Source organism: Diplotaxodon limnothrissa, linkage group LG12 (genome assembly GCF_057381915.1).
Source record: "Diplotaxodon limnothrissa isolate DT_005_m linkage group LG12, D_limnothrissa_male_GT1.1, whole genome shotgun sequence".
Lineage (NCBI taxonomy): Eukaryota > Metazoa > Chordata > Actinopteri > Cichliformes > Cichlidae > Diplotaxodon > Diplotaxodon limnothrissa.
Window position 1 is genome coordinate 23,542,261 of NC_140607.1, and position 116,097 is coordinate 23,658,357.

The following is a 116,097-nucleotide window of genomic DNA, read 5'->3' on the forward strand; positions in this document are numbered from 1 at the left end:
CACACACACACACACACACACAAAAACAAACAAATGAAGAAAAAAGCATGAATACATATAAATTAAAACACTATCTCCCCTAGAAGTGATTTCAGATTTACATCTATTACATTTAAACCTATTTGGCTAATTAAATATCTCTGATTTAACCTTTGGAAAGGCCAGGTGAACTGGATTAGGAAAAATTAGCGATCCCAAAGAGAAAAAAAAAGTGAAGAAAAATGATGATTTGACAGGCAGTTAGCATTAGTTCAGTCCCAGCGAATGTGTCCTTGCGCTTTTGCCCCTTGTTATTTTAGCAATTTTGGAAAGTACAGTAGTAGCTGCACTGTGGTGCTCCGAGTGTCTGCCTATACTATTTATTTGAAATCCAAGCCATAAGATATCAACTAAATTAAAAATCTCTTAAAACCAGACCCTTAAAGCTGTGACTCAGAGAGCTTAAAGTATCCTGGCTCTAGAGCGATCTAGCCAACAGTGGCTGCTGCTCCTGTTGCCTTGTTTGCTGATTCTGATTGTGAGGTGGTGGAGAGAGGGATTTGGCGTCTGTAGTGCTACAGGGTCATTTTAAAAATTCAGATGCATTGCAGTACTTGGATACCTTGTAACAACATTTAGATGTGAGAAAATATGAGGTGCTGGCTATTTGGAGCCATCCCGCTCTGCTAGCTGGTATCAACCCACTTACAGAAGGACGTGGATGTCGAAGGTGCTGACCCCATCAAACAGATATTTTATTCTGAGGAAAAGAAAAGGCAGTTGGAAGCTGAAGCTCGGTACATATTTAATAATGGTGCACACTGAGATGGCCCTGAACTTGTCTTTGTGTTATAAAGGTTTGAAAAGTTTGCTCAGAATCGTAGGCTGACTCGTGTTGGTTTCTTTCCATGGAAGATCGTATTGATCAGGTTAGCATGTGGGTAAATTTGATCTTTTGAAAGGTTACTGGCAAGTGCCACTCACAAAAAGGGCATAGGGGATTTGGGCATTTGGCAACACTCTCCAGTCTGTACTCATATGTAGTCAAGCCATTTGGGTTGTGGAGTGTTTGTGCCTTTTCCCCCCCAGTGGCTAATAATCTGGGTGGTTTCCTGTCTGGTTGATTGTTTGGCATCATGAGCTCTCACCCTTCCATTGTGAGAGGTTACCAAGACTGCAGTAACATGCTTGGGAAGGTGTTGGATCCACCGCTCCTGGTTTTGGTTTATTTATTTTTCCCTGGACGACACTAGCATACACTTCTTGTGGTTCCCAGTTTCAAAATGAAAAGTGCAAGGCAGAATGACAGATACCCTTTCTCATGTAAGATCCTGTGGTTTTCTTGCTACAGGCTCAAGCTGCTGGGGGACTTCCCATGATGCAGTGAAGTTTTTGTTTTCCTTTTTTCCCCCCCTTCCAATGCATTAATTTGACACTAATGCATGGCCTTAACCTTTGTCCTCTCTTCTTTATTTTGCATCCTTTTTGGGGTTGTGGTCTCTTTATGCGCCCCACTTCTCTCTCATCTCCAAACCAATCAGTCGCTGACCCTCCCCACGCCTGGTTCTGCTGGAAGTCTCTTCCTGTTAAAAAGGATGCTTTTCCTCTCCACTGTCACAAAGTTCTGCCTATAGGGGATTTCCTGATGACTGGGGTTCTCTCTCTAATATTGCAGGCTATTTACTTTGAATTGAACTCAACTTATCAATTAATTGCCAATACTAATGGTTAAATTCTTCAAAAAACACACGTATTGCAGGATGAAGTCCTCATCTCGCCTACTTTTCATTGGCTATGAGCCGGCCTGTGACATCAAGAAGTAAATGTGATTCTTTTATTTTACCAAAATATTCCTCAAAGATTCCTCAAAACAGTGATTTTTAATCCTAAACATCACCTTTTACTGACATGGAGACCAGCCTATTGAATTTATGAATTGGTAGTACTTGATTTGTTTTCCCTTTTAGTGTAATTAGTTACTCAAGGAAACTACTAACCTACTGATGTGGAATCCGCTCTTGTTATCTTTGTTAAGACCATAATTATTAAGGTTATGTGTGGCAGTTGATGTAATTAGAGCTAATTAAATGCCTTTTTAAAATTTTCAATCCCCTTTCTGTGTGTTTTCAGTGTGTGTGTAGACGAGCATGTGCACTCAACTCAAAGTATTTTCCAAAATGGGCACGGGGAGCCAGCCTAACAGACGCACAGCACACACGCCGCTTGTTGTTTTCTATATTTCATTGTTTCAGTTAGTCGACACTAAAGAACCAGACATCCAGCCCTCGCTGCCTCATTGTTTCACACCAGAGCACAATGCAGCCAACATCAAGCGCAACACACACACGCGTTACATAAGCGTGCGTTGTCCACGATCATACAGAAGATGTCTTAAAGTCATCCTTACAGCTCGACCTATGTGTGCTTTATGAGTCCATTAATTAACAGTGTTATTTATGATGTTCGGTTGCTGAACACAGAAATTCTCAACTACAAGCTGCTTTCTTTATACTCACACAAACCTACAGTGGTCCATCTCAACACCTTGATTCTTTTCTTTTTCACCCGTTATGTTGTAGATTTGTGTTGGATTTACAGTGTCCTGCTACACGACCTGATTAGGGGAAGTTTTATCTGCTGTCACACAAATTATTCTAGAGTCAAATGTGTTCACTCAATGACTGCAGGTCGCACAAGTCCTGTGGCCCTAAATCAAGCCCAAATCATCACCTCTCCATCATCGTGCTTGACAGTTACTATGAGGTGTTTGTGTGCGGTTTTCGCCAAATATGGTGCTGTGCATTATGACCAAACATGTCCAGCTTGGTCTGAGCTGTCCAGAGAGCTGTTTTTTTTTTGTTTAGATGCAATTGTGCAAACCTTAAGCATGCAAAGTTGCCATGTTCTTCTTAGAAAGAAGATGGTTTTTCCTATAACCCTTCCAAACAAGTCTTTTTTTTTTGTAGCATCATGAACTTTAACATTTAACATGCTAGCTGGGGCATGTATAGTCTGAGATGTAGCTTTTGGGCTTTTCTGTAGTTTCATAGTCTGACTTTACAGTGACTATGTTGGGAATGCCACTCCTGGGGAGATTGTTGCATTGAGTACCTGAATGCTCCAGACTAGAAAAGCAGAAATACCTGCTGCTGATTAGTTAATCAACCTCATTTGATCAGCAGCACCTGGCTGTTGCTTACCCAGGCAGTATGCTAAGTCTAAGTATCTCCCACACACACAGTTCACACACACACTTACACTAAGGTGAATTTTTGCATTTCTTATTTCCTTCCCAACGACATTTTCATTAAAAGATAAATTGTAGACAGAGCTCTGTGTAAAAAGGAGATATTAATTCAGCTGTTGCCTAATTGCATCAGGGATTTAGGCACACGCTCCTGTCCAATTTGCTCGCACAATTCCCCACAAAAGCCTTCGGCTTGCTTCTAATCTGCAAACCAAGTAAGTTTTTTTTCTCCCTTAAAAGACGCTGGATTTATGTTGGGATTAATAGAACGAGAGAGATGAAGCATCACTCGGACACTCGAGCTCTATCACTCAATTCAATTGGGCATATTTTTCTGCTTTTCTTACACTGCCTTGAGCATGCCTGAGTACTTCTGAATTCATCTCTCTCTCACACACACATATGTGTATAACATGTCCGTATAATCACTTGCAGGAACTTTGATGTGACATAACACTTTTTATTAATTACACTATATCACAACAGACTGGTCCACCTTCAGAGAGAAGTCATATTATCACCATCATCACCATCATGAGTCACTATGACCATTTTCACCACGCAACTGTATGACTGTACAAGTTCCCTCTGGTCTGTGTTTCTATGTGTGTTTGTGTGTCTGTATGTGTGTGTGAATTTAATGTGTGTGTGTGTGTGTGTGTGTTTGAACCAGCAGGGCACAGATGTGGACATCCAGACGTTTTCTTTCCAGTACCAATAAAAAAAACCCAAAACACTGCTTGCAAAGATAAACGTTCGTGATCTCGATCAGACAGAACACTTCCAGCTTTAATAACATTGTGTGCTTTGCAATACACGTTTCTTACATTTTGAAGAGCATCTGTAGGCAAACAAGTAACATTTTAACACATCTTCCATACACATATTGTCCACCATCCCATTTAAAAATTCTGACAATCCAAAAAACATCCTCTCTTTCTTCCACTCCTGCCACAATAGCAGTGGTTAAACCTTCCTCAACACAAGAAACAAACGGCACAGAACCCCAAAAATTATACCAAAAAATAAATAAATAAATAAATAAAAAATACTGCATATAGCAAATCACAGTTTTCTTCCTCAATGCTATTTTTTTCTATGCAGCAAAGCAGTTTTTGTGGTATTATGTTTTTCAGGGCGTACAGGCTCCAGAAGCATCCAAGCACAAAAGTAATCTCAGAGATGACCTTTAAGATGTTTTAGCTCTATTAGCTTAGACTGTGATGCTGGGGTTGTGAGAGAGAGAAGGGATTAAATGTGATATGGATCAAAGCATACTCAAAGTTGCGATGTGTATCTACTGTATGAGATATATGTTTTGGTCCACTGAGTCACGTGGTTTAGCCCAAACTCAGCGCAAACTACGTAAAAGTGAGGAGAACCAATAAAGGAAAATATCAGTTACTATTGCTGATATACCTGTGTGAAAACCAGGCTTTAGTAAGTTGCGTAGAGAAGAAGGCTGATTTTGGAGTCATAAATAAAGCAATTGACTGATTCCATAAATCTTAGCTGCCATAATACACACCACAGTCCTACACGACTGGGGAAAGCCATTTATCATGAATTGGTGAACAGCGACAACAAATCAATCGGTGATTCTCGTCTTGAATCTCATTGCATTTGAACTTGAGTCTAAAACCCAGCCTCCAGATCCCTCCTGAGTCACTCTGGCATCAATCAGCCTTCTTCACACACACACACAGACACAAACACAAACACACACAGACACGCACGCAAACACCCCCCGAGAGAATGTGCAAGCATCACTCTGAATCCCGGGGGCTGCTGTATGTCATCTTGTGTATTTGTGAGTCCAGTGCAGCTTCCCATTTCTCTGCCCTCTACTTCAAAAACAAAGGAAGAAAATAGTACAATCTAGATACCGACACAGTCTGGGACACAGTAGTTAGCGATGCTTATTTCTTTCAGCAGCTTATTCACATTTGTACATTTGTATTTTTGTTCATTCCTCTTGCTGTTATTTCATTTTACAAAAAGAAAGAAAGAAAGAACGAAAGAAAGAAAGAAAGAAAGAAAGAAAGAAAGAAAAAAGGAAAAGTAGCACTTCTAAAGACCAAAGTTTAAGACTATCACATACAGTATAGGCAGCATAGAAGAGGAAAGTTGGTTGAATAGTCTATTTTACAGTAGGTCACTTGAATAAGAGAGAGAAAGAAGTCTGTGATTGTCAGTCCCTCCTCGTCTGAGGTGTCTGGTCATACAGCAGTTGTTGTTTTTCCCTTTATTTTTTTATCGTCTCCCCTTTGCTGAAATCTCTGTGATGTGAGGCATCAACGCGAAGTCGATCTTTGCTGACCAGTCTTCGTCTTAGCAAACACCTCTCTCACAGCCTCTTCCTCTCACAGCGACTATCAAAACATCACCGCTGTCCAACTTGACACAGTTCATTACTTTGTTAAAAAAAGAAAGAAAAGGAAACACAGCGGGTACGTGCACACACGGTGCAGCCAGCTGAACTTTCTTCAACGTACGCTACTCTTTTGACACCAGAGGCGTTCTCATACGCACTGCATTGGTTTCTCACAGTTAGGTTTTTTTTTATTTCCAGCTCACACACAGGCCCTCACATACCATGCCCTCTGTTATTGCACAGAGTTATTGTGTGGCAAGTTTTTGAACGTGTTTGCGAGTGTGCTCACTCAGTGCAAACTCTACTTGACTGTACAGCAGGGATGGATTCTGAGAGCCTTGTTAGTGCGTACTGTCGATGCTTCTTCCATTAAGCCTCACACTTAGCGCTGACAGGTGACAATAATTTCGCAATATGTCGAGCTAAATCTAGAAAAGTGACGGACTGATGAAACATCCATCCCTGTTGTGCAGCGGGCTGCACGAAGAGGACAGGCATAGTAACTGTTTAGAGGGAGCCTGACATAAAAAATACATATACACTCAAGATTATCTTGCTAAAATGTAATCAACTAAACCAGTGTTCAACTTCAGTCAAGTTGTAGTTGCAAAAGGCAACTTCAGTTATAGAAAGAAATGTACAAAATGCTTCTTAATTTATAAATAATAATACTAGAAATCAATAAAATCAACATTTTCAAAATCCACAAACACCAATACCATCAAGTGCTGTTGTTAATAAACAAGAAGACATCGAATTAAAAATGGCTGTAAGTGAAACCGCAGTGATTATGACTGTTTTTTTTTTTTTTTTTTTTTAGTTTTTTTGTACCTCATATATCTGTAAAGGATAAATATGCCCCAGTAAAATGCAAAAAAACAAACACAGAATGTGTCTCCTTGCATGCACGAGATGCTGTATATACAGTGCGTCTGTAAGCTTTCAGATATCTGAGCTGTACTGTAAGTGAGTGAAGTGGTTCTCAATAATGGGGATGTGTGGTACATTATTGAGTTTATTTTCGGTTTAAGCTGTTGGTGGACTGCCAGTAAAATGTGTGTGGGGAAGTTTGCATGTGTGTAAAATGTGGTTGAGGGCAGCTGTAGGAATGTGAGGAGAGCGTGAAGTTAAAGTTGTGGCTTACAGAACATCTGCAGGCTACAGTAATGAGGGATGTTCGCGCTCACCTTCTCCCCGGGGACATTTACACCTCTCTTTCCGCCACTCTCTCCCTCTGCCTTTCCGCTCAACTGTCTCCTCTTCCTCCTTCATCTTTCTCCACATGACCCATCCGTACCGTCACACTCCCATCGTCTTCTCCTTTCTACCCCATTGCTTCCGATCTGAACTCTCTCCCTTCCTCTCCATTTCTTCCCACCATGCGTTATTACCTCTCCTCCCATTTCTCCCCTCTGCTGCTCCTCATTCCGGGCCCCTTACTTTTGTTTTCTTCTCCTTCACCTCTTCTATCCTCTCCATCCTTCCACCCTTGCTTCTCGGCCGTAAAACAATAAGTCTTGAATGTCTGTGAGGAGACTGTGCTAATGGAGCCCATTAGGCTGTAATGAAATATACATTACACCATTACAGAGCACGGGGCCTGGCTAAAGCACTGCACCGCTCAAATAATAAAACATGCACAATTCAATTTCCTTCTTGGACAGTTTTGAGTGACTTTCAGTGTGTCTGTGTGTGTGTGTGTGTGTGTGTGTGTGTGTGTGTGTGTGTGTGTGTGTGAGGATATAGCAATGGAAGGATGATGGGATAAAGTATACACTGTGTGTGTGTGTGTTCTCGTGTGCATCCCCTGTAGCGCAGATGTGGTTTTCAAGGATGTCTAAGTGCTGAGAGCTTTGATGATTTAATATGGGTTGACCAAATGAACCACACCTTCTACAATGCCGCCACCCACACATCTGACCGTCATCTGACCACTCAAACCCCGAGCCTCCCCAGGCAACCTTTACGCCTCTCTCCCCAACGCCATGATCTCGCGATTGTTGGACAGCTGTGGACAAATGAATCAATTGACCTCTGACATGAGCGCTTGACATCACAAGGTGAAGCATCTGTCACTTTAGGGGGTTGGGGGAGTAGTCCTCATGTTACCCTGTGCTGTATGACAGTGCAGTACAGGCCTGAGTAAAACAACAGAACAAGAGCGGATAATGAGCAGCTAATGTAGATCAGACACTTTTTTTTTTTTTTACATTTGTATTACTCACGATTAAATATCGCACAATTCCTCCGCCATACTCCTGAATTATTCCGTCACCACAGCATTTCAGATCAGCCTCAGCTGCCGCTGTTTTGGGTTTTTTTTGCATCAGCAAAATTGGCCGACCAGAAATGATCTTTTCATCACATCTCCTAATTTTGTGTGACAGGAAAGCAGATTCTGTTTACTGTTTTTTTTCTCCAGTCATTATTTGGTCACACGCAATTTACTGTATGTGTACCAACGTGTTAATCATTGCCTGTGTAGTCTTGTTGGATGGACGCAGACATTAATACTGATATGCATTTGTGAGAGACAGACAAAAAGACAGACAAACCGACAGGGTGGGCGGGGAAAACACAGTGTCTTTATGGCTCGACATCTCTCAGAGCCATTTCCTTCGCCAGTCTCATATTTACACGCAAAAGATCGAAGCTTCCGGAAATCCTCCCCTCGCCACGGCTCCTCGAAATTTGCGGATGTTCAAACGAGTCCTGTTGTCCAACAGGCAGCAGGGAATGAGTCATTTAAAAGTCCTTTAAATTAGGTTTCATCAGTTTAGCCCCAGTCAGTTTAAAGCATTTGAAAATAAGTGAGATGCTGTTGTTTTTTTTGGGTTTTTTTGTTTTTCTTTTTACTCCAAAGTTAAATTACTCTTAAATGTCTCTTCGGTAAGGAAGGGGGATGGAAATGCATAAAGGAGAGGACATCGGCAGGGAAGAAAGAGGCGATCGGGGATCAGTTGAGGAATTTTTTGATTGCCTTTGAGAGTTTAATAATAGCTTCACATCCTGTACAGCGGCACCTTGCACACACGCACACCTGTATGAGCTTCGCACCCTGCAGCTCGCACACACATGCACGCAACCACAAATATGCATTCACGTTCACATTCAGCGACCATCCCCACATAAATGCACACATGTCGCGCACACACACAGCTAAAACCCTTCTTCAGCCTCCTTCTGCGTTCAGCCCAGTATATCCAGGTACACAGGCGAGGCCTTGGCCAGGTTGAGGAGCAGACTGTGGATTTCTTTAATGTTGAGACGCATGTGTGGCTCTCTCTGCCAGCAGCCCAGCATCAGGTCATACACTTCTTTAGGACAGGTCCTAGGGCGCTGCAGCACCCTGCCCTGGGTTATACACTCTATCACCTACAGAGCGAAAGAAAGACAAGCATCAAGTTAATTGTGAGAAGAAGCCCCGTCCCATTTAGTAAAGAACAAATCAGAAAAAATAAATTCAGTGTTCAAACTCCAGTTAAGATGATGGAGCATCTGCTCTGCCAAGTGAAAATGTCACAGCGAATAAATTATTTACTGAACTCGAGAAATAATATGCCAGAGAAGTCTTCAAGACAAAGTCTGCAATTTCTCTACACCAGCGTGAGGAGAAAGTCAGATTTACAACATGCATGTGTAAACACCTACTCATTAGATGCACCTTGCTTTTACCTTCAGAACTGCTTTAATTGTTCATTGCACAGATTCAACAAGGTGCTGTAAACATTCCTCAAAGAGTTTGGTCCATTTTGACATGACAGCATCACACAGTTGCTTCAGATTTGTCAGCTGCACAATCATGAAGTGAATCCGCTGTTCTAGCGCATCTCAAAGTTGATCTATTGGATTGTGATCTGGTGACTGTGGAGGTCAGTGACACCAGGGGTACAATGAACTCACTGTCAAGTTCAAGGAAGCAGTTTGAGATGATCTGAGCTTTATGACATGATGTGTTATCTGCTGGGATCAGCAGGCAGAAGATCACCACATTGTGATCATAAAGGGATGGACAGGGTCAGCAACGATACTCAGTGAGGCTGTGGTGTTTATACGATGTTAAGGTGCTGAAAGTGTGCCAACAAATTATCCTCCACACCCTTACCTGACACACAGCAGCCTAAATCATTGATACAAAGGATATGTCCATGCTTTCATGTAGTTTGCACCAAATCAACAACACAATGTGTTGTGTTGTGTGAGGCCTCTTCTGCATACTTTAGTTGTAATGAGCATTTACTTGAGTTGTTAGCATTCTGGCCATTCTGCTCCAACCTTTGGCATTAACGGTGCAGCTCACTTGGTTTTCTATTTGATCCCTTAGAAAAATTCTAGTGGATCAGCAGTTGTGATGCTCAGTTTGAGCTTCATCTTGACCATGACTACATGCCAAAATGCATTGAGCTGCAGCGGCCGACTGGCTGATTAGATATTTACATTAACAAGCCCATAAATAAGTGTACCTAACAAAGTGTCAGGTGATTGTACTGTTTGTAGTCAGCACAGGCAGTATTTCAATATCTAAAATTACAAAGGACCCAATCAAAACTTTAAATCCTGTGTAAAAGATATGTGAGCATCACATTTCATTCACGATGCGAGTGAGCTGTGATACAGCAGAGGATAGACAGACATAAAGGGTAAAAGAAGACAGTGAAAGGGCTAAAGGTTAATTTTTTGGATGTAACCAGAGTTAAGGGCTCTCCCAGGGTTCATGCTGGTAAGGCTAAGGTTAAGACGAGGGGTTGAAGGCTGTGACACTGCTGTGTTTTCCGGAAAATTGATTCGAATTCTGGGTTAAGTTGATTTTCTTTGTGTGAGGGAGTTGCCGTTGTTTCCACAATCTGATTGAATTTGAGCAAGTAGATTGTTTAGCCATTTTAAAATGAGTCATTCATACAATTCAGCCTTATTTTAATTTTCCACAGCTTTCTGATAGAGGCAGTTGTCAATTCTGGAAATTCAAAACATCTGAGTGTTTAAAACAAATTATGTTATTTAGAAAAAGTCTATATTACCACGTGTGGCTTTAAGAAATTGCCATTTACTTCCAACTTCATTATACAGTAAGTAAGAGGAATCAAGAAAATACTCTTAATATCTAAAAAATCTAAAAGGCGCGATGTCTAACAACTGCTACACTTCTGCTAGACTCAGGAAAAAGAAACGGCCCCGGCAGATTTTTCATCTGGGTTTTGTTTCTCTTTCTTTCGAGTAGCTTGCTCCATGTCATGAAGTCATTCTTACTGAGTTTCTGTGAGTGAGGAGATGACGCAGAACAAAAGACTCACTCGGTGTATACCTATGAGAAACATGCACACAAAACAGATCAAATATTTAGCCTTACTTTTACTGAAGGGCTGTTTCATCATATCTCGGGGCTGCAACAGCTTGTTCAGCATCACTTATTAAAAAGAAGGTGCTTCCAAGGCAACTTTTACAGAACTTTTGTTACTTTAACTTTAATGCTGGAATTACCAGGACTTGGTGATCACTCAACAAATTTAAAAACACTGCAAAAAGTATGTTAATTATTAAGCCAGGTCGTTTATATAATTGTGAATCACAAACGTCTTCGTGCACCTGCAGAAGAAACTATTGCACTTATAATAAAAGTTTGTATACCTCATTATTGGAGAGCTGGTACCAGGGTTGTTTTCCATAGGTGAAGATCTCCCAGAGAACAACTCCGAGGCTCCAAACATCACTTTCTGTTGTGAACTTCCTGTACATGATGCTTTCAGGAGGCATCCAGCGGATGGGCAGCATGGTATGACCTCCAACCTTTGAAAGCACACACACAGAGACACAGTTACACACAGAAAGTATGAAGTACGGTCGGATTGTGAAAGCTGAGAAGCATCTTATATTCTGTTTCCCCGCCCTGCATCAAGGAATAAAATGTCTGCTGTTTGCCAGAATATATCTGACATTAATTGACCTTAAATTTAAGTTCAAAAATACCAGTAAACAATATTACTTAATATACGCTGGCTTCTCTACTTGTCGATGAACAGTCCACTCCAACTGCATTGTACTGTTACGTTCCCCTGGGGGGGGGGGGGGGGGTCTAGGCGGGGAGGGGGAAGTAACAAAAGTGACCGGGTCAGAAAAAGGAGTCAGGGAGGCAAAACAGTTAAATAAAACAGTTTTATTGAAGTAATTCAACTAAAAGAGACGGACAAGCCGTTATCACCATAAAAGAAACAAACAAAACTCAGGCGTCGGTCAGTAAGGCAAAAAGTCAAAAGGAAAGCGCAGCTCACTAGCTGGAAACACCACAAGACACTCAGCTCACTAGCTGGAAACACCACAAGACACTCAGCTCACTAGCTGGACCCACACAAAATGGCACTCTGGCCCAGAGCTCACCCTGCTCTGGGCTTAAATACCCTTAATTGCTGATGGGAGTCAGCTGTACAGGAGGGAAAGGTGGCATCTCAGGCAGGGGAGGTAGTGGGACACGCCCACACAGGCACCCTCAGGAGAGAGAGAGAGGCTAGGGCCGTAACAGTACTCACAACCCAAAAGACCTTTACCATCAACACAAATAATGGCATCATCCATTTCAAAGAATGGAATAAAATCCTTCTTGCGATGCCTATAAAAAGAAAATTTGGTTCCTGGAGCCAGGAGGGCTTTTTCACTGAATCTAGACCCAAACAAGTCAGACGCTTCCTTTGGCAGATACAAATCTTACATTAAATCATTTAACTCTGGCTGAGATAATAAAGCGATGGACGTTCAAAGTCTTCATTACTAAAATGTCATAAATCTGGAGACAAAACATCATCAGACTCATTCATCTGAATGTGGTACATGTCTTGTCACTTATGGCAGGTTAGTGTAACAGATAGATGATTTTATTTTTGAACTTTATCCAAAAATATCAATCAGAGTGATTCTATGACTTCATCCGTACCACTAGAATTTAAATTTATTCAATTTAACGGCGTTAGCGGGAAGTTAGTTCGCTAGTTTTGCTAGTTACCTAAACCTAAACATGATATAGCATGTTCTGACTGAGTGATTTCTGAAAAAATTAAAACATACAGCTCTGATATCACTTCCAACATAAATGAAGACAGAAAACTAAACAGCAGTGACTTTTGTAGGTTACTGAAGTTGGACTAGCTGGTATATAACAATGTGCTACATGATCGCTAGCAACACAGCTATGTTAGCATAACATAAACAGTGAAGCTGGAGGATGAATGCTGTATTTGTATAGCGCTTTACTAGTCCCTAAGGACTCCAAAGCGTTCAGTCATCCACCCATTCACACACACATTCACATATTGGTGATGGCAAGCTACATTGTAGCCACAGCAGCCCTGGGGCGCACTGACAGAGGCGAGGCTGCCGGACACTGGCGCCACCGGGCCCTCTGACCACCACCAGTAGGCAATGGTGTGCCCAAGGGCACAATGACCAATGATCGAGCCAGGGCTCAAACCAGCAACCTTACGATTACAAGACAAACTGCCAACTCTTGAGCCACGATCGCCCCATATGAGGTTAGTCATTAATATACTGCAACAACATGGGAATAGAGCAACTGTGGGAGAATTCAACATTAACAAATCAATGGTACAGAAGTGGAGGAACCATGAAGAATGAGTTGAGTAAAGTTTGACTTATCTGATCTGTATGAAAACAGATTCATCGACAGTGCGCCTTATATAAACTGCTTCATATCCCCTTAAACAACAACTGCACACATATACAGCTGAGCTTACACATGGATCACATCAGTTAAACAACCACAGCTAAATTCATTTATTTGGTGTTTATGAACAGCTGATTTTGCCATCTCATTACTTACAGTGATACAATGAAGATAAAAAAGAATAACATGAAAATGTGTCATGAATACATATGTGTTTAATGAATTTAATTAATTTAATTTAATTGATTAAATTATAATGAATCTTCTTTTAATCCCTCTTCTTTTATCTCTCTTTTTCCTTTAACGGTGCAAAAATAACCTTATGACAAAACTTGTACGTAATATATTATATTTTCTTTATTAGCTCTTGGCTAAAGTTACGCACTGTGTACAGGTGAAATATTTTCACATTTTTTCCATCTAATAACAGGTTGTTTTTATTAGATTTTTTTCCTGTTACAAAATGTTTTCACTTACGCCAACATCAAGCAAAAAGAAGTCTAAAGGTGGATCCAACCCCCCCCCTTTAAATCTCAAGATAACAGTTTAAATCTTCAGAGACTCAGAAACCACATCCTAATGAAAAATGAGGAATATAAAGACACAAGCAAGCATGATGACAGACTAAATCTCTCTGACTGAAAAATCAGGGAGGTCAGACACAGAGTGCGAGCAAAGCATGACTTTCAGAGAAAAAATGGACGAGTGATACCTCCGGATACTTACGAAAGGGCGATAATAGCGATAACAGATAATAGTGTTTGACAGCAGCGATATCCAATGCTACCTAAAAGTTTGAATTTTGATTCCAAGCTATTTATTTTGCAAGACATTAAAATTGAGAAAAACAAAAGGAGAAAAAAAGATGACTTATTCAGCAACTAAGTAATAAAATCAAAACGATAAGAAACTCATCTCAAATCCAAATGTTTTTTTAATAATCACTATTTTAAGAGAGAGAAGTCATTAAATCAAACCAATTACCCATGAGTGAAAAAAACAGCATGTAAGTCACAGAACAACATATTTGGGCTAAACTGAGGTTTCAGGTAACTTTTTTGTTTTTACATGTGAAATATATTAAAATTATAATGAACATTTATCACCTTTTGATAAGATTTTCCACTTATGACTGATATCAAATCAATACCACACAGTTAAGGTTTTACTTTCTTTTGTAATAACTTGATTTTTCTTAATACACTGCAAAAACTCAAAATCTTACCAAGTATATTTGTCTTATTTCTAGTCAAAATTATCTCATTACACTTAAAATAAGACACAATCAGCTACAGGGCAACATTTCAGTAAGCTAAAGGAACTTGTTTCAAGACAGTGAATCTTGAAACTAGAGAAAAACTAGAGATTTTTCACTTGTTCCACTGGCAGATTTTTTCACTTAATACAAGATATTTTAGCTTAAAATAAGTGAAAAAATCTGCCAGTGGAACAAGTGAAAAATCTCTAGTTTTTCTCTAGTTTCAAGATTCACTGTCTTGAAACAAGTTCCTTTAGCTTACTGAAATGTTGCCCTGTAGCTGATTGTGTCTTATTTTAAGTGTAATGAGATAATTTTGACTAGAAATAAGACAAATATACTTGGTAAGATTTTGAGTTTTTGCAGTGTAACCCTGCGTTTTAGACATTCTTACACGGGTTTCCAGCCCAACTCCCTCATAAAGTCAGTTCGATAGAATATGCTGCATTAGTTGCTCCTGTAGCTTAATGACCTTTATGTAACTACACTCTGCAGATTGGCGCTGCAACTTTGGGAAAGCACTTATCAAACTGAGTTGCACTAGTTAAATGTGATAGATAGCATGCTATAGCAAAGCATTAAGTAATGAGTACATTGGTGACTAAGTAGCATATGCACATTCTCGAGAACAGAAAGCATTTGCACATGTGAGCAACAGCATCACGTTTCAGCAAAACCATCCAACATAATGTTTACTTTTACTTGAGTTCCAGAAGCTATAAAACTTTACTGTCCTCTAAATCGGACGTAACTTTTGGTGACATTGCAAGTAAAAGGATGGTGATTGGCTGTAACGGCTGACTTAGATTTCAGGGTTTTAACATTGTTAAATATATTAACTTTTTCATTAACTTCTCAATGAATCAAAAGCAAGCTTAACCTGCTGACAAGATTTGTTCCTCTTACTGCACCTCCCCGCTCACTTTAGTCTCCCCTGAACATGAATCTAGCGACTGATCTGCACTCCACTGTGCTACACAGATAGCACAATCCATTTTCTAAGGTTTATGTGTGTCATTAATGGTTTGGTACCCACACTTGGCCTGGTTCTGTGTTAGTCAGGGGGTTATTTAATAGAGTAATAAAATGTGCACTGTCACACAGATAGCCATCAGGTTTAGGTTTACGTCTGGGGAAACATATCTGCCTCCATCTCTGCAGCTCGTGCGCTACAAACCCAGGCCTTCATTTTTCTTGCAGTGATGCTTTTTCTCCCTTGTTTCTCTGTTTATCATTTACATTTCTCCATCTGCATGCAGTATGCTAAAGCAGAGTAGAAGGTCCACAATGCATAATGTGAATCGTAATATAGAATATAAAATACAAAATGCTTATATTATACACACTCCTACACAATACAGCAGGTTTGAGTCTTTTAGTTTTTTTTTTAAATTATTATTATGAAGTGTACAACATACAGAATACAGCAGGATTTTAGTCTAAAACATTCTTGTTGTCTTATTGTGATGCTGTGTTCTCAAAGAGCTCTCCCTTATATTCCTCCCTACATAATAGATACTGCATAGTCCATTCACATTGAACTGAAGTCAGCCTCAGCACCTGTTCTTCCTAAAACGCTCCTATTATGATAATTCGCAGGTTTATATTTTTATTTCAGTAGTGCTACAGTTGTGTTTCACTCTTTGTCTTAATTCCTTGCTTTAGCTCTTATTCTTTTGGAGCATGTGGCTCCAATAGAACAAAACAAAAAAAACAGAGCTTGGACACTGCTAGCACGGGCGCCCACACAAACGCAAATCAGGAGATGAAGCATCGCTGAATATGTTTCCAAACCAACTTCATTCTAAACCAAAGACTAGAAAATATGGTGAAGCATATCTGCCCTTTGGCTTCACCTGCACAAGTGCTGAGGTAGGTCTCCCCTGCAGAATTGGTTTTCCCTTCGTCGGGAGCACGTGCTGGGTTCTTCAAATCGCGAACATTTTTCTTGTAAAACAAAGGGGGGCCCAGCAAAAAAAGTTTGGGAACCACTGCATTAGTGTAACTGTACTCTTATAATTTAAGCATAGTTCACAATATAAACTTAACACTGCTTGATCAAACAGGGTACCGATCCTTATCCTAATGAGGACACACACAGGGTGGACTGGTCAGTTAGCAAAGCTGGAATATTTCCTGGTGGCATGAGGGTTGTTTTGGCCTGCTGTGAAAAGTCAACTTGATCAGTAAACAGTTTACAAACCGCGACCCTCTCAGCCACACACTCTCCAATCCTCATGGCACACAGGTGTATTAGCTAATGACACGTAAATGAATGTAGGTCAGCAATCCCTACTCACTACAATGCAGACAACATGTTGATCGGACAATAAGGAAAAGTGGAGGAGAGAGATAGAAAATAAAAAAATATATATTTAAAAAAACAGATTAAATGCTGAAAAACAAATTCCATTTAGTGCCCAGATCAGGTGAAAACATGAGTTTTACATGACTGATCTCAGTGAGTGTGTGTACGAAGCAGCCTTAATATCATTGACCAAAATTTTTGAGGAAAAAATTCATGAGGAAAAAAGCTTTAATGAAATGTATCGAAATTTCCATCAACAAATATAAACCAGATGTAAATATTCTGGAGAGACAAGATCCGATCAGAACGAATTAAGTTTTGTGAAAAGGAAGGACAAGTTGGGAAGTGCTCCCTGTTTCTCATGAAATCACGTCACATTTGATGTTAGTGAAAAAAAGATGCTTTGTAAACCACGTGAAGCAACTCTCACGGGTAAAAACACAACAAACTCTTATACTTCATACTTTAGTCAAATAAAATATACTTTTTAATGTAATCTTATGATATTTATTTGAATACAACTAGAGTAATAAAACTATAAGATGTTTTAGTGAATGACTAAATGAATGACTAAAACTAAATTTGCTGTCAACATGAACACTGGTGAATGGATCCATCATCCATCCATGATGGAATTTATGAAATTTATTTGAGTAATAATAATAATAATTTTCTTTTTTCCTCCCAAAACCTCTAAAAGATCTCACAATGATATAATTAAAATGAAATCTTTTGGTCATAATAATTTGATAATGAAAACTGGATATCAGAACAACAGCTGGATTATAGACAATTAGCAGTGTGATGGTTTCCATGTCCAGAGTTGTCTATATGTACTGTGTAGGTCATTATTGTCTCCAACTGACCGTGGTCTGTATTCATCAATACCAAAGTCATTTTCACAAATGCCACTCTAATCTGGGTTATGCATTCCTGCATTGTTGACTATAACCCTTTGCCACATCTAAAGAGGGGTTTCCCCTCCTCATGTGGAAAGCGCATGGTTATTCTGCTGGTTCTGAAATTCTTTGGTAGTGCTTTGAATTCATGGCAAATCAACATACTGAATATTTTTAAAGGAGCTCATTAAATAAATGTAATCCACTATTCAATTGAACTCTGCCCTTAATCGCTGTTTCTATAGTTCAAAACTCCAGTAAAGGTTTGAATGTGATCACCGAGTTCTTTATAAACCTTTGAAGAACAAAGAATCTGTAGTCTTTCTTCGAATTTGTCCAATGTATTATAATATATTTGGATAGTCATCCAGCGCTCTGAAGAGTGACTTCCTGCTTAACTTCCTGTGTTAGAAAATGCATACATGTGAGTTTTAATGAGTGAAAGAATGAATTTTGGTTTGCAGGCCCCTCATAGACCTCGGTGCATTGTGCTCTTCACTGTCACAGTCTTACCCTTTAGTGCAATAAAAATGATGAAAAATCTAGAATGTTCTTGAATTCAGCCTAAAATCGATTTTTTTTCTGAATTTTTGCCCATCGTGCAGATAACTGAGGAACTTCCAAACTTGTTTTTTTTTTTATTCAGTTAATGTTCATCATAGGAACTCAAATGGCAAACTGAAAGGGTGTAGGCTGAGCTTATATAACACCTACCTCTGAAAGTGTATTCAAGTAACAACCAAACTGTTTGTTAGTGACTGTAATGTGTTACATGGTGATGCAGATCATTAATGGAAGAAAAGCGGGGACTGCCAAGAAGGCATTTTATGAGCAGCGACAACACTAACATGATGTGTTAATAATCTGTTTAGACTAAAAAAAATCTAAAACCAACAAAAAAACCGATGTCATTTCTAACCAAACACAGCTCTGTTTATTATTGCACGTGGAAGATTAACATTAGAATAAATGTACTGCAAACTAACCAACAATTACGCCCACAACATTAAACAAAATGAGAACATAATGGCTCTGTATAATTTCCTACTCATTGGAAACTGTCTGAAACTCATTTTTCTCTGTATATGTTTTATTGTTTTTTAGTTTATTTTTGTTTTTTTGTGAATAAAAATCACTCATGCGTGAATCAACAAAGGATTTGCAGTTAAGTCGAGCAGCGTTGTTATTACTTGCTTTGTTGGGGAGATTTTTCCGTTCTACTCTATTGATAGTTTTTATATATTTCATTATATCCATTAGTCTTTTTGTGTTATTCATCATGACTGATCATTTCCCCTGATGCTCTGAAATATTAATACGGGCCTCTTGAACTGCCGCGCAACATCTCTCCTTTTATGTTTGTTAACCGTACGTGTATTTGTGTGCGTTCATTGGCGAGACAATGAGGAACAAAGTGAAGGGCAGTCACTTCAAAAGGGCACCAACAGGGTTGAATTAAATAGAAAACAGGAGAGAAAACCCATGAAAGAGCAGGAAAGGAAAGCCTCAGACTGAGTCTTCCTGTCACTGGGAGGAGGGGGTCATCAAATATTAAGAAAGTCGTGTTTACAGTGGATCAGTCTGAAGACCAAACATGCTTTCTAAGTTTTTTTTACCTACGCCTAGTTGCTGCATTTCTCTCTGTCATCGGCTCATTCTGTGTTTTGTCTTTGCTGTCAGTGGCTTCGTCATCAGTCTTTGTCTTCTTTCCTGCTCCCTTATCTCTCTCCCCCTCAATCTCTCTCAATCGTTCTCACCTTCCTTCACTGTCTCTAAGCCCGCCTGCCTGTCTCCCTCAGTCTCTGTCTTATAAATATGCATTATTTCACCTCGACCACTGTCTGAGTGTTCCAGGAAAGCCTCAAAAAGACGAGGAAAAAACACAGCAGAGAGGAGGGATGTGTGTTCTTTGTGATGACCTCCCAGAGGCTGTGGTATCCATGGCAACTGCACGTTGAAAAGAAGGCATTATGGGATTTTGATGTAGGAGGAGCTTACGTGAGTAACCCCGTCCACTCGCACCTTACACAGGGAACCGTATCGTTGTCTCTGCTGTCATGGAAAAAACTCAAGAACGCTTGTGTCTAAGTACATGTGATGGTTCTCTCCTGGCCAGCTCAGATACAGTAAAGCCAATGACATGTAGGTTTAAGCTAAGTATTTTTTGTGATGGTGCTCATGTCGAATAAAAACCCAGCAGGAAATATGATGGTAGTACTTCTTCAACGTGCAGTTGTCAAGTCACAAAATTCCCAATGGCCACATACTGACGTTTTGTTAGAACAACAATGAGGAAGTAAAAAAGCCTGCAAAAGTCTGTGTTAACATTCGATTAATCTCGCAAAGAAGATTTGTACATATTCATATGCAAAATCCAAAGTAAAAGGCAAGACTTTTGGCATCACAGGTTAGATTCACCAGCCAGGATTGAACAGGCTTTGCTTTCACACAGGTAAGCAAACAATGTGGGCAAAATCGGCATGATGATTTTGCCTTTTATTTAATTTCTCTTCACTAATATGCACTCATGCTACAGTATTGTTTGGCTTGTCCATGCTATTGCTTACTGATATATTTAATCACATTGAGAAAAGTAAAAAACGGGCAACAGATGTTGTTTAAATGTTAAAAAATGGGTCACTTTAGCCCACTGCAAAGTGGTTGCTAAGCAACATGATAGTGTTGTAGTATATCATGCATAATTTAGCCTTTGTGGATATAAATGAGATGTTATTGTCTTGAACTTAAAACAATGGGATGCTTTAATACTGCATTATAGGAGCTTAAATGCTAAAAAGTGTCACTGTTGCTAGGTCGTCGCTAGACAACACGAGGACAGCATAACATCTGATATAGATAAGAACCTTAAGGGGCCTTTGTTTCAAATTTTTTCTAGATAATGATCCAGGGAGAATTTGCAGACAAAGAAACAAACAAAAACAAATAGTTTGTGTATTACAGTAAGTTTTATAAATGAGCAATTATTGGCTGTTGTCCTCAGAGACTAAGTAGGGTGGTGTGATGATTGCGTAAACTTTCTCGTTGAGCCATTAATGACATAATCTCTTAACCAGAAGATATGAAGTCTCAGCTTATGTAAGCATGCAAACTTTAGATCATCATTTTATTTGTTTCTACTTGCTTTTGACTTTTGACTTTTCAGTCCCTGTGATGTTGCAATCAGTTCTACACAACTATACAAATAGGACTGGGTTAGCTTGCACACTTTCACAACAAGTTCAAAGGCAAAAAACTTTGCCCCATCAACTTCTTGGTAACCAATGCAGTATGTGAATGAGGTCTCTTTCTTTGTAATAATAATATAGTAATAATGATATAAAAGGTACAATGAGGCCATGTACATGAGCAATGAGCAGTTGAATAATTTGTGTTACATCCTCTCAGTTTTGTCTTGATGCACATTTGCTTAATCACGGATAACTGTTTCACTGTCGCCTCTCCAGGTGCTTCACAAGGTCGATACTTGTCTCTGAAGAAAAAAAACCACCCACTACCCAAAAAAATTACTCAGAGATTTGTCAGCTCTGCTTCACTGCCCGTGTTCATCTACAGGCCGTGTCAGCAGCGTAAAACAGTCAGGCATGAAACCTTAATTTTCTTTCATCCTACACATTTGGCCATAAAATCAGTTTAGGGGAAAATGAATAAATGTGCTATAGTGTTGGAGTCGAGCCCCACCCACGCACCCATACGCCCACACACACACGCACACCGAGCCTGTGTGGAAAGGCTCAAGGTTTGATTTGAGGCATCCTGTCTGTCTCCTGAAGCGCCTGTCAGGTTCATTGTGTAACAGGGGATTCAATGACGTCATCACAGCCCCTTCAATCCTACGCCTCTGCATCTATTTCCCTGCACATATACACGCACACACACAGGCATGGGGTTGTGGGGGGGGGGCTCCAATTCCTCTATGACTCATCTTCACTTGTCTGACGCAAGAGCATGACTGGGTCCCTACACTCTACACGTCCCCCCACACTCACACACACACCTCTGTCTCTCCTGGATGCTGAAATACGGCTGAATCACTATGTTTTACCTTCCACCCCCCTATGCCTCTATTCTGGTTTTTGTTTTTCTCCTGTCTGTCTACCTCTCTGTCCTTTTTTTTGTCATTTTACTCTGATACGCTGCTCTGTGGTCGTCTTAAGCAGTGCCGTATGCCCCTGTATCGCTCTATTACTGCCTCGTCTCTCTTTTTGGATATTTATTTGTGTCTTGTTTTCTTCTTTCCTGGCATCCCACTCCTTCTCCTCCCTCTTTCTCTTCTTCTCCTGCTACTCCCCCCCCTTCTCCCTTATTTCCAATCCTTTCTCTCCTTTCATCGCTTTGCCACCCTCCTGCCTCCATCTCCCACACTTACATCTTACTCCTTCTCCAACTCTATTTCTCCACTACTGCTTCAGCATACTAAACAGAACTTCTCTGATTACTTTTCTTCCTGAGAAACGTTGGAGACCCAAGTAAGAGACCCACCGCCACTGCCCTCTGCCGTTACCATGACTACAGCCACAGCACTTAGCTTTATTGAGGAGGGGTGAAAGGAAGGAGGAGGAGCGGGGAGCTTGCTGTGTGTCGTCACACAGAGATAGCACAAAAAAATGCCACAGCAGCAAACCAATCTTTAATTTGATGCCAAATATAACCTGTTATTTTGATTTTATGTCAACAGTCATTATCAAAGACCTCGAAAAAATAGCATTTTTTTTATGTTCTTTTAAAAAAGATTCATTCAGGCAACGTGGCATTTATAGTTTTGTGGGGTATCAGAAGCTTTCTGTGAGGAAATCACAGACTGTATATAAAGGATGGGCAGGAAGCCTTCAGAAAAGGAACATATTTTGAATGTAGCAAGCTTGGTTAGTAAGTTATACTCATAAAGCGTACAGCTTCAATCCACAGACACAGATATAGCAAGGCTCATAAACATTTGGATAATAATACTGCAGTTTTACCCTTAATTCAAGTAATTTACCAAAAGCATTGCACTAACTGTTTAAAAATAATAATTTCCCCCAGGGATCAATAAAGTATTCTGATTCTGATTCTGAAAATGACCATTTTCATACTTACGCTCACATTTTTTTTAGTGGTTCTCCATACATAATCAAAGAACCTGTTTATTTTATTGTGCAAGACACAATGAAATAAACAGGTTGTGTTATTTGCTGTTATGGCACTTAATCTTCTTATTTATATTACTCTTTTTGTGCACAGCACTTTGTGCCTTTGCTGGCAAATCAGTCAGTCACACAAGCCTTTCAAATTTAGCCATATTCCCTAAAACTGACACGGATTTATCAATGACTTCGAAGCTGGATTTAATACATGTTTAAAGTTACAATTTTTATAACATGGTTAGCACCATCTTGTGCCAGTACAGAACGAGACGTTGGTTGCAGCTAATTGATTTACATTAGTTTATGTTTGCTAACTCGTAAGAGAGCCAATATCTCAGTTTGTAGAGCACTTTGTAAAAAAAGAAATCATCATACAGATGGGAAAATAGGGAACAGACAAATGCAGTTTGATGCAAACTGCATTTCGTTGCCCTGTACCTGTGCATGTGCAATGACAATAAAGTTGAATTCTATTCTATTCTGTTCTATTAATGTGGGCAGCCTCAAGTGGCCACTAAAGGAACTGCAGTTTCTGGCACTTCTAACTTGACTTCATTTTTTTTTAGCCCCAGTAGTTGCAGACAATTTTAATATTTTTAATGAGAAACAGGAAAAAAATATCTTGTGTTTTCTTATATCAGCATGCCAATACAGTGCATATACATTACAATTTATACCAAAGTACATATGTGTAATTATGCATGTGGAACGTGTGAAAGGAGAACAAACTGCAAAGACAACTCTCTTTCCCAGCAAGTTAGAAATATAGATTTTCATAACTACAATGAGCATTTCTGTTCAAGATGAATTATTACTGCAAAATTACCGTCACTGAATGATACATCCATCAGTTGTATATTATTATCTTTCTGAAATTTTAAACGATTGTCTAGCCATTGAATGCCTGCAGTCTTCTACCTCTTTCTCTCTCCTACTCTGTCATTGTCAGTTGTGTCGCTTTGTCAGAGAGAATGAGAGAAAGGGCAGGAAAAATGGACAGTCCAACTACCTATCAATCAATACAACTGATTAGATTTTGGCCTTTTGGAAAAGTAACAGATTATCTGCAGAAAGAAAAACACACACTTTCAGTTTTGTTTTGTACCCCTGAGTTATCCAAGCACAGCAAGAAAAGCTGCTAAATATCCCTGCAGTACACAAAAATGCTCAAAAACACTGAACATGGATCTTTTTAAATGCATTCCTTTCACCTGTACTTTTTTAGTTACTTAAAGCAAATGTAACACCCCACGAACTCACCTAATCAAACATGCTAACCATTTCCAACTCCTTCTGTTGAGTTAACCTATCCCTGCGAGTGTCTTACTCAAACCCCCACGTCCATCAGTCATGCCCATGCAGGGGAGTAGCAGAGAGGCACCCATGCAGCAGGGAGGGAGGGGAGGCTGAAAGAAAGGCCTGAAAAGATATCGACACATACACCTACCCTGTAGTAGTCAGTGCTGTAGACATCTCTTGACATGCCAAAGTCTCCAATCTTTACCAGCAGGTTCTCACCCACCAGGCAGTTCCTTTTGGACAACAAACACAGTGAGACTCAATAAAGATGTTTCACATTGCTGAGTTAAAATGAAGGGTGTTAAACTACAACCATATATCTTATTATATGGTTATTACCATGACTGTTTTACTGATTATCTCTAGCTGATTATTTACTGGTTCCGCTAATAGCTACAGTCCTCCTTGTTAGATGTTTTTAGGTGGTATTAGCGATTGTTCGTACTCAGTCATTATGAGTTTTAAATAAATTCCTCAAGGATCAGAATAAAAGTTCCTGTTTAATGACACATCTGGCATCTGTTAGGAACAAGCAAACACGATGTGCATTAACAGAGTATTTTACAAACCTTGTGGCCAGGTCACGGTGCACAAAGTGTTGTGATGCCAGGTAGACCATGCCAGATGCTATCTGCTGGGCAATGTGAAGCATTTGAGACTGGGTCAGCTCCACAGGTCTGGTGGTCTGGCCCTCTGCCATCAAAACTGCATCTGGACCATGAGCCCTGTGAGAAAAAAACAAGGGAAACAATGTATCATTTGTCTTTTCAGCCATGTATCAACCACGTACGATGTTTACATGTGTCCCTCTAATAGAGAGTATGTAGAAGATTAAGCTGGATTAGCACACGCAAGCTTCCTAATCTTTAATTCTTTGATCGCTCATTTTTCATAGAAACTCTTTAGAGAAAAACACATTTAAAATTTTGCCATTTTACATATTGAAGAAGAGAGTCATGCCTGAGGAACTTGTTGAGGTCACCGTGTTTCATGTACTCAAACACCATAATGAGCGGGTCGCTCTCCACGCACACTCCGTAGAAAGTGACAATATGCTCATGCTGAAGGTTCGTCAGCAGCTCAGCCTCACGATGGAAATCCTTCCTGGCATTTTCGCTGGCCTCTTTAAGTGTCTGCACACACACACACACGCACACACACAAGTGACATTTTAATAAAGTGACAAATCAAAACCTCACACATTATACCACATACACTTCTGCCAATTGGTCATTTTCATAGTGGATTCATTCTCCTCCAATTTATTTGGCTGACGTCCACTGTGTGAAAAAAACAATACAAAAGTGCATATAAAAGTGAGTTACAGCAACACGGCACAAACAGTGTGAAATTACTGGCACCAAACAAGGACCGATATGACAGCAGAGCAGGAAAAGGATGGAGACATTTTAAATAAATGCTAGCCATTACAAAGTACAGCACTGTTTACATTCATTATGTTTCCCTGTTCCCTTTGAAACTAATCTTTGTCTCCCTTCCATGAATCAGGAAATCTGTCAGGGAGCTTGTGTAATACAAGCATCCATGACAGAGAGTGTATGTGAAGTGAAAGTGAATGACTGTGTGTGTGTTTGGAGGCGAGTTACAGGAAATGAAAGTGATACGGGGTGTGTATTAATTTCACATATAAGAAGAAAAATATAGAAAAGTTTCTCTTGTCCTACATGAATAATTGATTGTCTTCCTACAGTATATGATAGAGATATACATGAGGTGTGAGCGTGTGGCGAGTGGCGAGTGTGCCTGTGCACACACATTGCAGGTAGAACCTCCGACTACAAATACAGATCTACAGGAGCACTGACTTAGAAAAAGCAGAATGAGATGACCTCTGACCTTTCATCAAAAGCACTAAAATGGAAGAATATTAGACAGACTTCAACCTTAAGCACTTACATTCAACCAATAATGTACTGTGAAACAGAGGCATGGTCGAGTACACTGCAGACTGCAAGGTGATACTGCAAGAAGATGATTATTACAGTATAGATAGTGTATATGAATGCCTGTGCCCCTGTCTCACCATGTAACTTGAGAATATGCATAGGATATGTGAGTTGACTGACTTTCCTCAGATGTCTTTGCAGGACCTTTCACTGTTATATTTAATGTTATCAGTTTATTGTTCGTAATTAATAGAATTAATAATGGCTAAAAATGAAGACTGACGCTGTGTAGGTCAATGAAAAGCTATTAAAACCAGCTTTGAGGTTTCCAGTTATTTTTATTGGTGTGGTTTTTCATATCAGTGCAGTTCTGAATGTTTGAAAGCCACAAATAAACACAGCTGTTCCTCACTCTGAAAGAAACCAGCAGGAGGTAATAAGAGGCGATGAATATGATGCTGAAAGCCCAGACTTTGTTCTTAGCATGGTTTAGAACTTATCTGTAATGATCTATTAACTTATAATGAAGCTTTTACAATTTCTTTGCAAAAAGTGACTTCTTAAGAGATGCTCATAAAACATGGACAATTTTCCTCATTATCCCAGTTTGACTGACGATGACTCCCTGAAGTCTAATCTATGATGTACTGTACTGTGTGCTCCTTAAAAAAAGAGAAAAGAAAAAGAAAAATGAACTTAAAGAGGAAAAAGAAATGTTATTCACTGCACCGCTGGTCTCAATCAGTATCAAATGACCACTGCGACCAGTATTAATCATTGTATTGAGCCAAACATATTAATGTTGAGTTTAGGAAAAATACTGACTTTCCTGTGAGCCTGGGAGTATTACAAATCACAGTGTGACTTTCTGTACTGAAAGCTGCATTAATTCCCATGCTGAAACTCATAACACTGCACTGTTAGTCATCCAGTCTGAGCACATTCAGGTCCATGGACAAATAAAAAGCAATCAACAACCTCCAGCTCACAAATGTGGTGAGTCATATACATGCGTGAAGAGAACATTATTGAAAGTGCTCGAAGTTCATGACTGATGGGATGCAGGAGCGTAAATGTGTTTGCATGAGTTTGCCTGCGTGCATGTGCATATGCATATTGTTTTTATGTGCACTTGTTACAATTATCCTCTGATCGATGGCAACTCAGTGTTTAATATACAGTAACAGTAAAACTTGCTTCTGTATTATGGATGACGGATTGATTGATAGACAACCCTAAAATCCAGGCCCATTAAGCTCTATTAGTGTGTGTAGGTCATTGTAATGTGGTATACAAATGAGAACCTGTACCTGTAATGTAGCATGACTCACAGAGAGCAATATAAGCATGGCGTGGTTTATCATAAAGAAAGTGCATTCCTCATAATCCATGTCCTTTCCCCTTTATTCTGTACAGTGGAATTACAGGACACAATAATTATAGCTGTTAAATGATGGAATCACCACATTTGCAGGATGAAATCACTGAGTGTTGAGGAAAGAAGTATTGAAACTCCTTGCAATTTGCATTTCTAAAACAAATACCTGTGCAAATTTAAATATGCAAAATAGTCTGCAGTTAAAAGAAAGAGTTTGAGGACCTTAACAAGCTGCTGCTACACCTGGCTGACTGAAAGGAAGCATGGCCCCCAACAAGAGAGGTGTCTACTCAAACAATGGAAAGGATTATACGACGCCTTGTATAAAATCTGTAGCAAATATATAGACAACATAGAATGACAGATGAGTTGTTTATTTCTAAGAAAGTTTAAAGAAAAAAGCAGGAAAAAGCTGAATGAACTTCATCAAACTGTAGCGATTCCATAATTTTTGGCCAGGGATTGAATTAAATACACTGACAACTCTCACAGGCAAATCAAATTTGTTTCTAAAATCCCGTCATTACAACAGATTCTCAGCACTCTTGTTTTCAAGTGATCAGATCAGATGTGTGTATCCTCCTGAGTGTTCAAACATCTCGTGGGATTTGATTTGCCTAGAAAACCTCGAGGAATAGTCTGCATTAATTTGATGTCTCCTTCTTTTAATTAAAAGCAGCTGGTAAGAAGTGACAACATATTTATTTGCAAACAGAAACGATCTTTATTTGGATTTCTACACTCTAAGCATCCCCTTCACGAGACTGTTTTTTTATTTTAGTTTCAAGTTATGCGATATGTATATGTACAACAATGGATGGATGGATGGATGGATGGATGGATGGATGGATGGAGCTAGTACTGTTGAAAGTCTCTTTTCATCACCCTTCAGCACTTTGTGTTATTGCAGTGTATTGGCAGCAGGATCACTGACGCTGATGTATGCAGGTCGTCAATTAGTTAATTAAAAACAAATCTGCTGTCATTTAAAAAGAACATTCAATGGTGTACCTGCATACGTGGAAATCTGAGAATTGTTCATTTTTTCCCCTACATTTAACCAGATTTGACATGCAGCCAGCAAAATGAAGCATCGTGTTCTACAACCAAGAACTGTGCTGCTGTCCATGATTTCCAGGTCCGTGTTTTGAAGTGTGTTCAGTCTAAACCGACGCTAAGCTGGCAGCATACATCAGCAGGTGGTTCAGGGCTAAGCCGGGAGCAAACAGGAAATGTAGGAAGAGAAACGAAGGTGTAGGATTTGAGAAGAGGCAAGCGTCAGGATGACGACTGAGGAGAGAGAAAATAAAAGACTGCAGGTGAGAGCTGGAGGTGTGGAGGACAGAGGAAGTGAGGGGCAGAGGGGGCTCTTTCACAGGTCATGTATAGTTAATGAGAAGTTCTTCACCGTTCAGATCCTGTTTCTCTGCAGAACAGCAGAAAAAGAATCCTAGATGGAGAGACTGATGGACACATAGATGCGATGCTCCCTAGGAAACCATTCAATTTGACCCCGGAAGTCAGCGGTTTTTGAGTGTAATTCCACCTTATTCTTGCAGAGAAACCCATGAAAAGAGGGACTTTCTAACAATAGCACAGTAAATGGAGGCCAACATGGATTCTCAATACCGTGCTGACGCCATGTGAGGGATTTTATTTCAAAATACCATGGATCTATTTCAGGAACCAGTTCAATATTTTCAATGTATTTCATGTATCAGATGTCAATTCTGATACTGTGGAATAGAAAAATAATAATTTCACCTTCAATAATGCCATTTAGGAGCTTTATTTTGACATGATCAATTGTTCTGTAGGACCAAAGGAATTTAAAAATATCTCACGTTGAAACTTGACCCGTTTGTTTTACTGCACACAGGATACATTTTATTTACATTTCTGGGCTTTGAGTTATAAAAGCTGCAAAAAGAAGTTTGTGTTTTCAGAAACTGGAATCAATATGAAATTAATTAGTCTAATTCTCTGATTCATAAATATGTTTCTTAGGAATTTTAGGACTTCAACATTACCTTGACGGCCACCAGTATCTTCTCCTGGTCAGGTGAAAGGTTATAACACTCAGCCAGGAAGACTTTCCCAAAGGCTCCCTCTCCCAGCTCTCTCTTCAGCACAATGTTATGTCTTTTAATATGCTGGACAACTGTAGAATGAGAAGATGAAGAGGAAAACTTTTTAGTACAAGTTACAAACATGCATATAAATTGGGGAGGGGGGTAATCTTTTTTCCTCGTTTCTTTTCTATTGCCCCAAATGCTCAGTTTTAGGGAGCTTTTCTAATCTTAGCTCACAGCCCACCAACCTGCTGCTTAAACCTTCTGTTTGTGATGGGCAGCCAATAAGAAGAAAGCTGGCATAATGGGAGGGAAAAACAAGCCAAAAGTGCTTGTTCGGCCCAGAAAAAGATCAACTGTAAATCAAGCTGAAGTACACAAATAAAAACAAGGAGCTGGAAGTGATGATGGAAAGCAGGATTGATGCTTTGATCGCACGCCATTTATACTTTAATGACTTCAGCTCATGCAGTGAGTCAGTCTGGTGTCATTTGTTTTGTGGTGTTTGATTTCACTCAAAGAAGAGAAAACTGCATCATAAGACATCTGATTTTACACAAAAAGAAGACATTTGAATGTTGACTTGATAGTATGTGGTAATATAGCATCTTTGTAGTGCATATGTGGCAAAACTATTATTCTTGCTCTGTCCTTAAAGAAAATAAACATCTTATCAGACATAAACAATTAGCTCCATAGTTCTAGAAGTCACATGATAGCATGACTTTGTCACCTTGGATAACAATTGCGACCTAGCGTAGTTGTGCTTGAGAGCGGTATATTTGCAGTGCGCCCACTATGAGTTGCTGTAGTTCAAAAACTATCATCCAAACATTTTCTCCTATCACACATGAAGACACGTGGTAATAAATCCACACAGCGTCGTTGTAATAAACCTCCCTTCTTTTAAATTGTATTTTCTCCCACACGCTGCAGTAATGTCTGTTAATGAGTAAAAGTACAGAGCGCATAACACAGCCTTGATGAGGCATGAGGTCTGTAATATAAAGTGTGGCTTTTCTTTACTTATTAGTCTGTAATTACACTGTAAGAGCAATGTTCTCGTCACCGACTTTCTTTCAGCACTATTACCCAGTAAGTAGCCAGTATTTACAAGAGCAATTGAATCTATTTTTACTCTTCTCTAAAATGCCCAGTTGCTTCTTGTTTTCTGGACCTTGTGTTTGGAGTATCACATTGGAGTATCAACTGAAACTTGTCAGTTTTCTTATAAAATAACCTTTACTCTTATAACAATTTATCCCTGTTAATCCGAAGCTGTGGATTTTCCTCCTTTTTGAACAAAAAGCACAGCTGCAGGGCATGTTAACCCCCATGGTTTTTCTAAAGGGAAAATGATGTTAAAATAAATGGTTTCTGTCACTCACAATCCACATGCAGATACATTCCTCTACTGTTCATCCCTCATCTACTTTCATTTCGAAGCCAAAAAAAGGCTCATAACTGTATCTACTGTATATCTGGGGATCATTTTCTACTGCATACATATTTTATGTCTTGATTTATGTATCAAATAAATGCAAAAGTAAATAAGCAAATTCCTTCTTTTTTGTCTTCTACGACTTCAACACAGTTTTTACAGTAATGTAAATTTGAAAAACGTGTCTCTCTGCTTGCTTCATGCATCTAACCTCTTCCTGCCTTCTGCTCATCCACAGTTGGATCAGAGTCGACAACTCTGCTCTCTGTTGCTAAGTAACTCGCGAATCCACACCAGCTGATTTCTCAAAAAAAAAATAAAAATAGAAAATAAAAAAATTGGCATCTCGCCGGTTATTGTACAAGGTTTTATCATGCAGAATGATTAACAGCCTCGTGACCTTACAATAACCTAGTTAAACCCCATCTTTTGATCGCCAGCCAAATGTGCTCCATGTCTGTCTGCATGCAGAGAAACACGTTATCCTGTAATACCTGTGCTCGTTTAGGTCCTGAATACAAATGCATACATACACACACGCTTTTAGACACACACACACACACACACACACACACACACACACACACACACACACACACACACACACACACACACACACACCAAGAGATGAGATTTATGTGTGATGTGATTAAGAGGTGCATTTGAAGAAAAGCTGTCCACTCAGAATATCACATTAAAGCTCAGCTAGACTCTCTGAAGAAGCTGCATCGATCGACACTGTAAGCTACTGAGGTCCATCCTAACCCAATACTGTAACTGCAGACCTACGGAGAAAAGAGAAACACACAGCTGGTCTGCATCAGATATTCAAAAGCATTAAATATGAGGTCAAGACCATATGATATTTTTGTTTTGCTTAAGGCATTTATACACTCATAAATTCTTGTTATGATACGTGATAGGCTGCATATTGTCTCCGTCAAATCCCGTCTTGGCCTTCATTTGTAACCTTTGTGAATTAATGGGAAGGAAACGTCAAATAAGAAAATGAATTAAAACATTTTAATTAAAAAGACTGCAGATCGTTCAGTCCCATCTGTCCTGCGTTCAAAAAACCCCCTAAAATGAACAAAAAGAAAATGTGGGTGGTTTAAGGAGGACAGTGTGTTTTCTATACTACAACCTCTCTTTTATTTTGATAGCTTGTGTGTGGAAGATTTCTGTGAGCTTCTATCGGTCAATGAAAAAAAGAAAAAACAACATACTGGGCTTTCTGTTAGGATGGTGGAAAGTACTCCAGATGCAGATTCTATGATACACTAAATAGACGTTTTCTTGTCCCCGGGCCTCAAATACAGGCTTCTGTCAGAAACCAGTGCCTTACACAGGGATACACACTGGGTGTCCTTCCGTATTGGTGGCTTGCAGCAATCTTCGATGCCAAGAGCTAGCGATGCTGTTTGAAAGAGCAACAAAGTCCACATAAGGAAGTTCTTTCTTCCATGTGCTGTGTGGTTACCCAGCAAAAGTATCATGGTCATGTTTGGGGAAAGATTTTCATTTCAAAACAAACAAGTCATGCATTGTACTGCAGACACAGTTCACCTTTTAATATTTTACTCAGATGGCAAGGGCCTAAACCCCATCAGCTTATAGTTTAGGATGGTTTTATCAAATAAGTCCTGTAAGTATCTGAATATGTGTTTACATGATGAAAAAGTGACGCTGCGGATCTTTTTCGTTTTTGCAAATCAGCAGCATGTGAATAACTTCTACCTTCTAAACCTGAATACATAATCCTGAGGTATCAGCATGAATAAAAGTCAAGAATATTTGTAAATTGTTTCATCATTTACTAATTATTTTATCATCTATTTCTCCTAAAATTGAGTCTTCATCTCAAATAAAAAAACCAACATGTCGCTGATCACCACAATTCCCTTTGCAACAACGGCGCACAATAAACTCACATCCCCACAAGAAAGCTACCCACCATTTAACCAGCTAATTACCTCACCGCACTATTTTCCTACTGCAGTTGTCTAATAAGCATTCATCCATGAAAATGCCTTGCACCACTTCTCCTTAATTAACATCCTCAAATAGCAAATAAATTGATGTTTGCAGACCAGTGCTTCCCGTACCGCTTTTTTCCCCTCCTTTCTTTTCTTTAGTCTTTGGCAGGAAGATGTGGTTATTCACACAACCTTTTCCTGCAATTTTCTTTTTTGTGTCTTTTTTGGTTAGATTTCCAGTGTCGTCGCATCTATTTTGCATGTATTCAAGCATTAGCATTTATTGTCTATCAAGAGCGTAAAAGAATAAGTCCTTTTATTTCTAATGGCCGTATTTCAGTCATTAAATAATTGTGCTTTGCAGCTGCTTTCCTTTTGCCAAGTTTACAATCTGTCTTCCACCTCACTTTCATTGTTACACTGTGTCTCCACATGCCGTGCGACATATCACACCCCTTCTCCTCAATCAGTATCCTTAATTAAGATCTACTAAAATATAATTCCTCATTTACCAGACTTAACACACTTACTCTCTGATGTTTTTCCTAATTAGTACCCGTTTTCCATGCTTATCATATTCACTCATTTTCCCTCATTTGCATTCTTCCATCTATTCTCATTATCTTACTCTCACTTTCCTTATTTAGCGTTCCTCTGTTTCACCATTTATCTCTCCCTGTTGCTGTTCCTCTCGGCTGCTAAACCTATCAGTTTTTAATCAGCATCCTCTAAGTATTAACATCCAGGCACAGGTTCTTCCCCCGTTCTGTTGCTCCATTAGTTTTTTTCCATTAACTGTTTATGACAGGGTTTACAATATTAACATCAAGAAGAATAATATTTCCCATCGACCCCCTCATCTTCCACCTTTTTTGCCCTCCTGCCTTCATTTTTCCACCACATCATTTAGAGTCCCATCACACCTATCCTTCATCAGCATCTTATGAACTCCCAAATAAATTAATGTCTGAGGACATAATTATTCTCCGTTTGCCATCTGTTTCATATTCCGTTCTTCTTCGTCTCATCTTCCCAAATTCTTTCCATTGCGTTGAATGCAGACATAAAACAGCTTGAACAGCTTGGAAAAACTGAGTTCGGTACTTTGAACTGAGCAACAGGATAAGTCAAAGACACAGTCGTGTTTGACAGATGCTTTGAGAAGAGGACAACCAGAAACGTCAAACGTTCTTCAGTAATGTCATGGCACTGATTTTTCCTGACTCTGCGCCCTCCTATCAGCAAGCGTAGCTAATTGTGACCTAAATTTTGTGCGTCAGCCTGTGTGTGTGTGCGTGCGTGCACATATGTTTTTTTGTAAACCGGTGTCTTCAAATACAGTCAGCACGTGTTGACTTGTGAATAACATTTTCCAGAGTGAAGTTAATCCCCATTCCCTGGATACAAAAAAATACAAAGCCCAAAAGACCAACTCGTATAGAAGCAGTGGAAGAATTGAGAGGTACTGAACACAAAGCCAAGAGGATGATGTAAGAAAGATGATGAAAGAAAAATCACTTTTTCAACACTGCTACTGCAGATATTAATAACAAGTCCTCTAAAATCTCTATTTGAGCTTAAACACTACAATGAAAAGCTTAGACACTTTTGGTGTTTATGATTTTACTATTGTGACCCTACATGAGCCTACATGACCCTATATGTGACCCTACACATATAGTTGGATCCAGCAAGAGCTCAGTCAGCTTAGCTTAGCTGCACAAAGGCAAAAAATGGTAAAATAACTAGCAGCCAGTCCTCTGCCTCTCATTTACAGTCATTAACATTTCAGTTTTTGTATAAATGTACATTATTGAGTTTTGCAGGTGCTGGTGGGCACGTGTTTCTGCCTTGGTCCTGGGGTTTTGTGTTGTTTTGAGGTTTTATATCCTTAGCTAATATGAGTTTTGGGGTCCCTGCTTGGTTGTCATTTGTTGCTTTATATTCATGGTTTTTAGCTTCAGAGTTTATTATTATTATATTTTTGTATTCTGATTCTTGTTTTGATTTGTCATTCTAGTGATGATTATGTTTCTGGGATTTTGAGCCTTAACTACCGTTCCTGCCTTTATTTGTTTTTCTTAATGTCTTTTGTTAGATTCTCTGCCTTCTCTTTCCTCTCTGATTTGTCAGTGTCATTATACATGGTTGCTCTCTATAGTCAGCATTTTTAATTATATAAAAATGTCAACTTAATAACTTGATATTTGAAGTTATTTTCTCAAAATTTAGAGGCCTAACCCTAAATTTTGACATATGGAAGGGCTTTTGGTTTTTGGGTTTTTTGTCCAGTGGCAGAAACGAGTTCCCATAGTTGCCCCTGAATAAGCTAAGCTTGTTTTAATCTTGTTGTTTATTTCCTGCTTCACTTTTCTCTTGTGGCTTTATTTGTGTTTTCTTCCTGCTTGTCTAACTGTTACCACCTGTATTGATTACATACACCCAAATCATCCCTTGGTGTATAAATAGCCCTGTCATCCCCATAATCTTTGCCACAGCATTTGACCTTTTACCTCACTTAGTCTATTGCGTGTTGTCTTTAGCCTTTGCAATCAAAAAAACTGAATCAGCCACAAGTGGCTCATGAGCTCTAGCATGATTTGCTTCTTTTAGCTCTGGTATGTGTATGAGTCATCCACGAAAGTCTTGAATTTATGAGTGGCTTAACATATGCTGGGACACAGTCACACACAAACCTACACTTTCTATTTTCCCATTCTCCCATCAGATCTTACGGCAGCAGCTTCAAGGTCATTCACATGAGAGCAAGAAGAAATTTATTTTATAGCTTGTAATCAACTGATAAATCTTTAGTTCTACATCAGAGTTGATTGGGGTCCATGTTAAAGAGAAGTGAGTTTTTTTTTCCCGCTACATACTTAGATTTCTTCCATGTTTTAGTGTCTACTTTTTTTTTTTTTAGTATTTTTGTTACTATCCATTACCTGCTCTACTTTTCTCTTCCTCCCTGTCTGTCCTTACCTGTATTGATTAAATGCACCCAAAGCATCCCTTAGTGTATAAATAGTCCTATCCTTCCCCTTAGTATTTGTCACAACATTTATGTTCTCCTCTATCTCAGTTGTTTTTTCTTCCTTCATTGAATTGTGTTGATTTTTGGATTATTTATCAATTATTAAAGCTCACCATAAATTCCATAAATTATATGTATTTTATATACTGTGACAGTTTTTTTTTTGTTTTGTTTTTTTGTGGGGGGGGGGGGGTGCAGCCAGTCTAGCTGTTTCCTATTTTTTATGCTAATGCAAGCTAACAGTGAACTCACACCACCTTCATATTTATCATCAATCTTTAATATGCGGCAGCATGACTCTGTTCTTGGATCCCCTGCCTTGCCATGTGTATACTTTCAGGGAAACCACTACTAGCAATCAGTTGATTTGGCTGATTTACTGGGTTTTGCAGACTGAGTTTTGGCTCCTGGCCTGCCTGAATCAGTGTTCAATTATTCCTGAAATTTCAAACAATCTTTGCTGCCATGGTCTAGAGTGTACCTCTCTCTCATTCTTTGTGTATCTTGTAGTCTCCCCTGTTTGTTCTCTCTCTTTGTCTTGGCATGGCTCAGCATCCTGTTCACACTTCTTTCCTCAGTTGCACCTGTGATCCACTCTCCTATGAAGCCCTTCAGCCCATATGACTCTATGCTCCAGTCCCTGCCAGAGTTTTTCCAACCTGGTAGCAACACATGTCTAGTTTTGTATTCTCTTGATCTTGTTTGAAACCATGTTTAACTGTATGCCCCTGTGTCTCAGGTTCACTGCCAGTTTGCCTTAGTCTCCTCAGTCTGCCACAACGTGTCAGTCTGCCACTTTTCAGTGAAGCCAACTCAACAGATTGTTGCCACCTTCAAGAAACTCCAGCCTGGGTCTCAACCATTCACAATTGGTCTTTAATAAAACAAGTTTGTGCATGGTTATCTGAATGGCGCAATTTCTGTCTTAGTGGTCCAAAAAAAATGAATGACACTTTGACAGGGTTTTCCTGAAATTTGAATCTTCAAATTGAATCTCCAGAGAAGTTTAGTGGAAAGAAATGTGTGATATGATAGTCAATGTAGTGGGAGAATATGCTCATATACTCTTATACCTATTTTAGTTGTAAACCCAAATTTATGTATATGTGAGTGATTAGCAAAACATAAACACAACAGTTACCACCTTTTCATATCTGTGTGCTTTACTGAAGCTTCTTTGTAATGTTTGTGACCTGCTTTCCAACAATGCTAACTCTGCTAATATCATTATTTTTAATGAGGTGCTCACTTAAAAAGACAGTTGCACAACCGAAGCTTTGCAGCACACTAACATTTCCCATAATTACACGTAGATCCATCATCTCAGCAGAGTAATTGTTGCTTTATTGCTGCGCGAAAGAGGCCTGCGCGATCATTTAAGCAGAGACGTGTACCTGCTACTGATTCCTCCTGCATTCAATATTACAGGATGGTTAAGACCTCTCTTTAAAAAGAGTTCTGTTCCTGGCATTCAACCATGTGCCACTTTGCCAAACTGTCTCCATCAAAGGCTATTGTACCGGTCTGAAAAGGCGGAGTGCCAAATAATCGGTCAGATACTTTCAGTATTTATGCAGGCTGTCTGTGAGTCAAAGGCACACACTGTGTAATAGTTGTAATGGCTGTAATATATTAAAAATGCACATGCAGGCACATGCACATACACCACAGTGTGTTATTGACTTTCATTGATCCTAAGCGCTTTCATTCTTCGTCATTTGGCTGTAAATCCCAGTCAGTCTTTTAGTTATAATGCAGGACTGAAGAGGTCGACCTCCAGTCCCCCATTATTATACAACCTAAACCTTGCTCTCAACAGAATGAGCACACATGAACACACACACACACATACACAAATGCGTGGGTCCATAATTTACTGCAACACAAGGCCAAATCCTGGAGAAGCTTTTATAACTTGCCAATAATCATAATGTCATGTTGATGGACCAGGTCAATATCCTTGTGCATTTTCTGTCTGTCTATTTGTCTGTGGCTCTCTTTCTCTCTCCCTCTGCTCTTCTTCTAGCTTCTACTTCGGGTTTGTCACTTTCTCATTTTCACTTGGTTTAAAAAATTTAAACCACTGGCTAATAAGGTCTAGCATCATTTGGTTTCTTTAGCTCTGGTATGTATATGAGTCATCCATGGAAGTCTTGATGAATGTGTCCCTAACGTATGCTGGGGCACAGCCACACACAAACATGCATATAATTAGACTTTCTATTTCCCATTCTTCCCTCAGATTTTATCAGCAGTAGCTCCAAGGTCACTGACATGACAGCGAGGAAGGATGTATATAGTAGCTTGTAATCAACTGATAAAAGTTTGATTCTAAATCAGAGTTAATCCGGGTCCACGTTAAAGATAAGTCAGATTTTTCTTTTACTTACATGTGTCAGTCTTGAGCAGGCTGTTTGTGCTTCTGAAGTATTGAGGGTTTTCGATCACTGGGATCTTGGTCATGCCGATGATTACTGCGTCAGGGCCCATCTCCGATGACGAAGGAGTGTTGCTGCCATTGGAGACGTGGTGAAGAGGAGAGGCAGAGTCATCGTCATTGCTGATCACTGAAGATGGTCCTAAGTAGGAGAGAAATGGGGATAAGCGGTGTTTGAAAAGCATTTCAGCTATGTGATCAGTATGAGGACGCAAGAGGAGTAATTAAAGCTGTTACTGGCAGGCAGCGAGGAGATAAAATCCCACAGACCCCCAAACCTTCCTAACATTAGAACTCTAGCAAGCTCTCTTTTTCTGTTTTTCATACAGCTATTTCTTGGTGGACAAGCAACATGAGTGCCTTCAAGAAAAGATTGCCTCAAAGTGTGCACTATTATCCCCATTTGAACCATTATCAAGTCTCAGCCCTTACTTTAGGCAAAGCTGTATTTTTCCTTGTGTCTGACTATTCTGGCTGCTCAGAACAACAGTAAAGAAGCTTGTGTTTACACGACACATCATTGCAGCTCCTTTGTTTCATGCGTAGCTCTGTCCGTCATTACAGCATTATTCACAACTGTAGTTCAAGCTGACTTCAGCACAAATTAAACAGTAGCTGCACTGATATGAACACAAGGCTCCAGAAACAAAGTGAATCAGAATCAACACTTGTAACCAACAAGTGCTGACCTGTGTTAGATGGTCGCCTTACTGCATATGTAAACTTTGTACATTTCTTTTTAATGTGAAAAAAATGCATTTTTAAAATTTTATTTCATGTCTCACTGACACCCAAAACAAGCACCCGACCACAGTAAGTTGTATTCTTAAATGCAGGGGTTATTTCCAGTCCGAGTCTCCACTGATTTTGAATTTCATACAGCTTTTTTTCTGAAACAGAGCTCCTCAGGGGTTGAAAAAAGCCTGTTTACTACATCTCCTGCTAGGACACTGATGCAAGTCAGGAGTAACTTGCCACGCCCAACAGTATTTATCCAGGTAAAAAGAGGGTTGAGGTACAAATGGCAGACCACATGACTCCCCTCTGTCAGTAACAGATGTTTTAATCCTAATGTGCAACAGAGCTCTATGAGGTTACTTGACAAGAGCAAAGATACTAGGAAATATGAGGGGCAGAAGTAGCAGCTCCTGTAGTAACTTGGGTCATTTTGACTGGATGAAAACAAATTTGCAAATTTCTGCATGAAGAAAATGAGTGACTAAGCCGGTAAGTGCCCCATTAAGGGGGCCAAAATGGGAGAATACCATTAGGTACTTTATCAGCAGTAGCTGTTTTCTTTTTGTCAGTTTGAAAGCTTTTTTAGGTACGCTTCTGCAGCATTTAATGATGAAGTCAAGAAAAGAAGGCTAATATGAAGTGTATTCCTCCAGAGCAGGAAGGTAACAGAGGGAATTCATGTATGCAATAAAAAGCAGCAATCTAGGAGCTTGGTGGAAAAAAACAAAGCGACACAAAAAGTGGAAAATGCAGACGCAGAGATGGCACTATTATCTCGTTAAAATAAAAGTCTCAGGAGAATACGCTTCCTCTTTCACATTACTCAAATTTCTGAAAAGCACAAGATGCAGCATTAACATGAATTAACGGAAAACAAAGCAGAGGTGGGGTAGCGTGAGTCAGACACGGAGCCCATCCCTTTCACAGCAAAAGGGTTTGTTTTGGCAGCAGAATGGAGGCGTTATTAGTTTCTAATTAGGCCCGTGAAAATAGTCCAGGAGGTTTGTCTGTGACAGTAAACCCTCATCACATTTCTGCTAATTTTCTGTACCCATACTTAGTGCCAAAGCAAACAAACCTCTTTTTATTTTTTTTCTCACATAGACTGTAGCAGTAAATAGCAGCTGCATTTGCAAGAGCCTACAGGTACAGACTGATATTCACTCTGGGTTTCTTTTTCGCCTCACCTTTGACTCCTGCATATGCACCCTTATCTCTCACTGGAGTGTTTAATACTTACAATCAATATGTCTGCATACATCCATGCACTAGAAATGTAGTGGCCACTTTATTAAGCACAACTGTGAAATCTAATTCAATCCTACACAATAATAATTGTTTTTACAATCAACACAGAAAACTGGCTATTACAGTACAGCTCACACCTTTAACATACAGTACATTTAAATCTGATACGCTTTCAATTCCATCTGAAATACCTAAAAATGTATTGTGAAAGTCGAATTTAGGACAAAGTATGACAAGCAATTTAGTTGTAAATCAACTAAACAGGAGCATCACCTCAAGTCTTTATGCTGTGCTAATATTTGCTCTGAAGTTTATCTGACGACTCTGCGATTCTAGCAGAGTTACCAAATTTGCCCCTTTGTACCGCTATTGTTCTACTCCAGCCCAGCCAGCGGTGAAAACAGTCTCCACATTTTTGTGCTAAAACAACGGTAATTTGGTAAGAAAACATCTGATGTGTCTAAGGCAGAGTGCCATAGCCTCTTTGTAGTTCAGTTTTTTTGGCACAAATCTCATACAGTACCAAAACTGCTTTCTAAGCAATTTCTTCTTTATGGCCAGTATAGAAGAAACATGTATAGCAACCAGTAAAATACATACAAGATCATATAATTATATATCCACTCAACAGCTACTTTATTGATACACTTCTTGTTAATGCAATGATCTAATCAGACAATCACATGGAGCAACTCAACCCATTCAGGCATGCAGACATGGTCATGGTTGTTGGTACCAGATGGGCTAGGCTGAGTACTTAAGAAATAGATCTTCTGAGATGTTTCCACACAACCATCTTTCGTGTTTACGGAGAATTGTCTTAAAAAGAGAAAATATGCAGTAATTAGATCTCTGGGTGAAAATGCCCCGTTGATGCCAGAGGTCAGAGAAGAATGGCCAGACTGCTTCAAGCTGAAACAAGGCAACAGTAACTTAAATAACTGCAATAACTGCAGACTGTTACAGAGTTATGTGGAAGAGCATCTCTGAAGGCACAGTATATCTGTCCCTGAAGCAAATCTGTAAGAGCACACAGTGCCATTTCGGTCAGCCAATGATCTGAAAGAGTCTAAATATCTGCTGCAACAACGATCTACCAACCTAGCATATTTTTAAGTCTACCCGAGTTTTGTTACCGACCATGTCCACGACCACAGTGTACCCATCTTCTGCAGGCTGCTTCCAGCAGGATAACACACCGTGTCACAAAGCTCAAATCATCTAAAACTGGTTTCTTGAACATGACAGCGAGTTCCCTGTACTCAAATGGCCTCCACAGTCACCAGATCTTAATCCAATAGAGCACCTTAGGGATGTGGTGTAATGGGAGAGTCTCATCATGGAAGTGCAGCTGACAAATCTGCAGCAACTGTGTGATGCTATCATGTCAATATGGACCAAAATCTCTGAGGAATGTTTCCAGCACCTTGCTGAATCTGTGCCATGAACAATTAAAGCAGCTCTAAAGGCAAAAAGGGGTCCAGCTCAATACTACAGTCTACCTAACACAGTGGCCAGTGAGTGCACATACGTTTAGGACCAGCTTGTCTTTCTCAGTGTTTACAATGTATAATTATAAAAAAAAAAAGTGCTGCTTAAATCACTGAAACAATGACTTCCTGTTATGTCAGCAGCAATCCCACTGAGAGCACTTTACTGCAGTTCATTCCAGCTTCAAGAGCGTTCTGCTTTTTGTTTTGGGTAGTTGATTCTTCTGGGATAGTGCCAAAAGTTTTTGCAAATCTTAAATACTGTGGAGCCAATCATGAGCTGAAAAAACTTAAAGTTGCAAAATTTGCCCCAGTGGTGACATTTTTCACATTTTAAATGGCTGCATGGAAACAACCCCCACACCCTTTTTCATTCCTTTAATGTCTTCTTCTTCTTTTTTTTATTAACCACGCTCAGTTAATTGCAGACACTATCATCTTAGCATATAACAAAGGTGGTTAAGAGGCAATGATGCAAATGATTCCAATCACTCAGGTACACGAAGCGGATAGTAAATTAGTGCTTTTTAGTGCATTGTCCTGAAAATGCAGAAATAAAGGCTGGTGAGAGATCAGAGTCATGCTTCTAGCTGTGCAATATCATCTTATGCATGCCTTTTCGCTGAATAACAGGTGAGAACAATACGGACTGTGTATGCGTAAGACTGTCTTAAGCAGGATAATTGGACGCTTCCATGCAGTCTCGGTCTTTCATCAGCTCGTCAACCTTGTGTCAGTAGAAGGAAAATAACCCTACAGACAAGTCAGAGCATGGGTTTCATCATAGACGTGGTAGGATTACAGGTACATGCGCACATGCACACGTACACACACAGGTAATTCTTCTCTAGGCCTCTTTGAGACATGAGCACAAGCCTGAAAACATCGTATTAAGAGTTGAGATTGATTTCCCACGAGCACAAAACACAGTAGATGTTTTCCCCTCTCATGTGGTCGGCTCTGCTGCATTACAATACTGGTTGACATCGCTCATTTCCTCTGTCCCTGGACGCGTATCAGGCTCTAGTGCTGTTGACAGGGCTAGATTGAGAGGAAGAAGCTGAGAGAGTTTGTTTGTGTGTGTGTATGTGTGAGTCTTAACCAGCGTATGTGTGTGTTGGTGACTCGTGAAGAATGAAAAGGCCTTGAGAGAGAAAAAGAATGAGAGCAAGAGCACAATAGTTTGTTTTTCTGTGTGTGGAGAGTTTATATGTGCTGTAAATGTGTGTGTCTTGGCTGCGATGTCTGACAGCATCTTTTTTTGTCAAGATCCAGACTTGTAAGCTAATGTGTCACTTTCAGTAAGCAGACCTCAAAGAGTGATTGGGGACAGTGAAAATGGTGAAAATGGATGCTGTGCATTATTTGGAGTGTATTAAGAAGTATTACTGAACACTGTGTGCTCGGATTAAATGGTTTTTCTTTTGCACAAATCAGTGCTGCCGTGCAAAATATCTTCAAAGGTCAACTAATTATGCTTTTAATTTAATTGTATTGTTATCAGCAGAAGGGTACACTGAATTCTTTTTAAATATTTTTTATTTTGAAAATTTATTTAAAGGGTTTCTAATCTAAGTTGTGCAAAACAGGTATGATGTTAACCAATTAAGATTAATTTTAATTTAATTTAATTCTGCATTACTGAAAACTAACCAGAACACTCAAAGGGCAATAAAACTATCAGAAAACAGAGTCAAAACTCTCAAAACAGTAACTCTGAATCTACTTTTAAAAGGAATCGTGTACTGTACACTTAACTATCATTCAGCGTGAAACACAATGCAGCATTTGACCTTGATTGTCAAGTTACCTATCTAACTAGACAGTGAATAGTATATTAAATACCACACTGAGTTTAAATGCGCAGATCCAGACAACACCATTACCCTTCTAACAATGATACCTTATAGTTTTTCTTTATTCAGGTAAAAGTCACTTTGAGATTAAATTCCTTTTCCAAGAGCGACCTGGCCAAGAGGGTAGCAGATGTTACAACGAATACAAGACATAACAATATAACAAGTAAGGAAACAAATACAGTACTCTGTACAGACGACTTAACACAAACATGCTATTTTAAGCTTTTCCCCCACTCCTTTAGAGTGGACTTAAATTTCACCATTCCCATTTCTGACAGTTATTCCAGGATATACTCTACAGCAACTAACAAGCTAGTTTGCTAGTTAGCTAACAAATATTGGCTAACTAGCAAACTAGCACTCTGCTTAATGACTGAAGACTGGGTTGTTGGTCTCCTACCTTAAAGGCTACCGTGACAAGATTCGCTATATGGACAAAAGTACCAGACCACCCACTTTGTATAACTACAGGAGCTGCTTAGCCACAGAAACCCATTCCATGAAGCTCCAATTTATATGTTAGCTTAATGCCAGAGGAACTTTGAAACTCCATAACTGCACAAACTTGAGGGAACTTAATAGTCTTTTTTTTTTAAGAGACTGTAATTCAGCACCTTTTTGAAATGTCTCAATATGTGACTGATTTACTGATTTGGAAAAAATTTCTGGCAACCTGAAAATTACAAAAAATGATAGCTTCAGTAACATGTATCTATCTTCAAAAACACTGCATTAACAACTTTCAGCTGTTCATTTTATTTTCCAAGTGATCACCACAGCGGATGGATCTGCATATTTGGTTTGGCACACGTTTTTACACCAGATGCCCATCCTGACTCAAAGAGGTTGGGAAAGTGTTTTCTTCTGGCAGTAAACCATGGCAGGGTAGCGTAGCACCTCGGGTGACCCCAAGCCTGGATGAATGGGAGGCTTGCAATAGTAAGGGAATCTGGTGTAAAAATCTGTGCTAAATCAAATATGCAGATCCATCTGCTTTTAAAAATACATGCCACAGAAGCAAGAATTTTATTATTTAGCCCTTTAAAGCCTAAACCGGGAACCGTGAAATAATTGCAAGAAAATTGTAATCTCTTGAAGATTAATGAAATATTCATTTCATTTATATAAATTATAAGTTTTGCTACATCTGGCATTTTTCTCCATATTTATTGCTTATAAATACATTGTGCAAATTATTTAGGTGTTTCAGACCAAAGAAATCAAACTCAATGTATCCAATACATTATACTGGGCATTAAGGGGTTAACCCCACGGGAATATGTAACTAAGTGAAAAAGACCATTGCCAGGAATTCTGTTAACAAAAGCAACAAAAGCAGATGCAATTTGAGATGTTTTGGATCACATCATTTTGATATTTTGAATTTTCTCAACTTTGAATTTATTAATTAATTTATTTTAAGTAGCTGAGTTGCTGTGGTTACCAAACCTAGAAGAGGATGGATAGATGTATGGATGGAATTACAATCAAAACGTATTTAATAACACCTGAATTCAAAGATTGCGTCTACAGAGGGAACCAGTTTTTGAGGTTGAGAAACATAGAGTATTGCACATGTAAGTGGAAATCCAAGTATCTAATTTACCATCACAATATAATGCCCACAGTAACTATAATCCAGCGATCCCGTGAAATTACAAGACAATAATCTAAAATGTATCAGAGTATCTGTGTCAGTGGAGCAGAAAAAAATCCCTCTAATGACACAAAAGCAGGAATTATTTATTTACTGCATACTGTCCATCTTGTTTTGCGTATTATCATGAATATTCGTTTTTAATGCTATGTCCATTTAGTTAATTAGCTCTCCAATTAGCTTTCCCCCTTCTGGCCGCCAATTTCCTCTTGCAAAATTCTTCTTCTTCACTGCAAGTTAATTACATTTCTCCGATAAGTGCATTGATAATTTTATCACCCAGGGGAGATATAACATTTGTGTGTTATAGAGATTTTAGACCCTAATTTTAGGGACATTGTTCTGGTAAATGTAGTGCACTGCATGTAGCCGCACCTCTTCAGTGCTAATGTACTTAAGCATTCAAAGGAAGAGCAAGTACCAAAGCGTACAATATGAGTGAACTCTTCAGAACAAGGTAACATTAATAGATCTGTTTTCATTAAAAACTCCAAGGACACAGCTGCAAAATGAAATCTTTGATTTCCATTTGAAGCTCGAGACATATAGTAGATTGTCGCTATTCATTACAGAAGAAAATTCTATTTATTTCATTAAATGAAGGCAGGTGCTACTATTTTCTTCTTTTTCCTCTCAAACCGAGTCTGCAATTGTAGCAGCATTATTAAATGTAGAGCAGCCATTTCATCACAGCAGTGAGTCCAAACCACAGGCTGTCAAAAACTGAATAAATAAAGAGCTTTCAATTATGTCCCTTCTGAAAAATTCTCATATTCAAGAAATGAAACTGTTAGTTTGGGGCTTTTTGAATTGTATAATTACCTTTAGTGTTTACTGCTCTGACGTTATCTCAGCATAACAAAAAGGACAATAACAGGACGCACACACACAGGTGCAGGTTTCCGTCTGTCAGTGTGTGTATGTGTTTGTGTTGGGGAGGGGCTGTAGATCATTAACAGAGAGAAAGGTCCCAGGGTCAGATCGTTATAAAAACCGTTAAGCTGAGGGCCAGCAGTAGCCTGTGTGTGAGACAAGGAGAGAGGGAGCGTCCACTGGGAGTGACTGGGTAAAAAGGGGAATAAAAAGATGTAGAGATGTGAGGCGGAGGAAGAGAGAGGGAGAGATGGACATCAGAGGTGAAGGTATAAGTGGGGTCAGGTCAAGACCCAACAGTGTTAATGGACATGGAACTGGTGTTTAAACCGATGGAGACCCGATCTACTTGTAGTGTGTTGGGGGAAAACCTGGGTTAACAGTCAATAAATTACAATACCTTGCTTTCAAAGCTGAGGTCACAACTGAGAGGTGGATGGCAGGGTGCATTAAAGCTGCGGGTCGCTGTATGTCACTGTTTTCCAGTCTTCGCAGCAACACAGTAAAGTCTGTGTCTTGTTAGTGTTTAGGTTATTGAGAAGCCAGTGAAATGAGTGTGGTTAAGTTCAAGATAACTGACAAAAGTCTTGGTTTATAGCAACTCGAGTCTCATTGTAGGGAGTCGTATTGGCTGTGACTCGAAGTGTTACAATTGTTCAACTAACTGCAAGACTCGCCTGGATCTGGGTATGCAGCAACAACAACAGAAAGAAAAAAGAAAGAATCACGCGATCAGACAAGCAGCAATCAAGTCGCCAGTTTTCTTACGTTATCTCACCCATGAAAAACTAACAGCAGAACAAAACTAGCGCTAGTGCTGTACTGTGGGTATATGTTGAAGAACTCCAAATTCAATCTGTGAACGGTCATATGTGTTAAGCTTCCCAACAATTCTAGACGATATATTTCAGTATCTGCCTTTGCCTTCTTTTGGAAATGATTTTAGGCATAACAGAATATTTTTTGTTTGGTGATCAGAGCTGTCGCCTCGCAGCAAAAAGGTCCTGACTTCAAATTTACTGTCCAAAGAGAAACTGGCCACCAGTGTGATGTCAGTTTGAATTTCTGTCTGTGTCACAGCTCAGTTATGGACTGGCGACCTGTTCAGGGCGTGCTCTGGTTCTCACCCTGTGACAGCTGGGATCAACTCCCTTCACCCTGAATTGGATAAGTAGTTAGGCAAATGAATGGATGGGAATTGGTTATCATTATCAAGTCTCTTGCATTCTAAGCATAAAGCCGATATTAGCTATTTCTTATGTAGGTGATGCTGTGTGGGGCTCTTTAAGTCATCAATGGCAACACTGATTGTGCTTCAGCTCATGGGCCGAACTGTAGGACTGTCTGTGTAGGACGATCAATTTTTGCACTCAAAATTCCTGTTTTGTTTTGTTTTTAAAAAAATGTTTTCAGTTTGTGCTGCAACCAAATAGTTTGGAAAGGCAAGAAATCCCACTGCTTGTAAGGCAGAGTGAGTGGAGACTTGTAGCTCCGTTCATCATAGATATATCTCATAAGTGGCCTCTAGGTCAACTACAACCAATTTTGGAACAATTACAAAGTCAACAAACTCTCTCTATGTGGATTCTGGACTTTAGCAATAAACTGACCTTTAAAATTCACAAGGAACGTTACTGCTTTCTTTTCTTGGTTTCAGCATCTTGGTTTTTTTGTTGGTTTGTTTTGTGCTCCTTTTCATACATTCGCAAGTCTTTAGAGGGACGAGTGAACTTTTACAGCTTCCACTCACACAACACTCCCTCAAATTGATCCACTCAAAGTGAATTTGTGCCCAAGTGCGTCTTTGCATTAGCCTTGACTGACTTGGTGTACAGTCTTAAACACGCCTTTCACACGTGATTAACTCAATGAGTGCAATGTTACTGTTACCAACGGTGAGAGATGCCAAACTGGTGCGCATTGCTATTTGATGCTGAAAACAATAAGGTTTTAAAAAGCCTCCAAGTGTGATTCAGAGGTGTTGTTCATCTAATTCCTGATCAAACTTGCTACAAATGGCCCTGCATCTGTTTAAACAGCTGTTTCTGTCAAGGGACGTTAGGCATTTTTGTCGTCCAATCAGAATACAGCTCATGAATAATGACAGTGTTAAATTAATGATCTCAAGTCCTGACAGCCTGCTTCATTAGAGCTTTATGTTGAGTGCTGGAAATCAGATGCTCGGTGAAACTGAGCAGATGTGCTCTGTCGTCACACCTCAGCTACAAGAACTTCAGGTGAAAGTAAAAAAAACCAAAACAAATCTCTCCACTTTAGGTATGAGGGGGATATTAGAAACTGAAGTGCTGCACAGAATATAAAAGGCAGGGGGCTGGATTTTTCCACTCCCATCTTATTGCTACAGTTTTCTAATTTCTGGAGGAGAAATGCAGCTGATACTCATTCCTTCTTTGCAGGCAGGATTTAGTGCAGCGGGAAAATGGTGCCATAAATTAAATCAACTGTAATTCAGCCAAAATGCAGCCCTGAAGCATTCAGCAGAAATTCAGTTACTGCAGTTACTGCAAGAGAAATGGTGATGGTAGTGCTGCAGATGCTTCACACCAGCGATTGTGAGGCAGATGTAACGTTACACAGCCGTGTGGACAGCACACGTTCTTTAGTTCTTCACATTGCTGCAGCGACACCAGCCTCGCCGTGGGAGCCTGAGAATTTGGGAACTTGAGTGGAGAAGGAGTCTTATGACAAGTCTAGACTGTAGTTGAGTTAAAACGATGACAGTGAGTCACTGTATTGATCTCTCCTGGGCTCTCTGGGTACACCTCAGACAAACTGAAGCCATTTACTGCTGCATGCTGCCCAGGGCGATAGATGTAGAGAGACTGTTATAGGATTTAAGGACATCAGGGCCTGTCAGTCTGTCTGTTAAAACAGCCTGGTTGTTGTATGCCTTGAGAGGAACAGCGGGAAGAGTTGTTTGCGGATAACAGTGGATCTCATGATTTGAAATGACTGGCAGCAGTCAGTGAGGTCAGTGTGTAACTCTGGCTGAAGGATAGGGTTCAGAGGTGATGATGGACGTTTCAGATACGAGGTGAAAGTTGGCAGCAAGTTCAGCTTGGGTTGGGTCTCTACAAGTAGAGCCATTTGACGTATTTACTCTTTTTAATCTTTTGATCATGCACCAAAAGCAAAAGCAGCTCTGCTTTTTTTTTAATATTCTCCAGTTTAATAGCACAAACTGTTGACTACATTATTACAATTTGCATGTTGATCAAACATATCTAATCAACTAGACAAAAAGTCCACAAAATATCACATGCAACCCCCCTTTCTCTCTCTCTCTCCCTCTCATCACTCTCTCTCGAATGTTTTACACAACCAGTCAGTGCATCAGTCATTCAGGCTTCAGAGTGACTGATAGGACTGTTGATACCAAAGGCCTCTGTGACCCCTTAAACCTTTCACAATACGTGCAAACACACCAACACACACACACACACACATACAGATGATTGGTAACATGAACCCCATGGTCTCTAAACTGTGCTGTCACCCTGCTGAACACAGGAAGTAATCTATCGATCCAAGAGGAAGAGGGATGAAGCGATGAGGCAGAGAGAGACAGACAGAGGACATAAGGGAGGAAGTTTAATGGGTAAGGAAAGAGGAGCTGCAGATTCACAGAGTGGTTAGTGGAAAGATGGAAAAAAAGGATGGCAGAAAATGTGTTTTTTCTCTGCTGTCTTTTTTTTCCTGAGCAGCGACGTTCGCCGTAAAAACAAGGTTATTTCACATAGAGTTTTCCTCTTAAAGTAGGGGAGATATTATCTGGAAAAGATATCACTTATTCTTGTGCAGGTTTAGGGTTCAGCAACTGTTCACTTACAAGGGACATTTGAGGGATCGGTCTCATCAAAATACACCTCCAAGCACTGATAATAAGTGAGGACTGTCTTTTTTAATGGCTATGCCTAAATCTGATTATCGCTCATTTAATCTAAGCTGATGTCTTTACACTTAAATACAATTATTCATATCCCCTCCTTGTCTTGTGAAGCAAAACCTTCATCCTAACCTAATTTCTCTGCCAAAGAACTCAAAAGTATTAATAATCAGGCATTCAAGCATACACCTCAGATTTCAACCCCCTGCACAAATCTCCAGACTTTGAGATGATCATTCAAGAATCAGCACATGATTACTGGCATGTCAGATTTGACTTTGTGTTTGGGATTGTTTTAGATTTTCATCAAGGATTTTGATGCCGTCCTCACATTTTATGATCCTATCGAATTTGAACAAGCTGCCAGTACCAAATGAAGCGAAAAACACCCCCGCTGCATGATGCTCCCACCACCACATTTCACAGTGGGTACAGCCTCTCTTTTTCTCCTCCGTATAACATTTTCCTTCATCAGACTACAAAACGGATAACCAGAACGCTTCTAACATTTCCAAATGCTGCTTTGCAAATACCAAACATGACTTCAGGTGCATCGGCTTGAACACCAGAGTCTTCCTGGCCACCAATATTAAGAATTTGTTCATGAAATCTGTATCCCAGAGTTCTTGAAGATGACCTCAGAGGTGGTTATTGGATTACTGCTGACTTCTTGGACAACCTTCCCGATCAAGGCTTGGGACACTTTGGGCTTCTGACCTTGACCTTTCAAACTGATCACAGTTTGAGAGTTCTTTAACTTCTTTAAGATGGACTCGACGGTGACCTTGTGAACTTTCAGGGCAACGGCTATAAGAGGATGAGATGGCTTAATGGCCTTTGGCCTCCTTGGGGACAGTAACAATGCCTGAAATCATCACTGAGCTCCTTCACCTTCATCATGATTAATGTCTGACTGATATGAAGGTGGCTTGTCCTGCCTCTACAGTCCCACATATAAATAAAAAAATTAGAAAAGAAGTTTCTGGGAAACTGTGTATTTCCCAAAATAAAAAGAAAGTTAAATGGTCTAAAAAATGTGCCAGTACTTATTATTCTGGTATTACTTATTCATTTGTAACATATTTGAGAACTACGGAAGAAAGTTTTAGCTAAGGTTGAAGCTTTGCTTCACAAAACATAACAAACAGGGAGGGGGTATGAATAATTGTGGACTTGACTGTATGAAAAGAAAATCTGTCACTCTGCCACATTTACTGCTGCTTTTGTGTATTTATTTTTGACATTTCTGTCTTTTTTTTTTTATCTAATTGATTTTTTCATTTCGGTTAAAATCATTGGCAGTCATGTAGGTCTTTGCCAAATAAACAGACTGATTATTTACAGTGGCCCTGAAATGCAACAGTATATCAGTGCATCTCAATAATATTATTTTAATGATCATTATCATGAAGTTCTCACGCACTTTAAAGGTTTTCGTGATGGCGATAACAACAGAAGGACCAACAGCATTCAAACCACTGAGGTTAAACAAACTACAGTATTTTTTTAACCCTCTCCAGGCAGACGTTGCAGATTTGCAACAGTTAAGACCTAACAACCTGATTACCCCACATACATATTTTATGAGTTTTCTTTTACTCAGAAGTACCACTGCAGGACTTGGTTGTGCATTAGCAACACAAAACTTAAATTGGGCCTGAAAGGGTTAAAAAAAAAAGGTATAGAAAAAAAATTGCGCATATTATGAGATAGAGAGAGTACAGCAAATAAACTAAAGAGAAACAGGGCGATGGATACATTAGCTAAAATTCCCTCTATGCTGCAGTCAGATAAACATCCATATGAATCTGCCTGAGCCAAAATCCTCCTCCTCTTCGGCCTAATGCAGAGGCATATCACATTCCCTCTTCTAGTGGTAAAATGTCTATTTTACCACTGGTAAAAATAGACATTTCCTCTTCTCTCTCTTTCTTTGTGCATCTGTGTCACGTTGTGTATCTCCTTTCTCATCTCCATGTATGTGTCTTCCACCTCGCTTTCTTTCGTCATCCTCTTCTTTGTTTCCCACATCCTCCTCTCTTCCTCTCCATTTTTTCCCTTCCTTCTAGCCCCCTTAGTCTGATCTTTTCTATTTATAATATTCAACCCACATTCACCTTCCCATATGACACATTAGAAGGCCAGTTCCTCCTACTGAAAACAGTCTGCGTTGGTCAAAGATGTGAAAATTAAGAAGCGAGGAGGTAAGTGATAGCGAAAGAAATTAAAAGTGATAAAGCGTCGTGTTTTCGGTTCAGGAGCAGAAAATCTATTACCAAGCATCTGTTACATAAGCAAAAAATTATTGTGAGGAACCCAAATGAACATAATTAAAAAAAAATAACAGAACATATTAAACCTTCAAATCCATTACAAGAGCAAATGCTTTATTCACATGTGCGTTTATGAAATTTTAAATGAATAATTTATAACAAATGAAGGAATCTCTGTATGTGTGTGTGTATCTACACCTACAATGCAACCCATTCACCTTAAAGTCTTCAAACCTGGCTTGTAGATCACTGCGTACGTGGAGTGCTGGGTATGAAGTCCTTGGAGTGAAGGGAGGTCTTATTATCATCACCCATGAGGTCACAGCGGATGTGACACAACTCTGGGACCCTATAATATAAATCTACCGATTGTGGCATTTACCTTTGGTCATGCTAACGTGCCTATGACAACAGGAACTTCACTAATTATAATAAATCAATCTTTAAGCACATTGTGATTCAGTGGCTTTATCTATTGACCTCACGGCGTTGGATGTTGCTCAAGTACAGCCCAAGTATTTCAATAAGTGTCTGACTATTAAGACAATTACAGTTTCTGTACAAAATGCTGAATTTTACCTGCTTATTCAAACACTTATAAGAATATTAGAAAAATGTAACGTATCGTTAAACTACATTGCTCTATTTGACCCACTAAAACAGTAAAATAATTCATTTTAAAATATTAATTTTAATCATTCAGTAATAATGCTCAATAAGATAACATTTACAGTGGTGTAAGAAGGGTTCAATCCACAAAAGTAAAAGTCCGTTACAATCACAAATACAGTTAATAACAGCAAAATTTAAATTAAAATATCACAGCTTTTTAAAACAAAGCCACATTTCCTGTTACATTTCCATATATTTACATTGTTGTATTGCATTTAAAACCCTTTTAATATAAAAATAATTGCATTTCTCTCATTAAACCCATCAGACTCCACTGACAGCAAAATACTTATTTAACCTTGGCGGACACGAGGCCACCGTGTGCTGTTACACATCATCCTTATTAAGAATTAATATTTTAAAAAGTCACTGACAAAAACAAACTAGCCAATCGAACGAACAACAGATTTTGTGTGCTCTGCGAGGTGAAGTCATTTAAACAGCACAGTGTACCTGAGTATTGCTGCTGGCAGTACTGACCATAGTTTATCCATTTTCTCATGGATACATGGTGTCACAAACCTCAGACCATCTCAAACTTGATTCTTGACCCATGACGTTCTCTATCATATCGAGACTATCTCTCTACTCCATTGCGGCTCGCACTCAGAGAACCAAGGTTACAATGTAACCGCACGTTACGTTTGCTGTACTTAGATTGCCTCCCAGTCACCAGATCTCAATCTAATAGAGCACCGTTGGGATGTGGTAGAACCGAAGACTCATGAAAGTGCTGTTGAAATATCTGCTGTAAATATGTGCTGTTATCATGACTATATTGACCAAAATCTCTGAGCAATGTTTCAAACATTTTATTGAATCTGCGGCATAAAAAATGAAAGTTCTAAAGGAAAAACGGGGGTCTAACCCAATACAAGCAAGGTGTAACTAATGAAGTGACCAGTGAGTGGTTATAACACTCCTGCTCAGGCGTTTAGCTTTGATGATAAACAAGACCAGAGCATGATTAATAGCCTATGAATCATGTTGATTTTAAATACCTTAGCTGCTGCATTAATAAATGTGCCCTTCTTGAAATGAAGCATGCATGAGATGCAATACCGCAGGCAAGCATTCACAAAGGTTTTCAGATGATTTTATTTTTCACACATATTGTAAAGTGTCTTTTCTTTCAGTGGGACTTTCCTTCAGTTTGGTATTGTTACTTGTACTTGAGTAAAGGATCTGAATACTTCCTTCACCACTGCCCTAAACCCATCAAAGCTTAGTGTTCATGCATAACCCATCATAATGAATTAAAACTCTTAAATTCCGTAAGTACAAAAAGAAAAAAAAGGGTTTGCGCTATAATTAAGAAAGGACCGGTGGGAGCTCGTCACTGACAGTGACACTCTTAAAAATCCGTACAGTCCGACAGTAAGAACGGGAAAAGCCTTGATGACTTGAAACATTATTGCTGCCAACAGTCAAAGAGAAGTGAGGAAAACATGACCAACAGAAAGAGGAAGCGCCGTTGATTTCACAGAATGGTCTCAGATATTTTCCCTTCTATTTACTGTGTTTGACTTGGCTTCTTTTACTGACTTGGCTTCTTTTACGGATAAATAAAGGAAAAGTCTGTACAAAACATTCCCTGACGTCCAAGCACACACTTAAAAGCTGTTTCACTTTGAAATGAAAAAGAAACAATTACACACGTGGGACACCAATAAATGAGTTTGTTTATTGAAAAGTAAAACCCAAGCTATCTTCTGGGGGAAATATCGTTTTCAAATGACACTTTTAAACAGCTTTACAGAAACTTTCTCAAACACAGCTCTAATACTACAAAACGTGTAGTTTATGGAAGAAGCTTATGGCTAAAAAGTCTTTGCAACTCCACATTTTTTTCCCTTGTCAGATTCGCCTTGATGCTGATAAAAGAAATGAAGAAGTGGCATCCTAATAGCTCAGAGGTATGGAGGTCATCACTGTGCACTGCCTGCCTTTAATGTATTTATTTTTCTCCTTCTTTTTAAATTGAACTATACAGCCGCTAGTGGGCATAACATTGCAGATGGAAATGCATGAAAAATGAGGTATCGTAATGTATGACTGTCTGCCACAAACGCTTGAGAACAATTGAGTTACAAAACAACAGTTTTATGTATCACAGAATCCACCAAGGAAATAAAAAGGACAAATAAAATAACAATAAAATCTGAAACAACATTCATTTCCAGTTCAAAAGCCTATTCTACTGTCATATTTCCCAGTGTTAGCGTGTTTTTTTTCTTCCCATTGTTAGCTAAAATATCTTTCCAAGAACCACACACTTTTTACAAATTTCAAACGAAAGAAAAAAATATATGTGCAACGTGCAAAAAATAAAATAAATTCAACCCTACGGTGATCCTAATAAGTCAATTGAAGTTTAAGGATTTATGACAACATTTCCGTAACAAAGTTAAGTTTCCTGACAAACTCGAAGCAAAACTTAAAACAAGGGGAAATGCCACAGCAAGATAAGACTATAAGAGCAATTTTATTTTATGTGTTTTACACATAAATTAAAATATTAAGCAGCAGCTCAGCACAAATCCTGCTAACAGGGAAAAGAGCTGACCGAGCTCAGTCGAAATGGCAGCAAAATCCCAATTGTTCTTTTTCACAATAATGAAATATAAAGATTAAACTCATAAAATAGTATTTTGAGATAAAAGTCAAAAGATTATTTATATAAAGTCCAAATGTGGAGATTAAAGTTGTTGTTTCAAGTCAAATAACTCCTTTGGTCATGTGACCCCTACAAAATCCCTTGTGTAGATGAGCTACCGAAACAACTTGATCAGCTACCTTATAATGTCTTGTGATACATCATACCCCCTCTTTACTGCACGAGGGTGTAAGACTGATACTCTTGTATCCGTCCTTTGCCAGTTATTTCATTTTGCACAATGAAATTTTGTGCAAAATGAAATAAAATTTCATTTTGAAAATATATGTGAAATGAAATAAAATTTCATTTTGTGTTTTTTTTTTTTTTATCTCCACACCAAAACTGAGTCTGAAGTATGATTTCAGAAACTCTTTAAAACGAGGCATTTTGTAGAGGGTGTGGCAGCCATTGCAGCGCTTTAACTCGAAATGACGACTCTATTCTCAGAATCAACGCTAATATTTTTCTCTCAATATGGCCCTCGCACTCTGTCGTCTTCCTGCCTTGTTTTCTTTTAATCAACAGGAAAATCTTGATTTTTAGTAGTAAAGTTCAAATGCTGCTCACGACCCGTTTGGTAGTTGCTTTTATTCACGTAGCTGCTCTACTGATATGGGTGTCTAATGATTAAAAACTCGAATTTTTATAAAACCTCAGCCTTGATAAAACCTGTACTAAAGAGCAATGAATACATGACTATGTTACTGTAATGCTGTTACTGTAAATTATCAGGCGGTTATATACATATATATGCACTGCACTGTTATATACCTGGTTAAAGAGCAAGTTTCACATTTATAGCAACAGATACACATCTAAAAAAGGTACATTCATATCGCTGATGAAGCTGCAATTTTTTGATTATTTGATGTCGCACTTCCTTTCCTTTTCCCTTTCTTTCTCACAAAGACATACACATCCCACTCTCCCACCTTCTGTCGCACCGATTTTTATTGATTACTGTCGCGCTTTGTGAAATGACTGCATTTACCATTTACTTTGATTCAGCGTGTTGCCTTTTAAAACATTCATCCCTCTGAAATTTCACTTATTTGTGACACCTAATTAGCGCATTGACAATTTGATTATGCTCCTATTTCACTACAGCCCAAAGGGAATGGTAATGTTGGGCTTTCTTCTAATAATTAATCCAGTTTTGTGTGTAAATACACGAGTGAACAAACAATCTAATATTCCCTTTGGCTGACAAATTCTAATCCTCATATTTAATTCAGCCTCACACGGTAAAGGATTCAGAAATCTTTAGGAGTCTGTGGCGTGTAACACTAGTTTAACTTCCCTTTCAGTTTGGTCATTGGACCCCACTTGAAATGCAGACTTTTGTCTTTTTTTTTACATCAGGGAAAGTGCACCCCCCCCCCCCCCCCCCCCTTTCTTCCCCTTATTAATGGATGTAGTGGCTACTCAAGTGCACCCTCTTAAGATGATGCAATTTAAAAACATGATCCAATTGAAAACATATGATTTTGTTTTTTGTTTTTGCTTTAGATTAAATTTGCTGACTAGTTTAGCTGTCTGGGGTTTAGGATAAACAGAGCTGCACTCTATTAAACTTCAAAAATGGTCTTCCACACCAGAATAAGTGTCTGTGTTTTAACCCTTAATCAAATATTCCCCAAACGTCTGCCCTGACCTCAATCTCAGCCAACACTGCCGCTGTCTTCCCCTCTGTCTCGCTACGGTGTGTGTGTCCATGTGTGTGTGCTACAGAGAGACATCCCACATGCTGGCCTGACATGTGCACACATGATGAACTACGCTGTGATGCACATATGCATTTGACATGTGCGTGATGATTCATTTATGAGTACATCTTTCCCCATAGTCTATCTGAGATGTATGCAACCAGCACGTTTGTACAGGGAAAACTAAGATATGTTAAATATTTGCATTAAAGTCCAACGCAGCCCAAACTGGAAAGGTTTTTCTATGCACATAGATGTTCTTGGGTCTTTGATTTAGTGGTGCAACACCTGATTGTGTATTATATTACTGAACATGCATGCACGAGTGTGTCTGTCTTGCAGAGAGGAAAAGGTATATTTAACCCAGACTTTAATTTATGATCTTGTATGTGTCAGTGCTGACAAGGTGCAAGTTCTCTAATGAGCCAGAGATGAGACATATAACATCTCTCAGTGTGAAAAAACCCTAAATACACACTGAAAACATGAAGAAAAAAATTGCACCAATCAACATGTTTTGATTTATACAGCTACCAATTTACTTAACGGGGCTTGGCAGGGGCGGCGAGAGGACAGGAAATGTATTTTGTGGCGGATGTGCTGGATGTTTTGACAGGTGTGCCAAATACCTGCAAAACTAATTTGATGGTTACACGGCACAGTCGGGTTACGCATGTACTCCGACACTCCTGATGTTAACTGTAATAAAGACTTTCAGTAGCCTGCCCGACTCATCGCGTAGTTATCCTTCTTAGCATTTGTTGCGTGTAAGAGCGAGGCAATTGGAAGAGAAGCCATTTTCTCTCTGATCACTTTTATTACTTGTTCTAACTGTGACTTGCGGCAGTGCAGTCTCCACTAACAGGGAGCTGCTGCCAAATTCAAATAAAATCACTTTTTGCCTTCAAAGCCAAATTTTTCTCCCCAGCCTCGACACTTTTTCAAACTGTTCTTCTCTGTTCTTTCATTTCAGGAGCATCTCTGAGTGCGGGCAGTGTGCTGGCTGAATATCTGAGGGGTTGAATTCTGTGTTAAAATACAATTTCGAAGCATGGAAAATAGTCTGAATTAGACAGAGCCCTGAACACAGGGTTGTTTACAAAGTACAGCTTGTGTGAGCGCAGGAAGGCCTTGTACATAGTGTGTATGAGAAGAAATAGCTCAGCGAACTTGTCTAGAGCTGCACCAATGGGCTGCGAGGTAACCTATCAGGGGCCGCGGTGCCTAAATCTGCCGTGTGCGTGCGTGTCTGTAGAGAGCGTGGAGATGTGAGTGTGTTTGGTGAAGATCTAGGTTAATGGTTGTCTCTGTCCCTCTTTTGTGAATAATTCATCCAAAGAGAGGCTTTTATGTGTCTCCGAAGTCTCTGTGTGATTGGCTGATTGGGCTGCCGCATCCCAGAGCTCTACCTGCTTCTTCTACCTTTAGAGAACACAACAGACACGTCCCACCTGACCATCGGTGTTGTATGTGTGTGTGCGTCTGTGTTCGTTTGTTGCACAACTCTATAACCGCTACAGGGTTTACTCCCTTCAATTTTTATATATACTATTGTTTTCTTGTGTTAGTTGAATATGAGAATGCACCTCTCTTTTATCTTCCTTCCCCCATTTTCCATTTTCATTCTCTTGCTTTCTCTCGCTCTCTCTCTCTCTCTCTCTCTCTCTCTCACACACACACACACACACACACACACACACACACACACACACACACACAATGACAAACAATCGTTCTCTTTTTCTCTCAGTCTCTTGTGTGTCCATCTCTTTTAGTGTGAGACCACCTCCACTGGGATGTTGTGAAATAACACACAGCCTGAAGGGAAACACAAAAATCATAAGCAACAACAACAAAAGCAAAACAACAACAACAACAACAATAATAATAATAATAATAATAATAATAACAATAACAACAATAATAATAAAGCAATACAAGAGAGGTGGTCTAGTTGCTGATGGTGTCAGTACCACAGAGACTTTTGTTGCTTAGTATTTGTTATAAAAGTTATTTTTGTGATGCTTCACTGTAGAATGGAGAAAGTTCACAAGGCTTTTTTTTGTCTGTGCTTACTCTTACTTGTTAATTTAAATACTAAGACCCCAGTAACACACAACTACAGACTGGTTACCAGTTAACGGCCAGGGATAACCGCATATTCTCTAACCAGTTGCAGGTGGTTGCTAGCAGTCACACCGGCCTAGAGACCAGTCAGTGACCCCCTGGTAACCACAGGTCACTAGAGAAAAATGTTACTTCTCACCTGGTTGGCGAGCAGTTACAGGAGGTTGCATGCCGTTGCTAGGTGAAACTGATTGCAGAAAAGTTGCAGCAATAAGCCACAAATTTTACAATTTCACTCAATTTTACTCCAGTGCATAGTTAGCAAGTGTTTGCAGACAGGTTAAGGTCTTCCATGCAAACTATGGGCACAGCAATCTGATAGCAACCAAAGTAACACAAGAAACTTTTTGGTGCAAGCAACCTCCAGGAAGCACTCGTCAACCAATCAGGGAATCCAGTCTCGCAAACAGAGGCTACCAGGTGCTCAATGAATGGTCTCTCGGTTTGTGTATCCAAGGCTTAAGGAAACTAGTGTGCTCTTTGCAGCTATTACAGCTGCATTTATTACCTTGTGTTGTTTCTCCACACTTCATATAGCAAAAATGCATTGTCAGTAAAATTAACTCCAGGTTAGAAAAGTCTGGTGTTAGAACAGAGAAGTTTAGTGAGTTTGTTATTCAAAGTTACTCATAACAAAGCAGCAGTAGACCTTCTGTAGTCATTATGTTTTGTAATAGGACATCTACAATTTACAGAACAATAAAGACCCAGAAACTCTGACTAAATATTCACACAAGATACAATTTAAAACAGGCTTTCATGGTGACTTAAACCCTTCTAGGGCAGCAGTGCTAAACTGTGTTGATGGTGAGCACAACGGTGGAGCCACCATCCAGTAATGAGCTGCGTATTGTTATAGTCGAGAAGGTTTATGGATTATGGATTAACAATAAGAGCATCTTAATTCTTTTTTAAATAGAAATTACATACATACAAAAAACCCCACTAACACAGGAGCAGTTTAGCTCATAAGTTAAGGAGGCAATAAGCTGAAATTAGCAGCCTGGGTTTGATTCTGACCCTCTACTGTGTGTCTCGCCTGCATTCCCGTCTCTCTTCACAGTGATATCTAATACAGGCCCAAAATATTCATTAAAAAAACACACTAACACTACTCAAGTCCAAGGTGGATATCAAGTAGATAGTTAACAAGAGGGCGCGCCTGTGCAGCCCCCTCATCGAGGGTCAGAGTGATTCATTATTTCTAATTGTCCATTATCAACAAACTGTTTCAGACCTGCCACTCCCACCCGCCCTGCTCTCCTGCCAGTAAGATCACCGCATCTTCCTCACCTCGTTAGCTGATTACATACCAGCAGTTCAGCATCTCATCATCTGCCAGCCTGCATCACTGCGTTGCCCCATATTTTATGTTCTTTTTCAGTTTTTTTTACTTCTTTTTTTTTTTTCATGTCGCGCTATTGGGTCTATTTCCTGAGCCGGGACAATTAAGCAGTTGTCAGCGTTAATCAGCGTTAACATGAGTTTAACGCCATAACTGCAAATCTCCGTTAGCAAGTTAGCGCGGATCGCCCCGTGCGTGGGGCTGCACGGCGTGAATCATTAGCATGGTTAGCTCGTTAACGAGCTGGTGAAGAGGGTGCAAGAGTGCTCTTGCACCCTCTTCACCATCTATTTGCACATGTGTGTGATAAAGTTGACCATATTTATTCATCAGCACGCAGAAAAGGTCATGGTCACCGATATTTTATACAGAAAAACAGCAGAGAGGTTTCCTAGCAAAGTGCTAAGTGTTTATTTGTTTAAAAAATATTTACTCACAGTAGGGGTGAAGTGACCTTTTTCCAAACATGAACAATAAATTCATTGATCCTAAACACATCTGAACTTTGCTTTGGAGTGCTCAACTGCAACCCAATCAATGGACACACACACACACACACACACACACCAGATACTGTAATGGGCTTTTCCACATTTCCAACTGTTTACGCTTTCTGCCAAAGACGTGCACACGTGCGCACAATTCATTAAAGATAATCAGCTGCATGTTTCTTTGTAAAATTACAGACTGATACCAACACCTGGCATGTCACTGGGGGAATCTGTGCCAGCACAACAGAACAGGCGTATCTGTGGTAGAGGATTATGTGTATATTACCAACCTGTCAGTTTATGACAGAGGCTGAGCCAACCAAAACAAATGAAACTTCTCTGCTGGATGTGGCATTAAGGTTCAAATGCATGCCAAATGGACGAAATAAGAAATGTCACGGAAAAAAAAAACGTGGTCTAAGCTGATATGTGAGAGAGGCATGTCTTAGAAAACATAAAACAGATGAGAGGAGGGATATAGAGATGAGGGAGGGGAAAAAGAGATGGAAAGTCACGTTTCAGGAGTGTCACAGCAGTGATTTCAATACAAATTCAGTTGCATTTCAGCTGATTTTCTGCTGCGCTGCTTCAAATGTCTAACTAGCACAATACAAAACGTGCCTCGAATCATTTGGACTTCACATACTGTTTGGCTTTGCATCTCCCGCTGAGTTTTAGAGGGAAGTTTTGCCAACTCCTGCAGCTATGAAGAAAAATTAGTCCAAAAAAGCTTGTAGCTTTTACTGCTGGCTCAAACAGAGGTAGTATGTCACGAGGTCAACAGTGCTCAAATGCAAACAAGTCCGGAATAAAAAACATCAACGCCACATCTGATCAGTGTCATTTTATGCCTATGGAAAATAATTCATTTAATATATGGAGCCCAATCAATTACCTAGTTACAGAAAATAATTAGCAAACTACATTTTTTGTTTAGTTCTGCAGCTAGGGTTGTAATTCTGCACGAACTGAGGACAAAGTCTGTAAACTGACAAATAATTAACATGAAGCTACAATCCAAAAACTAATGAGAGCCAGGGGTTAGGGGAGTTTTGGATGGTAATGATAAACGTCCCCCATTAGCATCTCCGCTTATTGAAAGTGAAAAACAGCACTAACGAGTAAACTTATAATAGCGAGGCGTACATCCAGATTGTGTGTAATCATCCTGTAACTGCAAACATGCTTGTTATGCCTTGTTCCCTAGAACAATGTGTCTAGGTCCAAGTAAGAAGGATGTGTAATTAGGTAGCCCGAGCACTGGGAATAAAGTCAGCCCAGGCAGCAGCAGCAGCCTGGCTGAGGCATCTGTCAGGGCAGGAAAATAAAGGAGAAAACCATTCCAGACAGCTGACACTTTATGATAAAGGAAACGATGAGGTGAGCCAAAAACAACATTCGGCTCCCCTCCTTAAGCTGTGTTTGTCATTTCTTTTTTGCAAAAACTGAAAGAAAATTTTCCAGATTGGCAGTGGACTAAAAGTAAACATGCCAGAAAACAACAGACTCTCACTTTACTACCAGCAGGCAGTGACAGCGGAGACAGTAAACCCAGTTAGCCCCCCGCGAGGGAAGTGTCTTGAGCTTCCTTGTTGTGGTGATGTTACAAATAAAAGCGACACTTTTAAAGCTGTGATTTGTTACTAAGATGTAAGAAATAATAATCCAGCTGAAGATCATTATTGGATGTTTAGTACGCTGGCACCCCAGCACACAGCAGAGGAATGTAACATGGGAGGTGCGGTGGGTGGTGTTTACTGGTTTCCATGAGATGGTTTATGTATTTTAGCAAAGCCAGGACTGTGTCACGATCCAGGCTGTCAACTGAAAAAGTCCTGAAACGTAAGAAGGTCTGGGCTTCTTTAAAAATTTGATGTGTTTTTTAAAGATTCGTTGTGTTGATTTCAGATAGAGGCTGATTTTCAGATTTTTCTACTCGCTGAGAGTGGCAACCTTACCACTGATTTAAATGGTGTGAGAAAAAGGAAATCCTATGCTCTTCTGTCTACGTCTATTTACGGACGGGCACTCATAAATAGGTTTGCAGCTGCCTGTTGTTTGTCTCGCTCTTCAATATATTTAAAACAAATACAGTTCACTACTTGAAGTGCCAGACTTTCTTTACTCTGCGTCTCAAATCAGCACACCAGCCAGATTTAAAGGTGTAATTTCAACCTTCAAAATCCAAATCAGTCTCATGTTTTGCTGCCAATCATCGCCGTCCGTGTAGGAAGAGCGAAAAATGTTGTTCTTGCCATGACTCACTTCATAAACAAAGCCAGTAAATGGAGCAAAAGATCTCTCTGCTTGAGGCACCATGCTGCAGTAATGAACTTGGGATTTACAAATTGACAAATTGTCTTTTGTCTGCTCTCATTTCAGCTTCAACTGACTTTAGTCGGTACCAGGTGTCGGATCATGAGTCCTCATTTATATATATGTATATCTGTGTGTGTGTGTGTGTGTGTGTGTGTGTGTGTGTGTGTGCGTGCAAGAGGAGTGAATCACTACCTTCATACTCAGCAAGTGATAATGATTTAGTTTTGGAGCGGCGCGGGTTGGCAATGACGCAGGTTGCCACGGCAACAGTATGCAACGGGCAACGGAAGTTGACCATGTCACACTGCAGACCTTCTGACAACTATACACACGAACACACATACAAACACTGGTCCATGCATTAGAAAAACTACACTATATGTCAAAGCCAGGAGCTGAACAGCATCAATGTTTCCATTTTATTCACATTAAAAATGAACTGCAATGAAAATCTACCTGCACGATTATTTACTGCCTTTTCACCGCCACTTGCCCTGAATGTCAATCCTGTATTGCACTAAATGAGACAAAGAGAAAAACTTCAAAACTGGCTCAAGGAGACAGCTGCGAGACATCTGTCACTGCCTCAGTTTGGTAGTTTGTCTGTGTCGAGACGCCGCTGTAGTTTCGAACTGTTTCGAACTGTAAAAATGTTTTTTTTTTAAAAAGGCCTCTCGTCTTATTAGATACTGTACAGAGTAACTCTCTCAGCAGCTTGGTCATTATAATGATACATTAGTTTTCCTTAGAGCCCAGAATATTTTTTTTAACTTTAATATTTATATTACACTCCCCTGTGTCTATCTGCTTGTTAATGACAAAAACAGTCACACTAAGTAAGGAAAAACAAATAAATACAATAGCTTGTTATTCCCCCCCACAAGTATTTACAGCATTTAACCGTTATCACAAAGAGCTGTACATTACTGTGAATCATAGCTGCTCATTACAGTGAAAATCTGATATTTAATAAGTCATTCTCAGGCTTCAGAACCTCGACTATGAATATTTGCAGACGTCTTTCAGTTTTGGAAGATGTAATAACATAACTACCACTAGTTTTTATATTTTACTTGCATTCCTCTTAAAGATCAAAGCTCCTACTCTGTAGAGTTATTATGTCACCAGTAAAGTATTTGTTTAACAGGGAGTATCAAACAGTTGTGTTTGATATACAAAGCCCTGTTGGGACACGATACTTTCTAGGGTGAAATGTGAGTCCATCGGTCTGACAGCTAAAGTTTGGCCCAAGCTGGATCATGCAAAATGACAATGTTTCCAAGCACAGCAACAAGTCGACAACAGACCAGCTGGGAAAAACAAATTGCATCCCAGATCATCTTCTTGGTCATTTACACTGGGTGTGTCATCCACACCAGATCTGATTGTCCTAAAAGCATTTTAAAAACAGTGTCAGGCATACGGGATTCACATAAATGATGTTTTCCTCATAACTTTGAGAGCACTCTGACTACCACTCAGTGTAATCAGTTTTTTAGGAAAGACATTTGCTTTTCTGTCTGTGTCGGCTTCAAGCTGCCTCTTCCAGATACGCAAGGTCATAAAACAGAATCCACAAAAACAGAGCTGCTGACCTTAGCATTAGGCCGCTATATGAAAACAGAGCCAAGAAGACAGAAGCATCCTGGCTCAACGATCAATTGATCCATCAATAAACCTCTATCTGTTATAGTGCTGTTCCCAACTGCTCTGCACTGATGCTCTCTTTCTCTCTCGCACCACTTTTTTGGCCCCCGCTGTGCAGAAAATGCTACACAAATGCACAAATATGAAACGCAAAAGCAGCCAGACACCATAAACGATACTGGCATGCCCTTTTGCCAACTCTCATACATATTCAAGGAAACTTTGCACTTCCATGTGTGTTTCTCTCTGTGTCTCTTGGCCTCTTGAGTAGCTGCCTTAGTCCAGCAAGACTAGGGGTTGATCGATAGCTAAAACCTCATTAACATAGAGGCTATAATACGGCTATCCAACCTGCTGCCAAGAAAAAGCCAAACCGTGATTCAACGTACACACTCTTTGGCAGCAATGACGTGTCCTAAGCAACCAGCAGGACCTTGAACAGCAAGGCACTGTCATACTGTCTGAGCAACAACGTCACGCTGACATGGTGTACCTGTTGACACATGAAATCCTTCTGCATAGGCAAGCACCCATGGTGTGAACTCAAAATCTGATGACTATAGAATTAAAAAAATTCCAACTGCTAATTTCCTGAGAATAAATACAACGTGAATCACTCTGGCACAAGCCAGGAAAATGCTCAAATCATATTTGAAGTACAAACCACTTAAAAGCTTATTTCCTATCCTTGGATCATTCAGTCATTTCAGGTAACCATTACGTGTTGTGTTTGGTGCTTATATAGTGCTTTTCTGCTCAATTTGAGATCTCTGTCATTACAAGCCTCATTCACCCATTCACACACACATTCATGAAATGGCTGTTTTCTATACATTTGTGTTTTATGAGCACTTTTAACCTAACATTCACACAGTCGCACTTCCATCCATCGAAGGCGACTTGGCGTTCAGTATCTTGTCCAAGGAGCCACAGATTGAGCAACTGACCTCTGTTTAGTAGACCACCTCTGAGTCCCAAACCAGTCAGGGTCACTTTGACTCTAAAAACATTTAAATAAACATGCAATCAGTCAGCCACAAGGAGTTCATCTTTCCAGTATGTCTTGCTCTGCCTCAGGGACATCTGCCAGTTCAAGATGCCAGAAACACTTCACCTAGGAGGCGTCTAGGCGCACAGTTAAAGCACACGATTTCAGAGCAGCTGATACCTTCTTCTCTGTGTTTCAGGACAAAGGTAACATTTTTTTCCAAGCAGATTTTCCAGGCGAGCATTTGACAGTCACATGAGCAGATGGAGATAACTCCCAGCACAGTCATTGTTTCTTGGATTAGAGCATGCAAGGTTTTAGCTCTCTTTTTCATGTGTGACCAGGGCATGCCACAGCTGTCATAGGTTGTCATGTCATGATAATTTCCAGATGATCAATGCAGCAACAATCTTTCTTCCTAAAAGTAATTGAAAGAGCACACCTAACTTGATACTGTGTTTACTTTAAGACCCGTGGCAATTATTAACCAAATAAATACTTCTGTTTATTAAAACTGCTTGGGCAGAATTGGGTGCTTTTGATTCGAGTCCCTATGGGATGCCAGAACATTTCGGATTTTTAAAAAGCACTGATGTGACATGATTATAAATACAGAGACTGATGAAAGTCATACAAAACTGGATTGATAGAGAAAAATATCAGTGAGAACAAAAAATATACATACAATGTATGCGGAATCTAAGTACCTGTAACTTTTATTATTTTAAATATTATTATAAAAGTTTTACAAATCTAAGAAAGCAATCAACCTGCCTGGAGTTGGTATAACACACTAGCTCCAACGTCTGTTTCTGAAATTGAACTTTACTTCTTAAAAAATATAACAAAAAAACTTCACAAGTTGCCACTACACAGTTATACAAATATACAAGCAAGTAATATGAATGATGAATTCATTTATTAAAGGGGAAAAAAGCTACGCAAACTGACGTGCCCCTGTGCAAAAAAGTAATTGCCCCCTTGTTAAATCATGAAGTGATTGTGGTTAACCACAGTTACTTCATGCTCTATGTCACAATCCACACCCAGACTGATTCCTGCCAGACCAGTTGAATTAAAAAAAATCACTTGAATAGAAGCTAAAAGTTTTCATAAAGCAGCACATCATGCCACCTTTAAATGACTTTTGAAATTTCAAAAAAAATGAAGAATTTGGATTGCTTCAAGGTGGTTTCAACTGCTTTGGCGTCACCTTAAACAGGCTGTTCATGTTGGAAAAAACTCAAATGTGGTTGAATTTAAACAATTTTGCAAAGCAGGGTTGGCCAAAATTGCTCCACAGTGATGTGAAATACTCATTAGCAGTTATTGCAAACACTTAAATGCAGGTCTTGCTGCCAAGATTTGCATAACCGTTTATTAAGTTTAGGGGTTAATTACTTTTTCACATAGGGTCGGGTAGGTTTGGTTGGCTTTTTTTTCTTAAAAAATTAATCAATATTTATAAATGACGTTTTATATTTAATCTTAATCTGACACTAAAATGTGTTTGATCTGAAACATGTGTGACCACTATGAAACCCCCCCCCCCCCCCCCCCCCCCCCCCCCAAAGAAATCAGAAAAGGACAAATACTTCTGTTTTGTTTATTTATTTGTTTGCTTGTTTAGTTCCTGGTTTCATTTATCATAACCAGTAAAAGACTACCTCTGTTGTGTATGTGGTAAACAAACCGCTGTCTAGCCTTTGTTAGATGTTATATTTGTTTCGATAAAACTGTTGGCCTTCAAGTAAACAGAGTAAGAACCTTTCTGTGTTTTTGATGAAACTGAATTCTACGATTTCCCTTCATGCTTTTTCATTTTTCTTCTCACAGATGATTTTTTTGTGGTATAGTGGAACAATGAGTTCAGTTCAGCAAAAAGAGAGTCTAATTATATTTGCTGTGTTGCCAAGTGAATATCAGAATATTCTCGAGCAAAACAGCTGCACTCTGAGGAAAATAATGCTCATGTTTATGTAGTGATTACTTGACGGTCAAGTTATTATTTCCAGCCTGATCTATCCTAAGGGGCAGATATCCATCTGAAGATAACATTACTGAAAATTATTTGCATTAATATATTTCAACTGCCGCCAGAGAACCTCATGTCCCAGACTATGGCGTTGTTAATGTCTTAAAAATGCAGATAAATATATCCTTTGTAAGCATCGCGAGGCCATGGTTTTACTTGTGCGATCATTTATGTTTTTTGATGTGTGTAGCCATCAGTGGAAAGACTAAAATGAGGTCACGCTGAGCATTTCAGAGTGACTGATCGAATTTAAAAAGCCTCCATATTTCAAAGTGGAAGAACATTTTAAAGGCTCAGCTGCTCTGTAATAATTAGTGTGAATGCTTGAAAAGCATTCACAGTATTGTTGTTGTAATCTTTATTATTATTATTATTATTATATTTTATTCTGTATTCCGTACGTTTTTTGTAATCCTACTCCTTCAAAACCGTTCAACTTAGAAAAACCATTCCAACACCGTTAGATTCCTATTCTTTTGGACAACACTGCTTCCATTTTTCATATTTTTAACATTTATATTTTTAATTTTATTCAACTTTATTCAACAAAAATTTATAATGTATTTCAATGGGGAGACCCTTCAAATCCTCATTCAACTTACTCATTTTTAAACTCTTACTACTTCCACATACATTGACATAGAGCCACCATTCAAACTTTAAAACGAAGACAAGACATTCAACTATTCAACTTGCATTTATCTTTTCAATATCTATTATACTTTTTCTTCAGTTCCAGTTTAAGTTTCATGATGTTTTTTCACCCGTTTCAGAGTTTATAATGGGTGTGTATGGGACGGAATGTTGGGGCTAGAGTGAGGCAGCTCAACTGCTAGAGTGAGAGGAGCAAAAAAATTAATCTTAAAATCTTTTTTAAAACTGCTGCTGTGTCCACAGCGTTTGCTCTACAGGTATGATTTTACCCTCAAAACGTAGCCATGGCTGTCCTCTTTCATCCAATGTGTTTACTATTGTACTAGGTGTTATGGTTCTTTCATAAATGTCACCAATGCACAGCCTCCTCCCTCCAACTCTTCCATAGACTCTAATGTTAAAATGGCTCAGAAGGTTCGTTTGAAAATCAGAAGAGCATGGTGTCTTTACACTGTCACCACGTCCATATAATAAGCTCCACAGGCATGAAAACTGAGAATTAGGTAGACTAGACATTGCTGTCGCTCACAGTGAAAGAATTTTGTCAATACGACTTTTACTTTTCATTTGGGAACGATTTGTTTCGGCCTGACTTTTCTGTTCATTTTAAGCAGCAAAAGTGAGGTGCATGTCTGTGTCCGTGTGTATGGAGCCATTGGGTGCGGTCACTATAGCAACCAGGCTCACACCTGCCTGCTTAACGAGCTCTCTCTGCCACTCTGCCAAAATTAATCTTAAACACTTCTCTTTCAACTGCTGCTGTGTCCACAGTGTTAAAGCCATCATTTTACCCTCAAAACGTCGCCATCGTTGTTCTTTTTCCAACATCTTGTCTTTCAAAGCTCAGAGATGTAAACTTTTTAAACTGTGTGGGTCCAAGTGGAGGGATCACATTTTAGTCATTCAGTGATTCAAAGAATATGACCTTTTAATATTCTTTCAGATGTTTTCTGACTCTAAATGTTCTTTTCTCATTTCTTAGGTTTTTCTAATTTACAATTAAAACATTTTCAGCTTTTTTCCAACTTCTTCTTCTGTGTAACCTTCAGCTTTTAGCAGTTCAGCACCTTTGTTTTCAGGTTAAAGTCGTTTTTTTTTTGTTTTTTTTTAATCTCATTCAATATTTTTAACTCAAAATTCAGCAATTAATTCATTTCAGTGCATACATTCAGATTCAAGCATTCACACTGCAGTTTCTTCAGAAAATGCACTTTCTAGTTTCATCTGTTCTTGCTAAATAGTATGTATACACACTGTTCTCACAGTCACAGTTTGAGCTATCTAATTTTTCACAGCTCCGACTCTTAGCGAAGGTCAGGCCGACCAATATAAGACAGCAAAAAGATATACAGCTGCGTAACCAGAGATGAGGAGAGAAACACCAAGTGATGGTAGTCATCTTTGAATCTGACCAGAAACATTTTTCCTTTTTCAAAACAGGCCTTCTCAAGGCTTCTGATTGCCCGCTTTGTCTGATTTCAGAGAAGAGAGCTTTCAAATCCTGCACAAAATAACAGAAAATGAAACCACAGGAGGCACTTTAGGTAATGAGTAAACATTGCCGATGCCTACTTCACTTCCTGTCTTCAGCCAATTCCGAAATTTTCCGCAAAAATGAGACATTTTGAAAACAGCTTCTGAAAATGATGGCATTTTACAGTATCACACCACGTTTCTGTGGTGTCTGTTAAACTTTGCAGCATTTCAACAACTGATCAAAGAACAACACAAATTCAAATATGTCAGTCTGCAGAGGTGAACTCGCAAGAAATGAATGTGGAAAAGACTGCAAAGATGTTCACTTACCTAGCGCCGTGAACAAAAAGAAAAAGCTGCAGTCAGGAAAGTGCACAGACACGGTCTACAGGCAACGTTTCACTTTGGAAAAGAGCAGTTTCCATTTTCAGAGCACTTCAAGCAATCGCTGCCCTTAGGATCTGCCGTAGGCATTTTGAATTTTCTTTCTCCAGCTCTCAACATTAAAATCTTCAATCAAACCAAACTCTTCCTTGAAAAACTTCCACAACTAAAAGTTCATAATAAACAAAAACAACCAAGATGCGTGGCTTCTGTTCTAGCCATCCATCAATGCTTTATGTCAAGGGGTCACATGGGGCTAAAGCCATTTCCTGCAGAAGGGTTCGCTTAGCGTTGTTAATATAGTTTGTATTTTTTGTTTAAAAGGTATAAAAATATCAACTTTCACTAAAATAAATTTTACATTGAAGAGGATTAAAACCATTTATTGCAAACTGTTTTATTGTTAAAGCTTCAGCAATCGGGGCTATAAGTTATGATGCTTTTTTAAAGAGGAGATCTGGGGCCACATTGACGTCCCTGAGCACATAAACAACAGACGTGAGCAGACTGACAATCGCACAGACAAAAGTTAAAACCCAAATTTAAATAAACAGCCGGTTCCTTTGAGAATATGTCACAGTCATCTTTCTCCAACAAACTTATTTGTGCAGTGTTGTTTCTGTGCTCACTGAACTGCACAGACTCGACCCTCTTTAACTGAAATAAACACGACAAAGTTAAACGTCAGTTTCTCTGAATAAGAACCTGCTGTAAAACAATTTAAAGCATTTTTTATTACATCTGCATGTTTTTCAAGGCTCATTTTGCACAAAGTTTGTCAGGTGGAAAATAATTGTGTGCAATTTTGCATGGCAGTTCAAGTATCTATAATTTCAGAATAGCAGAGCTTTAGGCCATTTAGCACAAATAACCCGCTGACTTGCAAACAAGTTTTAAAGTTGCTAAGAAAAGTCCAGCTTCACTCTGGAAGGCAGCACAAAAACTCTTAACCAGCTGACCTTTACATGAGCCCTTCTTATTTATGAATACATTGACATAGAGTCTAAAGGCTCAGGCTAGAAAAATTTTACTCCTTTTGTTTTGGAAAATATCTGTTCCATATGTCCCTATCCCATGTGAAAAAAAACAAACCCTAACCATTCAGAAATGCAGTACTGTGTATTGTGCAGACAATCACTGCATAGCGATATTTAATGGATGGAAAATTTGATAAGAGTTAGCTGCAACACAGTTAACAGATCTGACCAGATTGAATCCAATCCCACAGTAATAAAAATCAACACCACAGGATTTAGGTTTGTTTTTAAATGGTTGGGAAATTTAATGCTGTCTGGAAAAAAGAAAATATCCAGTGAGCAACAGTTCTCTGAGTGAAAAGTCCTTGTTTAGATAAAAGAATGATTGGACGGCTTAGAGCTGATATGACGGCAATAATAACTCAAATAACTACTCATTACGCTGTATGCAGAAGAGCATGTTAGAACACACATGCATCAAACCTTAAAGTAGACGGGCTGCAGCAGCAGAAGACCACACCAGGTGCCACGCCCCTCAACTAACAACACTAGAAAATAGAAGTTTGGAAAAATGTTGTCTGGTCTCAAGTGTCAGTTTCCGTTGTGACATGCAGTTGTTAGAGTCAGAATTTGGTGTAAACAACATGACAGCATTGCTCCACCCTGCCTGTCAGTGGTGGTGTAATGATGCGGGGATTGTACTAGTTGAGCATCACTGAAACATCGCGGCCTGAGTATTGTTGCTGACCATGTCCATCCCTTTTTAACCCAGTGTTCCATCTTCTGATGAGTGCTTCCCACAGGATAACACACCGTGTTACAAAGCTCAAATAATCTTTAACTGGTTTCTCGAACATGACAGTGAGTTCACTGAACTCAAACGGCCACCACGGTGTCCAGATCCCAATCCAATAGACCACTTTTGAGATTTGCTGGAGCAGAAGCTTCGCATCATCGATGTGCAGCTGTGTGGTGCAACCATGTCAATAAAATTCCCAGAGAATGTTTCCAGCACCTTGTTGGAAATATGCCATGAAGAATTACAGCAGTTCAAAAAAAAATGACTCAGTCAAATAAGTTAGTCACAAATTATGCCTAAAATGTAAAATTAAGCATTACTATTTAAATTATTGTTATTCCAAACTAATTCATACAATGTTTTTTTTAATACAAGAATAAGAAAATTCTTTCTTAGAGATGCAAATCGTACCCACAGGTCTAAGCACAGTCATGACTCGAGGAGTGGTGTCACTTTGGCCCAGATTAAATTTGTTAAAAGAATCACTGCTAAAAATTGTGTTTGCTTCTTTAATGGCTAAACGTATCCCACACAAACCTGCTATCCACTAGCTTACTGCTAATATACAAATAAAATACAAATATGCTTACATGGTAAATGTGACATTACCACAAGAACATTTTAGCATGCACTGTTGTGCTTTTGTTGTGCCTTTGCCACAAGCATGGCTATAGATTATTTGCTTTGTTCATAGAAAATGACCCTCTGATCTGGCACCCGATTCCTGTATTTGGTTTTTAACAATCTCTTGGTGCTGACGCCTTTCAGTCAGTGCTGCAAAGGTATTGAAGGTTACTCTGCCGTACACTGACTGTTTTCAGAGTCTTGACTTTGTAGTTCAGCTCATTCAGATTTCGTTTTGGTTTCTTAAAACGCTGAACAACTGAAGCCAGTACTGCTTTTCTACAGGAAGTTAAGGGAAAGGAGGAGGAGGCAGTGGTGGGTACCCTGAGCACGCTCAGTAATGACTTGGGCCTAGAATGAAGCCCTGCTGACCTTGAGGGTGTCGTATCGATCGATCGACAGTGAGGCGCTGTGTGCGCATGTGAGAGAAAGAGGGAGAGGGAGAGAAAGACGGAGGCATGCAACTCCACCAAACAAGGAGAAAATTGAAACCTGCACTAACGATGAATCATTGATAAGTGGACAAGAGAAGACTTTTCTTTTCATCTCTTTCTTTCTGCCAATTTTTCCTATTTCTCTTTGTCCCGCTCTGGGCTAGATTTTAATGTCTCTCCCTCTTTCTCACCTCCTTGCTGACTCTCTGTTTTTCTCAGTCTGACGTGTCAAATGTCAGTTTTAACATTCACTCTCTCTCTCTGCTTCTCCACCTGTCTCACACTTTCCACATGTCATATTTACTTTTTTTTTTTTTTAAACTTTTAATCAATCATTTTCCTCCCCAGTCTTGACATTTCTGCCTCGCTCTTACCACATAACAGTCGTTTGTGTTGTACTTTTCTTCCTACATGCCCACTTACACGTAACTAGGTTCGTTCCTCTTTCAGAGCTCTGCGTTTAGTTTTGGGTGGTTGTTATGTGTAATTTGGTGAAAACTGTTAGGCTTTCAATTGGCCTATTTAAGCCAGTGTGTTCCTGTTCTACCTCTAATTTTCAGGGTCTGAATCTTGTGGTAAAGTAGGACTCATCCACAATACAGCTCTAAATTTTATTCCAAGAGATGCAGCCTTGGTATTGTGGAACCAGACACAGACGAGGTGGCAGACCACACAATTAGTCTCCAAAAACCTTGTTTGCTTTCTCTCTGGGGCTGTATCGATCAGGCAGGTTTAGTCTTATTTGGGAACAGGTTAGATCCTAAATGGTACTGACAAGTACCATGGAAACTCAAATGGTGGGAGAAATTCCACAGTTTAGTGTCTCTGTCTTAAATCCAAATCTCTGTCTTAAATCCAAAGAGCTAACTGATTGTATCTTACTGACTCTGTGGACATGCTTTCATCCATAAACAATGTCACTGTTACTCTGAATAGCATACCCTTAATGTTGTTATTGTTTAATTTAAAGTTATGGAGGTAAGATTAAATGGGACACACAGTAATTTCCACGTAGACTCTTTTTTGGTGGGGATTTCTTTTACGCTTCACGTTTACGAAGAGATTAAACTGGACTAAACTCAACATATTTTCAACCTTAATAATTTAAACAATAAGCAAAATATGCTTTTACTCGTACTGTGCCTTTAGAGGGGTTTTTAAAAAGTATTTATACTCATATACTAATTGATAATAAAAATTATAATTGCTCATTTCTATGCTCATTTGTAACAGAATGAGTACAAAACTACCGTCTTCGCCTCTTCCGATGACACATAGCTTCATACAGCATTGCTGCAGACAGAGAGGCACACTCACCTTGCTAGCAGTTGAAGTAGCTGACCTTCACAACACTGAAAAAACTCTAAGACAATATTCCAGGTCAGTAAATCTTCCATTTCAACAACATTTAACTGTTGAACAGCTATCAGAAATATTAGCATGGCTGGCATACATGCTAACACCAACAGTTGCCCGACAGCTAGCAGCTATGGCTAGTAATAAAACAATAACATTATTGTGGGAGCTATGCAGCAAATGTCAGTAACATTAAGAAACTGTTCATTTAAAAAAGTAAAACAATTATTTGTATCTGAAAAGCATTTTGTCTCTCTTCATGTGCCAGACTGAAGCAAGGAAAAGTCCGCAACTAGACAGAAACAGTGACAGGCTGCTTTAACGGCTCTATTTATTGAGCAAGAAAAATGTGATGCCAAGTAGTGATGTGCCATACCAATGATTTCCCTTCCGATCCAATGGCAAGAAAAATTTGAAGATACTGATCCGATACCGATACTTTGCACAAAAACGTAATGTTTTATTGTATTTCAAATTATAGCTTTATAATGATTACAGGACATCAGACTACTTGTTCTTATTGTTTAATAATGCAGAATTATCACCTACAAATAAAAAAGCCTTAAGTTGTGGGCTATGTGAACACATAATTTAACATGTCATTTAATATTTAACGTGCCTGGACATTTCAACAAAAACATTTGACAGTAACACTTTCCCTTATTCAAAGGTTTTTGTTTAGGAACAACAGCATATTTACAGTTTTCCCTTCAAGTCTGCTCCGTTTTTTGCTCACAACCTCTCCTGCCTTTGAAAAGACAATTCCCAGGTATCTCACTGCAAGTCTGCTTAGGGATGGGAAGGTTTGTTCATGCTCTTGCCACCAAACCAGTGGATCCTTATCTCGGGGAATGAGTTTTTCCTGTGAGTACTGGCGTAATTCAATGGGTGCATCACTGGAAGCTGACCGGTGATGTTGGCCATGTCAAAATCTGTCCATATCCCTCCTTTTGTTGCAGCTGGACCTGCGGGTGCAGGACTCTGTCTAGACTCTGAAGTAGAAGGCCCTGAGGCAGAGCTAACAGTAGGTGTTGAGCTTACAGTTAGAGTGGGAGCAGACTGTCCTGTCTGATACACTTCCTGCATTTCAGTGTGGAGACGTTTTTTTTAATATGTCAACATTGTCTTTGTCTCGGAAACCAAGGTGTTTAAACCTAACATCCAGAAATGTACTTGCCACTAGACAGTGAATGCTCTCAATACCACTGAATCTGTGCTGACATTGCTGTGCCAGCTGTGTGGCAAGGGAGCTGCCCTGACGTTCACAGGCTGCTACAGCCCTGTGAATGGGTGACACAAGTGGAATCACTTTGGAGACTGAAACGTGTTTTTCAGATAAAACTTCCTGTGTTGCTTCTTCAAATGGCCGAAGTGCATCAACTGTTTGCTTGATGAGGGATAATTCTCCCACATTTAAGCACAATGCATTCTTCCCTAAAAGGCAGAGGGCTGTGGTCACAGCTTCATTTTGCTAACAGAGCCTCTCCACCATGTGAAAGACAGAGTTCCAGCAGGTATCTACTGACTGAATTAGCTTGTGTTCTGCCACTTTCAACTGTTGCTGAATATCCCTGAGCTTCTCTGTAGCGTTTGTGCTGTGGTGAAACAATCACACTGCATTTTTCCAGCACCTGCACCACTTCCGGGACAGATTTTACACTGTCCTTTACAACTAAATTCAGTGTGTGTGCAAAACAGGGATGATGCCAGCTTTGTGCACTGCAGCAACCATATTTGCACCATTATCTGTCACAACTGCAACCACCTTCTCAGTTATGCACCATTCTTCTGTGATGCGCTTAAGCGCTGAGCTGATATCATCTGCTGCCCATGGAAAGAGTGGGTTTCTAGGACAAATTCTCTCATTTGACAGTTTTCAATGAAATGACATGTTACAGTCAAATATGCCTCTGTGGACAGTGAGGTCCACATATCAGTGGTAAGTACAACACTAGAAGCATTTTGCAAAGATGCTCTTACTTTGCCTTTGCATTCATCAAACAAATTTACAAGATGAGTCTCTGTCAGTGTTTTTGTTCCTGGGAGTTCATATTTTGAGTCAAGAGCTCTCACAAATCCCTGGAAACTTTGGTCCTCCACTATGGACAGAGGCTGGGGGTACTTCACAATCATCTCTACAAGGCATCTTGTGAGTGTTGCTGCTCTTGGGCAATCATCTACAAATAAAATAAAATACACAGGGCATGCACACTCAAAACAATGGCTGAGCATAAATGGAGTCATGTGTGGACGTATTTTACCTCCACAAACAGCCAAGACGTGGTTTGCAATACATGTGGCAAGAGTGATGTGTTTTGGCAACACCACTACCCTCGTCAAACACCTCAGAGTAAATCATATCACAGAATATGATGAGTTTATCTTGAGGCGAAGAGAAGACAGGTGCTGCTAGGGCGAGACAGACGTCTCTCGCGGAGTCCTTTAGTGCTGCAGGCAGGCAAGGTGTTCAAATAGCGCACAACCTCAAGTTTTTTTTTTCTATATGATTATTCTGCATTATTGAGCAATAAGAACAAGTAGTCTGATGTACTGAAATCATTATGAAGCTATATCCTTATATTATTACTACAATTACATAATGAAAGTATATATTGTATTATGAAAGACAATGAAACATTAAGTTTTTGTACAGAGTATTGGTATCGGATCAGTATCGTCGATACTACCCTGAATTTTACTTGGTATCGGATCGGAAAGGAAATCAGTGGTATCGCACATCACTACCGAAGGCTACTCGTCATACCAATACCAACTAGATTTTTAAATCTTAATATAAAATGAGTAACAGTAGAGTGGACACTAGGTAAGGCTGCACTTTTTGCAGCGATCTCGTATAGAAAAGTATTCTGTGTGTATAAAACAGAACAGGTCTGCGGCTCTGAACCATAGTAAAGGGACCTCTGGCTAATACCTTAGGTTATGTGTCGGGCTCGTAGCCGAGAACTAGCTTAACTGTCTGGGTCAACTTTGCTAGCGAGAGACAGAAGCTGTGTCCCAGCCTGCATCCTTTGGAGGCACTCTGGTGGAGTTACTTTGTGTGTGTGTGTTTTTATAAGTAGTTTTAAACCTTGTGATCCACAAAAAAGCATAACAGTAAAAGAAGAACTGACTGCGTTACAGTCAGTGCGGGAGCAGCGGCTTCGCTCATGCGCGATTCATTTGCAGTGGACGCGTAGGTGTGAACATCTCCTGCCCTGATAGCAGCTGGGGGAGGACTATCCTCCGCCTGTGAGCGCTTTGGCACGGGTGAGGTGCCCACGGCAGCACCGCTGCTTGTTGAGAGTACGAGCGATACGCGTTTTCACATCAAAAAATCGTCATAAATAAGTCTCCAATAATACCAGAAAAAGTCGCCAGATTTGTCGCTAAATTGGCAACACTGGCTCAATAGCTAGCCGGGGGGTTCAATGGTCACTCGAGCCGGTGAGAACAGCGAACCCCCGGCTTCATCGTTTTCAGACCCGCGCGGTCTTTCGCTACTCAGGCTAAACATGATATATAAGTCACTCGGATACCTTAAAAATGTAATTGTTTGGCTTTTTTCAGTGTTTTATTTGTTTGTTAGTAAATTGGTTTGGCTGAGATTAAAGTTATTAGATTAGATTAGATTAAATGAAACTTTATTAATCCCTTGGGTGGATTCCTCCAGGGTCTTCATACAACTGAATAAATGTCAAACAGAAAACTGATTGAACAGAAATGTGAGATGGTCGAGAATTTACGCCAGCGTCCGGTTATATTTTAGATAGCAAGGAGCAGACGGCAGAGTTTCACTCCACCGAGAGCTCGTGACGTAATTCTGACCGTCAAATGTAACAGTCGCTCACTTCTGGCCTACCTGGCTTTCGGAGGACCCGGCCCACTTAGGCCACGAAGGCTGGGTCTTCAGGTGGATGCAGCCTCTGAATTTGGACACCCCCGCTGTTTCCGGCCGGGCAATAATAATGGTGACATTTAACTTATTTTATCTGATAAATAAACATTGTAATATTCAAGTTTTTTGTATATATATATATATATATATATATATATATATATATATATATATATATATACTCCAAGTATGCTCCTATTGCGTGTTTTGTTTGGGTTTCCAACGACACGGAATTACCAAAAATAGAGAGGGCATAGCCTAACATATGAAACAGGAAAAGACCGCCGTGTAATCCATTCATTTCAACAAAGTAACTGTATTCTGATTACCACCTTTTTAAATGGTTACTGTAACAGAATACAGTTACTCATATTGTAGCACTGACTTCAATTGTGATGAAGTGTTTTGAAAGACTGATGAGAGATCACATCACTTCTTCACTTCCTCCCACCATCGACTCACTTCAGTTTGCTTACCGGACTAATCTTTCCACAGACGATGCCATATCTCACCTGCTCCACACATCCCTGAGTCACCTGGACACTGGCAGAGGGAATTATGTTAGGATGCTGTTCGTGGACTACAGTTCAGCATTCAACACAATAATTCCCTCTAAGCTTTTCACCAAGTTGACGGATCTAGGACTCAGCTCATCACTGTGTCAGTGGATCCTCAACTTCCTCACAGACAGACCCCAATCAGTGAGGGTAGGAAAACAAGTCTCCCCCTCCATCTCACTCAGCACTGGAGTGCCTCAGGGCTGTGTTTTAAGCCCCCTGCTGTACTCACTGTACACTTATGACTGTGTAGCCACATCCGACACCACCTCCATTGTCAAGTTTGCTGACGACACTGCTGTTGTGGGCCTGATCTCCGACAACATCGAGACGGCCTACCTGGAGGAGATTAGGAACCTGGAGACCTGGTGCCAGGAGAATAACCTCCTCCTAAACATCAGCAAGACTAAGGAGCTGATCGTGGACTTCACTACAAAGCAGGCGAGGAATTACAAACTCCTCATCATCAGTGGCACGCCAGTGGAGAGAGTGGACAGTTTCCGATACCTGGGTGTCCACATCACTCAGGACCTGTCATGGTCCTGTCACATCAACACCCTGGTTAAGAAAGCCCGTCAGCGTCTCTTCTTCCTCAGAAGACTTAGAGACTTCCATCTGCCACTGAAGGTGCTCAAGAACTTCTACTCCTGCACCATCGAGAGCGTCCTGACGTCAAACATCTGCACCTGGTTTGGGAACAGCACCAAGCAGGACAGACGAGATCTGCAAAGGGTGGTGCGCTCGGCAGAACGCATCATTCAATCAGAGCTCCCTGACCTGCTGTCCATCTACACCAAGCGGTGCAAGTCCAAAGCTAGGAAGATTATGATGGACCTCTCCCATCCCAACAATGGACTCTTCTCATTGTTGAGGTCTGGGAAGCGCTTCCGCTCCCTTAAGGCCAAAACAGAGAGAATGAAGAGGAGCTTCTTCGCCCAGGCTATTCGGGGCCTGAACCAGGTGTAGGACTGGACTCTCCCAAACATGTCACTATAAGACTGGACTCTCACACACGTCACCACACGCACCACCACACATTTCCTATAATCCTATAATTCCTATAATTTATAATCCTTATCTTTATAATCTCTTCTGCTATTTGCACATTCTTTACTGTAAATTCCTAAGTTAATTTGTAAATTTTTGTAGTAAATTGTAAATATTGTAAAACTTTTCTTCTGTCATTTAATGGTCGGGCATTGTACAGCTACAAGCATTTCACCCCCATGTCATACTGTGTATGGTTGTGTGTGTGTGACAAATAAAATTTGAATTTGAATTTGAATTTGTACTTTAAATACATAACTCCGGTACATGTATTCCATTACTCCCCAAGACTGTTCATGAGACCTAGCCTATGTACCCAGCATTTTCCTCCTCTGTACCTGGATAGTGCCTGCCTGCAACACTAAAGGACTCCGCGAGAGACGTCTGTCTCGCCCAGCAGCGCCTGTCCCACTCCTCTCCTCCTCTTTGGTTCGCCTCAACATAAACTCATCATATTCTGTGATATGATTTACTCTGAGGTGTTTGACGAGGTTAGTGGTCTTGCAACATGTATCGCAAACTGCGTCTTGGCTGTTTGTGGAGGTAAAATACGTCCACATATGACTCGGTTTACGCTCAGCCATTATTGTGAATGTGCACGCCAAAGGGCTGCGACACATTTATACAGCCGTATTTCACATATGACTATGAAAGGCGGAAGAGGAAGTAGTTCCAATTTAGACGATCTCAATGATATAGTTTCTTTCCACTGTGTTCCTGTTAATGATAAACTACAAATTTACCCCAAATTACTAAAATATCGATATTTTAATATGAGAATCTATTCTAGAACATAAATAACTGGTATTGGAGGAATGGATACATTTCAATATCAATCCGCACACCACTAGTGTAAACAGAGGTACAGCGCTACCACACAACCTTAAAAAGTTGTCTTTTGTATGATTTGTTACTTACCAAAGTCATTTTAAAAAAATGTTTCTGTAATGGTAATGCAAAAAAAAAAAAAAAATCTGTTAAAAAATAATTATTTTGTTATCCATGAGTTTTCAGATTTACGGTTTTGCAAAAAAATAGAAAAGCTTTTTTTTTATTAAGATGCTAAATTATAGTTATTTACTTGCATTCTTGAACAGAAAAATTTGTTTTAGTGACTGAATGTTATGTGTGATTAATTTCTGACTTCTCTGATTAGTCCATTGTGCCGGTTCAAGTTTTGATTAAAAAATGTGAATTTGAAAAAATGTGAAAAAATAATAATGATAATAATATTTTAGTTTTAGACAAGCTTTAGTCTCATTTCTAAAATAGTTCAGTTTCTTGTTTTTACGGGTAATTTATATCCATCCATCCATCCATCCATCTTCATCCGCTTTGTCCGGGGCCGGGTCGCGGGGGCAGCAGCCTAAGCAAAGAGGCCCAGACCTCCCTCTCCCCAGCCACCTCCTCCAGCTTATCCGGGGGAATACCAAGGCGTTCCCAGGCCAGCCGAGAGATATAATCTCTCCAGCGTGTCCTGGGTCTGCCCCGGGGCCTCCTCCCGGTGGGACATGCCTGGAACACCTCACCCAGGAGGCGCCCAGGGGGCATCCTTGTCAGATGCCCGAACCACCTCAGCTGGCTCCTTTCGATGTGGAGCAGCAGCTGCTCTACTCTGAGCCCCTCCCGGATGGCCGAACTTCTCACCCTATCTCTAAGGGAGAGGCCAGCCACCCTTCGGAGGAAGCTCATTTCTGCCGCTTGTATCCGCGATCTCGTTCTTTCGGTCACTACCCACAGCTCGTGGCCATAGGTGAGGGTAGGGACGCAGATCGACCGGTAAATTGAGAGCTTCGCTTTTACACTCAGCTCCCTCTTCACCACAACGGACCGGTGCAGCGTCCGCATTACTGCAGCTGCAGCCCCAATCCGTCTGTCGATCTCCGGCTCCCTTCTCCCATCACTCGCAAACAAGACCCCGAGATACTTGAACTCCTCCACTTGGGGCAGGAACTCATCCCCGACCCGGAGTGGGCACTCCACCCTTTTCTGGCTGAGAACCATGGCCTCAGATTTGGAGGTGCTGATCCTCATTCCCGCTGCTTCACACTCGGCTGCGAACCGTTCCAGTGCGAGCTGGAGGCCCTCACCCGATGAAGCCAACAGAACCACATCATCTGCAAAAATCAGAGATGAGATTCTGAGGCCACCAAAGCGAAAGCCCTCCGCCACTTGGCTGCGCCTAGAAATCCTGTCCATAAAAATTATGAACAGAACCGGAGACAAAGGGCAGCCCTGGCGGAGCCCATCACCCACCAGGAACGAGTCCGACTTATTGCCGGCAATGCGAACCAAGCTCTTGCAACGGTTGTATAGGGATCGAATGGCCCGTAGCAATGGGCCAGACACCCCATATTCCCGCAACACCTCCCACAGGACACCCCGAGGGACACGGTCGAATGCCTTCTCCAAGTCCACAAAACACATGTAGACTGGTTGGGCAAACTCCCATGCACCCTCAAGTATCCTGGAGAGGATAAAGAGCTGGTCCAGTGTTCCGCGACCAGGACGAAAACCGCATTGTTCCTCCTGTATCCGAGGTTCGACTAACGGACGAACTCTCCTTTCCAGCACCCTGGCATAGACTTTCCCAGGGAGACTGAGGAGTGTGATCCCCCTGTAGTTGGAACACACCCTCCGGTCCCCTTTCTTAAAGATGGGGATCACCACCCCGGTCTGCCAGTCCACAGGTACTGCCCCTGATCTCCACGCAACATTGCAGAGGCGTGTCAACCAGGACAGCCCTACAACGTCCAGAGCCTTCAGGAATTCGGGGTGGACCTCATCAACACCAGGGGCTTTGCCACCAAGGAGTTGTTTAACTGCCTCAGTGACCTCGCCCCCGGAAATTGGCGGGTCATTCCCCTCATCCCCAGACTCTGCTTCCTCCTCGGAAGACGTGTCAGTGGGATTAAGGAGGTCCTCGAAGTATTCCTTCCACCGCCTGACAATTTTCTCAGTCGACGTCAGCAGTGCTCCGCCAGCACTATACACAGTGCAGGTAGAGCACCGCTTTCCCCTCCTGAGACGTCTGACGGTTTGCCAGAATCTCTTCGAGGCAGTCCGAAAGTCTTTTTCCATGGCCTCTCCGAACTCCTCCCACACCCGAGTTTTTGCTTCAGCCACTGCCCGAGCCGCATTCCACGTGGCCTGTCGATACCTGTCGGCTGCCTCCGGAGTCCCACAGGCTAGCCAAGCCCGATAGGACTCCTTCTTCAGCCTGGTGGCTCCCTTCACCTCTGGTGTCCACCATTTGGTTCGGGGATTACCACCACGGCAGGCACCAACCACCTTGCGGCCGCAGCTCAATGCAGCAGCTTCGGCAATGGAGACGCTGAACATGGTCCATTCGGACTCAATGTCCCCAGTCTCCCTCGGAATGCTGTTGAAGCTCTGCCGGAGGTGTGCGTTGAAGATCTCGCGGACTGGGGCCTCTGCTAGACGTTCCCAGCACACCCTCACTACGCGTTTAGGTGCACCAGGTCTGTCCAGCGTCCTCCCCCGCCACCTGATCCAACTCACCACCAGGTGGTGATCAGTTGACAGCTCAGCCCCTCTCTTTACCCGAGTGTCCAGAACATATGGTCGCAGGTCTGCTGATACGATTACAAAATCGATCATCGACCTACGGCCTAGAGCGTCCTGGTGCCACGTGCACTTATGGACACTCTTATGTTCGAACAGGGTGTTCGTTATGGCCAAACTGTGATTAGCACAGAAGTCCAATAACAGAGCACCGCTTGGGTTCAGATCAGGGAGGCCGTTCCTCCCAATTACGCCCCTCCAGTTCTCGCTGTCGTTACCCACGTGAGCATTGAAGTCTCCCAGCAGGACAACAGAGTCACCCCCCCCCCCCCCCCCAGGGACTCTAAGAAGGCTGGGTACTCTGAACTGCCACTCGGCGCATAAGCGCAGATGACAGTCAGGACCCGTTCCCCGACCCTGAGGCGCAGGGAACAAACCCTCTCGTCCACCGGGAAAAACCCCAACGTACCGGCAGCAAGCCGAGGGGATATTAGGATACCCACCCCAGCCCGCCGCCTCTCACCAGGGGCAACTCCAGACTGAGACAGAGTCCAGCCCCTCTCCAGGAGACTGGTTCCAGAGCCCAAGCCATATGTAGAGGTGAGCCCGACTAATTTATATATTTGTTAAAAACTGTATACACTCAAACACACACATGACTGTTATGTTGTCTGTATCATAAGATATTATCTTTATTTTTGTCACCTTTTCCTCATATAATAATGAAAATCCTACCACATATCAATTATTTTCCAGCCTATCGCTTTCAAGTTTCAAATTCTGGTAATGTGCCAACCCTAATCATTAGGCTTCTGCTATGCATGTTTCTGCACTCAGGACGTAGTCTGCATTTTTTCCATATGTCAGCATCAGCAGTGACCAATAAAAATCATAAAGCCTTAAATGCAGCCTGTTTTTTAATAAAACATTATGAGGACAAAGCTAAGTCTGATGCTTTCAGATTATTACATATAGCTTTCATACAGCAGCAGGCTCCACATGAGTGTCTAAAGCTAAAACAAGAAAATTACCATTGGATAATAAATTATCCCCAACATGAAGACGGGCTCGATCAGATTACAACAGTAAACACTGCAACATGTCACCGCTGCTGATGCATGCACACATGTGAACCTACTGCAGACTTAAATATTACCTGCTCCTTTGTGCCAACACGAGAAAACAAACTACTATACACACTAAATGAAATCATCCTTCTAGTGTCAAGAAGCAGCGAAGAGATCATGCAAGGAAACCAGTACCAAACGTTGTCCATGTGTTATTGATGAGAGAGGAGCAGAATAATGCAGTCGGCATAAATAATGTAAACCAGCCACAGCTTTTTACTCAGCTATCAAAAAGAGGCGGTCAGCAAATCATCCTCAGCTCAGTGAGGCGAGTGACGATTTTTCACTGCACACCTGCTCAATATGGTACAAGGCCTGACACGCACTTTTTACACTTTCTGATCACAAGTTCGCCATCATCATGTGGGGGTGATTTAGTTATTTTGCAATGACAAAATAGTTTTTGTTTTAGATTAGGACTGGTGAGGAGCTGCCATCAGCAGTTGTGTTTCTCTTGTTGAGATTAATTTCAGTGGGCTCAGTGCTGCTGTGGATTACTCGCAGCTGTTGAACCCCCTGTCTAGATCTGTTGTTCATACTGATGCAGGCCTCTCCAAATTTCTCTCTCCATAAACTTACTGCAGCGTAAACTTGCTGCCGGGCACATGCATCTGTATTTCTACATGTGTGGGGAATGTGAACAGAAAGAGGAAGGTGGAAGGGTTGAAAGGAAGGAAGATGAAGAGTCAAGGGAAGCAATCAGAGGGCAAAACTGTAATGTGACCTAACCTCCTGCACAGGATGCAAAAATGCTTAGATGTTCACAAACACACAAATATATACTGTATATATGATACTAAGACATCTAAGAAATCTCACACACACAAACACAATGTGTATCCTTTTGCTCCTTCTGTCCCACATCCTTCCTTCTCCGGGGGCCCATAAATCAATCACTGTCAAAATACTGCACTTCTACAGTGTAACTGAGAGTCACACACATAAAGGCGCACACACTTGGCAACGCACATCGAGTAACTCTGTGACTACATTTGCATTCACTTTTTGGTTCGCTAATTTGAATGTGAAATATAAACCTACGCTGCATCAAACGGTGATGGCTCAAGCGGTGCCAAGAAACGTTTTATTCCTAAAAACAAAAATCTTTAAAAAGCAAAGAACGACTTCCTCAAGACGAGGAGTTCATGGACCGTCTGCCCTGAATGTAAATTTCGCGTATTTATTTTCTCAACCAAACTGAATGAAAGACTGAAAGGGCTCATTTCAAAATTAAAGATTAATGTGTTCACCTATAGTTCTATAGCTACACACGGAATATGTGAGCACTAAAATGAAGCATGACCATTTTTGTATGTACGATGTGAAAAATGGAAGGACTGTGGTTCAGTGATTATTGTTAGTTTACAAGAAGGAGGACAAAATCTGAGCCAAGCATAAAAATGAGAAAAGACAAATCTGCTGTAGTAAGTCAGAATAGTAAATACCAGATGAGGGAAACAGATTAGTGACACTTGTAGCCAATGCAGAAGCAGTTGTTTCAAACAAGAGGAAAACTATGTGGCATAAAAGATAGACGGCGTGTGTGCAAGCATGTGTGTGTGGAGGCTTCAACAGTGGCTACAGTACCAAATCAATTTCACATCAACATGACAAAGACTACAGTTCATTTTAGTCCACATGCATGTTATGCACCAGCAGAACTGAGACCCAGAGAAACTTAATCACAACAGCAGCCGCTTCCATCCGAACCGGGTGAATTCGTGGATACATGAGGGCCTGCATATTAAATTAGGATCATGATGATCAAAGACTTTCAGGTTCTGATTGCTTTAATTTTCCATCATCCTACCTTTAACTTAGATTTCTGTATATTTTGCCTCCTCAAAAGTGGAACCACAAATCAAGGCTTTAGTGGTCAGTGACGAACACTGTTTGGCCCATATGCTTTTGATGTTGGCATATTAATATTCGATACATCCACATATTATAAGGTTACAAGGAATCTGGAGTCTTACTCAGCTGTGACAGAGCAAAAGGTTGGGTAAACTGAAGAAATGTAAACCAAAAGAACAACAACATATACTGTTGTTGTTCTTTGGTTAATTCATACAGTGAAATATCTTTGACCACATAACATAGTTTCTCTCCCTCTAATTAATAACAGGCTTTAATGTTTTCATGTATCCATGAAGCCGTCCACGTCAAACTAAAATCACCGGTTCATTCTCCCACAGACCACAACTCAAGATTAGAGCAAGAAGTCTTACCTTTGATGCCAAACTTGGAGTTTCCTCCAAACTTGAGAATAATCAACATTACAAGGAAACCAGTGAAGGCTACAGCAGCGATGCCCACCACCACGTACACCTGTACAATGAGAAATCGGGGTTATAAATCTCCCGAGAGGTGAGCAAACACACTGACAGCTACACAAAGCCAAATGCCAAACCCACCACAACAAAAGGTATAGGCCACAGGCTGTTTATATCACTGCTCAAGAAAGGCAGATTTTCTTAAGGACTGCTTTATCTTCAATGTGTTGGGTTTATTCAATTACGCATTACATAAAAATAGAGCCAGCTCAGGTGTTTCTAGACAGGAAACACAAATAAATGAAAGAGAAACAGGCACAAACCATAAATAACTTGCAGTGGCAAACAGCAAAACCGTAGAGCTGCAGGAAAATAGAAGTGACTTACAGCGACTCTGTCCTCGCGTTGATTCGGAGGAGGGGTGTCTATTGATGCAAGAGACAGAGAGGAAGAGAAACTCAAGCTGTGATTTAAGGACAAGTAAAGGAGTGTTTTTTACTCACTGTCAAACAAAGATATGGTTTCAACTGACACAATAAGATTTACTGTTCATCTGAAGCATAAAATTGTTTATCTGTTTCTAACAAAATAAGCTAAAATATTACATTTTGTTCTTTTTTCAGCTTCTCACTTTAGAGGTTGCTACACCAGATGATCTGCCTCCATCTCATCCTAGCCCTTACCATCCTCTTCTGTCACACCAACCCTCCACATGTGCTTCTTCATTACATGAGGTCTTCCTCCTTCCTGGGGGCTCCATCTTCAACATCTTTTGTCCAATATATCCTCTATACATCCTCTACACATGTCTAAACCATTTATTCTCATGTCTATTCTGGTCACTCCCCATGAAAATCTTAACATCTTTAACTTTGGCACCTCCAGGTCGGCCTTCTGTCTTTTTTGTCAGTGCCAGAGTCTCCAAACCGTACATCACAGAAGGTCTCACTAACATCTTGTGAAACTTCCCATTCACTCTTTCTGCTATCCTTCTGTCAGGAATCATCCCTGACATTATTCTCCACCGACTGGAGGGTTGATGGTTGACCTCAGGTATGTAAACTCATCTATGCTTTTCAAAAAGCAGACCAAGAGTATCATTATACAGAAGTATCCCACCATGTGGAAGCTGCTCCAACAGGAGGTCAGATTTTCATAAGGTTAGATTAAGAGAACTTCACAGCCTCATCATCCAAGGTGGTTTACACCGGTCATATTGATCTGACCTCTTCCTCAAAGCCTTTTTTTTTTTTGTTGAAATAGAGAAAATTACCTTAACATTACAAACAATTAAGCTCAAATCACTTGTCCAAGTAACCAAAGCATCTGGCGTTTTACTTAATTACTGACTTTATACAAACTCAACAACTTGTAGACGTAAAGTTAACGTAATCAACATGCTACCTGAGCGTATATCACAAACTGATGGGTGCTTTTTTTTTGTTTTTGCAGTTTTTTTCTGTCTTTCAAATCTAGTGGCAGATGTGCAAAAATACAAAACAAAACTACCGTAAATAATTCATTGTCTGTGTTACTTGTGGATAAGAGTGAGCAACTAAAAGATATGGCTGTACCTGTGGTTTGATCTGCTGGTTGGAGGGCGTATTGGAGAAAGACACAGACAGAAACAAATTAGTTCTCAAACATATTTCAACTGTAAGACAAGCACTCTGTTTTCTGAGCTTGTTTCAAAAACATAGTCATTACACAAACACGACATGCAAACAGCACGTGCTAAACATGCACACGTTCTAGCTGCAGGGTCGTACGCGTACGTAACCTCTCAACATCTTAAGAAAAACAAAAGAGTTCGTGAGAGTAAGATTGCTGAAATGTAATTTGTGTTTGTTGACGACACCAGTTGTAAAAGTGAGCCTGAACTTTCCGGCACTTTCAGTTAATGAGTAATTAAATCAGGTTGGCAGTTTAATACACAATATTTTTAAGTGATTTCAGTCTTTATGGGCTGCAGAGACAGTTAAGTCACTACAGTTCAGATGCAAAGCTGTGCTTAAGATGCTTCATCTAGCTAGTGCTACAGAAGTGCAGTGAGCGTAATCGGAGTAACTTTTTTGAAGTGGAGAGTACTTGAAAATTCAGCATTTCAAACAGCTCAATATGTATGACACGAAAACAGTTTCTTTGCAGTTTGACACATAATTTGTCTGCTAGCTGAGGGCAGAGTGACTGTGTTTCCCAGGGAAGAAAAAATACTAATGCATGATCATTTTACTCTGTGAGATGGAGAACAGAGGGAAGACTTGAGAAAAATGCTCTAATAAAGGTAGAAATTTCAAGCTTACACGTAATGTTCTAGTTCAGTTTACAGCTTGGTAATCAGATTGGATCGCTATATAACAAGTTTCTAAAGTTGTCTAGATGTTTCACATCGTAAAATGTTTTTGAAAGTAAATTAACCGGTAATTGATATTAATTCATGTTATCCAAAGTGTATACACGTGCAGTCTGTATTGTGGGTCAGTGATGAACTATGTTGGAGTTGTAAAGTGCAGACTGTGGTGTCCTGGCTCAATGCTCGATGGGTCCTCGTATCTCCAGAAACATTATAAAAGAGAGATAAGCCCTTTAATTCTGAATTGAAATTTAAAAGATATTTAGATAGTGGTCGAATTAGAACTGCATGCAAAGTTTGAACAGATCTGTATCAGATTTTACTAAATATTTTGTACGTGCCTGTAAGTTTTTGTCCTGTTGATGTTTGAAATGAAAGATAATTTAGATAATGCTTCAAAATAACAGTAAATCTATGCGCGGCTGCTAAGTAGACAGTGTCACTGATTTTAATTTAAGCTTATTTAAGCTTTTCGTGTTCATTAGTAACAGTTGCCAAATTGCAGCTTTCTACTGGCTGGGGGTTGAAAAGCAGCCATAGTGGCAAATATAATGTGGGCCTACATATTGTAGAATATAGTTGTTCCCTCACTGCCCTAATACACTTGAACCTTGAGTACCCCCACCTGCCAAATCCCACTTTAACCCCTACACGATGCTGATGTTAAACATCTAAAAACAGTGCCTGTAAACAGAAACTAGATGTGCCTCTTTTAAGAATTTTGCACTTAAAAAAGACAAAACATACTCACTTACCATAATAGTAAGGCTCCGGATCTGTTGCTGCAAAAAAAAAAAAGAGCATTTACATTGATGACATTTGTTTCACAAAGCCAACTTTGTGCATCAACACAAACTATTTCACTGTATGTAGCTATACCTGTACATATATAGTCTAGTATAACATAAAAGCATCAGCAAGATTTTTTTTCTTTCAGCAGCTCCACCTTTGCTATCAATAAAGGCAGATTTAAAACAGAACACTTGTCATGGTCCTGGGCCATGTTGGCCCAGTGTTCTTAGTTTTCTTGTATGTTTGTATTTTGTTCCTTATTTAGGCCATGTTTTCTGAGTTGCCCTGTTGTGTTGTTCCCTAAGTGTTTTCCCTTCATGGCTTTTACCCCCTGTGTGCCCCTCTGTGTATCTGTGAGCCCTCGTCTCTCCTTATGTTTTATTCCATGTTTCCCCTGCCCATTATGTCCAAGTTCTCCCCGTGCTCTCTCTCCCCCCCCTGTGTGCCCTGTGTATTTATGAGCCCTCGTCTCCCTTTGTGGTTGTTTCATGTTTCCCCAGCCCGTTATGTCTGTGTTTTCCCCGTGCTCTCTCTCCTCCTGTCTGAACCTCTGTGCACTTCCTGTTTACTTTGTGACTCTCACGCCCGTACATGTCATGTTCAGTTCACCCCGCCCTGTCTCGTTATGATTATCAGTGTCACCTGTGTTCCCCGTGTGTTCCCACTTTCCTCGTTAACCCTCTGTGTATTTCTGTCTGCGTCTCCCTCTGTTCGGCGTGACGTCGTCCCTCATGCTGTGTGTGGATCTCCCTGTGTCTCGCTGTAAGTTCTTAGTTTGTGGCTTCCCAGTTTAGTTTAGTTTGTATGTTTGTTCTACCGGCAAATAAAGCTGTGTTTTGAGTTCATTCCCTCGAGTCTGTGAGTCCTGCATTTTGGGTCCAACTCCCGCCTGCCGCACAGCGATTCATGACAACACTGCCAGTTTGCCATTCCTTTATCTGATTTCATGCCAGCAACTACCCCTCATTATAAATCGATGCGCATAACCCAGATGGCAAAATATACACAGTCTGCAGCAATATTTAAAGTGTGAAACAGAGTCATGATGAATCAGGATGGCGACTGAGAAGTATATGAAAGAGTCTATTTGTGGTAATAATTAAATGCATTTCCTATATACTAAACAGAAATATTTGATTGTAATTGTACAAAGATAGGAAAGAATTTAAAAGTATCTGTAACGGCAAAAATAGCTGTAAAAGGGGCGATTTCTTAGGTTTTGCCTTGAGATTAAAGGGCTATAAAATGATCAAATTAAAAATATTCAGTACGGGCTAAACAGACTAGAAAGTTTGGACGCTGCTTCAAATACAGTACTTAAAAATGCCAAAATGCAGTATTTGGTGGGATTGTCGTAAAGGAAAAAATCCCATTTATGGTGCAAAGGGACAAAAAAGTTTTGCACCCAACTAGTCCTGCACCATTTGTCACAGAATTATAGTTCAAAGACCAAATAAGCAGCTCATTTATCCACTCTTCTCGTTGATTTTCTTCCAAACTATTACAATTAATGCACAAAAAACACATTCATCTCAGTGGGTGGAATGTGTCGTACTAGAGTACAGGGTGGGCCATTTATATGGATACACCGTAATAAAATGGGAATGGTTGGTGATATTAAAGTCCTGTTTGTGGCACATTAGCATATGTGAGGGGGCAAACTCCTCAAGATGGGTGGTGACCATGGTGGCCATTTAGAAGTCGGCCATCTTGGATACAACTTTTGTTTTTTCCATAGGAAGAGGGCCATGTGACACATCAAACTTATTGGTAATGTCACAAGAAAAACAATGGTGTGCTTGGTTTCAACGTAACTTTATGCTTTCATGAGTTATTTACAAGTTTCTGACCACTTATAAAATGTGTTCAATGTGCTGTCCATTGTGTTGGGTTGTCAATGCAACCCTCTTCTCCCACTCTTCACACACTGATATCAACACCGCAGGAGAAATGCCAGCACAGGCATCCAGTATCTGTAGTTTCAGGTTCTGCACATCTCGTATCTTCACACCATAGACAATTGCCTTCAGATGACCCCAAAGATAAAAGTCTAAGGGGGTCAGACCGGGAGACCTTGGGGGCCATTCAAGTGGCCCACGACGACCAATCCACTTTCCAGGAAACTGTTCATCTAGGAATGCTCGGACCTGGCACCCATAATGTGGTGGTGCACCATCTTGCTGGAAAAACTCAGGGAACGTGCCAGCTTCAGTGCATAAAGAGGGAAACACATCATCATGTAGCAATTTCAAATATCCAGTGGCCTTGAGGTTTCCATTGCTGAAGAATGGACCCACTATCGTTGTACCCCATATACGACACCAAACCATCACTTTTGTTGTTCCAACAGTCTTGGAGGGATCCATCCAATGTGGGTTAGTGTCAGACCAATAGCGGTGGTTTTGTGTCAATGGAAAATTGTACTTAGTAGTCAGTATAATCTTTTAATGATATAAGTTTGCATATGGTAGAATACTGTATGAAATCATTTGTGTTTAGAAGTATATAGTTGATGGCATATTGAAAGAATGTCTCATCCTAGGAGGTCTGTAACATCCCAGGGTGTTCTGGCGTTCACCCCCACATCCTAGGAGTATGGGAGAGGTCGTACCTTGTCTTATTGTTTTACGGTAGGATTAACGTAGCTATACATGTTTTAGTCTAAGTGCCTTTTGTTTAGATGAACTGCTGGACTTCCAGTCCAGCAGGTTTAGGGAAGTCCTTTATGGGGTCACACTCTGACACACACACACACACACACACGCACACACACACACACGTACACCTCCACATATCAATGTATGGAACAAACGCTCACTGAAGTGTATAAATAAAAGACCAGGGCAGTCCTCAGTGCTTAGTCTCTGAGGCTCACTCTTGGTGTGTCAGTTCTGGAGGCTGCCCTTGCTAGCAAGAAAATCTCTGTGTTTCTCCTCTCTGATTCTCTGCTGAAGAAGTGTTTTAGAATATATCTCTTAACATTTTGTTTGTTAACTTCACCATTCACATAAAAGTTTGCCTCATCACTGAACAAAATCTTCTGCGTGAACCTAGGGTCCTGTTCCAATTTTTGTTTTGCCCATTCTGCAAATTCTGTGCGCCGATCTGGGTCATCCTCGTTGAGATGCTGCAGTAGCTGGAGTTTGTAAGGGTGCCATTTGTGAGTAGCTAATATCCAGTGACATGCGGCGAGTGCTACGCTGTGGGCTCTTGCTGAATGAAGCTAGGACAGCCACTGATGTTTCTTCATTAGTGACAGTTTTCTTGCATCCACATTTTGGCAAATAAAACACTGAACCAGTTTCACGAAACTTAGCAAGCAGTTTGCTAACTGTAGCATGGGAGATGGGTGGTCTCGTAGGGTGTCTTGCATTGAAATCTGCTGCAATGACCCGGTTACTGCGTTCACCAGATATCAACACAATTTCGATCCGCTCCTCACGTGTTAACCTCTTCGACTTTTCAATGGCTGTGAACAAAGAGAAACTTGTAAATAACTCATGAAAGAATAAAGTTACGTTGAAACCAAGCACACCATTGTTTTTCTTGTGACATTACCAATAAGTTTGATGTGTCACATGGCCCTCTTCCTATGGAAAAAACAAAAGTTGTATCCAAGATGGCCGACTTCTAAATGGCCACCATGGTCACCACCCATCTTGAGGAGTTTGCTCCCTCACATATACTAATGTGCCACAAACAGGACTTAAGTATCACCAACCATTCCCATTTTATTACGGTGTATCCATAGAAATGGCCCACCCTGTACATTAATTAACTGTCAGACAGGGAAAGGAAAAATATTCTTCTGAAATTTTTAACTCTAACCTGTTGCTAGGCTCATGGTTTTCAGTTTACAGACATCATTGCATGACTACAAAGTAGGAACATTTCTCCTTTTTCAAACAGTGTTTTTCTCAATGCCAGTTGATCTGCACTCTTTGACCTGGAGGCATCTTAATGAGAACAGTGTCATCTTTCTGGCGAAAACAGATCCATTATATTTTGATCTAGGACTTTTTGAGAAAAGCTGAAAATACGTCTTTTTCCGGGTCTACACAAGTAAAACAAAAAGAAAAAAATATATATATAACTTTTGGGGCCGCTCAATAAATTTACATACAATTTATTTATTTGTCTGTCAGTGTTCCTGACTGTTTGTCTCCATAGCCATACAGATACGGAGTCATGGCTTTACATATGTTACGGTGTTACTCAGTGTCAAAGCTTCTCCTGTCTGCCTCTTTTTCATATGCACACATGAAAAACACAAAATAGTCCAAAAACCCCACCAGCAGCTAACAATAGCGACTGTGTTGCTGTAAGATTTTCAAAACAAAATCCTCCAGCTTGTTAATGGAAGACCAGTAAGCTTTAAAACATGTAGATCTTTCAACATAAAAGCCATTAATTAAATACAGAAAGCTATTCGGTTGACCAAAGCTGTCTGATTTTCAAAAGAATTCATCAGAGTTCATCAAAATCAGAGCCTCCAGTTGTGTATTGGACATTGTCAAGATGCTTTAATAATGTGAGATTTTCAAAGTAAAATTACAAAATTAACAGGATGTTAAAAATAAATAATATATTTCAAATAAAACTTAGCTAGACATGAATTTATCAGAATGGTTTCAGGTGCCAGAGTTTAAACTATCAAAAGTATTTTGGGGCAGTCTACTTAGCTTCAACTTCTTAACAACATAGCAAGTCCAGCAGTAGCATTAATCACTCTACTGTTTCTCCAGAAATTGCATAGTCTAGTTCTTGTGATTATTAATTATGAAGAATATTTTTCCTCAATTAATAATTTAGTTAAAAAAGAAGTGGTATATCATATGTTCTTGAAAAAAATAGTAAAAATGAACTTGCTGATAATTTTTTAATAACCAGATCAGACATCATGATGATAGTGGTGTAGAAACAGAAAATAAAACATCCAATAATGTTGTATCTTACCATCGGAAGGCATGTGCATGAAATGAGCATCAACTTCTTTTTCGTCTGTGCCATAGGGGTTTGCAACCTCTAGTTTGTAACGCCCATTGTTGATGTGTGTAGGGCTGTCCAACTGCAAGCAGCCATGGTACTCTCTCTCAGCGTAGTCGTGGATCCTGGTGAAGATGTACTGCCCCTCCTTCACTGGCTTACCATTCTGTGACCACTTGAAAGTTGGCTTAGGGTTTCCTAAAGAGAGGTAGTGAAAACAATACAAAAGAACCAGTAACGTTAACTAGTTTTCATTATTTAAAAAGATGTCATTACCCTATTTACGCAGGTACTGGTGTGACTTAGGGAAAGTCTTTTTATGTTGGGACCTTGTGAAATCACAAAAATCAAACATCAGAATATGACTAAATACAATCATGTGGACATCTCTTGTACCTGTCACGCTGAAGGGAATACACCAATGATGATCTGGAATTGCGTCACTCAGCTTTGTGATTTTGGGAGGAACTGATGCAGCGGAGAGAAAAGAGAGTTTAAGAGCAACAGTGTGAAATTCAAACAGAAGACAGAACTAAGATAAGGCAAAGGTAAAAACTAGCGAAGCGTGCAAGAACACAGATTAAAAGATGAGAAGAACCGTTGTCTTCTCAAGCTTTTAATTCTCTGATTTAAAGACTACGCTGCATCGAGGGATGCTTTGACAAATTAATCTTCACTAAATTGGGGCAGTTTGCCAGAGGATAAACTTACATAGTATATTCAGCACCACAGAGGACTCTTTGTCTCCTACAATGTTTTCAGCTGTGCAGCTGATCTTGCTGTTGTGATCCGTGGAAGACAGGTTAAACAGTTGCAGCTTGGAAGTCTGGCCCGATGTCGCTATCTGCATGAGAAAAGAGCAGCCGCACAAACAAAAACTGATTGCTTAGTAGAAGACAATGTCTTCAAAGTCAGATCGTGATGTTAAGAGGTCCAAGAGCCACATTAAGTAAAAATTGACTTTTAAATCAGAGTGGACCTCGATAACGCTCAAGCTGTTAAATGTTCATGATATGTGCATAAAACACTAGAAACGCTGGGTTATGTCATTCATAGCACTTTAAACAAGAGGGAAAAGTATGTGTTGACAGTAATATACTCTAAATTGCTAATTGTTTTTATGATGACACAGCCGGTCTGTGGTAGCCAAACCCTTCTTCTGGTGTTGTGAGGAAATCAAATACTTATTTCCCTCATGGACATGCAAATCATGTCAAACTTTTTTAGTAATTAGTTTTGTTTTGATATTCTGTCTCTCTCCATTAAAATGAAACTAACAGAAAGATTAGAGACTGTTCATTTCTTTGTAAGTGAGCAAGCTTACAAATTCAGCAGGGGATCAATCAGAGTACATGCTTTTGTCTTTGGGGGAAGAAATTCTAACGGCAAGCTACTACAATCTTTTACATGTAAGACTTTGATTGTTGTAGACTTGTGAGGTAGCTAGTAATGGGCAGCCATGTGGGCAAAAATGCCTGGCTGGAGTCTGTCTTTACATTTTCACGGAACCTGTTCCCTGACTTTGGGGGATTGCAAGAGATGAAGTCTTCAACACACACAAGCAACCAAAATGCAGTTATAATTAATGGTAATAAGCCATTTATTGGAAATCAGAGTAGGAACATTAAAATAACAGTATCATAGCAACAAATGGTCTGAATACTGAAATGCTGAAATGTAAAGCTCATAGAGCACAATATCGTAATTTCTGTAACAGTAGGACAGCAGTGCTGGTACACTGTGTGTCTGTGTGTGTGTGTCTCCTAACCTCATAGTAGGCGACACGTATCATATCCCAGAACAGCTCAGGAGATGGGACACCAGAGGTCGTACACAACAGCTCCATATTCTCTCCCTCCATTTTGGTCAAATTGGATGGGGTTAACGTTGCCGTGGGAACCTCTGCATACAGCAAGGGGGCAGAAAGGAGGAGAGAAGAGTGAGGAGAACGTAAAGTTTAGAGATGGCGAGAGGACAGGACAGGAAGTGGTAGGAAAGGAAGCAAACTTAGGATTTAAGGCCTGTTTAAGGCCGCTGTTTTTTTTCTTCTCAGTTGAAATACAAATCACGTAAGAACCTCGACAACAAGACAAGAGCAGGCAAACACACACACGCAACCACAGGGACACACAAAGAAAGAGCTCGAATTCAATCTCCTGCTCTCTTTCTCTCACTTTCATTTAAGCACACTCACCCCAATCAAACAGTCAGACAAAGAGACAGAGTTCAAACACAGTGATGGTTACACTGATTACTAGTGCATGTCTTCAGCAGCCCAACTACTAAATTGATTGGACACAGTCTAAAGCCCCTGTCAAAGCAAAGACACTGGTGACTGTGTGTGTGTGCATATATGTTTGTGTGTGTGTGTCTACATAGGTGACCAGGATGTGACCTGAGCATGACCAATCAGACTCAATCAGAGTCTTGCCACTTTTGTCCCCTGTCCAATAACATCATTGAAGAGAAGAGAAGAGTGTCGACAGCTACTGCAGATAAAAACTGGACAGATTTCTTATCAAACCCCATCCTCTCCCCACCCGTTTCCAACCTCTTCTGTCCGTCAGCAGAATGCTTATCACCAGGGCAACCCACTTATCACTACGGCAACCCACTCAATCACTGTGAGACGCCGTAAAAACCAGTCATTTCACTGGTGGCAGCCCAGCTACTATATCAGAACGACATATCTTAACAGGCTCTCAGTAAATCAGCTTTCTACTGCCACTACAGCCATCTGCAGGCTGCACATTACACACACACACACACACACACACTCACACACACATCTCCCACTGAAGCCAACAAATTAGCATAAAACCTCTGCAAACCACCGTGATTTTGATGTAAGTGCAGCAGGATCGTTATGACCTCATGTTCAATTATGGTAGTTAAATCATCCATGCCAGTGTGTGATCCTGAATCTTTAGCTGCTTAGATGTTTTCAGAATCAACAAGTGGGATTGAAAAGGGTTTTATTGTAATTATGGACGGTAGATCGCCCTGCAATTGTGACAACACCAGCAATTATACGGAACTGTGTCGTGTATCAGCGCTGAGCCCGCGCTATAGTTCACCTGCAGCCACTTGTGAGGAAATTCTGGCAGTCGGGTGTCTGCAAGGGATGCACGACATTTATATTCATGCAAGAGAGTTAGACACTAGCTAAATGGTTTTTCATTCAGCCTTTTGACTAAAAAATCCCAGCTATGTTTCTGTTAGTAGTGTTGAGCCATATCTTTTGTGAAGGCATGGCTGAACTTTGCGGTGGTTATTGATGTAGGTCTGTTTTCTTGTGAGAGATGTAGACATTTACATTGTGACAGTCTGTGACACAAAGACAGAAAACCATTCACACTCACACTCAAATCACTCAAACCATGGCCAATTTAGAGTCACCGTTTAAGCTAATGTTTTCCAAAACATACGTTTAAACAAATAAAGACGACATGCAATAAGAGCGAAGGAAGAATAAAGGTTAAAGAGCACAAAAATCTGAGTGGTCGAACTGCTTGTTTTCTTCTTATTTTTAAGGTTATTTCCTGTCATGCATTGCAGAATTTTCAAGTATTCTTCTATTATGAGTAGAAATATAAATAGATTACTGTACTTATATTGCCTCAATTTGTGATTTGATGATATTTTTCAAATAAATACAGTGCAGTGCTGAAACATGATATCCCATGGATCCTTAGCTGGGCTCAAAACTGATGCTGGTGTCCATGGGATTTGATTCACATCATCTTGGACTCATGAAACCCCTTGACCTCTCAACAGAAGCATCTGGAACTGCAATGGTTTTCCGTGTTCCACATTCAGGTGCTGCTTTTAATTTCTCACTTGTCTGTACTTGAAGTTCACATGCTCACTGTAACAACAGGGTTTAGATTTGTACTAAAAGGTCAGCTGAATATTTTTTTTCTTTTGTCTTTTCCACACTGCTGTAGCCTTCACACTTGTATAGAGGTGTTTTATTTGGAAAGCAGCTCATTATTCACTCATCCACTCAGGCTGTCAGAGTTATTCCGTCTCTGACATGCATCCAAGTGGTAGCGTCTATGTCCTTCTGTCCTTGTTTTATATTAATCTTATATTGACACATAAAACCCTGGAAATAACTTGGTTGTACCATCAAGATTGGTCTTTTGGAAATTACTGAATATTAATTATGTCTAAAGATTCCACAACAAAAACAATTTTTCTAATCTTGGAGCTCTGTATGGAGATATGCATGGGATTAGGTTAATTAGATCAATCTAGATTGACTGTAGGTGTGAGTGTGAATGGCTGTCTGTCTCTCTGTGTTAACCCTGCAACAGATTACATCTGTCCAGGGTGTAACCTGGCTCTTACCCTGTGACAGCTGGGACTGTCTCCAACCTTTCCATGACTCTGAATTGAATAACTGGATCGCACATCTGACTTTTAAGCCAAGGGTCACAAAGCCCACGTCAGACGGGTCAGATAAAAAGAAAATGCATCGCTTTACCACTAATTCAGACTGAATCTCGTAAAAGTTAAGAGGCAAAGTTCATTGCATCTGATACTGTGCATCGTCATTTGACTACTAGGTTGCACTGGAATAAGCAAGAATGATCAATTTAAGTAGAAACTGTGATATTGCTCTGGTAAACGTTGCTTAAAGACTATATTTTAGTGTCACAAAAGAGCGTTCTTTTCTGTAAACGACAACCTCTCAGGTAGAGAAGTGGGGAAAACTTCACAAATGACCCCTGGATGCACCTATGCATATACTAGCTCTTGACACTCCTTGACACCTGGAATCCATATTGCATTCATTTTCCAGGATTATGTTCAATGAATGGGTGATGAATTACAAGTACGGCATCAGCGACAGCATTACTCAGTGTCATTGTTGCTAGCTTTTGCTACAGGCCACAATAGGCACATTTGTATTGATGTTCAGAGAAATGTTAGCATTTATTATGTAACCTTCCTTCTGCTCCATCATAATGATGTGTTTTTTGAGGCAATGCAGAGGCAGAAAGAGAGTTTTCTGACAAAATGTATAGCAGAGAGAGGTGAGGAAAGCACTGAGGCACGCAACACAAAGTCTGTCCATAAGTTTACCTGTCAATGTTCTGCTGTTCATGCACTGTGAAGGATTCACAAATGATGCAGAGACAAAGGGAGGAGGATGATGTGTTAATGATTGCTGATCTCTTGTCTGAGATTACAGTCAATCAGGCTGACACTTAACTCCAGCATCAGATCATTCGAAAGTTTTGAATCTCTCTACACTTTTTTTTTATTTTAATTAGGCCACATTTAAATTATTGTACCGAGTTCCTCAGTGTTCTTGGCCAAATGGGTCCAAGGAAGGACGACTGGTGAACTGGCAGCAAAGACATGGTCACAACGTCATTATGCTTAGCCTGTGTGTGGCTAAAAACCTTAATGCTGCCTTTGATATAAAGGTGTCAGAACACAGTGCATCACAGCTTGCTGCAGAACGCTGAGAGTAGACATGCTGACCCATATATCCACTACTGAATACATCTACATCGAGCATCCGAGCATCTGAGTCGACAAATCACATTTTCTTTTATTTTCACATGGACATCGGGTTGTGTGCACATCATCTTCCTGGAGGAGAGATGACAGCAGGATACGCTATCGAAAGAACTCAAGCCAACAGAGGCAGTGCTATGCTCTTGGCGATGTTCTGCTGGGAAACCACAGGTCCTGTATTTCACGTGGATGCTACTTAGACACGTACCACCTGCAAACATAGTCTGCTTCCTCTGTTATGGTAAAAGCTCTCTCTGCCAGGAAGGAAGAAAATTGCAGTAGTGTAAAGAATAAAATATCTAACTGAGAATGAAAACACAACTTTAAACCAGGAGAATCAGATTTATGTTCTATATGTCTCAGTTTTCAGTGTTTAAAGTTGTTGTTCCCGTTTTGAGCACTGTTTGATTAGGTTCAGACTTTTAGGGGTCCTACTGTCTTTCTGAAAGGTTTAAAGCTTTTATATGCATTTTTTCACACCATAAATGCTGTGCATTAAAATGCAAAGCAGTCACTATTCTTAGGGAAATATTTTTATGGCAATTAAATTAAGGCTAAGTTGCGGTTTGGGTTAAATAGCGTTGAAAAGTCATCTTAGCTTTGAGAAAGATTCTCTCTACACAGTCTTCTGTTTGGGAACGAGACACAATCACTGAAATGTAAATGGCTGTAATTCCTTTCCACATTAAAAGGGTTAAGCTATGCAAAAAGACATCCTTCTGGCTCATTTCAAAATCTTAGAACTTACTTTCTTCCATTTTTAATAAAGATTGTTTATTGAATTGTTTTGACCGCCTGTCCTCTTTCCCACAAACTGTCCTTCTTAATCTCTCTTGAATCCTTCAGTTATGAAAACTTCAAAATGACAGCAGTATGTCCTTAGAAGGAAAGCAGGAGATGTCTTAAGACATTAAGGCCTGGATGACCTCTATGTTCCTGCTTCTTAATTAAGATAAAGCTGCAGTTATAGTGCTTGACCCTTAAAAATGTTAGAAACATGATGTCTAACCAGATGCTTACTCTGGATGGCATTACCTTGGCCTCCAGTAACTCTGTGAGGACTCTTGCAGTCGTTTTAGACCAGGACATATATGTAGGACTGCTTTCTTGCATATGCTCAATATCTCTAAAATTAGAAATATCCTGTCTCAGAGTAATGCTGAAAATGTAATTCATGCATTATTACTTCTTGGCTGGACTACTGTAATTCATTATTATCAGGATGTCCTGAAAACTCCCTGAAAAGAACTCAGTTGATCCAAAATGCTGCAGCAAGAGTCCTGACAGGGACTAGAAAGAGAGCACGTTTCTCCTATATTTGTATCTCTTCATTGCCTCCCTGTTAAATCCAGAATCAAACTTAAAATTCGTCTCCTCACATACAAGGTCTTGAATAATCAGGCTGCATCTTATCTTAAAGGCCTCATAGTACCACATCACCCCATTAGAGCTCTTTGCTCTCAGACTGCAGATTTACTTGTGGTTCCTGTTTAAAGTAGGATGGGAGGCAGAGCCTTCAGCTTTCAGGCCCGTCTTCTGTGGAACCAGATTCCAGTTTGGATTTGGGAGACAGACACCATCTCTACTTTTAAAATTAGGCTTAAAATTCGAGTATTTATTTAGGGCTGAATCAGGTGACCCTGAGCCTTCTCTAAGATACGATACAACAGGCCTAGACAGCAGAGGGCTTCCCACAATGCACTGAGTGGTTCTTGTTTCCCTCTGTTTTCTTTTTTTCCCCTTAACCTAAGTGGCCGTGGCAGATGGTTGCCCCTAGCTTGGTTCTGCTGAAGATTTCTTCCTGTTTAGTATTTAGTATTTATTTATTTATTGTCATTGTCAAGAACAATGAAATTGCGTTAAAAGGAAGTTTTTCCTTGCCACTGTTGCCAAGTGCCAAGTTTGCTCACAAGCGGTTGTTGATTGTTGTGGTTTTCTCTGTTTTATTGTAGAGTCTTTATCTTACATTATAAAGATAAATACAATTTAACTGAATTAAGCTGAACTTCTCAGGCCTGTTACTTTAACTTCAGCTACCTCATAAAACAAGGTTACAAGCTACAAATACAACAATCTGCCTCATCTGTCATGTGTTTTTGTGTTGTGCCTCCCAACTGCTTTACTGACATAATATACTTACTAAATCTTTTGTGTCTTGCTTTATTCCTCACTATTTAACATGTAGGAAAGTTCATATATGTAATTAGCATTTCCTGTCCACAAACTCTTACAGAAGCCATCTGGTCTGTTTTGTGTTTGCCTGTGCTGCTGAATTTTAGTTTTATCTACTATACAACTATTCAAAAGCCTATGCACAGATTGGATGGTAAAGCCAATTAAGTCAGAAAGGAAATGACGGGGACAGAGGCAAAAATTCTTTGAACAGCAATCAAAAAAAATAGATGATTAAGGGCAACAACTGACTGTCATTTTGCGTGTTTGACTGGAATGACTAACTGAGAGAGACACAGATGAAGGCAGAGTGCACCTGTGCTGTGATGTGCCCAGCGGGAATCTGGTAATACATCTGCTATAATTTCTACAGCGCCGGGAAAAAGCACCCTTTGCTCAGGACAGCTGGTTTCAGTTATTCACTTTAATGGAATTTGATTCATTTAGCAGAAGCTAAAGGTGTTATAAGAGCGATGGTGGAAAAAGCTTAAACTTGCCCTTCTTACCATTAACAAGCGTGGCATTAAAGGGAGAAGGAACTGAGAGAAGGACACAAAATGAAAGACTTTATAAAGAGTTAAATATGGCTCTTTTGTTTTGTTTTAATTACCCCGTTATTAAGAAACAGCGGGACTGTTAAACACCTGCCGTTGCCAACATTTTTGCTGAGTGACACAGCTGATGTTTTTATTTTGCACATTGAACAGGCTCTGTGTTTGTAATCCTTTCGGGGCGGAGCTCCAACCATAAACAGTCCATGGGGAAACACAGACGGAGAATCGTATGAGGCTCGCCTGTGAGATCAGTGTCGGCCCGAGGGCATCGATGGGCATTTCCTCTTTGTGCCTTCTTCATAATGTCGCTCAGAAATGTTCAGGCCCACAGACAGAAAGGTTTTACATAAAGCAGACAGGCAGATGGAAAATGCCAAATAAAGAGGAAGAACTATGAGCATGAAGCGCGGGGCTAGCAGTTTGGCCAGACTGAAAGGTCTTTTTTGGTGTATCACTGTTAGCCCTGGGGCATTATTTGGCACCCCTGCCCCACCATGTCCTCCTACTCATATGTCACTCTGCCAGGGGGTCCCCCGCCCACCTCTCCAGAGGCCCTGCTGTAACTGTGCTAATGCCAAAAATATCCTCTGCTAATGGAGGGAAGGTAGAGGGGACAGATCAATAGGAATTATCAATGACATTGTTAGCTTCCTGCAAGCTAACTTATTGTTTGTGCCCTGAGTGTCCGGATTGCCCAGAGCTATTTTTCACCAGATTGATTCCTCTGTGAACAACAAAGATGCTAAAACAAAACCCCAAAACATGATTAGGCTCATAAGGCGGATTTGACTGATGATTTTTTTCTTATAAATTTAAGTCTGACATGAAAATTCCTTTAAAATGCCACATTACTAAAATAAACTGGGGTGCACTCCCCATCCGAAAGGCGAAAACAAGTTTTATTTGCTTACTCTGGTCAAACTCAAGCTCTAAATGCCAGATTGAGACAGATACAGTGCACACGATTGGAAAAAAAATCAACAAATCCAGAGACTGAGAGCAGGTCAGACTCTGAGACAGGTCAACCTGTAATTTGACACATCTTATGAACAGAAGAGTGTCCAAAATAGAATGATTCATGAAAAATTCATACAGATGATATAAAGAAGGGAAGAATAAAGTGTCAAATAACTGCTGACATTTATACATTCATGCTTCATAAACACTCCCATAAGCATAAAAGCCTTGTGGTTTGTAGAAGCCTGTCCTGGAAGTGTACTTAAACTGACATTACACTTATGTGGTAAGTAATTGTATGTGGAGGACTGTAAAGACATAATTCTTTATTATAATATTAACTGTGTTTCTTGGCAGGTCAAAGAAACGTTTCTTGATTAAATCTGTGGAAAGCGTCTTTTCTTGCTTTTAAAATGTGATCATCTTTGTGGGGTTTGCTTATAATATTGCAGCTTTCCATAAATCTAGAAAAGTTGGGTTTTGTCTTTTTATTCCTAGAGAACAAAACATGATGATTCAGTGGAAAAGGAAATGAAATCTGCTGCTATGGGACACAGTGCAGATGGTCTTTATAACACTTCATTTTACTGCAGTACATACAGTCAGCAACTTTCAGAGTCAATGATGTCATCTATGTGCTGAATACACAAAGCATCATATAGTCCTAGCATGCTGCTGTTGCAGGTGAGCAGCAAGAAGGAATAGATGAGCAACTTAGGCAAAGCGATGCACAAATTTGGCAGGTTTTGTATGATCTCTGATAACGATACGCGCAATAAACTAAATCCTGACTAAACTAACGTTTCTTTGTTTTCTGCATGTGGCGAGGAAAAAAACAGGGAAGGAACACAAAACAAAATCTCTAAGTAAGCTCTACGTACGACTGACATACGTAGCAGACATATGATGGTTTCTACAGGCAACGATCAAGATCTGTGCGTTTATTCTCTAAAATAGCAGCACAGCTAATACACACACGCACACATCGTCAGGCTCCCTGCAAACCTCCAGAATAAAAGCAGGCCAGATTGTTTTGTGGGTACGTGTGTGTGAAAATACTTAGGACGAATACTTCTACAATCGATACCCTCGTAGTTTCTGTAGTAAAAGCAAAAGGGAAAATAATCAATAGGGACGGCTCACTGAGACATAATGTAATAGCTTCATTAGACATCTCCTCCCCCAGGTTACACATGTACATATAAATATAATAATAAATATAAAAGCCTTGTTTTCATGTTGTTCACCTGCTCGTTCAATACAATGCTTCCCCAGAAGTACACAAGAATGTTAAACATTGCACACATCTAATTGGTAAATGGACCTTTTTACTACAAGCATACAAGCGTGTACCGTACAATACATCATGATGCTCTCTCTCTCTCTCTCTCTCTCCTTTGGTTAATCTAGCACATTCAATGTAATGACAGAGCTTTCAGTGATACACCATACAAGCATGCACAGAAGTACACAAGAATACTGGAAATAACACGCATCTAATTGGTAAATGGACTGGTACTTATAGACCTTTTTACTACAAGGATACACCGATCAGGCATAACGTTTTGACCACTGACAGGTGAAGCAAATAACACTGATTACCTCTTCATTGTGGCGCCTGGATTTGAGCGAGTTTAATAAGGGCCAAATTATGGTTAGACAACTGGGTCGTGCAAAACTGCAGCTCTTGTGCAATGTTCCCAGCATGCAGTGGTATGTATCTATCAAAAGGAACTGATGCTTGTGGGATCATTAATTGATACAATATACAAGCATGTACTTTTATAGAACTACACAAGAATACTGAACCCATCTAACGCACATTTAATTGTTAGATGGACTGGTACTTGAAGAGCTTTTTGCTACAAGCCAAGGGTTTTCTATCATGGATGCACTCACCCTACGGTGGATACATCAGGACCAATTTGGGGGTTGGTTTATTGCTCAAGAATACTTGGACTTGCAGGCTGAAGGACTTGGACCTCTACCTCCTGAGTCAGAGCCTCCCCAAATTAAAATTTTAATACATGAACTTCTGATTAGAGGAAATCTCTGACAGGTTTAACAGAACTTGCAGCCATTTTTTAAAACCTATCATCACATTAAACATGCTGGGTTAACCAGAGGAGTGAAATAGAGCGCTATGGCACATCATAAATGTATGAAATTTAGAGCAAACAGGAAGATGAACACTCGTAACTTTTGATCGGATGGCTGGACACCTGTCCAGAAAGGCTAAGCCTACCCCGCCTAGTATTATAGGACAACACAACCCTCACACACTCACAAACGGCACACACATGCATAACCTGTGTGTCGGTCATTTCACTTTACTCCATCTAGCAGCTAATCTGTGCATCGCATGAGAAAAAATCCCAACTGGACAAAGATAAATCAGTCTGTGCAGCGCTGATGGCGTTTTGGTGACACACAACAGAGAGCAAACAACATGTTCAAGCCCTGTGAAAGTGAGGCTCTAAGTGTGCGTGCGTGCTTTTATTTGGTCATTTGTTTGCTTGCTCATGCATAAGACATTGTAGCTTTCTGCACTTCACAGTGTCTTGGGAAATTACAATATACAGGCTAAGCGACACTCCATGTAAGTGCAATGCTGTCCGTGCAGCACATCCGTCCTACTCACATACCAGTAGGTATATATTACTGATTACTGCAGAGGCTGTAGTCAGTGCATGAATTGTACTCTTTGTACAGTTATCCTCTTAGGTGTTAATAGCAAGCTTCAGTGTCTCTATTCATTCAACCCCCACACCTCCTGAGAATTGCCAAAACACTTAGCACATTTGTCTTCAAATATCAAGTTTCATACCGCACACGTGTACATACACATTTATACAAACTGTGCACATAAAAACAGATGTGTCAGACATATGAAAAATACATAAGAACACGACAAAATATAAGCAAGCCCTTGGAAAAATATTTGCACAGGAAACTATTAGGATTGATTTTTTTTCCTCCAGGTGCTTCAACGCTTTACACTCTGCTACAGCTTGTGAATGTTTTTTCCAGGTCCTTACCCTATGTGTGTGTGTGTGTGTGTGTGTGTGTGTGTGTGTGTGTGTGTGTGTGTGTGTGTGTGTGTGTGTGTGTGCGCGCACGCCCTTACCACAGTTAGGTAATGTCAGTCTGGACAGCAGTTTGCGTGCTCCTCCGTCCTCAATGCAGCGTAGCTCCTGAATGTCTGCTTCCTCTCCTAACCACAGTTTGATCCACATGTTCTCACAGGAGCAGTGGAGAGGGTTTCCAGACAGGATCCTAGAAGCACACACACACACACATTGAAGATCTGTGAGAAGCAGAGCATAGCAAAGCACGAAAGAGTAACAGACATTTTGGAAGATTTAAGAAAGAGAGGAATTGTAACTGTTCGACACCACTAGTGTTAAGTGTTTCTGGGATTTGTTTTTTTTTTCTTTTTTTGTCACATTACAAGGTTTTGCTACTAACATCTCTGCATGCTCTCTGTGCTGTTATTTAGCTTTTAAATCGGGGGAAAAATAGAAACGGGGAAAATAAATCTAAGAATAAAATACAACCTCAACCTCCTGGGTGAACACTTTTGATTGCAAAGGGATTGGACAGGTTGTCTGGTGGGGGCCAACTTGTCTCCAAACAATCACAGTCTGACTCAGACTCACTGCAATCACTCTCAGACAGATTGCCAAAGGGTTAAAGATAACTTCCATGTAATTTATAAACACAGACAGACTGACTGCTCTGCGACATGTTTCATTGCAACAGGCAACTCAGTTATTGTAGGGTTTTGTCTTACTATACAACCAACCGGTTGCGTTCCAATATAAACCTAAGTTTGTAGTTGAATTACTATCCCGTAACAACTATGTCACTATTTCTGACTCTCTGTTTCAAATTAGGATCTGACTGGACTCTGAATGCAACTAAAAAGTCAGCTCCTCTTTAATCAAGAACTTCTAAAAAAAAACATTTTCTTGCTTGAGGAAAATTACGGACTAAATAGAACTATGAACCGATGAGATTAAAAACCTAAGATGCTATTACAGATGTTACTGTGTGTATTTGTGTTTATCTAAAGACTCTCATAGTAACTAGGAGGTAAACCAACAGACACACACAGGGATAGAAAGACTGATAGCAAAGGTTCCTCTGAACTCACAGATAAGAGATGTTGAGGTGTTTGAATATCCTCCAGGACAGGGATGACAGGTTGTTATCTTTCAGATTCCTAGAAATTAAATCAAACATTAGGGAAGAAGACAGTGTTTGTAGCACCAAAGCAAAGTAGTGGATTGTTGTTAGGACTAATAGCACATGTCTGCTTCTATCTACACTAATAAGCCTGTATTATATTTCTCATTTAAAGTTTTCCCCACACATTGTCACAGACTGTCACAATTAACCTTAAGTGTCGCATTAATTAAATATAATAAGTATCAAACTAAACTTTAATTATATTGACTCTGCATCACGGTTTGACTATCAATTATAAATCTTGTTAACCTGTAGCGGACTTCGTTTTTCATCAATCTCACTGCCTTCACTGGCTTTTCTTCTTACTTATTAATTTTCTCTTCACAGTGTGACTTGTTCACATTGCGTTGCAAAGGTACACATTTTCAATCGAAGGGAAGGAATAAACAGCATGACTTTTTACTCACAAGTACTGCAGTTTAAAGTTGTTCTGAAAGGCCAGCTTTGATACATATGTTAGCCTGCTGTTGGTCACCGTTCTGCCACAAAACAAAAGCAAGAACATCATCAGTATCTTCATGAACATTTGTCTCACATCACAAGCCAGGCAAGACGAGGATATGTGCCAGCAATAAGAACCTGGTAACCCATATTCTGCTCTCCTTATTGTCTTATATGACCTACAAACCACAACCAGGATATATATATATATATTAACACAACACTTTTTTTAGAAAGTAGAACAATTTAGGTCCAAAGAACTAATCAAATGATGAACATTTAGAGATTTAAAAGAGGACACGCTTTCTGTTATTGGCTGTCCAATATAGGGATGTCTGTGATGCAAACTGACAGAGACAAACAAAGGTTGTTTTTCATATTAAAATCTTATATCAGTCTCCCTTTCTGTTAAAATGACGTTTATATAAACAACTCCAATAAAAACTTCATCCATCAGAGCTAATCGAAGCTAATACACTGGATCCGCTGGGCATAGTGTAAATGGTACCCCAATAGAAATGCTTTTATGTACATAAAAAATTAATATTAATACACAACAGGCATTACACAACGATGCTATAACGGGATGCATAAAGTCTTTGCCCTTTATCAGTTAAGGTGAGGCTGTAAGACAATATTGCCGTTTGGTGCGATGTTATCTCCTGCAGCTGATGGTGTGGCATCACTTGGGCTGAGTGTTTAGTCATTAAAAGTGTGAATCATAACAAAATATTGTTGTATGACTAGTCAGATCACACACTATTACATTAACACAGCACAGAGTGTAAGTGTTTGTGCAGCGTGTCTTAGACACACGGGACATTTGTTTCAGATAGAAGCTTAAACACAGCATTTAAGACTTCCTGCATTTATAGCTGTTTTCCCATGAGTCCAGCCACAATGAAAACCATACAGCACACTCACTGTGGATATGTGCTTTGTGCTAATTTGCTTGGCAAATGGGATACTGGTTGAGAAATTAGGTAGCATTTTCCTAACAGATTTTATCTTCAGGGTAGAAGAAAGTGGTTGCTAGTGGTTATAGTTTTTTTTTTCTTTTAAAGAAGCAAATTAAGATAAAGAAGTGCAGAACTGGACAAAACACTGTGTGATGCAGTGATAAACACAACAAGGCTGAAATAAATGAATAAGACTAGTAAAAAAGAGGAGAGAATGTACATAGAAATGCTGCCTATTGTTTGGGTCCAACATTGGACAAGAACACTTTAAAATAATGCAGACAGACCTCAAAGGGTACACGGGTAATATAAGCCATTAAAGACTCACAGGTTCCTGAGATTCTTGTAGTAGTGCAGGTCTTTGTCGCTGATGGAGGAGAAGCTGCTCTGGTTTGCGATGTAACTGTCAAGAGAACCAAGCGTTGGTGAGACGGCTCATTTGTTAACAGGTGGAAGCATAAACAGAAGCATTTCAAAAAGTCAGAGGGACCAAAATAAAATAATAATGAAAAAAAAGGACTCTGGAAAGCGTGCAGGTGATACGTAGGAGATGGGGGGGGCAGTGAAAAAGGAACAGTTCTCGCCTCTTTTCCTCAGCAGCACTTGTGCATGGCACTTGATTCTAGAGCCAGCAGGAGATGATTGTGGGCAACTCCCTTGGGTGAATGAATTTAGCTGTGCGAATGTGTGCTGGAAAGCAGTATATGCGATCTTTGAATATCACAGCTTCGGGATCGGATTTCTGAGAACATTTAGAGCTAAACAAAAGCTCTGGACAGTCTTTCCCATCATGGGAACACACTGTAACAGTCACAGCACCGCCCTTTGTCCTGCACTTATTGCACATACTCCCTTGCTAAATCACAAGGTCAGTAAATAATGTGTTTTTTTCCAAGGGGGTAGACAAGCAGTGAGTGAGAAAAACCATCTCTATTGATTGATTTGTTGAAGGCTGTAGAAATGAAGGAGCAATTCTTTTGGGAAATATTGCAAATTCATCAGGTGTAACTTTTAGTTCATGTTTCTCAATGTATGCCATAATAATTACATTTTAGTTGATGCAAGTGAAAAAATAAATGAGTTAGGACTGAAGGGACAGCACATGGCCTGTTTAGCAGGGGGGTCCTGGTGAATTTAGGGGGTTGCTACCATAGTAGCACTGGTCAGTGTGATTGCTCTAAATTGCAATGCAATTGGTTTGGCTTGCATATAAAGTGGATGTTGTGTTTACTTCCGATTACTTAGTGTTTTGCTGCCTGTTTTCTGCCCCTTTGAAAAAAAAAAGGGGGGGGGGGGGGGGGTAAGTAACATAGATACAGGTGGTTAAATAAGAATATAATTCCTTAAAATAGTACACCATGCAATCTGCATGTCTGGGGTGCTGCAGAAAACCTTTTGTGCACAACACCTATCCTTTCCTTCCCCTCATTTCCCATCACAATCCACTAGAAAAAAAAACGTAGGGAAAAAAATCTGGTGATAATGAAATGTATCTCTCAATAAGGAGCACACTGTACTACTAAAGCCTGACGGCAGTGATGCATGGACAATGTGACAAAATGATTTTAGTGGAACGAACTCGTTTGCGATCGGAAATAAATCACCAATTAGTCACTCGGTGTCTGCTCTTAAAAAATAAAAATAAAACAAAATAAAATAAAATAAACACCTGCAAAAGAGTCTAAAGGGGAACAGCAGACAGTCTTGATGAATAATAACGCTGCTGTCAAATAACACAAGTGTGCACATGTTTGACGAAGCCGTCGCTGAATGTCTGTTTTAGTGAGCTGGCAGGAATTTAACTGAGCTTTTAAATAACCATTATTATACCCACATATGTGCTTTAGCCTCCTTTGTCTGTCGGTGTAGGGGTACAAGCGTGAATATACAAACTCTGGGAAATTTCTGTACGCGTGGTTATGTTTTCAGTATTTAAGCAGGAGGGCATTTTCTGTGCGTAACAAAACACATTGCCATTTATGATTGTCTGTATTATCCAGTCATTAGCACAGCCACCTCCCTGAATCCCCTCTAAAGGATATTTTCTTAACAGATGGTGACTAAGTATGATTTGTTTGGAATTCTGAGCATATACATACCGCAGGCTACACATTAGGGCACAAAAGAGACATCACCGCAGACTGTGTGAGCTGTTACACCCATACAGCACATCGATTTCTGACCAGTTGTTGAGGATTCAGATCAACTGTCATAAACTAAGTCCAACCAAAAACGGCACATACGACAGGGCGCACGATGACCTACAGTAGGTTTTTTTTTTTTTTTTTTTTGGCAAGGTCGTTCGGAATTAGCAGTTCCACGGTCATCAGTAATTTGTCTGTTTACATTAGCCAAGCACTCAGTCAGTGCTTTTCACCACACTGGCTCATTCAAAGAGCTTCCAAGGCTTCTCCAAGGCCGCCGATAAAAACTGTTTATCTCCGACATAAGTCATTACCAACAAGGCCGTTTATCTTTGCCAAGAAATATGCTGGCGCAATTAAAAACCTTAATCTCCCGTTTAATTTGTCTCGGCTGCAGAGGTGCCTCAGCTCATTTTCAGGCCAAGTGACGTTTCATTAAATGTGAGTGGAAAAAGCTCAAATACAGCCCGGAGAGGAGATGATACAGTACATCTAAACACACACTGAGATTTATGGCATCTTGCGCCCGACCAACCTTAAAGAGACTGCCAGCAAAATGTTGAGTCTGACAAGAAAAACGTCACTTTTCTTTTTTTTCTTTCTTCAGCATCGATTCTCTCCGCCTGTGTGGTTCATTTAGATAGCCTACACTCATATAAGCCATCTTGGGAAGTGTCTGTGCTAATATTTGGACTGTAGTGTCTGGCGTCTCCACACAAACACGAGCACGTACGCGCGCAGACTGAGCTGTCTATTTGTTAGAATAAAGCCCATCAGCTTCAGTTGCATTTCATTTCTAAACGAGCTTGTTTCCTCGCTGGTGCCGAAAGACTGATGTGCCCCTTGATGCCAAAGAGTCTGTTATGCAATGTGGGTTGCACTTGATGCCTTTCTGAGGCAAACCCTTGCCAACGAGGAAAGAAGTGTAGGCTGTCGGTTACTTAAAATCCTACCTGAAGTGATATGGATTTACGAATTCGCTTTAAAATTCATTCATCACATCAGAAATAAACAACATTTGGGCCGCTTTCTTTGCTGACTGTGTATCTGTCAGCTCCCCATACAATTGGCTGAATAGGGGTGAAGGATGCCGTTTCTTTATTTGGGAAGTTCTGGGAAATGTGGGCCGCTGGAAAAGGATAAAGTCGGGAAAAATATGCTGATTTGCCCCTGATGCATTAGCTTCACATCTCTCCGTGAACCGGTGCTTATGAGGGAAACTCACATGTCGGTGATGTTCTCCATCTCTGCCTCGGTTTGCAGGACGGGGAAGGCATTGATACCCCGCTCCGGGTCCACGCAAGAAATCCTGGTGCTGCTGCAGGAACAAGAAGAGGGGCATGCCTCGGCGGACATCCACGGATCACCCGAACCTACCGCCACCCCGACTACCAACACCCACCACCACCAGCAGCAGCACCGCCACGACCCAAACCGTCTCCCCGGCGAGGAGAGAGCCCCGCTCCCGGGTCTCAAGGCGCTCATCTCGGGTGCCGCCAACTTCAGCTATAAGGCTCGCTGAATAGCTCCACGGCCCGGCCCAGGTTGGCTGGGATCAGCCCCGGTTCGGCCAATAGAGGAGAGGAGAAATATCCGCTGAGATGGATGCAGGCTACAAAACCATCGACCTCTCCGGCGATGACAGACTAGAAGGAGAGAAAGGGGTGGGAAAAAGAGAAAACCGGAGAGCGTGTAGTCCCTTCCCCGTGTGATTCCTCCAGAATCCCCCAGTCAGTCAGCCAGTTAGTCAAAATCTCACTGCCACACTGGCAATGTGTGCCAAGGAGGATCGCTCTCGCTCTCCCCCTCTCTCTCTCTCTCTCAGCTGACAAGCACCGGAACCTCCTCCCGACAGAGTTGTCGTGTGTGGAGGGTAATTTTCGGTTGTTGTTAGTGGTGGTGGTGATGTAGGTGTACAAAATGACAGTCAGAAGGTGAGCACCGCACCTCACCTTCGCCGGGATGAAGAGGATGAAGGAGCATCAATGCACGCCGTGAATAAACATCACCGATGCCCTCTTAGAGAACCGGTTCTCGTACCCTGCTCTCAGGAAGGTCCGGGGGAAGGGTCAGGGGAAGAGCACAACTGTTTCTTGCTCAAGGGGCACATCACCAAAGCCTGTGCTCGCTCTCCACGCGTGTTGTCTGGTTAATAATTTATCCTCATTTGGTTTAGTTAAGTTTCCTTGTAGCAAGATGTGAGCGTCCTTATCTGACATAAAGAGAAAGACAGAGGCGTGGAAAGACCTGTGCTCTGAACAGCTTACTTAATTTATCCGCTACCTGGCTTCAGATCGTTGACTAAATGAGATACAAGGGGCTATCAATTTAGAGGCTCTAATTGTCGTAATCATTCTCATCAACACTGTTGCCATCGTTTTTATGATTATCATCTGGCTGTAATACTTCTGGAACGGTACACAGCTAATCAATGAAAAACAAAGCTGTTTTTCGCAGTCGCTTCCTATTTAATCCTCATTCGACATGTTAGAGTAGCCGACTGTGTTTAAATATCCTGGAGCTTTATTTCTAACTGAGCTGAGAGATGCTTAAAGATGCAGGCTGGATGTAATATGTACAGAGAAAGAGTGAGCAATCACTGATCATCAGGTCTTTAGCTGGCATGTACTTCACCTGGCGTCACCATATTAAATCATTAGGCCATATTTCATAATGATCAGAGGCTCTCAGCCAAACCAGACCTGAATCAATAACATGTCATCTTAGAGTGCAAGTTATACGGCTGTATGCCAGTCACCCTGTTGCTATAGGCCAGATCTCCTTCAGCTGGATGAATTGCTAACATAAGAGTTGGTCTCTCCCTGCTCTCTACAACTGGAGAACAGAGCTACTCCTCCACAGTCGTTCACCTTATAAGTGAGAGACAGAGGATGACAGAACATCTGCCTGCAAGCAGCAGAAGCCCCAGCACGCCACATCTGCGAGGCTCCCTCTCCTCTCCTCTCCTCTCCTCTCCTCTCCAATGTTCCGTCCCCCATGTGCAGCTCTAATATGACGTTTGTGCTGACGCACAGGCAGTGCTGCTGAATAGAGGAGCGTAATTATGGAGCCCTGTTTGTGTGCAGACCAATCTGGTGGGTGTCTGCCTCACAAACTGGGGTGTATGCACTCTGCACAGAGCAACGTGGGTGTACCAATTAAAAAAAATTGTGTCTGACAAAAACAGAATATTCAGATTCCTCTCTGCTCCTTTACAGGATGCAACCTGTGTTACAGGTCTGTGATATATTAATAACACCAGGCGAACCGTCTGTCATCCTCAGAATGGGTTTTCCATACAGCACTGTGCGCCTACCACAGCACACAATACATTTGGCTTCTTGTGAATCAGCATGTTTCATGGTTTAAATC

General features: G+C 40.3%; 1 protein-coding gene across 2 annotated transcripts; it reads right to left on the bottom strand.

The window, feature by feature from the left end:
- Positions 1-8,789: 8,789 nt before the first annotated feature.
- ntrk2a (neurotrophic tyrosine kinase, receptor, type 2a) lies at positions 8,790-114,210 on the bottom strand. 2 transcript variants are annotated; one of them, XM_085368360.1, is made up of 20 exons: positions 113,951-114,210; positions 110,910-110,984; positions 109,589-109,660; positions 109,087-109,155; positions 108,058-108,206; positions 97,484-97,617; positions 96,427-96,559; positions 96,112-96,183; positions 95,686-95,913; positions 90,693-90,719; positions 88,534-88,548; positions 87,972-88,009; positions 87,540-87,639; positions 38,376-38,564; positions 29,493-29,623; positions 25,138-25,310; positions 24,747-24,902; positions 24,320-24,410; positions 11,226-11,384; positions 8,790-8,975 (listed from the first exon to the last, which is right to left on the bottom strand). In XM_085368360.1, the coding sequence occupies exons 1-20, from the start codon at positions 114,208-114,210 to the stop codon at positions 8,790-8,792; spliced, it is 2,457 nt and encodes an 818-aa protein (XP_085224486.1). The 2 variants fall into 2 exon arrangements, with proteins under 2 accessions (XP_085224486.1, XP_085224487.1); XM_085368361.1 differs by lacking the exons at positions 88,534-88,548; positions 90,693-90,719 and adding an exon at positions 94,676-94,705.
- Positions 114,211-116,097: the final 1,887 nt, after the last annotated feature.

Bases quoted from the DNA above. Each gene is read 5' to 3' on its own strand.
- ntrk2a (XM_085368360.1), bottom strand. From the start codon at position 114,210: ATGAGCGCCTTGAGACCCGGGAGCGGGGCTCTCTCCTCGCCGGGGAGA. The intron at 95,914-96,111 runs GTACAAGAGATG...ACCTCTCTTTAG, and splicing joins TATTCCCTTCAGCGTGACAG to GAAACCCTAAGCCAACTTTC. The intron at 25,311-29,492 runs GTAATGTTGAAG...GTGTGTGTGCAG, and splicing joins AGATACTGGTGGCCGTCAAG to ACACTTAAAGAGGCCAGCGA.